This window comes from Dryas octopetala, chromosome 1 (genome assembly GCF_963921425.1).
Source record: "Dryas octopetala chromosome 1, drDryOcto1.1, whole genome shotgun sequence".
NCBI lineage: Eukaryota > Viridiplantae > Streptophyta > Magnoliopsida > Rosales > Rosaceae > Dryas > Dryas octopetala.
The window spans coordinates 17,264,399-17,396,842 of NC_141366.1; the positions used below are offsets into that span (position 1 = coordinate 17,264,399).

The 132,444-nt window shown below is 36.9% G+C and overlaps 13 protein-coding genes and 2 pseudogenes across 23 annotated transcripts in view; 6 read left to right on the forward strand and 9 right to left on the reverse strand.

Annotated features, from left to right (window-relative positions):
* The window catches only part of LOC147298663 (phosphoinositide binding protein), a 7,729-nt gene extending 2,753 nt beyond the window's left edge, over positions 1-4,976 (forward strand). Inside the window, exons 2-3 of the mRNA XM_086235211.1 lie at positions 602-770; positions 969-4,976. Of these exons, the coding sequence (XP_086091337.1) occupies positions 602-770; positions 969-4,597 (3,798 nt within the window). The 3' untranslated portion in view covers positions 4,598-4,976. The remainder of the gene's footprint in view (positions 1-601; positions 771-968) is intronic.
* A 4,890-nt stretch (positions 4,977-9,866) lies between these two features.
* On the forward strand, positions 9,867-12,622 carry LOC147298664 ((3S,6E)-nerolidol synthase 1-like). 2 transcript variants are annotated; one of them, XM_086235236.1, is made up of 7 exons: positions 9,867-9,953; positions 10,104-10,365; positions 10,473-10,854; positions 10,959-11,177; positions 11,468-11,606; positions 11,737-11,985; positions 12,088-12,622. In XM_086235236.1, the coding sequence occupies exons 1-7, from the start codon at positions 9,909-9,911 to the stop codon at positions 12,412-12,414; spliced, it is 1,623 nt and encodes a 540-aa protein (XP_086091362.1). In that variant the 5' UTR covers positions 9,867-9,908; the 3' UTR covers positions 12,415-12,622. The 2 variants fall into 2 exon arrangements, with proteins under 2 accessions (XP_086091362.1, XP_086091371.1); XM_086235245.1 differs by having other exon boundaries at positions 11,737-11,998; positions 12,088-12,257.
* A 19,829-nt stretch (positions 12,623-32,451) lies between these two features.
* Positions 32,452-35,982, forward strand: LOC147298665 ((3S,6E)-nerolidol synthase 1-like). Its single transcript, XM_086235216.1, has 7 exons — positions 32,452-32,846; positions 32,979-33,258; positions 33,364-33,739; positions 33,961-34,179; positions 34,286-34,424; positions 34,565-34,819; positions 35,588-35,982. Exons 1-7 carry the CDS (start codon positions 32,628-32,630, stop codon positions 35,876-35,878), a joined length of 1,779 nt encoding a protein of 592 aa, XP_086091342.1. The 5' UTR covers positions 32,452-32,627; the 3' UTR covers positions 35,879-35,982.
* Positions 35,983-38,197: 2,215 nt separating this feature from the next.
* On the reverse strand, positions 38,198-39,694 carry LOC147298666 (uncharacterized). The gene has a single exon (XM_086229316.1). The coding sequence runs from the start codon at positions 39,596-39,598 to the stop codon at positions 38,453-38,455; it is 1,146 nt and encodes a 381-aa protein (XP_086085442.1). The 5' UTR covers positions 39,599-39,694; the 3' UTR covers positions 38,198-38,452.
* Positions 39,695-43,028: 3,334 nt separating this feature from the next.
* On the forward strand, positions 43,029-44,179 carry LOC147298667 (transcription factor DYT1-like). Its single transcript, XM_086254916.1, has 4 exons — positions 43,029-43,243; positions 43,341-43,517; positions 43,601-43,777; positions 43,984-44,179. The coding sequence occupies exons 1-4, from the start codon at positions 43,037-43,039 to the stop codon at positions 44,053-44,055; spliced, it is 633 nt and encodes a 210-aa protein (XP_086111042.1). The 5' UTR covers positions 43,029-43,036; the 3' UTR covers positions 44,056-44,179.
* A 363-nt stretch (positions 44,180-44,542) lies between these two features.
* On the reverse strand, positions 44,543-45,666 carry LOC147298668 (serine protease, putative (Protein of unknown function, DUF538)). The gene is made up of 2 exons (XM_086254906.1): positions 45,187-45,666; positions 44,543-44,814 (listed from the first exon to the last, which is right to left on the reverse strand). The coding sequence occupies exons 1-2, from the start codon at positions 45,608-45,610 to the stop codon at positions 44,759-44,761; spliced, it is 480 nt and encodes a 159-aa protein (XP_086111032.1). The 5' UTR covers positions 45,611-45,666; the 3' UTR covers positions 44,543-44,758.
* Positions 45,667-47,313: 1,647 nt separating this feature from the next.
* On the reverse strand, positions 47,314-49,090 carry LOC147298669 (uncharacterized). Its single transcript, XM_086255760.1, has one exon. It carries the CDS (start codon positions 48,610-48,612, stop codon positions 47,611-47,613), a length of 1,002 nt encoding a protein of 333 aa, XP_086111886.1. The 5' UTR covers positions 48,613-49,090; the 3' UTR covers positions 47,314-47,610.
* A 9,326-nt stretch (positions 49,091-58,416) lies between these two features.
* LOC147298670 (uncharacterized) lies at positions 58,417-61,313 on the forward strand. 5 transcript variants are annotated; one of them, XM_086241065.1, is made up of 7 exons: positions 58,419-58,919; positions 59,079-59,139; positions 59,246-59,954; positions 60,088-60,216; positions 60,325-60,390; positions 60,520-60,585; positions 60,772-61,313. In XM_086241065.1, the coding sequence occupies exons 1-7, from the start codon at positions 58,736-58,738 to the stop codon at positions 60,991-60,993; spliced, it is 1,437 nt and encodes a 478-aa protein (XP_086097191.1). In that variant the 5' UTR covers positions 58,419-58,735; the 3' UTR covers positions 60,994-61,313. The 5 variants fall into 5 exon arrangements, with proteins under 5 accessions (XP_086097179.1, XP_086097174.1, XP_086097191.1 ...); XM_086241059.1 differs by having other exon boundaries at positions 58,420-58,919; positions 59,243-59,954; XM_086241053.1 differs by having other exon boundaries at positions 58,417-59,139; positions 59,243-59,954; positions 60,520-60,579.
* A 6,255-nt stretch (positions 61,314-67,568) lies between these two features.
* Positions 67,569-71,054, reverse strand: LOC147298671 (NAD(P)H dehydrogenase (quinone) FQR1-like). The gene is made up of 4 exons (XM_086237179.1): positions 70,915-71,054; positions 69,220-69,313; positions 68,176-68,438; positions 67,569-67,980 (listed from the first exon to the last, which is right to left on the reverse strand). The coding sequence occupies exons 1-4, from the start codon at positions 70,935-70,937 to the stop codon at positions 67,749-67,751; spliced, it is 612 nt and encodes a 203-aa protein (XP_086093305.1). The 5' UTR covers positions 70,938-71,054; the 3' UTR covers positions 67,569-67,748.
* A 3,654-nt stretch (positions 71,055-74,708) lies between these two features.
* PUB8 (plant U-box 8) lies at positions 74,709-78,484 on the reverse strand. 5 transcript variants are annotated; one of them, XR_015123763.1, is made up of 2 exons: positions 77,111-78,484; positions 74,709-75,294 (listed from the first exon to the last, which is right to left on the reverse strand). XR_015123763.1 is itself a non-coding variant. In XM_086253172.1 (1 exon), exon 1 carries the CDS (start codon positions 78,294-78,296, stop codon positions 77,163-77,165), a length of 1,134 nt encoding a protein of 377 aa, XP_086109298.1. In that variant the 5' UTR covers positions 78,297-78,483; the 3' UTR covers positions 76,962-77,162. The 5 variants fall into 5 exon arrangements, 1 of the variants encoding a protein (XP_086109298.1); XR_015123768.1 differs by lacking the exon at positions 74,709-75,294 and adding an exon at positions 75,629-75,671; XR_015123765.1 differs by lacking the exon at positions 74,709-75,294 and adding an exon at positions 75,681-76,043.
* An 11,101-nt stretch (positions 78,485-89,585) lies between these two features.
* Positions 89,586-93,605, reverse strand: LOC147298673 (G-type lectin S-receptor-like serine/threonine-protein kinase At1g11410). The gene is made up of 7 exons (XM_086250147.1): positions 92,235-93,605; positions 91,867-91,995; positions 91,319-91,521; positions 90,920-91,130; positions 90,588-90,825; positions 90,218-90,368; positions 89,586-90,129 (listed from the first exon to the last, which is right to left on the reverse strand). The coding sequence occupies exons 1-7, from the start codon at positions 93,517-93,519 to the stop codon at positions 89,824-89,826; spliced, it is 2,523 nt and encodes an 840-aa protein (XP_086106273.1). The 5' UTR covers positions 93,520-93,605; the 3' UTR covers positions 89,586-89,823.
* Positions 93,606-96,118: 2,513 nt separating this feature from the next.
* LOC147298674 (G-type lectin S-receptor-like serine/threonine-protein kinase RKS1 pseudogene) lies at positions 96,119-97,911 on the reverse strand (annotated as a pseudogene).
* Positions 97,912-99,293: 1,382 nt separating this feature from the next.
* On the reverse strand, positions 99,294-102,960 carry LOC147298675 (G-type lectin S-receptor-like serine/threonine-protein kinase RKS1; annotated as a pseudogene). Its single transcript, XR_015121117.1, has 7 exons — positions 101,585-102,960; positions 101,297-101,428; positions 100,961-101,097; positions 100,619-100,829; positions 100,197-100,445; positions 99,951-100,101; positions 99,294-99,599 (listed from the first exon to the last, which is right to left on the reverse strand). The product of XR_015121117.1 is annotated as a G-type lectin S-receptor-like serine/threonine-protein kinase RKS1 (transcript).
* Positions 102,961-104,086: 1,126 nt separating this feature from the next.
* Positions 104,087-107,838, reverse strand: LOC147298676 (G-type lectin S-receptor-like serine/threonine-protein kinase At1g11410). The gene is made up of 7 exons (XM_086236082.1): positions 106,533-107,838; positions 106,251-106,379; positions 105,764-105,966; positions 105,343-105,553; positions 104,927-105,164; positions 104,615-104,762; positions 104,087-104,533 (listed from the first exon to the last, which is right to left on the reverse strand). The coding sequence occupies exons 1-7, from the start codon at positions 107,803-107,805 to the stop codon at positions 104,237-104,239; spliced, it is 2,499 nt and encodes an 832-aa protein (XP_086092208.1). The 5' UTR covers positions 107,806-107,838; the 3' UTR covers positions 104,087-104,236.
* Positions 107,839-110,245: 2,407 nt separating this feature from the next.
* On the forward strand, positions 110,246-119,401 carry LOC147298677 (G-type lectin S-receptor-like serine/threonine-protein kinase RKS1). The gene is made up of 7 exons (XM_086256659.1): positions 110,246-111,384; positions 117,394-117,548; positions 117,884-118,011; positions 118,180-118,318; positions 118,512-118,749; positions 118,860-119,010; positions 119,099-119,401. The coding sequence occupies exons 1-7, from the start codon at positions 110,246-110,248 to the stop codon at positions 119,399-119,401; spliced, it is 2,253 nt and encodes a 750-aa protein (XP_086112785.1).
* Positions 119,402-132,444: the final 13,043 nt, after the last annotated feature.

A 132,444-nucleotide genomic window follows, 5' to 3' on the forward strand; every position in this document is an offset into this window, starting at 1 on the left:
ATATCTGGTCTTACTATTGATTTGGTGCAAATAAAAAGTGTTTGAATTTTCTATGATCTGCATGATCTTGTATATAAATTCGTCTCTTAAATAGGATTTTCTTGTTGTTTTGAGGTTGGATGAATGTAGAGAATAATTGCTTTTTTGGTTTTATCAACTATTTGGAAAATATAAAGATTGTATTGCTGCCCCATGAATGAAAGTCTTGTGAAAGGTTGATTTTTGCATGTTATAAATTTTGGAATTATTAGAGAAACAAGCAGAACTCTGTCAGATTTTTGGCAGAATTTCTTTTCTTTTAAAAGCTAAGCTTTATAATTTATTTGTATTCCGTTATAAAATTATAGAAATGAAATATTGTTAAAGAATAGAGAATAAGAACTGTTTAAGCAACTCTCTTGACCACTTAAATCATGTCTGAGGATTCGGGGTGTGAGATTTTTAGTTTTGAGTATTGGAAAGAATGGGTTTTGAGAATATTTAGAGGATTTTTCTATTAGAGTTAAGCTTATTTAAGGTCATGATAGGATTGATTGTGATGTTTCTTTTCTATCCTTTGGATTTTTCACTATTCTTGATTATATACATTGTGGAATTTCAGCATCATTGCCGGAGGTGTGGGGGATTGTTTTGCAACAGTTGCACTCAGCAAAGAATGTTTTTGCGTGGGCAAGGAGATTCACCTGTACGTATATGTGAGCCTTGTAAAAAGCTAGAAGAAGCAGTGCGCTTTGAGATGCGACATGGGCACAAGAGTAGAGCTGGGAGAGGTACATTCTTGGTTTATTCGGAGGTTGTTAGTTCATTTTTTGTTGTGTCACCAGTTGTGCTTGTTTTGTGTTTTTGTCACATGCAGTTTTGCTTTATTATGAGTGGTCATTATAGAGTCACTTTAAACAGACAAATATTGAATTACTCTGCTCTTAAATGGTACCTTCTGTACCAAATGTGTATACCCTTCTGTGCAGGTAGTTCAAAGTTGACACCAAAGCAAGAGGATGAAGTTCTGGACCAGATTCTCAGTAATGATAGAAAGGAATCAGGGCAAGAGTCAAACAATAACGTGGTTTCCAGTATGCAGAGGGCAACTAGTAGTGCATCGTGTTCAAACAGTCAAGAAGATCCCAGCCACGATGGGGTGGAAGAAGTACATAGAAGCCTTTCGGTTAATGAGCCTAATCATTCACATAGTGACGGTGGATCTGCTACTCCTGAGGAATTGCGTCAGCAAGCTTTGGATGAAAAAAAGAAGTATAAAATTCTGAAAGGAGAAGGGAAGTCTGCAGATGCACTAAAAGCCTTTAAGAGAGGGAAGGAGCTTGAGAGGGAGGCTGATGCTTTGGAAATATATATAAGAAAACAGCGTAAAAAGGCTTCACTCTCTAGCAATGTGGCTGCTGAGAGCCAGAGTAAAGATAGCCGTTCAGAGTCTGGAAGAAGAAATAAGGTCACTCCTGTAGTGGGTAAAGACCAAGATGACCTTTCTGCTGAGCTTAAAGAACTAGGATGGTCCGATATGGATCTTCGTGACGAAGACAAAAAACAAGCGAGTCTGAGTTTGGATTGTGAACTTTCTTCTCTTCTTGGAGAAGCGTCACAAAAGACCAATAAAAATAAGGGTACTACTGCCATTGACAAAACCCAGGTTGTTGCACATAAAAGGAAGGCTCTCACGCTGAAGCGTGAGGGGAAACTTGCAGAAGCCAAGGAAGAATTAAAGAGAGCTAAAGTCTTAGAGAAGGAACTTGAAGAACAGGAATTCTTGGCTGAGGCTGAAGAGTCTGATGACGAGCTATCTGCATTGGTTCGTAGTATGGATGATGACAAACAAGAAGAATTTTCAATTCACTATGAGCATGAGGACGACTTCAATTTTGATCGTCTTATTAGTGCTGATGATGATCATATTATTGATAGTAATTTTGAAGTGACAGATGAAGATATGGAGGACCCAGAAATAACTGCAGCTTTAAAATCTTTAGGTTGGACTCAAGAGATTAATAATCCTGAAGCCTCTGTTCCCCACATAGGTTCTGTTGACAAGGAAGCTCTATTAACTGAAATTCAATCCTTAAAAAGGGAGGCTCTAAATTATAAACGGGCAGGCAATGTTACAGAGGCAATGGCACAACTAAAAAAGGCAAAACTACTTGAAAGGGACCTTGAAAGCTTTCAGTCTCAAGAGGGCAATGTTGCAAAAGATCCCACGACAGTTCATGAGCAATCTGCTGCTAAATCATCAAAATCATTTTTGATGGGTGATGGAAATATTAATACAATGGAAGCCGTTGACTCCAAACCTGTAAGGAAGAGTAAATTAATGATACAGAAAGAGCTTTTGGGTTTGAAAAAGAAAGCCCTTGCTCTGAGAAGGGAAGGACGATTAGATGAGGCTGAAGAAGAATTGAGGAAAGGCAAGGTTCTTGAGCATCAGCTTGAAGAGATGGAGAATGGTCCAATGCTAAAGGCAATACCTGTGACTGTTGGCAGTAAGGACCCAGATTTGGCACATGAGCTTCCGAATGTCTCTAGAAATCTGCCACTCGCAGATGAGGAAGGAGACAATGTAACAGATCAAGATATGCATGATCCAACATATCTTTCTATGTTAAGGAATTTGGGTTGGAATGATGATGATAATAAAGTTGCAAACTCTTCATCGGAACCTTATAAAAAAGTTGATAATCTTTCCAAGAAGGTTAGTGAATCCTCTGTAACTCAAGCCCCAGCTAATTTCCCTGTCGGAGGATCAAGGAGAAGTAAAGCTGAAATTCAGAGGGAACTCTTAGGCTTGAAAAGGAAAGCTCTGTCTCTGAGACGCCAGGGAGAGACTGAGGAAGCAGAAGAACTGCTGAAAAAGGCAAAAGCATTAGAGGGCCAGATGTTGGAGATGGAAGCACCCAAGAAAGAAGTCCAGTCAGACTTCGGTAGGCACAAGGAAGATATCATTGAACCTCCTCTTAATAGTGCAGAGGTGGAAGGTGATGTAACAGAAAATGATATGCAGGACCCAGCACTACTCTCAACTTTAAAGAATTTAGGGTGGAAGGATGAAGAACTAGAACCTCCTGTCCAATCTTCTTCCAAACTTGCTGTTGCTGCACCAAGAAATAAGGGTGAAATCCAAAGGGAACTTTTGGATTTGAAAAGAAAGGCTCTTGCCTTTAGACGGAAGGGAGAAACCAAAGAAGCTGAGGAAGTGTTGAGGATGGCAAAGGAACTAGAGATTCAACTTGAAGAATTGGAATCCCCAAAGGATATGCATCTGCATGATTATTTGATGGATGAGAAACCTGGGAATTTTGGATTATTAATTGACATTGAAAAGCAGGGAAATTTGAAGGACGAAATGGAACTGAAAAGGTCTACCCAGGCCACAGTGGGTCCAATTGACGAAGTAGTTAAGTCGTCAGTGGGTTCAGGAAGTGTGAGAAGTCATGGAGCTAATCCTCCCTTAAGGAATCCTGATTTTTCCGTTCCTCCAACCTCACAGTATGTTAAAGAAAAACAACCATTACTTATGGAATTGGGTGCTTCGGGTCAAACAGGTTCTCCAGACAACCAGAGAATTGCTGAAGGTGCTAGTCAGATTCCTCAACCTGTCCAATCTGAGAACTTTGTAGATTTGTTGACTGGGGATGACTGGAGAAGTTCTCAAAGATCTGCTGAAAAACAATATGATAGCCTAAAATTTGATTCTGTTGGTTCCTTTACTGCCACTCCTCCCATTCAGTTGGGATCCCTAACATGTTCAAATGAAGACCAGGCAAACCAAGGTTATGCAAAAATTGATAAACGGGAAGATATGGTTCTGGCCAATGACAAGCGAGGCGCTAATGAAACAAATGTGGTTCAGGAATCTGCTTCTCAGAGCAACCAAAGTCCCATTCGGCAAGAAATATTGGCTTTTAAAAGGAGGGCGTTAGCGTTAAAGAGAGAAGGAAAACTGACAGAAGCTCGAGAGGAACTTCGGCAGGCAAAATTGTTAGAAAAGCGTCTTGGGGAAGACAGTCCTCAGTCCAAAACTACTTCAAGTGATGTGTCCAGTTCTGGGTACAATATTCCTTCTGCTAACCAAAAGCATCAGAGTTCCCCACCCTTGGATCCAAAACCATTGTCCAGTCGTGATCGTTTCAAGTTGCAACAGGAATCTCTTGCTCACAAACGCCAGGCTATGAAGCTGCGAAGGGAAGGTCGGATGGAAGAAGCAGAAGCTGAGTTTGAATTGGCCAAGGCACTTGAGATTCAGTTAGAGGAGTCGGCTGCTCATGGTTCCACAACTGTTGATAGAGTAGAACCACTGGATGATGTTACTATTGAGGGCCTTGATCCTCAACTTCTGTCTGCCTTGAGAGCAATTGGAATTGAAGATGCAAATGTTTTATCTCAAAGCTCTGGAAGACCAGAGCCTTCAAAACCCAATGTTGGTAAGAGTGATAGCTTAATCCAAGATAGAAGTCATCTAGAGGAACAGATCAAGGCAGAGAAGGTAAAGGCAGTAAACTTGAAACGTGCAGGAAAACAAGCTGAGGCCTTGGATGCTCTTCGGAAGGCCAAGCTGCTTGAAAAGAAGCTGAATTCCTTGGCTTCGAAGTGAAGAAAAAAAAAGAACATTTAAGCTGGGAGTGGAAGATCTTAAATCATTTCAAGTTATGAAGCTTGGTAACTCCGTAAATGAGGTTGGTGTGCATAATTAACAGTGCAGCAGGATGAGGATTTGTCGAAGATACTTTTCGTCCGCTGCAAGCATACATTCTAGTTTTACTCATTGAATGATAATGAAAATGTATCATCATATTGTAGAAGTGCCATCCCCAATCCTGCCTGCATAACTGGAGATGTGTATTCTGGTTATTCTTTTGTTTTTTCTTTCTTTTTTCCTTCTGTATTATCTTTGGAAGTTATTATTTAGATTTTTATATGCTCTTAAATTATATTTATAGAGCTCGCAATAAAATTATTTGAGCGGGATCATCTTATTTATGCAGAAGTTGTATTCCTTTTTTGAATGAAGATGCTTATCAAAGTTGGTCTCAACCGATGATGATAGAGCGACAACTACATAGTGTAAACTATAACAAAGTTGGTCTCAATGATATGTTGGCTATTCACACTGAATAAACTGATTCTAGATGGTGAGACTAATTGACTAACAAATACATTATTGTTAACAAACACGACATCGTCTTCAACGAACATTATCTTCACCATCAAGAGCACCAAAACACTGAGGCTTCATGATGCTTTCATCATCCACAGAGTAGTATTGTGTCTTTATACAAGTTCAGCATTCCCTTTGTATCATTACAGAGGCATGCCGTATTGCCCCTTCTAGTTGTTCTTAAATCTGTGAAGAATGCAAAATCACTCATTAAAATCAAGAGGTTGATATGTGTTTTAATTTTATCTTTTTCTTCTCCTTCCTTTTATTTGATCTATTTATTTATTTACAAATCAATGTGTGATGAAATGAAGACTTTCTCTTACACCTTAAGATATGTATTACTCATGTTGTCTAAGGGTTCTAAATTCAGTAGCTGTAGTGTAACAAACCCAAGGCCTCCTTCAAAAGTGCTAGCTGAAGTTACTTAATTTAGATTTCTAAGCCTTACCTAAGTATCTTAGATGTTAGATCTCCTCAAACGCATTATTGATGTGAGACTTAGGGGTATCACACTCTCACCCTATTTAGTATTTATACTCCTCCCTACCACACTTATATTAATGGGCGTGCCACATGAAAGAGTCTCTCGTAGTGTTAGAGTGCCATAATTACATGTCATTGCCACATAAGCTTAACAATTACTATTTTAACCTTACTAAAATTCTTGCTAAATTTAAATTAAAAAAAATTTCATCCCCAAATTGAAATTGAATTTTGGTAATCAGTGTTTGGGTTCTTCGTGTTTTAGTTTTTTGTTTGCTCTTAATTTGTTATTGTTCTGCAGTTTAATTAATTAGTTTATGCTATTATGCCCTTATTTTTCGATGACTTATTAGAAAGACTCTTTACTTTCCTGTTCTCAAATAGGTCTTCTCCACGAGGTAATTAAGAGGTGACCATATATGCTTCTTAGGGTTTGGGATTGGATTTTTATTTTTTATTTTTATTTCTTGTTCTTGTTTGTTGTGTTGCATAATTGCATTGATCTTGAGTGTTTTAGTGTGCTGCAGTTGTCTTATTTGGTTGATGTATTATCTCCTTGTAAGTTGTAACTATCTTGATGCTGATCCAATTCACAAAAGAGATCGAAACAAGCCATCAATAGATCATTTGGCACTCAATTAATTTGAAATTATCAAGCAATACTACGAGTACAGATAAAATTTGATTGAACAGAGAAAACAAGAAAGAAAATTGTCCGTGCTTATGGTCTAATGGGCGCTTCGGAAATTCACTGTTCAAATCACAAGAGATGAGTTGAATTAACTTAAGAATAAATAAGATAAGCAATCATCTCTTTATTAATGAAGTTGAATTATATTTGAATTGGGTAATACAATCTTTTATCAATAATGATATTATTCCAATGTGACAAATAAATAGTGATGTATGGACATCAGATTATTTTCCCTTTATAGTCAGCAGCCTGCTCTTACTATACTCTCCTAACATTGCAAAAATTTGAGGTTTACAAGCCGTGTTATTTATTACATTCTCGTACACTGTCGAGAAATAGAATGATGGGCTTCCCCACAGCACGTGGCTCTCCATATTTGTTGTGTCTGAGATGTGCCAGACATAGCTGATGAGATTAAACCTGATATGGACTCCATCCACAATACACATATATTCTCCACTCATCTTCTTCAGTCTCTCAAGCCCATGCACGCACAAACAATTTTGGAATCCTCGATCTAAATCTTCCACCACTCATTCTGGTATGGTAGGCCTTACCACAATGAAAATTTGTAGGGCGCGCAACGGATCAACGTGGTGGAAGAGCAACAAGATATATGTACCAGATTTTATCTAACAAGGTTTTGGTGCTGTTAGTGGAAGACCCACTTAATTTATTTATGTATAACTTGTGTCGTCCCATACAATTACAACAAAATTAAATCCTTCTTATGTCTTGTTTTCTAATGAAATACAGTTAATTAGTGCTAATATTGCTTATGCACTTATACAACTTCATGGTTTGGTACGTACACGTAAGAATAGAAATTTGTTGTGTGACGAAGCCGTATGAGCTCGATCACTACTAATATAGCTTCTACATTGATTAGTACGTACCGTTCTTCTAATTAAAGAACAAATTTTGATTTTGTATCCATTTATCTCTCATTAAATTTGAACAATTTTGCTGCGCACTTATACTGTGGGTAACTTAATTTAACTAGTGGCAAGGGGAACAGGTAAGAAATGTTATCTTAAAAGACCATGGTACTGTTTAGCAGTGCACAATCCACTTTTATACCCTGTAGATTTCCTGTGTTACTAATTCTTTTACGTGAGATTTGTTTCACATCCATGCCTTGCATCTGCACACAACTACGACAAAATTAAGTTCTGATATAATTTTTTTTTCTTTCATGAAGGTCACACTCACTCATGCATTTACCACTACAATAAATGTAAGTAAAACACTCTTTATTGATAGTACAAAATGAGATGACAATTAAGAACTTTAATCCCTATTGCTCAATTGTCATTGTTAAAATTGAGGTACTTTAATTTTTATTATCTAATTATTACTCTATTTTTATGTCACTAATAAAAATGAATTTTGCTCACATTTATTGTAATGCACGACAACCAAAAAACCAAGATCATTGGACTAAATTCAAATATTTCAATCTTCATTAAAATGCATACGATCCAATAGAATTTAAGTACCTTTTTTGGCATACCTGCGCGCTAATGAATGATCTTCTCTTTGTTTTTCAAATAAAATATAATATATTATCAAAAAAAGGACATTACGTAGAGAAACAAAGACTTTTCAATATTGTTTTTTCTTTACAAACAAAGTTACGATTCCTTTCCTCGTGAACCAAACAAAAAGTGGGTGGTTTATTAGAAATAAAAACAAAATATATACAGACGTAGTTCAATATACGCAGGCACAATTATTTAGTGTCTTCTTGGAAGCCAGTCCATCCAATACTTGACCGATAATTGATTTGTCCCAAAAGAAGCATTTTACTTTTTGAGCTTGGTATGCTTAGCTGGAAGTTCCCCCTATCTTACGCTAAAAAAAAGGGAGTATTAATTACAACAAAATATATTAAATCCTTCTTATGTCTTGTTTTCTAATGAAATACGTACAGTAATTAGTAGCTTGAAGTTCCCTATCTTACAGTAAAAAAAAAAAAAACGGAGTATTAATTAAGCACAGCCGGGTTTGGAAGAGGCAAGCTAGTGAGACAATTGCTTGTTGGACTTTAAATTTAGAGCAAATTATAATTTAGTACTTCAACTTTTATTTTATGTCAGAATAGTACCTCCGTTAGTTTTTTTGTCAAATAAATCATTAACTGCTGATGTGGCAGGAATATTTTCGTCATTTTTCCCACATTTAAAAAATAATAATATTTTTAAAAACTTTTGAATAAAAAAAAATTCTTAAAAAATTTGGGGGGGGGGGGGAGATGGGCAGGGAGGGTTGGGATTGGGTAAAGGGGGTGAGGGTGCTGGGTTGGGGTGAAGGGGTGGTCGGGGAGGGGCTGGGTTGGGTTGGGTTGGTGGGAGAGAGGCAAGGGGTGGTTCTGGGTGGGGAAAAAGAAAGAAGGCGGGGGGGCTGGTGTTGGGTGGGGGGTGCGACGGGGGTTGGGGTTGGGGGGAGGGGGTGCGACGGAACTGGGGTGGGGGGGAGAGGGTGGGTCGGGCAGGGAGAGGGGCTAGCTGGGTGGGGGCGGGCTGGGGAGGGGCTGGTTGGGGGTTGGCTGGGTGGGGAGGGGATGGGGAGGGGCGGGGATAGGTGGAGGAGGGCTGGGTGGGGGAGGGGAGGGGGACGGGGCTGCGGCTGAGAAGTGGTGCTGCATAGGGTAAGACAGGGAAAGGGGAGGGGAAAAAGTTTTTATTTTAAGAAATTTGTTTATTAAAAAGTTTTAAAAAATATTATTATTTTTTAAATGTAGAGAAAAAAACTAAAATACCTCAATCACGTCAGCAGATAATAGTTTATTTGACAAACAAATTAACGAAGGTACTAGTTTGACACAAAATAAAAGTTGAAGTAATTTTTTGCAAGTTTTCAAAATTAAATTACTAAATTGAAATAACACGTAAAGTTGAAGTACAATTTGCTCTTAAATTTATATGCCTTTACATATGGTGTCAGGTTAAAAATTTGCCTATTTGGGTTCTTGTAACTTTCTGAATAAAACTTGCCTGCACCCCCTGTTTCACCAGCTGGTATCCCTCTCTCTCTATCTCTCTCCTCTCTCTCTCTCTCTCTTTCTCTCTCTCTCTCTGTTTTTTTTCTCTCTTGTGACACCACCTGTCCCCTAACACGGGGGCAGGCAAGTTCTTCTCTAACTTTCTCCACAACTAAAGTGTGAGACACGCTTCCTGGCCAAAAAGAAAAGTGTGAAACACGCTGTGCGGCAATGATTTAACTACTGTTACGTACCTTTAAAACATTATATGCATGTGATAAATGATGAGAAGACCCAATATTTAGCCAACGTGCAACGCGCTGTGTCATATATGTGTGGTTGCCAAATATCTTGGAATCTATAATTGAAATGCTGAAGATACCACGAAGATACATACATTCATACCTACATGAAATTAAAGTACGTACAGAAACTCTATCGACCTATTCTATAAATTGGGAATCAGCTCATCTCATTTTATTATCCACTACTCTCTCTCTCTCTCTCTCTCTCTCTCTCTCTCTCTCTCTCTCTCTACATTTTATTATAAATTGGCATTAATAATTATTATTCACACTCTCCCCATGGCCTCTCTTCAAGCTCACTCTGCTTCCTCCAAGGCTCAAATTGTATGTGGCAAGACTAACCCCACCCATGTTCAATAATGCTCACGCCTACATATATATATATACATATATTTTTCTTTTCTTTTTTCTTGTTGTATTCTTACTATGTTAAGCTTTAATTTTGCAATATAATATATATTTTCCCCTTTTTAGGAGGATGAAGTTCATGTCCGCCATGCCCAAAAATTGAAGGAGTTGAAGGAAGAGCTCGCAAATGTAGGAGAAGAGGACCAATTGATTGTGATTGATGCCATGCAACGCCTTGGCGTTGATTATCACTTCCAAGAGGAGATTGAAGCAATTTTACAGAAGCAATATAAAAGAGCTTATAATGATCAATATTGCAATCAAGACCTTCTTGAGGTTTCACTTCGTTTTCGACTATTGAGACAAAACGGTTATCATGTAACTGCAGGTAATTGGTTCCTATCTATACGTATAATTGAGTCTTTCCTCGATTAGAGATCTGGTATATATGCGTACACAATGTGTCAATACTAACCGACGGGACGATATGTACAGATGTGCTTATTAACAAATTCAAGAATAAAATTGAGAAAACTGGACTAGAAAAAGACGTGGTAAAGGGGTTAGTGGGAGTATATGAAGCATCTCACTTGAGTTTTGAAGGAGAAGACACACTTGACGAAGCTGGAGAGCTCAGCCACCAGCTTCTTACTTCTTGGGTGCCTAATATTAATGTTGATGATCATCACAAAGCAAGAGTCGTCACACATGCTTTGGAGCATCCCTATCACAAGAGCTTGACAAGATTCATGGCTAAGCCTTTTTTGAACAATTTCCAATTCAGAGAGAAATGGGCCAGTGTTTTAAAGGAGCTAGCAAAACTAGAGTTCAACATGGTTGAGTCAGTAATCCGAAATGAAATTCTGCAAATATCTGAGTGAGTTCAGAAATTAAAGACTGCGATTTTAATCATTTGATGATTCGTAAACTCCTCTTAATTAATTGATGTCAATTAATAATTTAATTTCATGCTATATATAGATGGTGGGAAGAGCTAGGTTTGGCTAAGGAGTTGAAGTTTGTGAGAGACCAGCCAATGAAATGGTATACGTGGCCCATGGCATGCCTGGCAGATCCAAGCTTATCAGAGGAAAGGGTTGAACTCACAAAATCGATCTCTCTTGTCTACATAATAGACGACATTTTTGATGTTCATGGAACACTCGATGAACTCACTCTCTTCACAGCAGCGGTTGAGAGGTATATAGATGATATGATATGCCTGTTAACTAGTAGTACTATTTATTGGTTAATGTTTTCCTATTAGACACTATGTCAATAATAAGATGTTGCCAAAAAATGTGATATTAGAAAATACTTACCTTCTTAGACTGTAAATTAATTTGGACTACAAACAAGTAATATAAATATATACAATGATACAGATTCAAGTCTAGAAACATAAGCATCGTACGTACAGTTTGGTGAGACAACATAATCTGTGAATATTCCTTCCCAATTAATAATTGACAACAATTTTTTGTATGCAGATGGGATACTGCAGCAATTGATGGACTACCAAATTACATGAAGATCTGTTTTAAGGCTCTTTATGACATCACTAATGAAACCAGTGAGAGTGTGTACCGAAGGCATGGATGGAACCCTATAGAATCCCTAAAACAATCGGTACATATACTAATGACTCAACCATTAATTGCATTATTACAAGTAATACTAGAGACACCAACTATTATCTTAACTTTTAGTTATCAACTAATGTGACTCATGAATTGTCGATTGTTAATTTTTGTTACAGTGGGCAAGATTGTGCAACGCCTTCCTATTAGAAGCAAAATGGTTTACTTGTGGGCACATGCCAAACACTGAAGACTACTTGAAGAATGGGGCTATCAGCACAGGGGTGCCTACGGTTCTAACCCATGGCTTTTTTATCCTGGGTCGGGGTATAACTAAGAAAAATGTAGATACTCTGAACAAGATACCTGGCATTATATCTTCTACGGCAACGATTCTTCGGCTATGGGATGACTTTGGAAGTGCCGAGGTACTTGCATGTGGTACAAATAGTTTTATTCTTTTAACTTTATGAGTAATTTCCCAATTGTTTATATATGTACAATTAATATGGTTAAATAATTAACTACAGGATGAGAACCAAACTGGATATGATGGCTCATACATACAGTGTTACATGAAAGAACACGAAGGTTGTTCAGTTGAAGAGGCACAAGCATATGTGATCCAAAAGATTTCAGATGAATGGAAGCAGCTGAACCAGGAATGCTTCTCATCTTCAAATCCATTTTCAGCATCGTTTACAAAACTTGCTCTCAATGTTGCTCGAATGGTCCCAATGATGTATGATTATAATGCCCATCATCGCCTTCCAAGCCTAGAGGAGAATATGAAGTCCCTGCTTTTTGATAGCTTTCTTGCACAAAGCTTCACCCAGGGCCAGCCTAAAATAAATTGAAGTTCTAAACCACAGAGCTTGCTATTATATATGTACAAATGAATGACAGACTGGCATTGATCAAGTCTCTACAAGAAACTAATTAAGAAAGTCTAAGGACCATGTTATTAAGGTTCGCCCAGGCTCACCCTTTGGTTTACTTATTTGATTATATGCTATTTTTGTTATGATCATTTTATATCTATCGAGTTCATATTTTGTTGAGTTATATTGAAGATACAAAGGTGTGATCTGCTTTTTACCAAAAAAATGTGTGATCTGCTTATGAATAAGACGCTAATGCACTATAAATAGACTGAAATGAAGTCCTACGTGAAATTTGGCCCAACTTTATTGTTCCAGCCATAAGCCATCCTATTCTTGGCGGTGGCCCCTTGCCAGAAATTAATCATAATGGGGAGGCATAATAACAAAAGAAAATTTTCTCCTTCTCAGTTCCCACTATATCCAATAGAAATTTTTTCAGCTGTTGTATCTATTTATCTTAGTTTCTTGATGATAATTGTTGTGAGAGCCAACTATAATTAATAAAAAAATATTTGCAATTTTGTGTCATCTTCATTTATTTAGCAGACATAAAATAAATATTTAAATAAGAAACCAATTCAAATAATCCAAAAAAACAAACACAACAAGAAAATAGCCAAAAGCACATATAAAAACTAAAGTAACACACTATTTATATTCAAATAAGAAATCCATCTTCTAATGTTCATAAAAAAAAAATATGGTCTAATTTTTTTTTTGTCTAAAAGAATAATGGGATTAGACCAAAAATTGTAGGAGTGAAACAATGTGACTATTTGGGGTCATGTGACCCCAATGCCCCCATTGTGGCTCCGCCATTGACTCTTGGGGCCAAATTATGGTACAAGTCAATGTGAGTTTGTGGGTGGTTGTTTGGTCCAACACGTGAATTAATTCATAAGCTAAGAAGATGATGTTGTGATACCATGAAAGTGATAATTAACGAAGTTGTGAAGTTGAAGATGATGTTGATTGTTGACTATGAACAAAGAGGAATAGAGAATTGTGAGAGAGAGAGAGAGAGAGAGAGAGAGCTAGGAAGAAAAGAAAGGTGTTTGATATTTTCTCAACAATACAATATATCGTACAAAGTCATGTGCTTGATTGCCTGTTTTGGGAAGAATTTACATATTCCCTCATATGATACATATATTATCCTCACCCTCTCTCATTGGCTCTCTCTTCTCTCACTCTATTTCTCTCATCTCTTGTTTCTATCTCTCTCTTCAAGAAATGACACATCATTACAACATGGGATAGGTAAGTTTTTTTCGCCTGTCTTATATACACTAGCACAATTACAAGGATATCCTTATTGTTATAACTAAGCTAACAACCTGACAGCTCATCTAATTAACTAACTTGGTTAACAGACTTAATTAATCATAATGAAGACAAATTAACCTAGCTTGTATTATAACTTCTATCGAAAATAAATTAGAGTATTTAACTCAAAACTAATCAACAATAAGTGAAAAAACCAAACATTTTATAAACCATATATTATGCAAAACCGTACATTCCCAATATGACGTCTTTCTCAAAACAACTTTTATGGGCTTCTTGTTTACATAGTTGTTGAAATGCCAATCGACGCAGAAGCTAGAAGAGGGTCAAAGAAAAAGATAGTCAGATATGAGAGCAAATTTGCTCACCATCATTTTTTGCTCACTACCACCACCACCTTATTGAGCATTTACCATGTGGCTTAGAACCTAATCATAGTTAATTTTGTCAATAATAAATGCAATTTGGAATTATGAAAGGAAAAATAATATCCAAAATGCAAAAATAAATAAATAAATCAAGAACCCAACCCAGCAGCAGCCGCACACATCTCCACCACTGACGCTGGCCGGTCTGACATCGGCGACGCTCTTACTCCGGTGCCGACGATGTCGATCCACCCTCCCTTCATCTCTCTCCATTTCTTTCTCTTTCCCTCTTCTTTGTCTCTTATGAGCTTCGTGATATTGAAAATGGAGAGGTTGTGTTCTGTGGTCCTCTACAAAGCATAAGCTTATCAACCCTTTGGTTTCTACCTTTACCTGATTCTAATTTCTAACCAAAATGAACAACCATAATATTTCCTAAGTCTTGATTTCTCCCAAATGTTTAAAACTGACTGTTTGTGGATAAACCTACATGAATTTGACAACCAATCATGAATCAACACGTGGCAGGTCAGATCCAACCTCAGGCTTTGACTTTTCAAAGGTCAGACTTGGACCTCTACGTCATCATGCCAGCTCGACACATTTTCATTGCCAGTTCGGATCGGCTCATCTCAGCGGATCTCCATATCCGATCCGACCCGATCTGAGGATCCCCTAAGAATTGAGTGTTCGTCTTTTCTTAGTTATCCCAGCTCGGTTCGGCTCGGCCCTTGATGATCATCTTCTCAAACAAACGGATTATCGTCGGATGATGACTTTCATGTCATACGTCGAGTAAGTCTGAACTAATCCATCCATGTCCGATCCGAACGTAGATATATTTTTATACCCACGTATGATCGGTTCGGCTCGGATCCCACCGCCATTCTAGAAGATTGGAGTCAGGACGAACCGCCTCACTCGAATATCTCTGACATGGCTCTCTGACAAATGAGACATCCCAGCTCACAATCATGACTATTAGGGCATCCCACTTGATCTTCCATCTTTGCATTCAATGCAGCATTGAATGTAAAAGAGGTGGGTAGCTGTGTATGCTATTATTCATGGCCGAACGTGTGGCCTCTTCTCAACCCTTCACCCTCATGCAGGTAACTTACCTTCACCATTTCCTTTGCCTATATAAGCTGAGCTGGCGTGCCATATTCGACCCGATGCTCGACATAGTACAGACTTATCAGTTCTATAAAAACCCTTATCCGAGCCGAAGTGACTTACTACAGTCCTAACGTTCAACAAGAAATTTCTAAAAGAAAAATATACCCTCAAACTCAAACTCTCATCGTACATGCCGAGCCGACCTGAGAGTAAGTTTGAATATTTTTCTAAAAAAAAAAAATTCATAATATCTCAATAGATATATCAAGCTCATATGAGATCATCAAGGACTTATAATTTATGCTTATTTTCATCATGCTTATCAGGCTGGTCTGAAAACAAGTTGTAAATTATCATTACATTTTACTTCATTGTGATCGACAAGTCGAGCCGATCTCAAAATACTTTGGCACATTCATTTTGTTTTTATCATGACTTTTATTTTTCATCATTTTCTTATCCATCTGTTACTTGTTGTGGTTTTAGTTTCCATTTCTGAGTTGAGCTGACAAACAACTTGGAATAGAAGAAAATACTGAAAATAAATTAATAAACAAACGATTCAAAAACAAATTGTTCAAGCACTAGAACACAAAAGGGCTATTATAGCACTCAAAAAACGCTATAAAAGCCCTTTTATAGCGTTATTGAAAACGCTATGACAGCCGACGTTATAATAGACCTAAGGTTTATTATAGCGTTTTTGGAACGCTGTAAAAAAAATTCTTTCTATAGCGTTTTACAACGCTATAAAAGATCTATATAATAGCGTTTTGAAATGCTATAGAAATATGTACAATAGCTTTTTTAAAATGCTATTGAAGACTAAACGCTATTATAAGTATTTTCTATAGCATTTATGTAGTGACAACAGCATGTCTCAACTCATAGTGATTTTGGTAGCATTTTCAAAGTAAATGATAAATTGGATATTGGATATTGATTACAAATATATATATATAACTAAGCAAATGAACATGCAATTAGAACTCACATATTCATTAGTAATACTGCACTAATGTCACAACTACATAAATGTAAAATACTTAGGTTCTAATAATAAGGTTGCATGACTAATCCATATGTTGGTTCTCCTCATCCCATCCTCGCATCTTCCATGAACTGCAAAAAAAAGAAAATATGCCAAGAATTTTAAAGTTTATCAAAAAGATTTCATAGAATAAGTAGTATTAAATTTCATGAGAGGCAGCTCCCAAACCCAAAAAACAAAAGAAAAACACTCGAGCATAAATGGTTTGTTAGTAAAATCCATAATTGGAATTCTTGCCAAGCCCTACAAATAGATCAAACGGAACAAAGTCAATTACAACTCTAGAACCTTCATAAAACATTTTTCTAGTTTGATTGCACATGAAACCATGCAGGACTATAAGTTTGGAGAGACTTAAATTGTTGTAATGGCAGAGTGGAATGACAAAATTAGCAAAGAAAAAAATCTTAAATTTACATAACATAGATTGCAGTTACCTTGATTGGGTTGGCATTAGTAGTTTCAGCATCCTCAAAAGACTTCACTGGGATTTCTGAACTGACTTGAGTTTCTTCTTCCACTATAGCAAAGGCTCACCTACTTCACTTGTTTCTCTGTGATTAACAACAAGAAGTTCATCAGCTACTTGGTTACTTATGTTTGTTTCATTGTAAATCAAATTTGAGGAAATGCCCTGAGTTATTTGTACATGTAAAAATGCAATAACATACAACCTATGGCAATTTTCAGCAACCATTACAGAAGGAATTAAGTCAAAGAAATAATTGAATGCAACCATGCATGTTGAGACCAAGACTAGCTACTTTCAAAGACATAATTATAACCGACACCTATAAGAAACATGGTCAAACTTCACAAATATACCAGCTAAACAAAAAGACCAACTAAAAAATTTTATTTGGAATAAAATAGTCCCCCCCATATAGAATTTGACAAATGATATCAAGATATCATGATTTTCACAAACCTCTGGAAAGGTGTTAAATCCTTTACAGCTTTATCTCTGGCAAGCACAGTCCAGAAACTAAAACATTTAATTTAGTTCAAGAAGGGGGAATGTTCCCTATAAATTAAGGAAATAATTGATCACACGAATGCAAAGATTGAATAATTCAAGCTTCTACCAAGCACCAAAATACTAGTACCATGTTTGAGTTACTTAAATCAAGCAACTTGGTACATGATTCAAAAAGAGTCCGAATAATTCAATCCTGCTTGTCATCCCAAAGTTCAAACAATAAGTTGCTAGCTAGTGAGTTCAAGCATTCTTCATGTGGTTGATAATTTTAGGAAATAATTAAACAGAAACAAATTCAAGAATTCAACTTTCCCAACTGACATTATAGTACCCATATACCAAAGCCGCATGGGTCTGTTTGTGTCCAGAATAACACTAAGAAACCAGCAACCAAGCCTGCAAAATGTCATTCCCACTAGTAATACAAAACAAAACCCATCTCTACAAAGAAAAAACAATTAAAAAAAAGTAAAGTAACAAACCCAAGATGCACTAGAATCGAATAAAACTTAGAACATTCATGGTATTTGATACCCAACAAAATGTAGTCCAGTAATCAAGAATGCATAGTATAAAGAAGAAATACCTGATGGGTACAAAATGGCCCTTGCATATATGTGCATTCCAGCCTATGTGAACAAGAAAGAGTAGTTAGAAAAAGGAAATTAATCACATTAGTGCAGACCAATGGCGTACCCTATCATAATATTGAAGGTTCAAAGCTAAACACATGACAACCTATGAGTGGAAAAACTACAATCAAGCGGACCTACTAAATGTCTGAATTGCAGGAACATGTAAGATTTCAACGTAGAAAACTAATCAGAGATACTAAGATTGTACGAGGAATAAAATCAGTGGGCAGAATAATGAAAGTATTCACCTCACAAGGAAAATCACATAAACACATTTAATTGTATAATGACTATGAGTCCTTCACCATGTGAAGATGTAGCACAGCCCAACAAGGTTATATGCGAGTATAATAAAGTGTTGAGTGCATCTGAACTTAAAATCATATCTTCAGGCATTGCATAGATACATCAAGAATCATGAAGCATTGAACTGAAAATTAACTTACTGTATTTGAGCCAACAAGCTATACAGCTTTTTTATCATCATCATCATCACAGATATAGTTAACAATGTCCTGCTAACCTGTGGTGTGCGGGTGGTTAAGAACCTATGATCCTCCAAATTTGACAGAATATATTATATATGATTGTATTCATGCAAGCATGTTTTATCTATGTACCAATTTACTTTCTCTTTTTTCTCTGAAACTAAAAAATGTGGTAGCATACAATGAATGCATCCATGTTTTATCTATGTATCAATATATTTTCTCAATCACCCGTGAAACTAGAAATGTAGTATCATGCAATGAGTTTCCCATGGAATAAAGGAGGACTTGCATTACATTATCACAACCGTCATGTTCAAACTTCAAAGTACCCAGAGCATAAAACAAGACACTCAACTAAAAACAATGATTGATTACTTAATAACAATAATTATCAGAAAGCCCAACCTCATCTTCATCTTCATCATCATCTTCTTCTTCACCTTCTTCCTTCTTCGGCAGAGTAGCACTTGCCATAGGTATAGGTGAAGGTTTTGGAAGAGACCTTACAGCATCACCATATTGTGGCTGCCAATCGAATCAAATTCCCAGAGCATTAGGGGAAAAGCATTAGAAAAGAAAAGGAAAAAAGGCCAATGGAAAAAAAATAAAAAAAAATAGATAAGATTAAGCCAAAGCCCAAAGAAGATTAAGCAGAACCCAAATATTCAAGGGGACTACATGAAAAGAAGCATGATAATGCAGCACGAAACAACAGAACCACCTCAAAAATCAATTTAATAATTTACACATTTATGTCATTAGAGATTTCACTAAATTTTTTAGTTGCTGTCACACAAGTCACAACCCTCTGCCACTGCACACTTCGTATCAGCTGTAATTTGTAAAACAAAGATAAGACCCTTGATACAGTGGGGGAATTTCCTCAGTCACTACTATAACTCATATATTACTTAATGAAACCATAAAATTGGAACACAAATTATATGCAATAAAATGAAATAATTTGATCTGGAAACTAATATTCTAAAGGGAAGTAAAAGTTCCAATAATGTGGTCGGTATCTTCCCAATTTCAATTGGTACAATAAACCCACAAATGAGTGTAACAATTATTAATTTATCACTACTATCATGTGACAAAAACTAACAGCTACAGAAATAAGGGGTGATCAGTGTGGATAGAGATATAGTGTGTTAAGCAGAATATATAGGGCAGGGCACATTATATGTCTTCCAGTCAAGTCATTCTAGAGCAGTTGAAATACAAGCCATTCAAGTTATATGTGCTCTAACCTAAAACTGACTTGTATCCAGATTGAATAGTATTCAAATATAAGATGTGAAATACCTATCTTCTAATTACAGGCACAAACAATCTAAACTCAATTGCAGTCTTGCCTTGTTGGGGTAAGAAAATATAAAAGCAATATAACTATATAAGCATATGTTGTTAAAGCCCCATGGGCCTAACTCATCCTTAAAAACCTACTTGTAAGGAGGATTGCCCAAGACTTATACACTGTACATCCCAACTATATCCAGGTGATATGGCTTACACATTGTACATCCCCCCTCAATGCCAGGGTGGACCCCCTGCCACTCGCATGTCCCCCTCCAAACGGGTTATCGGGCACAAATGGCCAAAAATACACCAGACTCTGATACCATGTTAAAGCCCCATAGGCCAAACTCATCCTTAAAAACCAGCTTGTAAGGGGAGGATTGTACTGGCGATGTTGGATATCTAACAAGTAACAAATGTATCCTAATGCACGTGTTAGGCCATAAAAAATACGTGAATCCATCACACAGATAGCTGACAAAAATACAAGTCATCTTCTTTTTCTGTTGTAGGAGGACCATAGCATTTTGATGGCGATGATGTGAAGCTACTAATACCACAGTAAGGCATTTTATCCTAACAAGTGTGTAAAGAGATTTATTTTCTGTGCAATAAGAAAGTAGATTGGCTTGTAAAGGTAGTAATAAGATGAGACTTCATAACAGATCCACTGTGTCATATGACCAGATAATTCATTCTGGAGGCGTTAGCATAGAGTTTAGACTGGATGATTTCAAAAGATTGCTTAACAAACCATTATTTCAGGTAACTTGTATTCTTGAAATATTAACAAGTCTATATGAAGTTACATTTGTAGATTTAAGCCTTTCTAATGAAAACTTAGGTTGAATTGAACAAAAATTTAGGCTTGCAGACAACTGAGTATCATATTGCTATAGCATAAAAGGGAAAAAAAAAAAAAAAAAAAGGACATGCATACAGAAAATAAATCCCAACCAATAGGTCCAATATGATGCCAACCTGATTTTCTTCAGGGACACCATTCCTCAACCATGACCGGCACAGCACATATAGAGAAGCTCCATCTGTTATCCTGACCTGCATACATAATTGAAAGTAATTAACACCAACAGAATTGGTAAAATAAGTATTATGTTTGACGGGGATTGGGTTGGATCAAATTGTGTAGAGTCTCCACAGGAGGCCAAAAGACCTGGAGTCAGCTCAACAGTTCCTAATTAAATCCAAACCTAACTAAAAAAGTTCTGTCCAAGCTTGCACGATGTTGATTTGGGGTCAAGTCAACCAACAAAGTTGTGACCCCACATTCTCCCTCCCTTCCCTTCCCCCTCACACCGCTCTCTTTCATGTAAAGAGAGGTCATTCAAGACATATCCGTGGATGACTATGCCCAATAACTAGAATGCATTACTACATATTTGCAAGTGGAATATTTATGTGTATCATATACACCACACTATTCTTCCTACACATACAATATGTACAGACGCACACACACACACATTAAGGTTCTCTAGAGCAGCTCTCTCAGTCCAAAAGTAATTCTCAAAACAATGCCTGCACATTGTTGAGCTCACTCTACACTGCCATCATAGGATGTAGATAGTAGATACATGTTATAATGTAAAGAAAGAACAAAAACATATCTGATTTTTTCTCTCTTACTAATCATTCAAGGAAATTTAAAGGAAAGAGAAACATCTAATGACAGTTTTCTTCCCTCAAATATAAGTAAAAAGAACAACAAATTAAAATATTAATATAATGCTGATTCTAATCCAGCCAATTTCAACAACATTAGACAGAATTTAAACCACATATTTCTTAGTGAGCTACTCCATATCTTAAAACTTTCATTAAACATTTAAGTCAGTATAAAAACAAAGATTCTGAAGTGGTTATGGGTTAGAAAGGAAAAGGAAAAAACTAAGATAATGTCTCTCAATCAAGAATGTGTCCACCCATAAAACATGGGCCAATCTGGGGAAGAGTGGGAAAATTAGCAGCTAACGTAGCACCATCAGAATCTACAACAGGTGTCGATCACTACACATCACCTGTAAATCACATCACCAGCACACACAACCACACAAATTCTCATTTAAATCGGTTCAGCCTAAGATATAATCCACCCAAAAATTCATCAAATTATCAAAGCAAACATAAAACTATTTCGGCTTCACAACAAACAACTAAATAAGATGAGGAATTTCAAGCTCATTCATTTCAAAAACAGAAAAAGAAGAAAAACAAAAAGAAATTAAACCTAACACCACACGGTCCACACTTTAATTTTGGAGCTGAATCATGTGGAAAATTACAAAATGCTCACTTTCACCTTCCCCCTCAGATTCTATGCAAGAAAATTAACAACCTGAAATTCGTGCAGAAACAATAGAAAATGTAAGAATTTAAGAAGCAAAGTACCTGACTAGAGCAACCAAGTGTGATGGTGACCCTGGGATTCGAAACCCTAAATCCTAAATCCCTAAATAGAAACCCTAAATAAAAATTACCTTCTTAAATTAGCGATGGGTGACTAAGTGAGAGTGATGGGTGAGAAAGAGAGAGGCGACGGTGGAAAGTGGGTGGCGAGAGGACGCAACGGTGGCGAGAGGGTAGCGAGAGGACGTGATGGCGGCGAGAGGACGCGATGGTGGTGAGAGGGCGGCGAGAGAGAGTGGATCTGGCAAGGGAGAGAGGGCTGCAGGGAGAGAGACAGTGACAACTGGGTGAGAAAGTAAGAAAGTGAAGAGATCGACTTTCTTTGCTCTTCTACGGAGTTTAGAAAAGAAAAAAAAATAAAACAAAACAGCCCCATAGCATTTTTAAAAAGTAATGCTATAATTATACTAAATATAATAGCACTTTTGAAAAAATGCTATAATCAAATGCTATTATAGGCCTCTTTTGTTGTAGTGAAGGACATATCAAACCCCGAACCACACATCGGCTCGGGAATAAAAAAACAAAAACAAAAATACATAAAACATCAAGCTAATTTCTCAGCTGGCCCCTTCAAGGTCGGCCCGGCAGATCTCTCAGGGGACTCTTCGCCGAGCTGCACCACTTCGACATCTCCGATCTGCATCTCCGCATTGGGATCAGTTTCGGGACCGGAGGGATCTCGGGCATCTTGTCCGCGGGGATCGGGGGATTCTCCTAGGTCTGCTCGGCTGCGGACGCGACCGCCTCGGTTTCAGCTTGGCGATCGGGGGGAGGGGGGGGAGCTCTTCTTGCTAACTTTCCTGGGTGTCCTCTTCGCCCTCTGACTCGGCTAAGAAGGACAGGTCCTACTCTGGCCTCTTCGCTTGAATCACCTCCACGAGCTCCTTGTACCCCTCGAACTGGGCATCACTTAGCTCCTTCAAGCTCACTTTCCGAGCCTGGCGCCGAGCCGTAACCGCCCTTTTCTTGGCCACCTTGATATGCCACTGGAGCTCGTCGGCAAACATCCCGTGGTCGATCACCTTTTGCTCCGAAGGCAAAAGCTCTTTCTTGAGCCGAGCTACCTCATCCTCTCGCTTGGCCATCTGAATCCTCAGATCAGCGGACCGCTCGCTCTCCTCCGTGGACAGCCGCTCGGCTTCTGCCAGCTTCTCCCTCAGCTCCAGGTTCCGCTCCCTGAGCCTCCTTATCTTCTCCTCAGCGTCAACCGCGGCTTGTGCCGCCTCGAACTGCCTGAGGGAGAACTGCAAAAAAATAGAAATAATCAGTCCGAGCCAAGCAGGCAAACTTCAAAGGTGAGGATACTTACCACCATGGCCTGACGAGATGCGTTCAGGGCCTTGCTCTCGAAGCTCGGTGCCTCCTTTTCGGCCCAGAGGCCCTCCACGACCTTCGGCCCAGAGGCCCTCCACGACCTTCGGCGTGACCAGACGCTTAAAGCCAGTGATGAACGGCTCAATGCAGGGATCCACCTCCACCGTCTTCATCTGAGTCGAACTAGAGGCATCGGCATTGGCACCCACTGGCTCAGTCCGAGCCCTCTTCTCTACCCGGGCTTCAACCTGTGGGCCCTTCCTCTTCTCAGCATGGAGGGCCCGGCCTGGGGTGTGGCCCGAGCGGGCACCGGGGTTGGCTCAACAGGGACCTAATATTCGGCCTTCTTCTGGGCACTCATCGCCGCCCTCTTCCTTAGCTTCGCCTCCAGCTTGGCAGGATTCATCTCTTTCTCTACCCGGGGGTTCCACCTCGGCACGAACCAGGAGATCCCGCTCGATCCGATCTGAGTAGAGCCGAGGAGGAATTTCGTGGACAGATGCTTCGATGGTTGCTCCTTCATCACGACGATCTAGTCTCTGAGCTTGCCTCGAAGTTTAAACTTACCCTAGCTGACTGCAAAAAGAAAACCAAGGGAGAGTTAGCTTAAAAAAAATATATATATTTATCGTCATCACTAGCAAATATTCACAAGTCTATTCCGGATCGGCCCTCCCAGACGTTGAATGCCCACCTAGAATCCTAACGCTCTAGGAACCCGAGCCGGAGGGGCATTGCTCGGATCGGCGAACTCCCAATTCCCAGAAAAGAAGAAGTATCTCATCTTCCAAGTCTTCTGGGATGAGGGATTCCCAGTAAGCAGTGGCCCCGAGTATGCCTGAAGGTTGTAGAAGCCGAGCTCGGTCTTCTGCTTCGACCTCAGTGAATAGGAGCAGATCAATAGATCCTTATCTGGTACACACTTGTGCACTTTGTGCCACAAGATGTGCATAGACAGGATAATCATGTACACGTTCGGATTGAGCTGGTGTGGCGCCGCGTCGATCATCGCCAGCCAATCCTGCAGAAAAGGGTGCAGGGGGAGCCGAACCCCATTCTCGAACATCTCAGGGTACATTGTCACCCATCCCTTTAGGGGTCGGCTCAGTTTCTCTCCCCTGATCGGCAACCTTGTCAGCACTATTCGAGGACTCCATATCCCTGAGATGAAATTCAATCATCTCATTGGGGATCTGGTCCGCTTTCCACGCCAGCTCTTCATAGAAGTCCGGGTCGATCGGGCACCCCCTTACATGCCAAGCCGAACTCGATGCCCCCTTGTCTCTTTCCTCTGACCCTGAGGTGAGCCTTATCAAAGTACTCGAGCTTGGCTCGGCATCAGTGTTCTCTTTTTCATCGCCTTCATCATCTGTATGTTCGGACTCGTGAGTTGTTCCTTCCCGCCCCCGATCCGAACTCACACCCACTTGGGGATCTTCTTCATCCACTCGAGGTCGGTGTTCCTCGCCCGGATTGTGCTCTAGGTCCGAACCGACCTCAACCAGCTCTTCGGACAACTCGTCTCAATCAGCCTCACCCCCTGGTGGGCTTCGGCTCTGCTCGGCATCACTGTCGCCCTCGAACGCTTCCCCCGAGCCAGCCGACCACTTGAGTCGGTCGTTGATATTCTCAAACACCTTTTTCTCACTCTCTCTCTTGCTTTTCGGATTAAAAAGCACTTTTCTCAAGAACACTCAAGAACAAAACCCACAAAACTCGAAAAACACAAAAACTCATAAATGGGAGAAATGACTTACTGGTTTTTCTCCGGCCACACTCTCCGCTCCTCACATACTCGGAACTGCCTCGCCTACGGCCGTGCTTGGTCGGATTCGTGACTGGGCTGCTGCTCAAACCACGGAGGGAGAAGAGATTTTGCGGAGAGAGAGAGAGAGAGAGAGAGAAAAAAAAAAAAAAGAGGGAGGGGGATTTTTGTTCTTCTGAAAACCGAAAGTGAAGAAGAAGGGGAGAGAGAAGGCCTTTATACCCCCATGCAAATTCGATCCCAGCCGTTCACTTTTGGAGCTTCAGATTCCAGATCTTGCCACGTGTCCACATTTAAAATACTCATAAATGAAGTGACCCTTACGTTCCCCCATGTAGACACAATCATGAACAGTTACCCCTTCGCATATTCCCAAGATATTTTGGCCAGTTACATATCATCATCTACTCGGATTATTGGGGAGTCGGACTTGTCCAGATCGGCATATCTGCATCAGTTCGGCACAGGGCATATCATATGTTATTTTTCACACTGTCTTTTTCAACTTCCAATTCATCACGGTCTGTTCGGATCGGAAGTTGGGGGACTTCTGTTTGTGGATAAACCCACATGAATTTGACAATCAATCATGGATCAACACGTGGCAGGTCAGATCTAACCTCAGGCTTTGACTTTTCAACGGTCAGACTTGGACCTCCACGTCATCATGCCAGCTCGGCACATTTTCATTGCCAGTTCGGATCGGCTCATCTCGGCGGATCTCCATATCCGATCCGACCCGATCTGAGGATCCCCTAAGAATTGAGTGTTCGTCTTTTCTTAGTTATCCCAGCTTGGTTCGACTCGGCCCTTGATGATCATCTTCTCAGACAAACGGATTATCGTCGGATGATGACTGTCATGTCATACGTCGAGCCAGTCTGAACTAGTCCATCCATGTCCGATCCGAACGTAGATATATTTTTATACCCGCGTATATGATATCTATGATCGGTTCGGCTGGGATCCCACCGCCATTCTAGAAGATTGGAGTCAGGACGAACCGCCTCACTCGAACATCTCTGACAGATGAGACATCCCAGCTCACAATCATGACTATTAGGGCATCCCACTTGATCTTCCATCATTGCATTTAATGCAACATTGAATGTAAAAGAGGTGGGTAACTGTGCATACTGCTATTCATGGCCGTACGCGTGGCCTCTTCTCAACCCTTCACCCTTATGCAGGTAGCTTACCCTTCACCAGTTCTTTTGCCTAGATAAGCTGACTTATGTGCACAAAAATAGGGATCTAAGACACAACTTCACTCACAAAAAAAGCCTATCAGAATACATCCTACTTGCTGAAAATAAACCCAGGAGATCTTACCTTGCTCTTCCTCATTCTCCCAAGTTCATCACATGTTCTTCCTTGTCCTTACACAAACAACTCCAAATACACATCACTGACTTCATCATCGGAGCGTATTTGGCTGGTACCACAACGGTCCATCTTCTTTAATCTTGTGTTCGTGCAGGAAGGTCTCGAGTCAACATCCACTTCATCATCCAACAGGGCTTCTGATCAGCCAGATCATCATCTCTAAGTTGTTGCATCTCTCTTACGGAAATTTGCATCAACATTGACCATGAAACTTCACCATATATGGGCTTCCATATATTGCCTAGATTTGCAAGATATTTACCATGCAATTCCATGGACCATGGTTAATATGAAACACCTCATTCTTCCCCACAAACCCAACCAATCATGCCTCTCAAAACCCCAAATCTCCTCCATCCCATCAAAACCAAATATTGCCAAACACTCGACTCATCGATTGCCGCACGGCCCCCACAAAGACTCTTCACATACACCATCCACATCCTAAAGTCAATTTCTGCATATCAATGCAATATTTAGACTTGATTTTTATATTTTTTCAATTTGTGGGTGGAGTACAGGATGCAAGTTTTGCTTGTGGGGAGTTGAGTTGGGAGGACATTTGCTCTGACCCATAAAAGAGGACCGACCCATGCCATCTACAAGCTACATTTTATGGCTTCAAAGCCTCTTTGTCTTATGACTTGAATTGTTTCAGAATTTTTTTTTTCTCACGATCTGTCCTCATGGGAAAACTCAAACAACAAATCCATGGTGCTGTCAATGTTTTTTTTTTTTTTTTTTGGTAAAAGGGCAGGCCAAAGCCCAAAGAACTGTCAATGTTAACAACACTCTTTACCCTACCAATGCCCATGTTGTCTTCACTATCATCACAACCAAACTGACGCTCAACGTGAAAGCTGCAAAAGATTCTTTTTGGCCCGAAAATTAAAATAATAATAATAAAAAATAAAAACATTTTTTGCAGCTTGCACGTTTAAGTGGTGAAGCTGAAACACTAATTTTTTTATAGTCAAGGCTTAACAACATACCTGGCATTATATCTTCAACGGCAACGATTCTTGGGCTATGGGATGACTTTGGAAATGCTAAGGTACTTACTACTTGTATGTGTGGGACAAATTAATAGTTTAATTAATCCCTTACACTAATTTTTTGCACCTTTCAAGCTATTTCTTAATGATTTATATATATATAATTAATATGAATTAATTAACTGCAGGATGAGGACCAATGGGTATGATGGTTCATACAATCATACATACAGTGTTACATGCAAGGTTGTTGAGTTGATAAATGCCGGGAAAAGAAAATGATAAAGACAGATATAAAAAACAAAACAAAAAATTGATATATAACATTTTTTTTATCAGCTGATATGTAACATTTAATATGTAACATTTTTTCTAAAAAAAGGCTATTTTTTTAATAAAGACAAAAATGGGCTACTTTTTAAAATTTTCTATACATTAGTAAGTATCATATGGATATTTTGAGTGCTACCAAACATTCAGAATATGCATATGACCGAATTCTAGGTACATAGTAATGTCACATACGACCGAATTCTAGATACATGCATTGAATGCTACCAAACATGCACAACATGTGGATCCACTATAAGACAATGGCTTTCGAATTGTCATTGTGAGAGGTTGCCCGAACGGAAAAATTTTGGTAGTGGATTGGACTAGTCTACCTCTAATAAGTTTGTCACCTGTTAATTAACCAAAATTGTCAAGTGGCTTGTTTTTATTTTATTTATTTTTTTGTATGATGCATGTGTAAACATCTTAGATTAGCTTCTGATTAATTCTTATATTAAACTGAAATATGAGAATCAAGATGGGCAGGACGGGTCGTACCTAAGGTGCTATTTGAAGGAACATCAAGGCTCTTCCATTGAGAAGGAACAAGAAAAAACTATTAAAATGATATCAGAAGAATGGAAGCACCTCAACAAAGAATGGCTATCTCCTAATCCATTTCCACCAATATTCAACCGGGCTTCCCTTAACCTTGCAAGAATGGTCCCATTGATGTATAGCTACGACGACAACCAAAGCCTTCCATTTCTTCAGGAATATATGAGATCGATGCTGAATGAAATTGCCTTTGAAGCTTTTTTATTATCTTGAAAATTTGTTAATGTAGTCTCAACTTCACATTTAGTTGTAACGGTACGACACTCACAACTTTAAATTTAGTTGTGACTAAACGACAGTCATATCTAAGTTATGAGACAGTCACAGTTAAGTTGTGACTTAATTGAATTTTGGGTTAATTACATATATAAATACCTCAACTATACATCACTTATCAGTTGGGTACCTCTGGTTTAAAAACTTTCATTATGGTACATCAACTTATATTTTTTGTCAATTGAATACCTCTGTTAGTCTGACTGTTAACTACTGAGTTGGCGTTGACGTGACACATTGACTTGGCATTTAAAAATAGATAGGTGGACAAAAATTAATTAGAAAACCTAATTGGAGTTTAAAAATGATACAAATTATAAAAAATAACACAAAAATAAAAATAAAAAAAATGGTTAAGAGCCTAGCAACTTCGCACCCTCAACCCTCCTCTCTTCGCCTCCCTCCCCCACTCTGGCCAGCAACTAGCAGCCCACACCCTCCTCCCTCCCCCTCCCCTTCCCCAAGTCCGCCACCCAACCCACTCACCTCCCTCAATCTCTGGCCACCAGGTACCTCCTCCTTCGCGTTGGCAACCCCCCTCCCTAGCCTCGCAGCCGCATCTCTCTCTACTGGAATTGACACTGCCAGACCCAAGGGGCCGACGACATCACCGACCTCCAATCTGGAGCCCCTCACCCCTCACCCCCAACACCCCCCCCCCCGGCGCCCCCTCTCTGTTGGGATCGACACTGTCAAACCCAAGGGGCCGGCGACATCACCGACCTCTAATCTGGAGCCCCTCACCCCCAACACCCCCCCAGCGCCCCCTCTCCCAGCAACACCACTGGGTTTTCACCCCCTCGGCACGGCGAGTCCCTTGGCACCTTCAATTTGGTCATCTGAGCTGCGACGGGGGCGATTCGAAGGGAAAGGCCGTCGGGCTCCACCGTTGACTTTCTGTTCCCGGCAGCGATGCAAGGTCGGACCACCCCCAATTGAATCCTCTCGTTGTTTTGAGCATGTTGGTGCCTTTGGATCGATCATCAGACCACCGTAGCTCGTGAATCGAAGCTGATAAGCCAACGACGTTTTGTTCTGTTTGTGAACTTTGTGTTGTTTTGTGGTAGTTGTACTGGTCTAGGGGCGGGCTAGGTTGGGCAGGATAGGGGCGGGCTGGGGTGAGGGGTGCGATGGAGCTGGCTGGGGCTGGGTGGCAGAGGGAGGGGCGGGGATTGGTAGGGGAGGGCGGGGATTGGTAGGGGAGGAAGGGGGAGGGAGGTGAAGTCGGGCAAGCGGGGCTGGTTTATTTTTTTTGTCTTTTTTTTGTATATTTAATATAATTTTAATGGGTTTTTTTTACTTTTTTATTAATTTTTGTACATATGGCTATTTTTAAATGCCAAGTCAATATTTAATGGTGGGGTCCACGTATGCCACGTCAGCGCCAACTCAGCAGTTAACGGTCAGACTAACGGAGGTATTCAATTGACAAAAAACAAAAGTTAATGTACCCTAATGAAAGTTTTTAAACCAGAGGTACCCAACTGATAAGTGATGTATAGTTGAGGTATATATATGTAATTAACCCTTGAATTTTTTTAGAAAAATTATACTACAATATAGTATAAATAGAGGTCAAAACAATACTTTTACTCAAAATAATATATAGTATAGTGGTGTGAGTTGTCTCTTTCAATTTACTAAGACAGTCACAGTTAAGTTGTGACTGAATTGATTTTTTTTTTTTATAAGACAATATAGCATAAATTAATGTAATATTTGTGATGTGATATTTTTTTTATTTTTTTATTGTAGTAGCATGTGATGTAATATTTGTAAATTCTAATACTTTTTACTCTATTAATTTGTTTAACTTTTCAACTAATATATAATCTAAAATGTTATTTAATTTTGATACTTAAACTAAAAAGTTATTAAAATTTAGTAGTTAAAATCAACGAACCTTTTAAAATTTTATATACATTAATAAGTCTGAGAGTAATGTCACATACAACCGAATTCTAGGTACATGCATTGAATGCTACAAAACACGCACAACACGTGGATCCACCATAAAACAATGGCTTTCGCATTGTCATTGTGAGAGGCTGCCGGCACAGAAAAATTTAGGCAGTGGATTGGACTAGTCTACCTCTAATAAGTTTGTCATTAATTAACCAAAATTGTCACGTGACTTGTTTTTATTTTATTTATTTTTTTCTATGATGCATGTGTAAACATCTCATATTAGCTTATAATTAACAATAATGCTAATTATTTCATATTTTTTTCTCACATTTGTATCTTATCTGATGTGTCATTACTTTATTGGAAGAGTATTTTCTTTTTCTTTTTTAGGTTTTATTTTTTAATTTTTAATTTTTAGTGTCTAATGCATGAATGTCACGTAAGATAGTATGAAATTATAATATAAAAATGTGGTAAGTGTAGCATTACTGTATGATTAATTCTTATATTTTTTTGGTTAGAAAGAGAGGCCAAGGAAAGAGGCCTAGAGGGGGAGAGGGGATCGAAACCTGGTGAGGTGGAGGGCAGCACATGCAACTGCTTGGCCAACTGGCCTACCCCAAGTCCTCGATTAATTCTTATATTTAACTGAATGATGAGAATCAAGATGGGCACGACGGGTCCTGTATAAGGTGCTATTTGAAGGAGCATCAAGGCTCTTCCACTGAGGAGGCACAAGAAAAAAACTGTTAAAATGATATCAGATGAATGGAAGCACCTCAACAAAGAATTGCTCTCTCTTAATCCAAGCAAACTGACGCTCCAACCACCACTAAACGTGCAAGCTGCAAAAGATTCTTTTTGGCCCGAAATTTTTTTTTTTTATTTTAAAAATAATAATAATAAGAAAAAATAAAAAATAAAAACATTTTTTGCAGCTTGCACGTTTAAGTGGTGAAGCTGAAACACTAATTTTTTTATAGTCAAGGCTTAACAACATACCTGGCATTATATCTTCAACGGCAACGATTCTTGGGCTATGGGATGACTTTGGAAATGCTAAGGTACTTACTACTTGTATGTGTGGGACAAATTAATAGTTTAATTAATCCCTTACACTAATTTTTTGCACCTTTCAAGCTATTTCTTAATGATTTATATATATATAATTAATATGAATTAATTAACTGCAGGATGAGGACCAATGGGTATGATGGTTCATACATACAGTGTTACATGGAAGAACACCAAGGTTCATACATACAGGCCCTTAACTTTTTCTCCCAAACTCCAATCCACACTAACTAAACTCAGTGAGATTCATATCCACAAGCACTATCCAACAATGGTCCTAATTCAACCATTTAACCTTGGAAACTTGTGTTAATTCCCCGAAACACAAGAGGAAATTTCAAATTTCAACCAATTTAAATTAGACAAAATTTCTAATAACTTAAAATAAATTACGAAAAATTAAGTACTTTAAAAATAAGTAGTTCGAAAATGACGGTTGTTACACACGCCCCATGGACATACCTCAAGTTAAGAGGAATCCATGTAAACCTTTGTGTTATGTTGTGTTTGTGTGCTTTATTTTATTTACTTTATTTATGTTCTTGTCATTCGTACTAACCAAAATATGTATAAGAAATAAGAATCCCAACAACAAACGAGTAACAGAATCTTTTTATTTTTTTTTTTTTTGCCGGTAAACGAGTAACAGAATTTAACATTAGAAATCAAGTTAATCAACTACAAACTAAACGTGAAAAACATGTTTGTTCTACTAGTGATGTACAAGTGTGCCCCTATATGGTATATATATACTAAGCCAAGACTTGCTGGGGTTGTCAATCTTAAATATCCCAAAGAGAGATTGCTTTCTATCAAACAAGAGCCGAAGCATTAATTATCATATCCCATTTGCTATCTTCCATCATCTATCGATCGTCTCCTACTTTGGTGTTTATATATTACCACACAAAATATATGGCATTGTCTTCTCAGGCTTTCTTTTCCACCATCTCCTACAATATTCCTCGAATTGCTCTCAAAACAATCCAACATATTAGGAACTGCTCTAACCGCATTCAGCTTCCACCTAAGCCTGCTTCTCAAGAATGGAGCATTGCCCAAAATCCCAGATTGCTTTCCACTACTCCCTTAGACGAAATTAACTACAAAGCTAAATCTACAACTACCACTATGGTAAGTCTGGGGCTTCAAATTAATTTCCAACATATACACAATTTCGACTATATATGCCCAAAAGAAAAAACATTGAACTACATATGTATATATATGCTCTGTATATATGGTGACTCTCTTTTTCCTTTGCAGGATGACATTTGTTTCCAGCATGCACAAACAGTGGACGTTTTCAGGCACGTACTGAGCAAAGTTGGAGAAGAAGCGCTTGAAGGTTTGAACATGATCGATGCTGTTCAACGACTTGGCATTGACTACCACTTTCAGGAAGAGATTGAAGCAATTCTGCAAAAGCAGCATATCATTATGATGTCTAGTACTACTGCCCATGGTGCTCATCACAATGACGACCTTCATGAAGTTGCGCTTCGCTTTCGACTGCTGAGACAACAGGGTTACTTCGTGCCTGATGGTGTGTATAATTTCTGAACAGTATTGTTACACTCACTAAATTTTTTTCACTAATAACGTGACAAGTAAATTACTAACATGTATGCTGACACATGTATACCGTCAGATGTGTTTAACAATTTCACGGAAAGCGAAGGAAGGTTCAAGCAGATATTGGGTGAAGACATCAAGGGATTGATGAGCTTATACGAAGCTTCACACCTGAGTCTAGAAGGAGAAGATTCACTTGATGAAGCTGGAAACTTCAGTGGGCGTCTCCTAAATAGATGTTTGCCACGTCTTGATCATCACCAAGCCAGAGTGGTCGGCAATACGTTGGGGAATCCCCATCACAAAAGCTTGGCCACATTCATGGCCAAGAACTTTTTTGTTACTTTCCAAGGCACCAATAATAGATGGTTAAATGTATTACAACAAGTAGCCCAAACGGATTTTAATACGCTTCAATCCCTTCACAAAAAGGAAATTGCGAAAATTCAAAAGTAAGTTTGACTATCACTTAGGTCGTACGTGTAGTAAAAATTTTATAGCACGAGTGTATACATTGATTTTTTGTTTCTGTCGCTCTCATTACATGATAAGTCACATAATGAGAGAGAGAGATAAGCGTATGGTAGAGGAATTTTTATTTTTTTGGGTACAGTGATATATTCATAATTCCTTAGCTAATAATTATGTGTATTTTTTGTGACATCATAATTAGGTGGTGGAAAGAGCTAGGATTGGCTAAGGAATTGAAGTTTGCGAGAGACCAGCCACTAAAATGGTACATGTGGTCCATGGCATGCCTAACAGGCCCAAGTTTGTCAGAGGAGAGGGTTGAGCTCACAAAACCCATCTCATTTATCTATTTGATAGATGACATTTTTGATGTTTACGGGACGGTTGATGAACTCACCCTCTTCACAGAGGCTGTCAATAGGTATATAATCAGTTACAAATATGCCTCAACAATGAAAATGCATATCTTCTAATTTTTTAATTGAATTAAATTTCACAAGTTAAAGTAAATAAATTGTTTCATGCAGATGGGAAATTGATGCTATAGAGCATCTACCAGACTACATGAAGATATGTTTCACGGCTCTTTATGATATGACGAATGAAATCAGCCGCAAGGTGTATCAGAAGCACGGATGGAACCCCCTACACTCTTTGAAAAAGACGGTATATATAAATACCAACTGTAATTAATTGGATGCATAATTAACTATATTTAACTGAATTAATTTTATGAAAATTAATTACTAGCTAGCTAGCATTAGAGTTAAGAAATTATAAGCTTCTAAAATGATTCATTGTTGTAGTGGGGGAGTCTGTGCAATGCATTTTTAGTAGAAGCAAAGTGGTTTGCGTCGGGGGAGTTGCCCAAGTCAGAAGAGTACTTGAAGAATGGCATTGTTTCTTCTGGGGTAAATGTGGCGCTGGTCCACCTTTTCTTTCTATTGGGTCAAGGTATAACCAAAGAAACTGTGGAACTGTTGAACGTTGACACTACTCCACCCATTATATCTTCTACAGCAGCAATTCTTCGTCTTTGGGACGACTTAGGAAGTGCCAAGGTAAATCAACCACTGAAAATGTTGTCTTCATATCTTTAGTTTTGATTTTGGGCTTCCCTCCTCATAATGTGTATGAAGTTCAGCATATAGCAGGGAATATTTAAAAAATTAGTCAATTCAAATTTATGCATTTTAAAGACATTTACCCCCGTTTTAGTATTTTTGAAATATAATTCTCGACTAAACTCAAATTCCCCCAACCACTAGTCCACAAGATTTAACCACTATTCGATAGTTATATTTTCAAACGTCTAAAAAATTGGGCTGGCTAAAAGTTTTTAATGAAAACAAAAATAGATTAACTAGCTTTCAAAAAAATGTATATATATCAATGAGTCCCGTATACATATTGCATGTGAAATGAATGTTACTTATGACCAATGTCCACGTACATACATTGAATGTTACCTGCAAACATTGGCAATGCCATGTGAGCAATTTTTGTGTGCACCGGATATATTGGGCGGGACTCTCACACTATGCACAACATGTGGGTTCACTATAAAACAAAGGCTTTCACATTGTTCTTTTGAGGTTGCCCACAGGGAAAAAAATTTCTCATAAACACCCCAAACATTCAATAAGTTTGGTAATGAATTGGACTAGTCTGTCTACCCAATAAGTTTGTCACTGTTATTCTGCTAATGACCAAAATTGTCAAGTGGCATATATGGCTTTTTTTGTTGTATTTATATTCTGTATGATTCTTGTGTAAACATCTCAGATTAGATTATGATTAATCTTATATGTTGTTACATTTAATTGAAGGATGAGAATCAAGATGGGCACGATGGGTCGTACATAAGATGCTATTTGAAGGAACATCAAGACTGTTCCATTGTGGAGGCACAAGAAAAAACTGTTAAAATGATATCAGATAAATGGAAGCACCTCAACAAAGAATTGCTCTCTCCTAATCCATTTCCACCAACATTCAACCGGGCTTCCCTCAACCTTGCAAGAATGGTCCCATTGATGTATAGCTACGACGACAACCAAAACCTTCCATCTCTTCAGGAATATATGAGATCGATGTTGAATGAAACTGCACCTGTGTAGTATACATATAATATTTTCTAATAAAACATGCATATATATATATATATATATATACATATATACATGTTACATGAAGTTGAATGAATTGAATCTTGGACTTTCAATGTTGAGTATATGAGTTAGAGTACCTGATTATATATGGTTGATGCCATGCCACCCCTGTGGCCGTGCAATAGACGTTCATGCACCAAAAAAATTCAACTAGCTAGTAACTTGAAGAAGGATAATCACGTACTGTCTAGCAATAGAAGATGATCGATTGGTAATTTACTAATAATGATTTGAAAAAACAAGCATAAATGTTGTTCCACTATTAGTCCATCAATTATTATGGTCAATTTGTGATTGAAATACCACCTATGATATAACGCTAATATTGCATGTATATAAACACTATTATTATTATATAGTAACAATATTATATAATTGGGGAGTTCATATATCATATTAAATTAATTTCGATACGAATTTTATGAGCACCAACTAACTATTTATCTAATTTACTTATCTACAATAAATTCCAATATATTTATTGGATGAAGTCTTAATTTTGAATCTTCATCTTCCAGATATGTAAACCAGGCAACTTAGTGGGTCGTTCATGTAGCAAAAATATATATATATATATATATATGAGGAGTGCTCTAGAGCTAACCAGTTAGTAAGATAATATAACGCTAACTATCATTTTGAGCCCACTAGACAATGTAATTTCATGATCTGAACCGTTTATTTTGTAGGCTCTTATTTAAAGATCATCCTTAAAAAAAAAAGTAATAAAATCGGAAATCATTTAGCCAACTATTAGTAAGCTAATTGTGCTCATGTAAATGGACGAACACAATTTTTTCAATAAAATATGAAATGATTGTAATGATAATCGAATGGCTAAATGATTTCTGATTTGGTTGATTTTTTGCAAGGTTAATATTTGAATAGAGACCTAAAATATGAACGGTTTGGATTGTAAGATTACATTGTGTAGTGGGCCCAAAATGATGATTAGTATTGTATTATCTTACTAACTAGTTAGTTTTAAAGCATTTTTGTATATATATATATATCCCAACTCCGATTCTCTTTTGGTGTTGTGTTAGATCTTTTCCATAGATACTAGAGGTACAGATAATTTTGGTGGTTGTGTTTGTGTGTTCACGTGTTCCAAATTTTCTTTTTCTCTTAATATATATTGTACACTATGTTTTTGCTGGGTTTTGGGTCTTTTTCACATTTTTGTAACATATTTTCTTGTTTTTTTTTTTTCTATTTAATTGTCCTATGTTTTTTATGGGTGTGGGCCTTTTTTACTCGATTTGTCGCGTCAAATAACTCATCATACCGAGTGAAGCATTATATTATCAAAAGCGCTAGTCAACAAAATTTGACCACTGTTTAATGGCTATATTTCCAAAATTCTAAAAAAAGGCTAATTTTTTTTAATAAAAACAAAAATGTGCTAGTTTTTAAAATTTTCTGTACATTAGTAAGTATCATATGCATATTCTATGCTACCAGACATTCAGAATATGCATATGACCGAATTCTAGGTACATAGTATGTCACATACAACCGAATTCTAGGTACATGCATTGAATGCTACCAAACATGCACAACATATGGATCCACTATAAAACAATGGCTTTCGAATTGTCATTGTGAGAGGTTGCCCGAACGGAAAAATTTTGGTAGTGGATTGGACTAGTCTACCTCTAATAAGTTTGTCACCTGTTAATTAACCAAAATTGTCAAGTGGCTTGTTTTTATTTTATTTATTTTTTTGTATGATGCATGTGTAAACATCTCAGATTAGCTTATTATTAATTCTTATATTTAACTGAAAGATGAGAATCGAGATGGGCACGACGGATCGTACATAAGGTGCTATTTGAAGGAACATCAAGGCTCTTCCATTGAGGAGGCACAAGAAAAAACTGTTAAAATGATATCAGATGAATAGAAGCACCTCAACAAAGAATTGCTCTCTCCTAATCCATTTCCACAAATATTCAACCAGGCTTCCCTTAACCTTGCAAGAATGGTCCCATTGATGTATAGCTACGACAACAACCAAAGCCTTCCATCTCTTCAGGAATATATGAGATCGATGCTGAATGAAATTGCACCTGTGTAGTATACATATAATATTTTCTTATAAAACATGTATATATATATATTTATATATGCATGTTATTAGAACTATGAAATTGGATGAATTGAATCGTGGACTTGTCAATGTTGAGCAGATCAGTTAGAGTACCTGATTATGGTTGATGCCATGCAACCCCTGTAAGTTGTGCAATAAGCCCATGACATTGTTCATTCACCACAAAAATTCAACTAGAATTAACTTGAAGAAGGATAAACCTTGTCTAGCAATGAAAGACGATTGGTAAATTACTAATTTACTAGAATGATTTGGAAAAACAAACATAAATATAGTTCGACTAGCGGGGTATTTTCAGGTCAACACTAATAAACTCCCAGCTCCAAAAGGGTTTCATGTTTCCTTACTCTTCTTGCTTCATAACCACAAAGGATTCAACATGGAAAAGATAACAAAACAAAAGAAATGCACTATCTGTCTGAAGACAACTTTAGATTATAACGACGGTAAGGATTTGTGTTCCCAAGTTTCACAAGCTCCTTTGCCTGCTCAATCCTGGAATCCTTAACCAACCGATCCAGCACACCCTGCAACAATGCTACATCCACAAGGAAGCGTCTTTGGAAAACTTCCTTGCAGAGCTCAAAAGCAAACTCCAAATCACCTCTCTCACAAGCAAAGGGAAGAAGCATCTCGAAAGTCATCTTCTGGGGATCACAACTACTCTTTCCTATTTTATTGTACCACTGCTTAGCTTCCTCCAATTTCCCCTCATGAACAAAGCCCTTAATCAAGGCATTGAAGCTAAACACATCAAGTTCCATTCCCATATTCTTCAACTCCTCAACTAACTCGACCCCTTCATTAGTTTTCTTCTCCAAAGCCAATCCCAGAAACTTGGCATTGTAGCTCCTAATATCAGGAACAACATTCTTCTCCACCATTCGACCCCACATCTTCTCGCCATCTGAAAACCGTCCATTCGCATATAACCCATTCAAAATCGTATTGAACGTGATCAAATCCGGTTCCACACCCTTCTTCTCCATCTCATCAAGCATCGAGACTGCAGAATCCAAAGAACCCATCTTACAAAACGCCTTGATCATAGTATTATACGACACCACATCCGGTTCAATCGACAACTTATGCGAGACCTCTCTAAATATCTCATCAACCTTATCGAATTTCTTGGAGTTAATGTAAGCCGCCAAGAGGGCATTAAACGACAACACAGTGCGGTCACAATTTCTCTCAGGCATTTCGTCGAAGACCTTCTGGGCGTTCTGAAACATACCAGATTTTCCATAAAGAGAAACAAGTCGGACAGCGAAGCCTTCTTCGGAAAAGTCCTTGTACTTCTTCTGGTCCTCTAGAATCTCCTCGATCAAACGGAAACGTTTCGAGGCAGCGAGGCGGCGAACTGTGTCCTCGTAAATGCCGGTTCGGGTTCGGAAGCGGGGGAGCTCAGAGGACTTCTTGAACTTCTCGACGAGGCGTTTGAGGTTGCGCTCTTTCAGGAGGTCGGTGGAGATGGACTTGATGCTCCTGCTTGTACTGGGGTTGGATTGGGTGCTGGTGGAGAAGGCCTGCCGGAGGAGACGAGAGAACGACATCGTTTTGCTAACGGTGGAAAGGGGTTTTGGGTTTTGGCTCTTTCGGATTTTAATCTGAGATTTTTCTTTATTTTTTGAGTTGGGGAGCGAGGATTGAATTTGGATTGATTGCGGATAATTTTACAACTCTTCTAACTAAATTACCCAACTGCGATTCTAATATGAGATTAGGGGATTAGAATCCAACTACTATTTGATTTCAGTTGGATGTTCATTTTTTAATGAAAAAATTATTGAAATGTACAAAGTTTATCACCATAAATTCACGGTTGGGCCAAGGAAGAAAAGGGCCAGTGCCAAAGAAGAGAAGTGAAGGAATCCCACAAACACAAACCCAATAAGCAAGCCCAACCCATACCAAACGGTAGGAAATAGTGCAATGTTCTTATTATTAATTAATAAGAATGTTAAGATCAGAAATTAATGGCAATTCAAGACCATTCATCCCATGCAAGACGTGGGAACGAGAATGTGAAAATAATGAGATTATTCTATCACGAATCCTATAAATAGCTCATAAGGTTGAGTAGCAAGGTATGCACAATTTTGGTTAGTACATGCAATATATTTCCAGTAAAATATTGACTTTAGCATCGGAGTGCTTTTTGCAGGTGCCAACCCCCGTCCTTTCCAGAAAAAAGGATATTACACATTTTCATCCATCTTCAGGTCAAGTAGTTCATCCAATTCAGTTATTATGGGCTGATTAATTCTTACCGAGAATTTTGGTTCCAATAACAAAGTTGATCATGACATCACAAATTTTTATACAATTTTATGCGATGGATTGAATATTAAAGAAATGAGTTTTGTTACATATTGTACCGATAATAGTTTGTCAAATGATTTAAATTGCTCAGTATTTATAATTTTTGCATGCCTAGTTGCCTACAAGGCTACAAGGCTACAACACTAAATAAGTATGATTTTTTTTTTGTTAATAAAAATCTTCGTAGAAGGCCGAAGGCAAAGGCCCAAAGGTGAGCCACAACCCAAACAAACACACAAAACAATAAGAAAAGAACCAGCCTAGCAAAAGAAAAGAGGCATGGCTAGAGGTCGTTATGATAGTAGTTAGTTTTTTTGTTTGTTTGGGCATGATAGCCCCCGTTTTAACCAAAAAAAAAAAAAAAAACTAGAAACGGAAAACGTAAAGCATAACACCTAAGCCAATAGCTCAAAGCCAAGAAGGGCATTGAGGGACATGGAAACGATTAAAAAGCCGATGATTGCTCAACAGCCGACGAAATCCGTCAAAGGGATAAGGAAGCCCATCCTACGGTAGTTGGTTCAAAAAGCCTACTATATTGGATTGGATTGCATTTCATTGAATTTTCATATGGAAATCCGTCATCCGATTCAATCATGTCGATTTTCAATTTTGAAATCTAATCCAATCCACAAAAATCAATGAAACAATCAAATTTGATTAGATTGGAACATTAGGTTTAAATGGACTGGATTGGATTTTAAACACCCCTAGTAGTTAAGTTAGAGAAATAAAAACAACATTAACTAAGTTTCATGAAAGCTTCTCCTATTGATAGGATTTTAAGTGTTTTTATTTTTTAATTTTTAAAGAAAAAGTATAGCAATGTAGCCCTAAACTATAGGTTGTAGGGGTAGGCATCAACCCGTCCGAGCCAAGGCTTCGATCAACCCGCCGACCAAAAAACTCGAAGCCGACCCAACCTGATAAATGCTGGCTTGGGCTCAGGTTTCGTCCTTCACTAACCGTCGGCACTCGAGCCGACCCAAGAGAGAGAGAATGACCAAGACCCAAACGCGAGAAAGGGAGAGAGAGAGAGAGAGAAGCCTTGTCGACTTAACCCATCCCCGACCTCTCCGACTGCCAACCTAATAGACTTCGGCCCACTTCAATCGGTGGTTGTGCGGACGGTGGCGGGTTGAGCCCTAAGCCGACCCAAGCCCACCCCTAATAGGTTGTTTTCTACATTGCACCTTGATTAAATAATTTGGGCCTACGGTGAAATGTGGTGTCTAAAATAATTTGTATTCCTAAAATATTTCTTTTTTTTAATATCAAGTTCTGTCAAACCAAAATCAAACTCGTTGGGCTTAAACAAATTGGACTGGTCAAGCTTGGCCGAAGAAAGTAGAAAGAGGCCCATTGTCTTGGCGTACAAGTATTGGGCATGGGCTGTTATAACAATTTAGACCTTCCAAATAATACTCCACATTTTCAGCGTTGCGTTAAGAGAATAAAATTGTAGCCTACAGTCTACACCGTTCAGGAAGAGAATATTGCCTGCTCTGACAATCCTCATACGTTTTGTACGATTTCAGTCAACAAGACTGACCAACCGCCATGGCCTTGACCAAAAATGAAAAGAAGATGAAGGGCCATGGCATGAACATGAAACTGAAAAACATAAACAGACAGACTGTAGATATTTTTGTTTCTTAATAAAATTAACAAGGGTTAATTTCAGTTCAATACTTCAAGTTTACTTTAAATTTTAATTTAGTACCTCATGTTTAAAATCTTGTAATATCATACCTCATTTTTCTAATTTGTTGCAATGTCATACCTCCGTCAGTATGACTATTAAAAGATCTGTTAAAACCTGATGTAGCACTTATAAAACACTCATACAATAATAACTAGATGTCACATGATCAGATAACAGGTCATGTCATGCCACGTGACATAAAAATAATTAAAAATTTAGAAACTTGGCACATTATGCCACATAATTATTTTTAAATTTTTAGATTTTAAATTATTTTTTATGTCACATGGCATGACGTGTCATGCTGTCAGACCACGTGGCATCCAATCAGCATTGTGGAAGTGCCACATAAGTGCAACATCAGCATTTAACAGATCTTTTAACAGTCATATTAACGAAGGTATGACATTGCAACAAATTGGAAAGATGAAGTATGACATTGCAAGATTTTAAACATGAGATACTAGATTGAAATTTGAAGCAAACTTGAGCTACTAAACTGAAATTAACCAAATTAACAATGTTGTTGAAGGATTTAATTCACGAGTAATTTTGTTTTGACCTTCCTTTTTGTGTTTTGTTGATCCTCCTTTTTTATGAACCGTCCATATCTTAGACCGCCCAACATTAATATTGCAGTGAACACATAATTATAGAAACTATTTATGTATTTGATTAGACCAAACATACCCTACTGGATGGAATAAAATAACTGATTTGTCTCTCCTCTCTCTTCTCTCTCTCACTCTTAAGTTAGTTAGCCTATCAGGAATTGTGCTTATTGTGAAAATCATAACTGCAGTCTGCAGCATCCGGGTTGTTTCTCTATATTTCTCTCCTCTCCCACACACAAGTACATGAGACCCTTGTGAGTTCTTGTGAGGACCAGCTATATAATAGATGACCAAAAGTCTCTCTCCCAGTACTCCTCAAAATTAACTGTGATCAATAATATCTCCAGAATATGGAATTTCTAGGCTGCTCCTTGGATGAATTAGGCATAAGTACTGAAGAAGGCAGCAGAGTGGGCAAGAGGGGTCGAAGGAGTCACACCAACAATGACGGCGATGAAGCATTCAAATCGAAGAACCTCTACGCAGAGAGAAGGAGAAGGCAGAAGCTTAGTGACAGGCTCCTCGCGCTACGTGCCTTAGTCCCAGATATTACAAATGCAAGTCTTCAAAGCCCTTAAATTTAATATGCCTGTCTCATAAACTTTCATATATTGGACATTAGATTCTAATTTTGGTTTCTTTGCCTTGTTTCAGATGAACAAATCAACCATTATTGAGGATGCCATCAATTATATCCAGAAGCTGCAGAAGACTGTAAACATCCTCCAGGACCAGCTTTTTGACATAGAAGCATTATCAGAAGAGGCACCAGCTGAGCCGATTAAAGAAGAAATTCATTCTGCAGAAGAGATGAAGAAATCTGGGATTCAGGTTTTGACAACATTTAATCTCTTTGAAACGTGGAAATTGGATCCTTCTACTCTTATGTTTGATGTTGTTGCTGATGTTTGCAGGTAGAGGTTAATGTGAGTCAGATTGATGGGAACAGACTTTGGGTGAAGGCCATCCTTGAGAAGAAAAGAGGTGGCTTCACTAAACTGATTGAGGCCATGACTGCCTTTGGCTTTGAACTCACTGATACCACAGTTACTAGCTCCAAGGGAGCAATCCTTGTCTCATCCTGTGTAATGGTAAGTAACAGCAACTAGCAAGCATTTAAAAGCAAGTACATCTATGATTCTATGTAAATGCATGTCATTACTAAGAAACTTAGAACCAAGTACATCTAAGGTGACTGATAATTCAAACGCAAGTCCAAGTCTAAGTACATAAATGTACTTGGATAGAAAAGCTCTCTCCTGTGGCTGTACTTAATAACGAATTATAATGATTTCAGGGATTCTATTGTGAAACGCTTTCAGTTGAACAAACCAGGGAGCTGATGCTGGAGATCATCAATAGCATATAGAGCATATGGAAGTATCATTATCACATACTATATTCCTTTATCCTTGAAACTAATTATAGATTGAAGTTATTTACTATTTAGTTATTGGGTTTGATGGCATGAATCCAGGACATTATTATGCATCTTCAAGGAACTGTATTGATTACGTTAATGGGAAAACTGTTTTTCATGGTAACTTGGTAAGCAGTCTAATATATCAATCCATATTAATCTTTACAGCCATCCAATAAATGCAGAAAGTATATATATGAACTATGTGGTTTTGAGTTTTGGCCTTGAGACATTTTGTTAGCAACCAACAGAAGGACATAACATCACAAGCAAATACCACAAGACAGCCAACCAATACTACAGGCTTAGTGACCAAGTAAAAACTAACTACTGAGACCAAATGAAGACCCAAAATTTCGAATCCTCATCCCCGGACAATTTGGTTGACGAGAAAGAATAAAACATCTTTCCCTTTGAAATAAGTGACAAAAGCAAATGCTGGACATATAATTTCATTAGTTGAGAATCTAAGAATTCCAAAACTTTATCATTTGATTCTTATACTCAGTTTTCCTTTCTTTACAATCTTGACAGCTTCTATGAACATTAACACTCTTTTTTTTTTTTTCTCAAATGTTTTTTTAAAAAGAAAAAAAAACTACAAACAAAACAAAAAGAGGAGAAAATTCTCTGTAACAAAAAGATTAATCTTTCATCTCTGGGCCTGAAATCCAGTCTTCTTCCTCCCATCCTTGTTTAATGAAATGCCTGCATTCCATACTTCTGAAGTTAGTTTTCTCACCCCTTAATGCTACAAAGTCCCAAGAATACATGGGATCAAATAGACAATTGGAATTTAATTGGCTTGGCCTCTGTTTGGCTGCCAAGAAAAGGCCAAGTAAAAGAGGAAAAGAAACAAAAAACAGAAATTGACAGCTTACAATTTCTGTTAGATTCTTAAATCCAAATCTTTATCAAATAGGGGAAGATTTAGTCACCCTAATTGATCAAACAGCTTTCTAGCTACAATGGTTTTAAAAGAGCAAGAAAAATTAAGAACACAAACAGTACCAATTAATCTACACAAACTGTAGAGAGATCAGAGAAGAGGGAAAAAAGTGAAAAAGGTGGAGACTTTACCTTGAGCCTGAGGCTTACAGACAGGAGGGTCTTCAAAGAGAGAAAGAGAAAGCTGCTTGTGGGCAACACCAATATCAAACAAGATCAGACCAGAGGATGGATCAGTCACTGAGATTCCCTTCACTGGCAGCCAAAGAAAAAGCTCTTCCTGGGTCAGACCCTCCAAGCCCATCAGCCCACCATAGCTGAGGTTGGCTCTGACTGTGCGGTCGAAGTAGACCCTGGTCTCAAACTTGGCCATGCATGGACAGTCCAGGTGCACTTCCAGCCGACCCATCTGGTCAAAATTGTAGGACTTTACATTGTCTGGGAAGAGCCCCACTGGGAGGCCTTGGCTTTGGAGGAGGTTGTGGAGGGAAGAGAAAGCTGTGAGAGGAAGAAGAAGAACAAGCAGAGTGAGCAGAGATACGGGTGTCAGGGACATTGTGAGTGAGGGGACTTCCAAAATTGAAAGGACAAAGCTGAATGAATGTCTGAGGTTTCAACAAGTTTTCCTTTAATTTAAGGTTTTGTTTTTTTGCGGCTAAAGGTTTTATAATGAGGCAAAAATGCTTATAATATATTTTAAATTACTATCGAGCCAGGACTAGAGGGTAAGCCCAGCCCAACACTGTTTCTTAATATCAGGAGTCAAGTCAGGTTGGGTTAAAAAATATTGGGCTAATTACAAATAGCTTTCCCAAGTTGGCCTTCATTTTCATTTAATTTTTTTAATGCACTGCGTGTAGTTTTCAATTTAAAGTCAATGCAATTCTTTAGTTAAGTTTGACCGGTTGGTCAACCGGTAATATGTGTGCCTCTTTGTGGGCCCGCCTCTCAACTGATGTAGGCTCAATACAGATGATTGAATTTCTCTCCTCCCCCTCTACTTATATAGATCCACCTACCATCAAACCCTTTTTCTTTTTACTCTTTCTCTCTCTCCCATTCTCCCATCCTTCTTCTCATGATTCTGATCCACCCCCACCCTTCAAACCCTTCTTCTTTCTCTCTCTTTCTCTCTAGCTTTCTCATTCTTCTGCAGATCCACCCCTGCTCAAACCCTCCTTCTATTTCTATTTCTAAATTATTATATGTTGTTATTGTCCATATAGTGCCAACTAGGTTTCCACATAAAAAAAAAAAAAAAAAAGGACCTCATGCATGTCGTGTCACCGCTTAACAATTGACCAAACGATCAGCCTAAGTGAGTTTGGTAATAGGTGACAAAAATTGAAAACTATATGTACATTGAAAAAATTGAAACACTATGGGGAGAATTGAAAATGACAACAAACTTGGGAGGGGTACTTTGTAATTAGCCCAAAAACATTTTACGGTAAATCATGAGTTGATCCGTCACTTAATGAGAGAGATAGACATATTTAGCATCTTTTTCTTTTCATCAAGATGGGACTTCAATTTGCGTTAGACACAAATTTTACAACTATTGCTTTAGAGTGATGCAAGTGATGTTATTGGAATTATTACAAATTGGGAAGAATGTTGTGAATCAATATTATAATATGGGTGGACGATAGATTTATACTTATAGGGTATAGTGTTAATAACATCTACCAATACTATAATACGTGAATTTGTTACAGCATAATTGTATATCGGTTATACAAAATAATTACTAGTCAGATTGTACTATCTAGGGAGCAAGATGGTAAACTAAACTAAAGCAAATTTCATAATGGAACAAGGCCACTAATGTCTGCAAATGTACCCACACACACCATAATGAAGGGTATTTTGAAAATTTGAATCATACCAAGCAACTAAGTTGTGGGTTGGAAATGCAATGAGAAGGGCAGAGAGCTGAGCTACCTTCTTTTTAACTGCTGCTTTACTTCTTCAGAAGGGGTGGAAGGGCCAAAGGGGTATTGATAAATACAAAAGTTTTGGTGGTTTGGTTTTGGGCAATTAGTTTGTTGGACGTGCATGAGAGACATGCTTAATTATTCTGTCATATATCTAAGGAAGATGATGTTGATGATGCATTAGGCAGCATAATCAAGTCATAAGCACCAAATCTAATATATGCCTTAAAGAACAATATATTATCATTAATTGTTATCTTCAGTCACACATGCTTTCATTTGATCCATGCTAATGGCCCATAATTAAGTTGGTAAATTTGCCTGCTGATAACTTAACTGCTGTCATTATCTCATCAAGTAAATGCAATCAGTAGAAACAGACTAGACAGTTTATTCCAGTAATTAAGAGAGAGATTGTCCAGCATAATTATTCATTTCTTACAAACCAAGACTCTGACAAGTAAAGAAAAGATGTGGACAACCACAAGCCAATTAAAGTTGTTACAATTAATCTTCAAAACATCTTGAATTTATTCAACAATGAATCCTCCTCATACTCAACCTGCCTATACTGAGGCTGTTCCTGCAGATAATGTCATTCTTTCATAGGCCTAAATACTTACAAAGGTCCCCAATGCCCATAGTTACTTCCTTCATCCCTTCTTTCAGCATATGGATATGAGCTTCCAAAGAGATAATCTGCAGCTCCTCCCCAATATGGGTTGTCATCTAATCTTCCCTCAGCAGAAAATTCTTGACAAGCCCCATTGCCTCTCTTAAAATCGCGAGACAGACAAGGCCAGTAGCCAAATAGACTTTCACAAAGGTCCATGGCTTCCAAGCCATACCCACTAGGAACTTGATATTGTACTTGCTTCTCATATTCATAACCATATGCTTCCCTTGACCCATTTCCCTGAATTTCCTTTTGGCCATTGTCATGTAGGTGACTTGGTTGATCTAATTCACTGCTATCTTGGTGCTGCTGCTGCTCATCTTCTTCATTAGCTTGGGTTGGTTGGCTTCCATTGAGTGGTACTTTTTCTGTAGCTTGTTCATCAATTTCTTCTTTACCAGTAAAGGGTATGATAGATACAGACCCATCAGTACTTACACCATTGAAAGAGGGGGCATTTTGGGCATTTAGATCACCAATTGCAGAACGAGGGTAACAAGTTTCATCTGAAGGTGGAAGGGGCCTACCATAAAATTGGGCAGGATCATACCCACCACCATAAGGTGTGGGATCATATTCTTCCCATTCAGGCTCATTAAACTCGGACACAGAGTAAGACACCACAAACCGAGTCACAGCAGAATCATAACTCTGCTCATAAAATTTTGGGTCATATTTGATGGATATGGGGTTGGTGTAAGCAGAGGCAGAGTATGAAATAGCTGTTGGCCAAGTTGGAGTAGAATGACAAGCATGGTAATATGGAGTTGGGTCATACTCAAACAAGTTCTGAAAGCTGGGTTCATGGCCAGAGTAAGAAATTGATCTTTGATCTAATTCTAGAGCAGAATCATGATAAGTGTGATCAGCATAAGGGGTTAAATAATACTCACCAACATCAACATCATCATCAGACTCATAGTAGGTGGAGCTGTTGTAGGCCATTATGGATGATCAATTCATGTTTATTAGCTTGGAATTAGAAAATGCTTGTAGAATGAGCATAGGAAATACACTGAATTCTACAACTGATTATTGAGATTCCTACCATCCACAGAAATCTTATCTGTTTGGGAAGAAAATGTGTGAATATGCAACTGTGCAAGAAAAAGGAATGGTGGGTTCACTGATTAATTGTCAGTACATTAGGAAACTGGCTACATACCCTTTGCCTTTAGCTTATGGAGTTCAGGACATAGCATTTCATAGCCATACGGCCCATACCTTTGCCAGAAGATGGATTGAGACCTGTGACAGAGAAAGAATCCCGGGAAATTTCGCTTGGAAGAATCCGATACTTCAATTTTTCTTTCACTTTTGGATTTTTTGTTGCATAGTTTCTTTCGGTTTGGGAATTATGGCAAGTGCATAAGAGTCATGGCAGCATGTGCAGGCTGCACAAAGTCTACACTCAAGTTGTTGATTTGTCAATATCATGGTCCCACTAGAAGGCCATTACTTCTCTTTGGCATTTGACACCTACACCCTTCAATGCTTCCATGGTTGCCAGAAGGCCCAGAACAGCATAAATGCATTTCATAATGGAAGGGTGGGTAATACTCGTTGCCATCTCTTTGTACATTTTCTCTTCTCCTCTTTATTGTGCATGGTAGTTTTATATTTAAATAATCATATAAAGATCATCGCTCAAAAAAATTAATCAAATCATTTGCTCATATATTGTTATCAAATAAAAATGTTATTTGGTAACAGTAAAATTCACAGTATATTTATTTAATAATAGTTAGGTGCCTAAATAATTTTTTATTTAATTATTTTTTAAATATATAATTTTTAAAAAATGAACTAAAATGAACATTTCTGATTATAAGACTATAGTGCGCATCCCGCGTGATAAGAAAAAAATCACAAAAGAGAAGACAACTATCATTTCTTAATTCAAGTTTAAATTTTGGCCAGATGGGCCAGACCAATCTCCCAATAAGATCATACTCGAGTCAACTCATATTTAGCAGGATAGAAGTCCACAACTATGACTAATAAAAAGGCCCAACTTATTTTGGGTTGGGCCATATCAGGTTCCAGGTTGTGGCCCAAAGACCATGGGCCTTCAAATAAATTTTGACATTGATTTCTTCTCCACAATTGACTTGATCGAACAATCATCCATCAGCTATTCAGCTGACTCAAAGCATTAAGAATTGGGTACTTAATTTTCTGAGTAATTACAAGATTAGGTGCATATTACATCACTAAGATTGTCGAACCCAGTTGAAGAAAATGGAGAAAAGGCCTACCTGGATACGTCAATGATAATTCAGCCTCTTAAAAAAATATAAGACTCTTATTTTATGATTAGAACTTGACCAAATCTTATTAATATTAGCAGTTCAACAAAACTTGTTTTCTTTAGAAGATACGCGAGGAACACCAGGAAACAGGGAAATTAATAAAACAACTAAACCAATTGTTTATACATTTGATGTTTTTCTAATTTTGTATTTAATTGTTAGCCTCCCAATGCCTGTTTCACACATCCTTGGGACTTTAACAAATTGAGAGTAGAAAAATTTTATAAAAATTTGAGTAATTAGGTATTTTGCTCTACGATTCGGATCTCTCCTCCCTGAATTTAAAAAAAAAAAAAAAAAAAAAATATCTAGAAGGACCGTTACGTATGAGTAGTCTAGCATGTACTTGATGAGATATAGTCTAGTGAATGATCACATTATTTTTCTCTAATTAAAAAAATGTAATGTCATAAGTGATTAAAGGAAAAGCATTTGTATAATGCATGTTTTAGAATTTAATTCTTGGACGAAAGTAACATTTTTTTTTTTTTGGTAGGAGGGAGGGCACGAAAGTAACATTGACCCATATAAGATAAGGGGGTATCTCACGAATTTGACTTAATTAAATTGGAAACATAATTGACAACATTGTCTCGTCTTGTTCTCCATGCTTAATTGTCTCTTAGCCTCATATACTACAAAAAGTTGTTGTATGTGACTCTCCTTGATGTTAGTTTTATGTTGTGTATGTCTTATATGTATTATATATATATATATCATATATATACGCAGGGCAAGTTACTTAACCATCAAACTTCTTCACCAGCTACGTACAAAAAGTGCAACTTTTCCCAAAATAAATCTTCGTGTATTATTCTTTAATAAAAGCAACCTAATCTTGGAGAACTCACTGTCAACTTCCTTATGGTCACCTCTGTGAGGTTGGTTGGACATTTTATTACATATAAATTAGATTTGAGAACCTAAAGATCTCAGATAAGGAACAGAAAGAGGAAAGAAGAAGATATGTTTTTATTTGTTTTATTGAGAAAAATTAGTGTCGAAATATTTTCTTTAGCAATTATGACATTAGAGAAAGAAACAGAAAGAGTAGGTCCAACCCATCTCCCAACTCCATTTTACCATCATGAAACATGCAAAAACACTTCCTTTGATGTTCCAAGTCCTTTGATCAATTACAATAAGATTGACCCCTCTTAGAAATTGTCTCTATGATGTACATAGATACAAGACTTATGGAGTGAGTGGCGGATCCAGAATTCCTAACCTGGGCGTCATGGTGTAAAAGTTCAAAAAAAAAAAAATGTACACGTTGAAAATTTCTCTTAAAATATTGTTAAATAATTCTTCACATGCCAATTAATAAAAAAAAAATTCAATTTGCTATTCTAAATTTCCAATTAATCAATTAATCAACCAATTTCCAATAATCGATTAATCTTCAATAATCAATTAATCAACCAAAGTCTAATAATCAAATAAATATGTGAAATGGGATTGGCCTAGTTGGCCGAGGACAATAGCTTCCCCCTACACACCCAGGTTCAAACCCTCCTCCCTTTCTTGTACTAAAAAAAAAAAATCAAATAAATGTCAATAAATCAATTAATCATCAATAAACCACTAATTTCATCACAATAATCTTATAAATTAATTAAAAAACATCATCTATTATCAATTTAAGATGAATTGGGAATTTGGAAGTTAGGGTTTGAAACTTACTTGAAAATTGAAACTTGAGAAATGTGGTATGGGCAGTTGACCAGTGATGGTGGCTAGGGATCAGCCGCAGCGAAATGTGGTTGGGTGTTGGTTTTTGGGTTGGGTATTGGGAATTTTGGGGTTTGGTTGGTTAAGGTTTGGAGTTGGGGCTGGGGGAATGGGGGGCTCGGGTAGTCAGTAACCAGGTTTTGTTTGTTTGTTTTTTTTTCTTTCTAATTTATGGCTCAAAACAGTGTCATTTTGAGCAAGGTACTTTAAAAAAAATTAAGTCTAGCTCAAAACGATGTAGTTTTGGTTAGGCTAAACTGAAAAAATAGATAAATTGCAGAAGCCAGAAGGCTGCTTGCCTACTTCGAGGGGTGTTTCATCAAGTAGTTGGTGGGCGTTGGAGGGTCACCAGCGGCTGAGAAGGGTGTTTCAAGGGGAGCTAGGGGTCACCGGTGTTGGGGGGTCGCCCAACCCCCTACCTCCCAACGTCGATCCGCCATTGGACGCAGTGATTTATAGGAGAACATATTTTAGAACCTCTTTGTGTGAATTAAAAACTTGTGATTGAATCGATTATTCATTGAAAACTTAATTTATATGAGATCAATGACATATATTTTTCTTTACATGTACATGATGAAAGAGAATTTGAATTTAAAACCTCTTTCAATATAATGAAAAGTAATTTCACTAGACCAATAGTTTGGTAAGATCAATTTGTATATTTGAAAATATTAATTTATATTAGACTTAAGTTATAGTTTTAGTGGTAGAATATTTACATACACGTATATGAAGATTAGATTGAGCAGAGACAACAATAATTGGAGTCTAAAATAAATGAAAGAAAAAAAAATTGTGACTTCGGCTCTGAGAAAGAATCAATTAGGATAGCATTTTGTGAATGGAGAAACCTAGGACAAATTATTACAACTATGAAAAATGATGAGTTCTACTCTACGGTCTATACTTCTACATTCGTAAGATTAATTAAAGATAAACCGATTCTAAAAGCTTTTAGATGCAATAATAATACATAGAAATTAAATATTAATTAGCGTCCTAATCAAATTAAGAGCATGATGAATTAAAGATATTGATTAGGATTTGCGTGAAGAGCTTGAGACATGGCATGAACCATGTTTCAATCAATGTATCCCAATTAATTAATTAATTAAACCATCTTGTAATTAATTAAAGGAGGTTTCATGACATGTGGGACCCAATGATCAATGACTAAAGGAATGTTTTTCAATTTCATCAAATTAACATGGGACGATAATCCATGTCAACCCCACCCAAGGGCCAAAGGGAAGACCAACTTGGTGACGTTTCATAGGGTCAACAAAGCCAATGATTAATGACTTGTCATTCTTTGGAATTTAGGAGCCTCCTCTTTGGTGGAAAATGCATTACAAGACGTTAATTTAATCTCATGGAAGTCAATCTTGAGAGAGATGGCCTTGGAGGAAACAAATTAAAACCTTATTTAGAATAGGATTACATTTTGGATATGTGTGTGTGAGAGAGAGAGAGAGAGAGAGAGAGAGAGAGAGAGAGAGAGTAGGTGAAGGCTACAAAGATTAGAACAAGTAGACTAGAACAGCTACTCAATCTAAAAGAAAAAATAAGAAGTAGGACTGCAAGAAAAGCAGGTTTAGAGCTTTAATTTTGTCTTTAATCATTTTTCTATTGAACATGCTCTATTCCCACATCAATACAATATGCTTAATTGCTTACTAAGAAAAACATGATGCATATATTATATGCACGTCTTTAAACTATAAATTCATACTTAAGTTATTATCTGATGTGAAAAGAAAAAAATTTCACTTATATTTATTTACTTATTGAAACTACTCTAAAATAGAATATTCAAAATAATGTTATATCTAAAAGACCTTTACAAATTCGAAACCTAAATTGGGACTCCACTCCGTTATTATAAAAATAGATGTTCTTTGACACACACAAAAAAAACAAAAAGAGAGAGAGGTAGATGCTCAAGAAGTCATTTATGGGCTTTCTGTTGGTGACCTTGGTATTGTGAGTGATGGAATGCTTGTTGAGATTGGTCATTTATCAAGTACCGTTTAGTATATAGTTTTCCAAATGAACCTCGTATCATGTTTCAACGAGATCGAAGTAATTTGACTTGCATGATGATTAAACCATTAGCTAATTAACTCCTAATTGAATAAAATATCATCTATCATAATCAAGAACTATGTTTTTTGGTAACATATTTGAATAAGAATTTTGTGAAACACACCTACCCAACACCCAAATATTATATCGATCCCCTGCCTGCCTGTACTATATATATATAAAGAAACAAAAGAATAGGATAATGGACGGCTCTAACAATGGTGCATGTTTTACTTAGTTTAGGGTTGACTAAGGATATATGGGGCAAACAAAACACGTTTGTTTTACAAAGCAAATGGTCCACTTCCATAAAATTGGACTCAAATCACATGGTCAAGTGGTCAACTAGTGGCCATACAAACTCGTTTTTGTTTTTACTCTTTTCTTCCTTTTCAAGCGTTGGACAACACACATTACACACCCTTGAGTCCTTCAATTTCTTATTTCTCATTTTTCGTTTTGTTATTTATCTTGTTCATTTTATTCTCATTTTCATGGGCCGGTGACTGGGCATGCCACGTGATCTCGTGGTACTATTACATGATCTCTATTTTTGTGGGTCCACTTTGTCTTACCACGTGTCTATTTCTTTTGTCATCATGTACACCTCAAGATTATCTCAGAATGACATCACATTCATATTATTGCATGTATGAGAATTGGGTGAGGATTTAAGGAGCTCACATATGTATATACACGAATTATGATTTATAATAAACTTGTTAACATATATAATTATAATGTATATATGTTGTAATAGAGATGATATATATAATTGCATCCTTTTATCTTTGACATAACTCTCTTACCCAAAAAAAAAAACTTTGACATAACCCAAAAGTGCATCCCCCTAATCCAAGTAATTATGGGTAGGTGGTTACTTCAAAAGCTAGCAAATTTAAGTACAATTAATATAGATGTACAATATTATTATTATGCAAATTTTATTGCGAAGATCTTAATTTATCTGATAACAACAAAGATGAACAACCATTCGGGGTATGGTAGGGAGTCATAAGGCATGACATGAGCATGAGGGTCCAAAGTGGTCATTTTCTTGAGGAAGGAACATTTCTGAATGCATAAGAAGACGAGAAGAAAATCCAAGAGTTGGATGGGTCATGGGTGTGACCTAATTAATTTAATTTTCTTTATCAAGACTCAAAAGAAAGCGAGTAGCTAGATGTTGTCTTACTCTCAAGTGCAAGCCGACTCTTAATTCACTTACCCATTATAAGGTAATGCCCTACAATCTATATATAAAATTAATGTCACCTTTTAATCCAGTGCCCTGTTTCTGACTTGGGAATTACATGTTTTTATATTTTATATATTTATCTCTTTCATTATAGGAGATAACATATGAAAAAGATAGATAAAATAAACATATATACCTATTATATGACTTAAAAATTTAAATTATACAATATTTTAAAGATAAATAAGAAGAAAAGTATATTTGTATAGTGCCTATGTTAGTATGTTTAGTGAGAGATAATCTCACGTTAGGGAAATAAAGTCTTGTATGATAAAATATAAAATTTTTGTCCTCTTTATCTATGGTCAATTAATTTGATTAAATATTTCAATTTGTACATAAAATAAAATAAACAATTCACGCGTCAAGGTCTGGTATGTGCACCTACAGTACGGTGGGTCTGGATTCCCTATGGAGATTAGATGATAGTTATTGGAATAGACGGCTGTGATTGGAAGGGAGGCCGGTGAAGGCGATGCTACGTGTGTTTGCCAGGCCAAATGATTTGAAGGAAAAACAGTGTCACTCTCGGCCTTTGACTCTTGTGGAGCTAGCTTGAGAGTCCCCAGGTGTCCACGCACGCGCGCGTGCTGCGTGGGTCCCAGGTTGACTCATCATATTGCTTCTCAGAGGACACACATAGCTCATAAGCATGCTTTAAATCCAATTCTCTTCCTCTTAACTGATTGGCGGTTTAAAAACACATTAAGCTACCAAATAAGATTAAGCATTTATTTATATAATTAATTATTTACAATTTAGTTGAAATAGATTTTGAAATTAGATGTTAAATGAAAACAGCGTAAAGTTAAGGCATTCAACAAATGAACAACCTGTGGTTTGAATGGTTTAAAGATTGCGTTATAGTCTTTCCTCTTTATTTTTTTTTTCTTAGAGAAGATTGACTTGTAGCATATAAAATAAAATCAACTACATCAATTAGTATTTGACCCTTTTAGCAGTCAATATTAGGTTGTGGTCCATTGTATAATGTACAAACTTCTGAAGGAAAAAAAAAAAATTAGGTGGCGGTCCATTATAAAATTTAAGAAAAAAGGAAAAAAAGAAAAAAACACAGTGGAGCTAAGCTATACACACAACTTTATATGATTAATACAGCTAACTAAAATTATTGCACACGTGGGTCGCTGACAAAATTCTTAATTAGTTTGGATCCAATTGCTAACTGTGATCGGTATAATCACTGTCAAAATATATAGATTGCTTCATTGCATATATTATTAAGGAAAGCAGCTGCAGAAACTCAACTCATGGATCTGACCTAACATGCCTTTTGAAATTTAATGTGCAAAGTCAGCTGCTTTTTCTGAAGCATTTTAGATGGTTCATCCAACACAACATCACTGGCTGTCTGTACAAGTACTGATCAAATCTTCAACATATATGGGCCGTAAGACTGCGTTTTGCTTATTAATTAATTAGTTGATGCAAACACTTTTTTAAACCTAGATTCCTAGGTCCGAGAGAATATTTACAGTAGGAGCATTGTATGTAATACTGTCAAATTTAAAAATAAAAAATCTATACTTTGGTAAGGAAAAATATGAAGCGTCAACATTTAAGAATTAAAATTATTTACATGGTTGAGTTTTCTATCACAGGAAAATACTTTTTTAATTTTTAAATTTGATATTTTGATGAATTCTTTTTTAATAATAAAATTTAAATTTGTGAATCACTGTTGAATCTATCGTATAATATTTAAATTTATACTAAGGCTAGCTAACTACTCTTGATTAAATTTGGCATCACAGAATATTCATTTTGTGGTCCTTAGTAGACTACTCCTTAGTCTAAAGGTAACTGTTTCTTGTATTAATATTTGTAGTACTAGACTACTAGTACATGATCAGCGACAAATTTGATGATGTTCTCAATTGACTCTTCGATTCAGGGGATCCAAATGTGGAAATTAATATCAGACTTCCATTGTGGAAAAATTGAGCTGCAGATTAATTGCCAAGTCAACCACTAGTAGCTGACTTAAAGAGTACGTTTAGAGCCATCTTCTTCCTTTCCTTCCTAACTAGTCCCAGACTTGTTGGCTTAAGATCCTTATCCTTTTGATCTTTTTGGTGACATAAACTTCTGGTTGGACCATAATTTTGGTGTATCACATTGACACGGTATAATTTGTTATCTGATATAAAAGAGGGTAGAGTGAAATATATTATCTTGTATGCATGGTGTATTTGTTGGACCAGCCTATGAGGCTATAACCATGCATACTAGAAGTACCACTGGATAATTCGGTACTTTTAATTTGGATCAATTTTCACTTTAGTCTCCAATTCATTACACCAATTAAAATCTTTAAATCCTAATGTTAAGTAGTGGTGTTATAACCCTACAGGCAAGCATCATATGCGAATTCGATCAACGTAATAAGTGGAAAATCTTTATACTTGATTGGTAGCGGTAACTTATTATTATATATTATAATAAGTATTTAAAACTGCGAAAACAAAATGAAAAGCCACCCAAACTATATTCATTTTTTTTTTTGGCCAAGCACCCAAACTATATTAATTAAGGACCCCAAAATAACAATATCCTGGCCTTAATTAATTTGTCCACTGAATTACATTTAGCCTATAATATGAATCCAAGGTCTATAAGTGCATGATATATGGTCTCAAACAAGCTAGAGAACATTTAGAGCATTCACCTTATATGATGCAGACAAATTTAAGATGAAGAATACGTACATATCCTAATAGAAAAAAAGTAAATTCATCAACATTTAATGATCAGAAATGATCTATATAACATGTTATAGCATCTGTATAACATGCGATAGGTGTATATATATATTGTAGAGTTTTTCCTCAATTAAATACAATTTGAAATTGCAAGTGGGCTTAAAAAGTGAGCGTGACGCGCCTGTGGTGGCTCCCGGGGTTAGAAACATAGAGCTGAGAACTTGAGAAGCGTAACTCATAATCATATACGTGGTCCTTGTAGTCCCCCTTTGTTCCTAATCTTAAGATTAATCTTGGACTTTACATTATTATTCTAAAACCCACAACAACTGTCAACCGTCCGATTGCAACAAAAGAAATTAAAAAATAAGTAGGTTATTCGTCCAAAAAGGACCAAAACAGTGATGTGGCAGTCAGATCAAATACCATCATCATCATCCTACTACCACCACATCCCTTTAGTCATAAGAAACACGAATTTTCCACACAAAAAATCATAAAACACAGAATAATTGAAACTATTGAAAAAAAAAAAAAGCAAGAGAGAAGGTATAAGAAAAATGGATAACATTAGAAGAATAATAATAAGAAAAATACAATAATGAGTTGAAAGCTAAAAGAAAAGCCAAAGAAAATTCGATCCAGAATGCTCTCTTTCTCTCTCTCTAATATGTCCAATCATCCCCTGGAAGAAATGTCAACCGGATTCTCGTAAATAATTTGCACTGTCCGTACTAACCCTGAGACCCTAACCTTTTGATATTCACATATATATAATTTGCAAGATTGCAGTTCATATTTCATAGTTGCTAGTTGCTAGCTATCAGCCTCCCTCCTAAATATATAGTACGTGACCCCAAATACACAAAGAGAGAGCGAGCTAGCAACTGAGCAAGGAAGAGAAGTAGAAAGCTAGATTAAGTTTATTTAATACTAGCTTGATCGAGATTTGGGGTATGGCGGAGGAGTTTCAGGGCGGGATTTGCGGCGGCAACTGGTGGGCTACTTCATCGAGACATGCGCTGGTGGCGGCGTCGCCATGTTCGGTGGGTTTTAATGATCATATGGGGATGAGCTTTGGGTGCCTCAACGATCTTGACATGGTGGACATCAAGGCAAGGACGACGTCGTCTGGTTGTGGTGAGATAATTAACAACAACACTACAATATCATCAGTTGCTGTCTCGGTTTCTGATCATCATAGCTCTAACAATATTGGTTTTGATCATCAATCGCATAATACTGAGTGTGCTAGTGGTAGCGCTAGTAATTTGATTGATTCCACCTTGCAAATGATAGGTTTTGGTCTTTCATCATCAACTGCACCCTCTGATTTCATCAACCAAGCTAATTTGCTCATGTAAGTTAATGAATTTATTTGCTCCAGCTAGCTTAATTAATTCGATCTCTTAGTTAAAATCCTTAGCTTATCTTATATACATATATATATTATTCTTGTGCAGTAGTCGCAGTAGTGGAAGAGGTGAGAGCAATTTTCATTCCATGGTGAATGAAGATATGGGTACCAAGTTGAACTATGAACAAGAAACCTCAAGACATGATCAAATCCAAAAGGATTGGAGCCCCAAGAGTACTTTCTCAGGCGTCGTAGGTGCTGATGACGATGATAAAGATTCCTCTACAATTAATGGTTTCAAATTCAAGCCCATGAATCAAGAATTATCTAATTTTGACCGAGGCTCGTCTAATTCATCTGGGTTCCCTATAAGCTCATCAGCCATGGCAAACTCGTATGGCTTCCCCTCATCAACATTGTTGCAAAGCCTACTCGAATCTGAACTAGTTGTACCCCAAACCCAACAATCACTCTTCAACACCCACCCAATGAGCTATTCTTCTTCAGCTGATCCAAATTATGGGGCGCCTAATAATCCAAATGACTTATTATTATCACCGACGACTTCTAGTACTTCGAATTGGCCCAGATTATACTCTCCCAGCAGCTGCCTAAGACCCACCTCACAGCTGCAGCCACCGAAGCAACAAGTGCCTGCAGGCGGCAGCTGCGGCCATGGCTTGCACTTTTCCAATAATACCCCCTTCTGGAATGCCTCTGCAAGTACTGGTCTTTTTCCCTCAGCATCACAATCACAATATACAGCACCTGCAGCATTTGAGCACAAACCCAATTCCGGCCACAACTTTATTACCAAGGTACGTAACTAATTAAACATGTATTATTTGTACACATTAATTAATTAAACATATGCTAGCTAGCATATATTATTTGTTCATGACTAGTTAGGGTACGTTTTTGAGGCTAATCATTTGAATATTGAAATCTCAGACCAACACCAATGAACATGTTCAAGACTCAAGCTCCATTGTAAAGAAAAGTGGCAGCAGCTCATCTTGTGAAGTACCTGTATTCAAAAGAGCTCGAATCGAAACACCTTCACCCTTACCAACTTTTAAGGTACAATACTACGACACATCCCTTCAAGCTTTTTGCATCCACGAGGTAGCTAGCTTTTTCTTTAATTCTAAAGTTAATGATTTTTATTTATTTTTCTGCTGTTATTAGGTTAGGAAAGAGAAGCTTGGGGACCGAATCACTGCCCTCCAGCAATTGGTTTCGCCTTTCGGAAAGGTGAAGTTTAATTTTGGAGTTTGCTTTCATCTAATTTTTAATTTCAAACAGTACATGATTGAGGAAAGAAAAAACTTTACTTTACTGGAGCTTGATGAATCCTTTTTGTTCTTTTTTGATCTTTTGCAGACTGATACAGCTTCTGTGCTCCACGAGGCTATTGAGTACATCAAATTCCTCCACGATCAAGTCAGTGTATGTTCCATTCATTTTTTTTTTTCCTTCTTCTTTTTTTGTTTTTTTTTTTTTGTCAGAATTAATTATTATATTGAAATATTTTAAAATAGGAAATTAAACCCTAGCTAGCATCCTCAAACACATGCAATTAGAAACAATATATGTTCTGATGTAAGTTTTGTGCATGTATTTAAATAATTTCAGGTTTTAAGTACTCCATATATGAAAAATGGAGGTCTCATGCAACAGCAACAGCAGGGAATTACATGTGATCATAATAAAATGGAGGCAGAAGGAGGAGGAGGAAAGCAGCAAGATTTAAAAAGCCGGGGACTGTGTTTGGTTCCGATTTCAAGCACATTCCCGGTTGCTAATGAGACCACAGCTGATTTTTGGACACCAACATTTGGAGCAACTTTCAGGTGATCGAAGAAGGTCGAGGGAGCCAATATTAATTAACTACTTAATTAATTAATTAATTAATTAATATGTAGTTAGTTAGAGGTGGGTTCGATCGGAACAGGAACAGGTGCTAAATTGAGCGGAGATTGACAATATTGGTTTAATTAGGGCAGGGATAGTACGTTGTTATCTTTGTTGTTGACAAAGCTGAATTTAGCAGATATGGGAGATAAGGAGCCTTTTGTTCCTGTTCATGTATGTTCCCAGGGGTGGGGTGGCACCGCCTTTTGTTTTATTATCTCGGAGATCAGAGAAAAACAAATAAAAGCGATATTTATTGTATAATTGTAAATTGTATTTCATTTATTATATATAATATATATATATATATATATTGTTGTTCAAGAACAGGTAGCTAGCTAGTTTGGAACTTAGAAGAGCAAAATGATGATGAGTGTGAGGGAGTAGTGGAGGTTATTTGATTGGCGTTTTAACTTTTTCATTTGTTTTCTTTTTTGGTCGAAACTTTTTCATTTGTTTATATGTTTGGGGAAGAGATGTGGTAGTGGGAATTAGTCAGAGGGCGGCCCACTATTCCTGCTTTTAGGGTTTCTGCTCGATCATCACTCATCATATCATCAGATCGATAGATATTTTAACATCATACAGATCGATCAGATATTCAGATATGTGCATGCGCGAGTGCATGTCTTTGCGCGCGTGTAAAACCATCGAGCCATTGTATATATATGTATATATATCCTTATATATAGATGCATCCATGATGCCAAAGCAGACCTCCTTCTTAATTTGCTGGTCACACATTTCGACACCAAGCTACTCTCTCATCTCTTCCTTTCAATATTGGGTTATTGATCTTACTAGGTGATATTAATATTGGGATTTTCACCCACTCATGTTTACGTCCATATATATCCACCGCGGGTTCTTTTGTTCACAAACACGAATTAAAAATATAGTAAATTAAGAAAACCACCCTCAAACTCATATTTATCCCATTAAAACTCTTTTTTTTTTTTTTTTTTTTTCATGTGTTAGATCCTTTAACCAATTGTCAACTCATCCACTTTCCATAAATATATTTTCTAGTCAACATTTTTTTTAAATTCAGATTTTGTAAATTTCTTTTATGCCATCAACTACATATTAGACGTTTTTATTTTTTATTTGACAATTGACTATATAATTTTGAAAACAGTTATTGCTACTCCTTAAATTAATTTTGGTGCTTTTATTGTTAATAATGGTGATCCTACCCGTAATAAATAACCACAATAATGACTCAAGAAACAAATTAATGACGAGTTAATTACACTTACACCCTTTAAGATTTATTGTCTTTTCACATACACCCCTGGGGTTTCAATAATTACACATACACCTCATGAGGTTTTAAAACTGTTACATATAACCCCTACAAGAAAAAAAATAAATAAAAAAGAAAATATTTGTATTCAGGTTGAACCTTATACCTTGAATAATCTTATTAGGCTATTTAATCCTTTAACATGCTTTTTGCATAATTTCTCATCATTTTCATCTCACTATAGGGGGTTATATGTAATAGTTTTAAAACTTCAGGGGGTGTATGTGTAATTATTGAAATCTCAGGGGGTGTATGTGAAAAGTGTAAGTGTAATTAACTCAATTAATGACCTTGAAAAATTATAAAAGATATTTATTTTCAAGCGGTGGTCAAACATAAACAAACTCCAAATAATTTATTTAAAAATATTAACGTATATATATATATTATAAACTAATAAAGAACCTACACATACAATTAAATTAGAAATATGTAATAAGGAACCTGCAATTACAAAATATACTACAACTAAGACACCTACACTAGTAAATTTTAGCAATTATATATATATATATACAGGCTCCTTCTGTTGAGGTATACCTCAACTTATTTATGTTGAGGTATACCCTGTTGGGCCCCACAAGAGTCGTTTTGTGTTGATTCGAACCGTTTAATTTTTACATCTCCATAAATAGATCATCCTTGCAAAAAATTAGCTAAATCGGAAATCATTTGCCTATCTAACTTTGATCAAATAAATGGACGAACCAAATATATTCGATGAAACCGTCCATTTGTTTTATCAAAGTTAGATAGGCAAATGATTTTCGATTTGGCTAATTTTTGCAAGGATGATCTGTCAATGAAGATGATCCTTGCGAACGGTTCGGATCGACACAAAACGACTCGTGTGGGCCCCAACAAGGTCATACCTCAACATAAATAAGTTGAGGTATACCTCAACTTATTTATGTTGAGGTATGACCTTGTTGGGGGGCCCACACGAGTCGTTTTGTGTCGATCTGAACCGTTCAATTTTTACATCTCCATAGATAGATAATACTTGCAAAAAATTAGCCAACTCGGAAATCATTTGCCTATTTAACTTTCATCAAATAAATTGACGAATCAAATATTTTCGATGAAACCGTCCATTTGGTTTATCAAAGTTAGATAGGCAAATACTTTCTGATTTGGCTAATTTTTGGCAAGGATGATCTATCAATGAAGATGATCCTTGCGAACGGTTCAGATCGACACAAAACGACTTGTGTGGGCCCCAACAAGGTTATACCTCAACATAAATAAGTTGAGGTATACCTCAACAGAAGGAGCCTATATATATATATATATACAATATATATATAGAGGAGGAGTGCTCTAAAACTAACTCGTTAACAAATTAATACGAAGCTAACCATACTTTTGGGACCACCACATAACTAATCTCATAATCCGAACCATCAATTATTTAGGTCATACTTCCCCAAGCATTTTTGTATATATTAACTTACTAACAAGTTAGTTTTAGAGCACTGCATAATGTTAGTTTTAGAGCACTGCATTAGTTAGTAAATTAATACAAAACTAACTATCCTATTGGGACCACTGCATAATGTAATCTCAAAATCCGAACCGTATATTTTTTAGGCCCTACTTCAAAGATCATCCCTGTAAAAAATCTTCAAAATCAGAAGTCATTTAGTCATTTGATTATAACAACAACAATTTCTATGCTTTTATCCAAAACACTGATCGTCTATTTATTTGATCTGAATTATATGACTACATGATTTCCGATTTAGTTGATTTTTTGCAATGATGATCTTTGAAGTATAACCTAAATAATTGACGGTTCGGATTATGAGATTAGTTATGTAGTGGTCCTAAAAGCATGGTTAGCTTCGTATTAATTTACTAACCAGTTAGTTTTAGAGCACTCCTCTATATATATATTAATTATGTACTTTATCTTTATAAGAATTCATGTTCATATATATATATATGTGTGTGTGTGTATATCTTATATATTGAACCTACACCAACATTTTGAAATATACTACTAAAAACCTACAGCAAAAAACCTACATTATTTAATAAGGACCTACATTAAGATTATTTAATAAGGAACCTACATTTAATGAAAATACAATAGCTAATACACCTGTAACATCAGGCAAAAAACAAAATACTCCTACAACATAAAAACTCACATATCCCTAATAAAAATAAAACACTCACATATCTATAATAAAAAAATAGTGCTACTATTCCCACCCCCATGTCTTATTTTTCACCCACCCTATAATTACACCCCTTTTAAAATTTTAAGAAATAACAATCTTCTTTTTCCACCCCCTAATGTCCCTAAAATACCCTTACTAATAAATACTCTTTCCACCAAATTTCTTTCTCTATATTTTCTTTCTTCTATAAACCCTAAACTCTATTCACCCACCAAATTTGGAACTCATATACAACCTCAAACATACTTTTAGATCAAATAGGAAGAGAGTGAGAGAGGAGGGGGCAAGGTTAAATCAACCCATAAATTGTAACTTTGTAATGTGCCCAAAAACTTTTATGTTAGGGTGAGATTGTGAATAAGAGAATAAATCAAACAAAACAATTAAAAAAATAAGGGGAATTTGAGAATATGAATGATTGAGACAAAATCATATATTGAAAACAATATCTTAGAGTTAGATTGTGAATAAATCTCTAGAAGAAAAGAAATTATTATTCATGAATCCAAAGTGGTTTTCCTTGTAGATTAAAGTGTGGAATATGAAGAGAAGATGAATGAGTTTAGGTGGGTGTAGAGAAGTGGGTGGATAAAGTATCTTTTTGTTTACATAAGTCTTTAGAGGTCATTTCGCAAAAATTAAACAAGTGATTAATATTTTTATAAAGTGGTGGGTGAGAAAATAAGGCATAGGGATGGGAATAGCAGCACTCTAAAAAAAACTCACATATCGATTACTTTCTATATTTAAATATGAACAATCATAATTCTAGTAATTTAATGATTCTCTATAATTTAGTGAATTTTTAGAGAAAGAAATCTGAAATCAACATTAATTACATAATGGCAAAACTTGTAAATAATAGGAAACTAATGAATTGTGATTATCCTACGTGGTGTAGGATTTCAAATATGGGCTTTAATTAGCTATTAAAAATATAATAATGGTGTTAGACTCTATAAAAAATTAGTTTAAAGGGCTAATATCCTAATATTCCTTAAAAAAATTGAAATCATCAACCTTTTATAGACATTATTAATTTGAGACTAACATAGTATATATAAATATATAATAGATATATAAAATATTTTGGGAGTTCTCAATTTTTTTGGGCCTCAAGGCCACCCTTTCCAGATCAGATACACAAACTTTCAGTGCATTAGAATGACTCTTTAACATTACATGCATGAGTAAAGATAGACTTTATTTTCTATTAAACTATTGGATAGAGAATGACTCCTTAACCTATTATACTGTATGATTAGCTATTCTAAGAATCCATATATGTATACATGCATATATGCATGTATGTATGTTTGTGTTGATTATCTCTAGCTAGCTTCTAAGAATCCTTAATATTATTATCCTTGATAACAACAAGAATTAACCAGCTCAGTTGATGACTTAATCATTTTGCATTTTTTGTGTTCCATTTACTTGGAACTTCTGTCAAAGCAATTAAGCATAGTGTGATCAAAGTTTTCCACACTTTTCCCAACATGAACAGTAGCAGATGTCTCACTATATATGGTTACTTTGACAAGATCATGGCTGATTTACATTAATGCAACTATGGAAGTGCATGATATAGAGCAAATTAAAGAAATTTCTTGTAAGCATCCATGTATGATATATATATATATATATGTATTTGAAAATCCCAAAACAAGATATAAACATACATTTTTTTTGGACTAAGATATAAACATTTATACATTTTTTTTTTGGACTAAGATATAAACATATATATATTGCGCGCTAGTCATTGTTGGCTGAAGTTGCTTTGAACAAATTCCAAATTAATTTTAGACTAAAGGCAAGGCAAAGCATGTATAGAAAACTAAACATGAAGAGCTATAGCCTAATTAAGTGTGCAAAACCCAAGAGGCTTAAAATTGAAGAGTCCCAAATTAAAGGATGACTAATCATGAGAGAAAATAAAGAAGGTACTTTAATGGTTAAAATGTGTTGATTGGTATCTCTTTGGCGCCCACTTTATCTCTTTCTTTTTGTGACTTGTGAATTGTGAATTGATCGGCGGATACTTTGAAGCATCGGGATCAGTACCTTTTGCTCTCTCGATATTATTTGTGGTCTGGAGTACTCCATTGAATTCAATTCCTTAATTAACTTCTTAAGCTTGGTATATATATATATGGACCTATGGTACTATATCTCTCAATATATATATAATATGCATGGTTTACTTATTAAAAGAAGAAACATAAAAGGAATACTTAAAAGGAAAGCATCTAAGCATCATTGCGATTTTAATAAAGTAAATGTATGACTTCCAGCAATTACAATCCTTACTTTAACGGAATACTTCTTCTTTTTTCTTGTTTTGGCAAATCAATGGAAAACTCTACTTTTGTCTTGTGCTTGACGTTTTCCAGCTTAAAAAGGCTTATTTCTTTCTGCCTGCAACTTTGAATCTTTATCTTCCAGCCACCCATTTACACATTAATTAAGCTCTTAATAAAATGAAGTTGAAATTTTAAATACGAAAACTTTTATAATATAGCCACTTCATGTCATGTAATCACATTTTTGAGTCTTGACTGTTGAATGTTGACGGATTTACTTTTCTTATTCTAAAAAATATAGATTTTCTACTATTAAATATGAATGTATGACATGTGGTTGTAATGTAGATGTTCTTTGAAATACCCCTTACTATGCATGTCGCACCCACCATAGATATCCTTAATTTTGAAGCCAAGAGATAGGTTATTTTCTCATCTCTCCTCTCTAGCTAGGAAGATCTCCAAGATTCAATTGGAATTATGGGGAAGGCGTTTCAAGTGATTTACGGCCCATGAGGCCCACATAATCTTTTGGATATTAGGCTCACTCCGTTTCATCGATCTGGGCTCATATATGTAAACTTTTCTCCAAGTTACCATTATATGATTTAGATGACCTTTATGAACCATCATGATCTATCAAGATAAAATGAGATTTATAAAGCATGTGTGAGAGAGTATAAAATGAAAATTCCTCTAAAAACCATTGTCAAATCGATATAAAACAAGTAACAACAAATATATTCCACAAAGCACATATTATTCTTTACGAAAACATGATTACATGAAGTTGGGAACTGAAAATTCCGGAATGGGAATTTTAAAAAAATAAGGAAAAAGAAAAAAATTGTGCAAGTATATATATAGAATGCTAAACAGAGATTGTATACTGGGTCATAATCAAACAGTCCCCTTAAGCTTCTTTGCAATGCCTGCAAAGTACTTTCCCTGGTGGAAAGCTTGCTGTAGTTCTAGCTCAGAGGGTTGTCTGGTGCCATCCCCAGCATAAGTTCCTGCACCATAGGGGCTGCCACCCTTCACCTTCTCCATCTCAAACATGCCAGCTCCAAATGTGTATCCAATAGGCACAAACACCATCCCATGGTGAACAAGCTGAGTAATGGCTGTCAAGCTGCACAGTTTCAAGCAGAACAAAAACAGGACCGAAATCACATTTCGAATTTTTTAAGTAAAAGTGTAAAACTGCAATGCAGTAGGGAAAGAGTGATGAACAAAAATGAAGAAATTCCTTTCTTTTTTTCTTATTCATCTCAGACCAAAAATAAAAACTTAACAAAGAGCAAGACTTGTTAGAAAAAAAACTTACGGGGTAGTCTCTTGTCCACCTCCTTGAGATCCAGTGCTGTAGAAAATGCCTGCAGGCTTGCCTGAAAGTTGTTGTGTTCTCCATAAACCCCCAGTTGCATCTAAAAATGCTTTAAATTGTGCAGCCATCATTCCAAATCTGGTAGGGAAACCGAAAAGTAGCCCATCAGCCTCAGCAAGCTCATTGGGTGAAATGATAGGTACTTCACTCTTTGGTGGTGCACCCATCTTTCCGAGAACCTCATCTGGCAGTGTCTCTGGTACCTGTAGGGGACAGATATATGGAATGAGGCAATCACATTCAATTTTTGCAGGGGAAAAACCGATATCCCTTTCAAAGACAAAGTACCAGATTACTATGAAGCAGAAGGTCCCAGTAAAAGAATTTATCATATTAAATCTTTTTGTATACTTACTCAACTCAGTTTAGCCTTTATCCCAAAACCAAATGATAGTCTAAATGATTTTTCAACAGCCTGCAACAAACATTGTGAGGTTGAAGAAAGATAGCAACTCTGCACATCTATGTATGCTAAAAGCTTAGTTTCTAAGCATAAAGGCATCGCATACTAGACATTTTAAGAAACATGTACAGTTGTACACTTAGAAACCATTACATCAGAAATGGTAGTCTCACAGTCAGAAAATCAACTCAATGGTGTGCCAAAATCATTTAGGGATGCTTATGTTTTGTTCAAAGGGGTAACAACAAGGCAAACCATTTCCTAGGATTACTTGCTTAGAACAGGATTAATGAACCATATCCGAAGGATATAAAATCCCCAAAGCAGGTCAGCAAGCTAAAAAAAAAAAAAAATTAAATCCTCAAAACTAATATTAAAGGTGCAAAACCCTGGGTAACACACATATTGAAACTTCACTAACTCTATTGTTAACTTCATTATAATTCTTTCAAACTAAGTTGAATTCATTAAAAACTATATTTCAAAAATTGTTGTCAATATTCTGGCTAAAAGATGCTTTCTGTAGCTTTGATAATGGATATTGTGTCAATTATGAAAAATGAAGGACAAGTTTTTCGCACCTGCCATAGTTTGGCTTCTACTCCTTCCACAGATGCAGCTCCTTTTTGTATCTCTTCAGCCAGCTTCTCGACATGTCCATACATAGAATAGTAACTGTAACATGCATTGGAGGGTTTTACAAATGTACTTAAATTTGTGCTAGTATATAACATGTGACAATCAATGTTTCAATGTAATAATCTTCCTGCGAACCAGAAAGGTTACTTAATTTTGTGCCTTAAATTGTAGATGGCATTCTCTGAATACATGATATACTGAAAGAACAAAGAAAGCTCGGTGTTAAATTATTGAATTCTTGGGTAAAAAAGAAGTTCAGTAGGACTACAAAGATAATTATATCACTTTCACAGGGCCATAAATAAACTTGGATGGTTTAAGTGTTCCATATATTGTTTCACAAAAGTGTAAAATTGAAGAAATGCAAAACAGTTCAGAAGCCAATCCATAACCGCTAAAAGCCAAGCCAATATGCATATCAATATGGACAGAGAACCAATCTCAGTAATGATGCGTTCCGGGACCACACACAAAGCAGAAAAGCAGAGGCTTGCGTTTCTCTCTTGGTTATGATTTCAAAAAGTAGGTCAAGTTTCACAATCACTTTTTCCAGGTGTTGCTTATGGTTAACAGCACAGTGTCCGTAACATTAAGCCTTTCAATTTGTTCCAATTACTAATCCTCCTTTTCTAGAAAATCTACAAATACATAGCGTAATGTTCAGCCACAAATGACACTTGCATGCATCAATCAAGCATGTCAAAAAGCAAAGAAAGACTGTTTCCCCCACCCCAAAAACAAGGAAAAAATAATAAATAAAAGAAATAACGTAAATAACTAAACCCCCCAAGAACACAAGCTAGACGCTTTACACTTTTAACTGCAACCTCAATTTTCTCTGTGACCAGATAAATTTCGATCTTTCAATCTGTTTTTTTCCCTAATCTTTTTATCGCTGGATGATAAACAGGAAGAAAATGGCATCTCAATCCCAAAATATAATTAAAAAAAAAAAAGGAATTATATGAAAGATTTGTAATTCATTAAATTTGACTGTGCATGCAAGAGGAATTCTCCCAAATTTTTTTTTTTTTATTTGTTGGTTTTGTTGGGGGGGGGGGGGGGGGGGGGGGGAGCATGACTGCATGAGATTGTTCTAAAGCAGATTAAGGAAACAAATTAACACCATGGCCACAAAAAAAAAAAAAAAAAAAAAAAAAGGGAAACAAATTAACACTCCCAAGTGAATTAACACAATTACTGAAACCTTAGCAGCTGCTTAGCTGCTTACATTCAAAAGAAAGAGAGCCTTTTGGAAGTAGAAGATTATTTACAATTAAATCTTCCATATAATATTCTTCCCAATAACGGGTTAATACAATTGGGTTAAAAGAACCCAGTCCAAATTGAACACCAACTCCAACAAAATGCCAATCTTTTCAATTACTTCATTCACAACAGCTCATCCCATCACCTCCCAAGAAGCAAACTGAACCAACCCAGAAATGTTTTCATTTTTATTGACCAAAGATCATATTTCATACTCACTTAAGTTAATGAAAGCAATAAAACCCAGAAATCATACATGGAGAGCAACTAAAAAGTAAAAACAATGTCCTCTACTTTAATTACGCACTAACAGATATTGATTCAGCACTCAGCACCCAGAGGGAGATAGAGTGGGAGAGAAGACTTACACAATGTAGACTTTGGTGGCCATTGATGGAAGAAACGTTGTGTCTGTGTCTTTCTTTGTGTATGCGCTTTGTGCTTTGGAGCAATATGTTGTTAGTGAATGAAACGTTGACAGGGGTGCACGAACAGGGGGGACCCTATTTATAACGCAAGTGATCCTCAGCTTTGTGTATTAGTATATAATAAACACTGTAATTAGTCCTATGTTTTCATGGAAATGATGGAATTAAGTACTTTGTTAATGGGAACTTATTGCATCATTAGTGGGTAAATATTTCTATTTCTTGACACGCAATACATCTTGTATATATTGTTGGTGTCATGTCCATAATCATTTAAAAAAGAATTAATTATTATTTTAATATTCAAATTATTAACTTTTTGGAGTAAACTCTATTTTACGTTTATGTGTTTTAAATCGAAAACATATTTGTTCTCTGTGTTTAAAAATTATCAATTTGGTACCTGTGTTTGATACATTTTGAACATTGTGGATAAAGTACTACAAAATCAAAATCAATAGTTAATTGGTGTAGTTGGTGTGCTTGTATGTAGTATTATTGAGTGTATTTTTTTAAAGATAGGATATCATGTATTATTGCAATTTGAGGGAAATTAAAGGCCAGTAGCTTCTGTATATAACTATGAGGTATGCACCTCATCCTCCTTTACAGTTGATTATTGGATATGATCATAGGAATGGAAGGGAATGGAAACAAGAAGAAAAATATATTTGATAGATGATGACCTGGAACACTAAGAGTTGCGGCCAATACTAGCAATGAAAAACCCAGAAGATTCAAGGTTACCAAAAGTCAGAGCCATATCTTTTTGTTTGTTTTATTATTATTATTTTAATTAGGGGGAGAGGATCGAAGTTAAGTACAGACAGAGTAATTTTATAACTCTTCCAACCAAACTACTCCAATAACTGCGGGCCAACCTACATATCTACATGCATGTTGTAAATATCAATTCTTGTACTATATAGTTTGGAACATTTTTTGATGACATGTTGTGGACTATTGAGATAAATGGTTGAATTAATAATTTTGATTCATGATGCAATATAAGGTGGAAGTTAGAAAGAGAAACTCTTGCATACAATCGTTGTATACAACTGTGTTTTTACAAAATTGGTCACATAACAATCATGTAATATAGCGCTTTTACAAAATTGATTATATAACTTATCATGTAAAATAATGATCCATCCTTTAAAAAGGATTGCATGCCAAGATTTTCTCAATTTTTTCTATTTAATGAGGAGGTGTAGGCTAGTTGCAATTCAAACCAATTAATGAGAAAGGGTGTGTGGTCAAACCATTTATGATGGAGTGATCGCTTTGAGTTTGAGTGCCCTTATGCAAATTGAATGGGCAATGTGAGAATGTCCCTTTTATTATTGCTTTATGTGTCTAACAACTACCTCAACTTTATGGTCAAATGAAGATTAGGAAAGGGAGAGTGCAGGATGCTTAAAGGCTATAAATGAAATGATTTTGGCATGAAAATGTGGCGAGGCCAAATGATGAGTGTTTGCATTAAAACTTGCTCTCATTGTTTGTGTGTTTGGAGGAACACCGGCCAGAAAGGCCATCAATGGCTCTTGTCTTGAAGCGTGCTTCTCTTCTTAATACTAACCATCCATCATTCCATTCCATGCCCTCTATTTCATCCAGTTTACGCATTTACAGTAACACTATGCCATTATTATTATTATTGTTAATTATAATAACTTAACCATAATGACATATATGCCCACACAGGCATGAGTAGGAGAAATCTCCCATCATGACATGGCCCCTCCCATCATATGAGAGAGAGAGAGAGAGAGAGAGAGAGAGAGAGAGACCCCATTTGATTTTTCTATTGGAAAAGGGCCACCTGAAACTTCTACCACGCAATAATGGCTTGGCTTTTGTCGGGATAGAATTGTCTTTTTACAACACAAGCTATCTTCCCTGTTCAATGCTTGCTGGGGTTCACTGTTCAGAAGGCACAACCACACAATATAGCAGTAGTGTAGTAGCACAGTAGCTAGATGCCTTAGATGAGTTGGTTTGGTCAACCATAAAAACTGCCCCATTCAAAGGGTTCATGTCATTGTCAGCTCCACTCCACCCACTACTTTATGTTTAACAATCTTTGATGATTCTTTTGAAATTTTCCATTATAAACATGCAAATGTTCACAAATTATAATCATGAATCAAGTCCATTACATCCCGTACGTAGGTCTGTGAACCTTAACCAGTTATTGGACCTAATTCTAGCATTACCCAATTCGATAAAAGAAAAAGAAAAAAGAAAAATTCATGAATTCAATGTGCCTAGCTGGGCCATAAAATGTATGTGTTCCTATCTCAACACTGAAGTGATAAAGGCCCTTTTAAAAGGTCCAATGCTGGTTTGGTTCTCACAACTAGCCCAGAAAGGGTGGCATGTCAGGGTAACAATTCAGGCCTCACAGTTGGTTCACTTTCACCAAGTGCTATGTACACTCTGGTGCCAAACCAGAACCAGATTTGTTTTAAATTGCTGCAGAGGAATCTCCCATCCCATTGGAGGTCCTCAGAATTTATTTTACAACTTCTGTCTACTTCCTTACTCAAGTAAAAATGATTGGTCAACTTGAGTTTCTTTCTTTGTGGAAGCAAGAAAAGAAGAGAAAAAGCAAGAAATAATATATTAAAGTGATTAACCCTCATAGCGATTAATGAATAAAATAACTAGGGAGAAATCTCATCTTTTTTTATTGAAAAAAATCAAACCCTTAACTTATCATAATCTTAACATATTTCTTCACCCTCCCTCACCACACAGGCCAACTCCCAAACCTAACTCCGAAAGCTGGTTATTTTGTCAATCCACCATTTTAGTATTCAATTAAAAAGAGTAATTGCCCCTCCAAAGTTCCCTTCAAGCAAGCAACACTCAATCCTACCAAAATTTCCAACACCGACACGACTATCATGTGTCAATTTCATACTAATTTTGTTTCAGCTGTTAGGTTGTCGTTTCCACAACTACAACCTTCTCCAAGATAAGAGTATGATTCTACTTTTATTGTTTGTGATGTCTATCCATTACATATACATTTAAAATCATGAATGTGTAAGAAGGCCGGCAGTGACTGCTCCACTTAAGATATATTTATCATTCATTAAATACTCAGCGGGCCCTTTAAAAAAAAAAAAGAGAAAAAAATAATTTTAGTCTCTGTGTTATACTCCGAAAACATATTCAGTCCTTGTGACATTTGGTCATTGTATTTTATATTATTTGCAATCTTAGAACAGTTGGTACTAAACATGAAATTCTTTCTCAAATTGAAATTAATAACTTGCTTATACTTGTGATCTCAATAATTTTGGGCCAAAAATCATGTTTGTAACCTTCAATTTGATTTTCAAATAAAAATTTAAAGAAATCTCAAACTTATAGTTCAAACCCAAAATTTTGTAACCCTCAATTTCTTGAGCAAATAAATACAAAAATGAAAATTGAAGTTAGTTTTAAAAAACCCATAAGATGGTCCTTCAATCACCCAACAAAAATTTTCTTAAAAACAAATTGATAATTTATTCCCAAATTGAAATTTTGAGTTTTTTAAAATTGTCCTAAAATTGCAAAGAATATAAAACATAAGGACCAAATGTGGAGTTTTGAAACCGTTTGAAACCACAGGGACAAAATTTGTTTTATGAGTAAAACACACGGACCAAAAACGTTTTTTTTTCCCCAAAAAAATATAAAAAAAGGTCAACTTTGAGTACTAGAGGCGGCTCTGTGCATCAAATTATTTAAGAAGCCTCCATGCTGCTTCAAATCAAATGGCAGATGAATAAAAATTAATTATCAAATTAGAAGAATGGAAGAATCAAACCTTAAATAACCTACCAGAGTACCAGGTTATGGCCGGAAAAAAGGGGACTACCAGGTACCAACCAACCAAACAGGGGCAGCTGACCAAGGAGCCTTGTATCAGATAAACCCACATCACTTGCAGAGTATCTGGCTTTTAAGCAACCCCACAAACAACTCTATACTTGATTTCTTTCAGTAATTGTAGGGCTGAAAATGAATACAATAAAATGGAAGCCATCCATACCTTACAATTTAGTTATGAAACCAATTCTCACTTTCTATTTGAGTATGCCTGAATTCATGCTGAGCACCAGATATGCAAAGAGCCTCCATTGTCAAGGCAAAAAAGATAATAAAATGCTGCACCCAATTCGGCATTCATTATCTGTTCACATAATAGATATGCAGCTGATTTCCAGCACACAGCATTATTAGAATAAAGCTCAAGAATGCCGAATCACCAATCTTCAATATTGCCAAGATCATAATATATCTGGACATTAGCTAATTTGGCTGAGAAAAAACATCAAAATCAGTCAAAATTCATAGGTATCAAATCATCTGAGTCTGAGATGCGAGACTTGAGTATGTTCAATGCAGCAATCAGAACATAAACAAGAGGCCATCCTAGAAAAGGTCATTGCCTATGCCTGAAAACTCTGAAGGATAACAAAGAACCTAACATGTTTGACATAGTAACACGCAAATGTTAAGGAGATTACTGTTACATCAAATTAAAAGGACCAAATAAAAAATGCCAAACAAAAAATTCCCTTGAATTCAGAAGCAGTGGATGGAAACCCTAAAATTCACAAAGCTCTATATTCCATGTGAATTTTTCCCACAACAGCAACTCACATCAATGAATAAAAAGACATTATGGCTTAAGCCTACAATAGAGAGAGCAATATTTTGGATTTTACATCAAATCCTATATTTGCAGGAACAAATTTGGAAAGAAAGCTAAGTATTACAAAAAAGACAACACAAAAAATATAGACAAGTTGACGTCTACCCTACTGGCCTTAAGCATATGCCTTCTAAAATTGTTTTCATACGAATTGGTGCCAGCTTTTAAGACGTAAAATTACTGTCATACACACACCAGATTTAAAGTTATCTTGCAATCACTCTGCACACAATTGCAATGTTTAATAACATGGCATATGAACCATAACTTAAAAAAAGTAAAGGCAACTGGTGGTAGTCTTCAAACTGAATACGAGAGCAATAGTTTACGATAGCTGGCTTAGCTGCTGCCCCTGGATACTGAGTATACCCACATAAGAAGTAGGCAAAGTTAGAAATAAAGACATGATCATGCAGTCTCACATCAATGAATAAAAGAGCCCAAACTGAAAATCTGTCAATTGTAAAAGAATGTTTTTAAATATAACTAGGTAAGGAGAATCCAATAAACTTCTACAATGTTTTCAAAATCTTTAAAATGAAATTCCTGTTCTATATTCTTGGCCAAACGAAAATTCTATTCCATGCTCTTGTATTCCATTCATAATCAAAATATACCAAAAGATAAGAATCATGTGAGACGTAAAGCACACAAAGCACCCATCTCTTAGTTTCTTCATTTATGCATGCTTAAGAAGCTAGGATTACATCATGTATCATTAATTGCTCCTCAAATTGAAACTGTGCTTAAGTAAGAAGCATCTTCAGAAATCATGCTTGACTCATGCATGATCATAAAAAAAATATGGCAGTCCACGAGAAACAAGTAGGGCCGCTATTCAAGAGGAAGGCATGAGAACAACCAGAAAGGCCTCTGATTGGAAATGTGAAAGCATTCATTTGTGTACACATGACAAACATAATCATCACAACGACCAACCATATATACTCAATACATTCAAATCCAAGACAGTTGCACCGGAAAACTTGTATAGTATACTTTTCTTTTCTAACCTTCTTGATTTCATCATTTCTAAAAAAGGGCAATTCGCCAAACTTTTCCTTACTTTCTACAATCCTAAACATAAAATAGAGTTCCATAGCATAAAAATACATTAGTACAACGATCAGTGGATCCGAAAGCTATGAGCTTGGCATGGAAGTATCTAAGATAGTACAGAGGCTTCATTTCTGGGAAACCAATAACATTCTATAAGCTGAGACAAATTCCCTTTCAGATAACCAATTTGAAACTTTCATGATACAAGCACTTAACAACAGAAAGCTAGCTCATTTGTGTACTCTTTATTTAGAATGTACAAGATACAAAGAACCATATCCCAACAAAAATCTAAATCCTTTTTGTGTACATTAACTATCCCAACAAAAGTAGAAACAATAAACAAAAAATCCAACTCACCTCCACTCTAACCCGCAAAATCGACCACTTCTCGGACTTTGATCCGTAAAAATCACCTCATGGAATGGTTCCCGCTAAGAACCTGAATCAAATTTGAAGCATTTTTTCGTATCTTTTCATTATTATCTTCAACCAAACCAACACAAATAGCCAAAACCCCTTCTTTTCTCGCTTCTGCACGCATTTGTTCGCTAAAAGAACAGAGTGAATTCAATGTAAGCAGCCCATATTGAACTCCCCTAGAGCTCCCATTCTCTAAAACCCTCACTAAAATCCTCAGGCACCCACAAAACCTCTCCATCTCTTCTCTACCTTCCTTGCACTTTGCCAAAAGACCCAGAACTTCGACGGCTCGTTCGAGGCCCGAATCCGCAATTCGGATCAAAATCGACACCGCCCCACATTCCACGGCCCGCCGCCGATTATCCGGGTACGAACAGATGGCGTAAAGCGCAGTGGCCGCCTCTTTCTTCTCTCGGCCTTTGCCGTCGCGAAGAAGCGAAACCAGAGCCCGAATTGCATATGGGTATGCTCCGATTGTGGCCTTGTTGACCTCCACGACGGCCAAGCTCGTCAGCATCGTCGCCGCCACGGCTCTGCTATTGGGCGACCCACCTTGCAGCACCGCAACAATTCGAGCAATTGCTCCCTCAGCTACAAGACCCACTTTGTTATCGTCGTCCAAGCTGACATTTAGCAACAAAGTCAGCGCCTTTTCTTGAAGACCCGGCTCGTCCGAGTCGACACACTTGAGGACGGCCGAGACGGCGCCTGACTCGGTCAGCTTGGCGCGAAACGCAGCGTCGCGTTTCGAGAGGCGAGTGAGCTGGTCGAGCGATTCAAGCTTGGACTCGAGGGTTGAAGCTGCAGATGTTAGCGTAGAGATTAGGGTTTGAGGTTGGGATTGGCGTTGCTGGTGGTGGTGGTGGTTATGGTGGTTTTGCTGCAATTTGGGAGGGGAGAGGAGGGTATAATTGGAAATTAGGCTGCGGAGGGCGTGGTTGGGGATTAAGGAAGGGTGTTCAGGGAGGGGCAGTTTGGTAATTGGGCAGGTACGGTGGCCGGCGTCGAGCCAGCGTTGGATGTTGGCCCGGTCAAAGGTGTGACCCGAAGAGAGTATAACAGGGTCGGTCATTATTTCCAGCGAAATCGGGCACTTGAAATCATCCGGGAACTGAGTCGCCATTTCTCTACTCAGCTCGCGTCACTCCTGAATCAATGGAAGGGGGTTTACGAGGTTTTCTGGTTCTGCTACCTGCTGTGCTGGTATTGTGTGTTTGAGACTTCGAGACTTTAGAGAGAGAGAGAGAGACTTTCATCACCAAATCCTATACTCGGAATTCTATTACACTTACGAAATTACAATAACACCCTTGCACCTTTCTTCTTCAAGGGCTTTTTCTATTTGGCTAGTGTAAACTTCTATGTAAAGCCGTAAAGGTGTCTACACATCCGTTGTCTTTTATCTCTCTCTCTCTCTCTCTCTCTCTCTCTCTCTCAGCATATAATGTAACACGTGATTAGAAAAATAGATAGATATATTTATAATTTAGAATACAATAATGCTAGTTGTCCCACATTTTTTTTCCCATATTTGTATCCCACATGATGTGTCATTACTTTACTGGAAGAGTATTTCCTTTTTCTTTTTTAGATTTTATTTTTTAATTTTTAGTGTCCAATGTATGAATGCCATGTAAGATGGTATGAAATTGTGGTATAAAAATGTGGTAAGTGTAGCATTACTGTTTAGAATAAGTGTCGTTTTATTTCTTAGATTATTGCTCTTGTATTAATTTGTTATTCAGACTTCTAATTTAAAAAATTAAGATATTTAATTTTTTAAATTTTACTAATTAAAGTAATTTTATCAATTTACTCGATAAATATCAACAAATGATGAGCACGTGACTACTATTTTTCTGTCAATAAGAACTTTTTGTGATGGAGATTTAACTTTGTGTTAGGCCTCACCAAAAAGCCCAAGGCCCGAAGCCCACCCGAAGCCCGCCCGGCCCATTAGGCCCGAAGCCCGATTTGGCCCGAAAATTGGGCCGGCCCGGCCCGGCCCGAAAGTCTCTTGGGTTGGGCTTGGGCCATCCCCTTGAAGCCCATGGGCCGCCCGAAGCCCGCCCGTTTAGGCCCGCCCAAAGCCCGGCCCAAAGCCCGACCCAAAGCCCAATTTGGAAATCATAACATATTTAATAGGTTTTTTGTTTGTTTACTATAATAAATTATTAATATGCTTATTAAGTTATTATATAATACTATAATGTTAGTAAATAGTAATAGTGTAAACTATGTAATACCATAAATAATAAAGTAATAAACTTTTAAAATTATATACAACATTACAAGTATAATAAAATATAAATGTATATGTGTATATACAACTTTTATAATACAAGTATAATTAAAGTTATTAAACCACAATTGTCATTTCATTAATTCAACGATCTGAACCGTTCATTTTCTATTTTCATAGTCAAAGATCATCTTTACAAAAAATCGGCTAAATCGGAATTCATCTACCCATTCGATTATCATTAGAAAAACCACGATCGTTCATTAATTCGACCACCGTTACATTTAGAAAAATCACTTTTACATTTTCGATTAAGCTAATTTTTTGCAAGAATTCTCTTTGAGTGGAGAACTAAAACTTGAACGGTTCGGATCGTTGAAAACAAGATCGATATGTGAGCTTCTACATATAAATACATTTGAAGAGTATAATTCTAATAATTTTCCGTTGAAACCTTATTGTTTCCATAATTATGAAGACCACAACGTGATTTCAACAATCTGACCTGTTCATTTTCTATATTCATAGTCAAAGATCATCAGTACAAAAAATCGGCTAAATCGAAATTCATCTACCCATTCGATGATCATTAGAAAAACCACAATCGTTCATTAATTTGACCACCATTATGTCACTTTTACATCTCCGATTGAGCTAATTTTTTGCACAAATTATCTTTGAGTGAGGAACCTAAAATTTAAACGGTTTGGATCATTGACAACACAATTGCATCGTTTGTTTATAAAAATATGTAATAAAATATATAATAATATATATGTACATTTATGTTTTATTATAGTTGTAATGTTGTATATAATTTTAAAAGTTTATTATTTATGGTATTACACTATTACTAACATAATAGTATTATATAATAACTTAATAAGTATATTAATAATTTATTGAAGTAAATAAACGAAAGAGCTATTAAATATGTTATGATTCACAAACTTGACAAATAAACTAGTCAGCTCAGTTGGTTGAGAGTTGAAGCTTGTTATGTGAGGTCTCATGTTCAAATCACAATATAGCCAAAATCCTTTTTTTTTTTTTTGAAGATATATGTGTCTAAATAGGCTTTGGGCCCATTTTGGGCCGCCCGTTCGGGCCTAGCCCGGCCCGGCCCTCCAAGCCCGCAAGCCAAAGCCCGATGGGCGGGCCTTGGGCTTGTGTATTAAAGCCCAAGCCCGGCCCGGCCCGGCCCGAAAGCCCTATTGGGCTTCTATAATTCAAGCCCGAGCCCGGCCCGGCCCATTGCCGACCCCTACTTTGTGTAAACAAAACTTTAGATGGAAAGCGAGTAAATTCATAAAATTACCTCAATTGGCAAAATTAAAAAGTCAAGTATCTTAATTTTTTAAATTGGAAGTTTGAAGAGCAAACTGATATAAATGCAATAGTGTGAAGAGCAAAATGACATTTATCTCTTATAATTTTATATTGTTAAGGCTAATATGAGTTTAAATTTTGAATGGACAACTCAGAATTATTTACACTTACACACTTTGAGATTTATCGTCTTTTTACATACACTTTTTGAAGTTTCAAAACTGTTGCATATAACCCTTGCAAGAGAAAACAATAAATAAACAAAGAAAAAGATATTTGTATTGAGGTTGGACTTTACATATTGAGTAATCTTATTAGGTCATTCCACCCCCTTAACATGTTTTTTTGTATACATTCTCATCATTTTTCATCTCACTGTAGGGGGTTTTGTGCAACAGTTTTAAAACCTCAGGGGGTGTATGTGTAATTTTGAAACCCTAAGGGATATATGTGAAAATACGATAAACCTCAGAAAGTGTAAGTGTAAATAACTCGGACAACTTATTAGGGGTGAATACAGTTCGACTTGGTTTGGTTTTTTTCAAACTAAAATCGACTAATCCATTTTTTGTCGTTTTAGTTTAGTCGATATGAACGATTTGGAGAGAGAGAGAGAGAGAGAGAGAGAGAGAGAGAGAGAGAGAGAGAGAGCAATTAAATAAAGAATAAAACAAGGGAGGGATTAAATATGAATGAGAAAAAAATATGAGTAAATTAAATAAATTAAGAGAAGTTGGAAGTAATAAAAGGTGATTGAGACATTAGTTAAAAGATGAGAAGGGATGAAAGGAAATAAATATCCAATAGTTATAATAAAATTAAGGGGTTTTTTTTTTTAAATAAATAAATAAATTCAGATCTAGAACCCATTAAACCACCCGGTCAGGTTGCAAAAAATTGGTACTAAATCGGTCTTTTGTCAAAATCTCAGTGGCTTTGGGGGTTGGGTTTTGGGGGAAGATGTGGTCGTCGAGGGGGGGACAGCGGTATTTTAATAAAATTTTGATGATTTCGTTTTGATAATATTTCAAAATTAAAAAAAATGGAAATTTAAGAAATTTAATTCTATGATTCGGTTTAAGTAATTTACAAATAATTCAAAGTTTCAAACTAGTTTGATTTGATTTAAAACTCAATAAATTATTTTATATTTAAAACCCGAACCAAACTTCTCCAAACAAATTGATTTGATCAGTTTAATTGTTTAAATACTCACACCTATAACTCACGTGGCGTTTGGAGCTCAAATGACTCTAATACCCTCGCAAGTTGCTCTTGACTTTTATCACGGAAAATTAATGAGACGGCCGGGTCGTGTCGGTTACCAAAGGGTACGGAGCGGGGGACTTCTTTTTAGTTTTCAAAGGCGGAAAGTCATCATTCCCTCTGCTTTTTTCCTTAACGACGCGAAAGGTCATGTCTTTGGCAGATGCTGCAGAGGGGTATTTTGGGAAATTACATTTCAGCTTCGTATCTAACGGTCCTTTGGTTTTAATCGCTGTCACGGGAAACCCTCTACAGTTACCCTGCTATGGAAGCATGGAATCAATTACTCCCTACCTAATTACTTTTGGTATAAATACTTGAATGCCCCTGTAATTAAAGTCAATGTTGCTGGCCAAAATAATACCTACTTGGAATCCACATGGAAAATGAATTTCTACCTGTTTTGTTTTTTACTTTGCTCTCCATTCGAGTTATGAATTTCTAAATTGCTCTGTTTTTTTTTTTTTTAATTTTGGAATTGAATTAATAAAAGAACGATAAAAGTATAATGCCTTATTTGGTTGACAGAAGTACAGAACAGAATTCTTGGAAAATTAATTTCTATAATTTTTAGAGAGAAGGAAATACATGATTCTCATTCTTATATTTAGTAACATTCAGAAATTTTTTATTTTCATTCTTGTGTTTGATTTGTGTATGAATATCAAATAAAAATTGTTCAATGTTTTAATTATACCCTTATTTATCATATATATAATAAATAAATCTTTGTAACATAATTAGCATTTTCAATTTGATCTTGAAAAGTTGTAATTAATGTTTTTCTTGTGTCGATTATCTCAACTAATTTTCTTATGTGGTACTATATTTCTAACAGAGGTGAAGTCTACATAAGTAACTTACACATAAATAAGTCTCACATCTATTAAACAAATAACAGGACACAAGATAAGTTTATATGATAAAAATAGTTTTGTTCCAAATTAAAAATGAATTATAAACAAAAGAATTAGATTCATGTCACTTGTGTGAACATTCAACATGCACTAGTTCGATTGTTCACACTTCGCACTGTAATTGAGTATTGCATTGGTCTCCATCCTCCTCTACAAACACAAACTGCGCCTCAAGGTAATCATGGGTCGTGTCCTGTCGGATTTTAGTCGTGTGAAGATAAAAGTTAAAAGCTTACCCAACTTAAATATGACCTATTTACCATATAGCTCAAAAAATACTAACCTCTGACCCTATTGCACTTCGCACAACAACATAAATCAAAATACAAATGAAATGTGCGAGTAATCCTAAGCCTCAAGATAATTTTGAATTTGGCCATTCGGTTAATAACACTTTGGTATCACCCTCACCTCATTTTATTATTTTAAGTTGAATGAAGCATAATCCATGTATGCTTAATTTCTTACTTATTACGATGACTTTTGAGCTTCTTTCATAAGTTTTCAAAAGTTTTTTTGAGAAGAATAAGTTTTCAAAAGTTTAATTGGTTTCTAATATTATTGATCTATATTTATATGCTATATAATGCAATGTTGTGCCTCATAATACAGTTAGTATCTCACCGTTATTGCTTAATTGTGACATTTAATTGATTAGATTAATTACTAAGGTCATTAGCAAAGTGACTTGCATGTACAGTTAAATCTTGTGACGACACTCGACCTTTGAAGATAAACTCATAAAAACGATGCATGATACATGAGAGGACAAAAAAAAGATCAGCGTTATATTAATATGATGTGGACATTTTCTTTTCATGGGCACATTACATGCACATAAATAGATATATAGGCTTTTGACCAAAAAATAAAAAAGATATATTGGCTATAAGGACAATTGCTTATCTTTAATTTAGACTTTATTATATATGGGGTGTAGGTCCTGTAGGACCATCTTAATTTGCAAATTGCTTGACTAACATCCATAAGTAGTACATAAAAATGTTTCTTGTATCAATTATTATTATGGAATAAAAATGATATATATTTTCCAAGAATCTATTTATGTCCAGAATCAACTCTAGTTAAGCTCATTGTTTCTGACTTCAATATTTAATTACATAATGAAGGAGATACTAAAGATAAACCACAACCTTCCCTTTGATAAATTTTATATTTAACATTTTTGTTTTTTATGTCACAAAGTTTAAATTTATGGTATACCTCTTCGTTACGTAACCAAGTTTAAAAATAATTATGTTAGAGCCATGCACCACTCTCAAGCTATATTTTTTAAATTATATATATCTTCTCGAAGTCATCTTTAATAATAAAAAAAATTTAAGAATGTGAGAAATGATAGCTACCTTCACCAATTTATATATATATATTTATTTATCTTTAATCTATCTCAAGTTTTCTCATGCCCATTCCGTATTGTAATTTCATATTTGAGACTATTCATTTTTTAAATTACCTTTTAGACATCATCTTTGTAAAAAAAAAAAAAATCAACTAAAACTATTGTTTAGTTATTTAACTGTTATCAAATAAATAGACAAACGGTTTTAAAACAGTTAGGTTCATTGTCTATTTATCTAATAACAGTTAAATAATTCAATAATTATAATAATAATCTTTAAAGAGTAATCTAGAAAATAGACAGCTTCGACTATGTGACTACACTACATAATGGGCAAAAGAAGAGAGAAAGTGGAAAAAGAAGGAATAAAAGAAAAGGTAGCTGGCATTTATGACAAATAATTGTATGCAAAAAAAAAAAAAAGTTACACATAAAATCCTAATAAAGTCAAGTTAGCATGATAACTTATAGCTCTGAAGGTAAATCAACAATTTATAGATGTTTTACATTTTCTCGCAATTGGGCCGGGGTACGTTATATGTCTTCAGAAAACATTATTTGCACTTCACAAGTATAATTCATGTTGTACAATGCTGAGTGCAAATAGTATCTCCCCTTCTTTTTATAGGAAGACATTTTCTATTTTAATAATAAAATATGTGTGGGAGACTGGGAGTGTAAGAGAGGAGTGCAAGTCTGCAAATCTGGAACATATTTTTTTTGCCCCACTATTTTCTCAGCTCCCTTGATTTCCCATTCAATATGAGTTATTAAAGCTTAAATCTATCAATTTGTTTGGAGAAAAACTGTTCGATAAAATGCCTTAAAGAAGTGATGTTGGCGCGCACAAAGACAAATTTCTTCTCCGCCACTATTGGAGCTCCCTTTGTTTTATGCTGATCGGCCCCTCCCATTTTTAATAATAGGCTAAACTGCTAAAGTTCAATTTAGATACTAAAGTATAAGGAGTATTTCAATTCCATTCATCATTTACAAAATCATTCAAAAACATATTTTATCTAAAATCTAAATTGAAAAAATAATTTTTTCTTCCTCTTTTCCTTTTTTACCCCTCTCCACCTCCCACTCTGTTTCTTCTCTCTCTTTAGCCAACCCTCCCAACCCAGCCTCTCCTGACCCCACCCCCACCACAACCCGCTGGACCCTCCCCTTCCACTTACCCGAGTCTCTCTCTCTCTCTCTCTCTCTCTCTCTCTCTCTCTCTCTCTCTTCTCTCTTTTTCTTCTTATTCCCTGTGTCTCCTTTCTCTCTCCGGTGACTTCGCACAATCCGACCGTGACCAGGCCAACTTCGGCCAAGCCTAGCCGGCACATCACCACCAGTCAACAGCCCGCAGCTTCTCTCTCTCCTCCGATCATCCCTCTCTTCCCTCTCCTCTCCCGCACGACTCCCTCCCTGCACCTCAACCGAGGCAAGGCCAGTCATTTCTCGACCATCCCCCCACGAGCTATAGTTGGGGTTGGGAAGGTTGTGGTTGTGGTGGTGGTGGTGGTGGTGATGGTGGTGGTGGTGGGGGTGAGGTAAGGGAGGGGCTAGCTGGGTTGGGAGGGTTGGCCAAAGAGAGGGAATAGAGAAAGAGAGTGGAAGGTGGAGAGGGATAAAAATTGTTTTTTTTTAATTTAGATTTTAGATGAGATATGTTTTTGAATGATTTTGTAGATGATTGATGCAATTGAAATACCCCATATAATTGAGTGTCTAAATTGAACTTTAGCCTTAAAATACAATCCTTGGCATGATCAAGTGACAGCTGCGTAGAAAGTGATGGCATTGGCATGAATTATTAGAATCAACAACGAAATTAAGGGAGAGGAAAGTGAGTGATGGACCAGACTGCTTGAAAATTCTCAGCCTCTGGCTTAGCCTACTATTGCTGTTCAGGAGGGAAAAAAAAAGGGACCAAACAGACGTGACTCAAAATTAAAGAGAGGAAACGTGATCCATGAGAATTGTCATGACTCATGACTCATGGGTCAGACCGTTACAGCCGTTATAAACAGGTAATTAAGGTTCTCTGCTTTGCATATATACCAATTTCGATGCTCCAAAATTGGAAATACCATGGAAGTCCTTTTATTCTTTGTTTTGTTTGATGCTAATTGCTATACAGAATGACGGATGCCTTTTGAAAATGTATGCGTTGAGAAAAATATTTCACGTTGAAAATCACTTGCATAATGGTTTATAAGGATCTTCGGTATGTTATTTTGAGGATGCATATTCTACTTATATGCTTCTATTTGATCTGTATCCCTTGTTTTACGTTTATGATCAAGCAAATTGTGTAAAACAAATTTGGGGTTTTATATATTAGGTGATACCACATGATGTATGTGGTTCGGGAAAAAGAACAGAGAGTTTAGTGTTGATAGGATAAGAAAATGATTAAGAGATGAAGGATACATTAACATCAGCTTAATTTTATAACTCTTTAGTAATAATCAATATTAAACTACATTGAATTATACTAAATTACTAATCATCAACATAATTTACAACAACTTTCAAATAATCTACATTAAACGGGTGTATTCAATATGGAGATTAATGAATTTGAATGGAAATTAAAAGTGTAGGTGTATTCAATATAGATTTTTAAAGAGCCATGGTGTGTTTGGATGGAAAAAAAAAAAAACTTAGAATTTAAACAAAACTCAGCATTTAAGAAATTACATGCTCTAATTTCCTTGTTTGGATCCATAAATATAGAATTTCGTAAATTCTATGTGAAAAAAAACTTGGGATTTGAAGGCTGTAAATTCCAAGTTCAAAATCCACCTAAATTGGTGTCATTTTCAAAATTTCAATTTTTATAAATAAAAAAGTCGTGTCCACCCATCACCTTGCCAATTAATTACAATACCACCACCACTACCACCATGTCGCCGCTACCACCACCACCATCGTCACCACCACTGCCACCGCCACCGCCACCTCTGCCGCCACCATCACCACCACAACCACCGACACCACCTCTGCCGACACCACCTCCGCCGCCACCACCACCTCTGCCACCACTACGACCACCACCGCTGCCACCGTCACCACTACCACCACCGACACCGCCACCATTACTACCACTATCCGCTGCCACCACCACCAACACCACCTCCGCTGCCACCACCACAGCCGCCATTATTACCACTATCGTCGCCGCCACCGTCACCACCACTGACACCGCCACCACCGACACTGACACCGCCGCCGCCGCCTCCATCACCAATGCCATCACCACCACCATCGCCGTCGCCGTCGCCACCACCATCACCATCACCACCAATGTCGCCGTTGTCGCCACCTCCAATACCCCAATTTTTGCCATCACCATTTCTCCCACCGCCCGTGGGCCATCACCCCTACTACCATCATCAACTTACCACAAACATCATTTTTATTGTTGCCACCATCACCATCACTCTTTTATAAACCTACTATAAATTTCGTATTTAAATTCCATTATGATTACATTTATCCAAACAAGAGAATTTACAAATTCTAGAATTTTAAATCACGTCATTTTTAATTTCGTCATTTGTGAATTCCTTAGTAGTTTCAAATTACTTCATCCAAACGCACCATAAAAGTTTAGTAGTATTCAATTTAGACTTTTAAAGAGTCTATAAAAATTTAGTAGTATTCAATCTAGACTTATAAAGAGTCTATAACACTTTAGTGATATTCAATGTAGACTTTTATAAAGTCTACAAAAGTCATGTACTATTCAAAAAGTCATCGACTTTAAAGATTTTATTAAATGATGGAGTTTCATGAACTTTTTAGTGTAAAATATAATAGCAAAGTTCATCAATTCTCTAGCCTTCTCCCTAGAGATTTTTATGGATTTCAAAATTTAACATTTTTTTTTTAAAAGACGGTGGTTATAACAAAGACGTCTATAGTAAAACCTTTGCCTGTAAACTTCTATAAACTCCTATATGGATTATGTACCTTGGTCATCATCTTCAAATAAGACAAATTGTAGCTAATATTTCAAGTTTTTTTTTTTTTTTCCTAAATTTCAAATACTAGCTTAATATGTCAACATAAAATATTTAAGCTTGTATTAAATATGCTCTCACACTTCTCTAGAGAATAAGTAACTACTGAATTTTCTAGGTAATCAAAGCAAGGTTCATCATGTTTATAAGAACCTAACTGCAATAACAGTTATGGTAAAATTGAAGTTTTCAACTCAAATCAATTATCAGTTATGTTAGAATTAATCAATCATGGGTGGAAATTAAGTTACGAAATATTTGCATGTATTAGAGTTGATGCACGAAACCTATAAATATTTGCATGTATTTTTCTTTTCAACATTAATTAATAATATGTATTAGTTTAGTGATATTTATCTTCTCAATAATACAATGATTGTGTTGGTTTGGTTGCAATGATAATTAATTAATAAATAATATGGAGGATAAAAAAATAAAAAACATATTAGAAAAATCCTAAGATAGACAATAAAAAAGAGAGCTGCTATTTGCACACTCTTTTTTTCTTTTTGCACACCCTCTTCATTCAATTTGTGAAATTACTAGTTTATCCCAATCACCCATTATTAAAAGACAATAAAAGACAACATGTTTTTTTTTTTTTTTGAAAAAACAAAACACAAAACTCAAAACCACCAGCCACCACTCACCATCCAACCCCTTGCCGGCCACTACCCTTATCGCCGGAGGTCGAGCCCCTCGTCGACGGCTCCTTCCTCTCCTCTCTCTCTCTCTCTCTCTCTCTCTCTCTCCCTCCTTCGCTTTCTCTCTCTCTTTGCACCTCCTCTGCCCGACGGAAAGAGAGGGCCAGCAACCTTGTCGGCCTCCCTTTCGATAGGGCAGAGGAAGTGTGAAGAGAGAGAAAGAGAGAGAGGGAAAGAGAGAGAAAGAGAAAGAGAAGGAGAGAGAGAAAGGGAGAGGAGGGAGCCGGCGGCGTGGGGCTCGACTGCCGGCAATGGGCGGCGTGGTGGGTGGAGGCTTGCGGGGTGGCTGGTTTCAGCATTTTTTTTTCTTTTGTTCTTTGTTTTTTTTTTTTTAAATTTAAAAACTCACATTTGGGGTGGGGTGTGTAGTTTGGATGTGTTAGTGGGGTGTGTAGTGTTTGGGTTGGGTGGGTGTGTAATGAGAAATTTGATGAGATTAATGAGATTGGAGTATTTTGGAAAAGAAAAATTTTAAATTTTGGAAAAGGGTATGAGATGTGTAGGAGAAAAGGGTGTGGAAAAAAGAAAAAATGGTGTGCAAATACCAACTCTCATAAAAAACACTATCAAAGTTATAGGAAGTCTATAAAAATCTATTAAAGTCTATGAGAAAAGTCAAACAAAATTCTCTTAAACTCTAAATAGAATTCTGCCAAAGTCTATCTAGAATTTGTGAAAACCATTAAAAATCATCAACTATACCAAAGTCAATGATTTTTAAAAACTCTACAAAAATCCATTAAAATCCTAATTGAATACACCTCCTAAAGTTTCAGTTCATATTGTTGTTCAAAGTAGTGCTCCTTGTCCTTAGCGAGGTTCTATATTAGTACATGTCACATCATTTATAGAATTAGCTCCTTCGGTACTGGCTGATGGATCTCCACTAGTATAAGTTCTCTTCAACAAAAATCCAGGTCTTCTTGGTGAAGGAACTGCTGCATCATTGCCTAACATGAACACAACTGCTGACATGGTTGGTCGGTCAGTCGCATGCTCTTGCACGCATAAGAGCGCGATTTGAATGCATCTTAGAACTTCATTGACAGGGTATGATTCATCCAGAGATGAGTCAATGATTTCCAAGGCTTTGCCTTCTCTCCACAAGTCCCAAACCTGTAAAAGATTTACACATAATCAAGTTTAGGGACTAAAATTTGGTAAAAGTCATAATGTTTGCAAATAGCTAGATATGCATCCTTACATGTCCAACCAAATTTGAGTCAGGATTATCATGGTAGTAGCCGGTGTTCTTTCTGCCACTAACGATTTCTAGAAGTAAAACACCGAAGCTATATACGTCGGATTTCACTGAAAAAAGTCCTTCCATTGCATACTCTGGTGACATATAACCACTGCAGCAGCATAAACAAAAAGGATTATAAACTTCTTTCACTAATCAACATAATTTGTACAAATGAGCCTTTGGATTGTGTATTCTTGTGACATGTTTATCAAAGCTTGTACGTACTCCTTCAGTTGGTGGTCTTGTGACATAGAGGGGATGAAGTAACACATAGGGCTACTGGAAATTATTAGGATATATATCTTGTATTAATTTGAAGGAAACTTACTATGTTCCAACGACACGATTTGTATTGGCTTCAATTTGGTCCGTTCCAAATATTCTAGCCAATCCAAAATCTGCAATTTTGGGATTCATAGCAGCATCTAGTAGGACATTGCTGGCCTTTAGATCTCTATGGATGATTCTTAATCTTGAATCTTGATGAAGATATAAGATCCCTCTAGCAATCCCACATATAATCTCAACGCGTTTCGTCCAATCTAAAAACGCCCTTTTTGTTTCATCTGAAAAAAAAGAGTAAATGCAGACTAAGTTCTTGGCTTTATCAAAGTCTTTAAGTGAGAATTTTAAGATATTGAAGCAAAAATGAAGACATACTGAAAATGAAAGCATCCAGGCTTTTGTTTGGCAAGTATTCATAGATTAACATTTTCTCTTCATCTTGAACACAACACCCTAAAATCCTGACAAGGTTCCTGTGTTGGAGTTTTGCAATGAGCACAACTTCATTCTTAAACTCTTCAATCCCTTGGCCAGAATTCTTCGATAGTCTTTTCACCGCTATTTCCTTTCCATTATAAAGCACACCCTGAAATTATAATCCAAATTCAACTTGTGTCGTACACTTTTCTTGCAAGAAATTATTAACATATTGTATACATTTGCATCCAGAGAGTGATAAAAACTAATGCATATATGCAACACATACAAAGTAAGTTAAGTAACAAATTATAAAAATCTGATTTATAATTTGAGATATTATGTGAGGGCAACTACCTTATAAACAGAGCCAAAACCGCCTGCTCCAAGCCTGTTAGAAAAAGAGAAATTGTCTGTGGCTGCAGCTATGGTACTTAGTTCAAAGAATGGTAAATCTGGGTTCCTTCTACTTTCATCGACATTTTTTCCACCAGGAGATTCTTCCAAGTAGGATGACTCTGTGGTCACACTAAATGGATATTGAATTTGTCTTCTTTTACCTGTCATCAAATATAGAACATATAATCTTAACACTGTTTTTCGATGAAAAAAAAATCTTAACACAGTTTGTGAAGCACTCACACAATATTCTTACAGCTCCAATTATTTCAATAAATGAATGAAAAAAAAAAAAAAACAAGAATTTCAAGTTAACCATTGGTTAATAGAGTGAGCTTATAAGTCATTGCCTTTTAGTAATTAACAACCTGAGCTGAGTAAATCTAATTGAGCTGAACTTATATTACTTTTACCAGACAATAATAAATGATCTGAATGCAGACAAGTTAGGTGAGAACTGTGGCTAAATAAACAGAGGGCAAACTGGTAAGAGGAAATTTGTTTACCTTTTCTCTTCCTCCTTACCAACCAATACACAAAGAAAACAAGGACAAAGAAGGCTAGAACAGATACTAGTGAAATTGCCAGCTTCCCTTTCTTGCTAAGAGAACCATTTGACTTCTTTGCGTATTGAGCTGCAAATATATTAAAAACAAAAAGTCCAATGAACTTAGAAAGTGATTCAAGTGATAAAATAAGATAGAAGTTCCTCAGATTTTCAAAAGAAATAAAATGAAATAATTGTTAGCCAAGTAATATTTCTCTCTCCGATATTGAGAGAGGTCTCAAATTCGAATTCTCTCTTCTAGCCTCCAAATAAAAAAAAACAAATAAAATAAAGAAAGATAAAGTGATTTAAGTGATAAGTAACCACCTAAAACAATTGCATCCACTCGCACGTATAAATCTTGACCAACATCTGAATAAGTTCTTGTGTCCATCAAGTCTCCATGCCATGTCACGCACCCAGTCCCTCCTTGCCTCTCATCTGCATTGGAGTATGCCATGCAAGAACAATTCCTCAAGCATTCTTGTTCACATGCTTTCAAGCTCAAACTCAGGTCTACACGTGCGGTAGACGAGTCTGGTATCTTTACACGTGCAACCTTCACAAACCCTTCCTCATTTTGACACACGGATACTCCTTTTTTCCTTACACACCCACCCGACCCGTCTCTCAAATACCATTCATGGAGCAACTTGGGTTCAAACCCGGGTAGGCACGTGCACTCAAATTTATCAGAATTGTATGGGTCACAATTACTATTTGGACCGCACTTTCCATAGTCATCACACTCCTCTATTGGGGCAGACCAAAACTTGATCCATTGATGACCTTGATCATGCCACGTGGACCGCTGAATGATTCCTGATTCATTTAATACCATCCTAGAGAAGATTGAGTCATTAGTAATACCATACATTATCGACAACTCATCTTGATTGTTTACAAAACTAACATTGAAGATGAAATTAGGTGTCATTTCGGGCACACCACTCCATCTTTGGCCGATCCAAGACCCGCCCCGCCACAGTGGAGCTTGACCCTTGTATAAAAACAGCTGCGGAAACCCACTTGGGTCAATCCGATATGAACAGTTCCCGGTTCCCGGGTCATCTTGGGACTTCCAAGACGTTAGGAACCGGTTTAACTTGGACCGCCGGTCCAGCCCAAGTTTCATAAACGGAAGCATTGTGTGTGAGGGATAATCAAAGCCTTGCCACAGCATCCTCTGGCCTCCATTCTCAAGCAAAACAAGATTCCCTGTATCAAAAAGCTTGGCCATGGAATTGTTTGGCGAAGAGACCGAAACATTAGCGGACCAAAGAGGAAAATTTGGGTCCTTCCCATAGATGGCAAGGCCTCCATGACCATCAATCTTTAGGACTCCAGAGCTATCATTGACAGGGTTGTCTCTGTTTGCAACCCACACCACAGTTTGCTCTGGGACTTTGTTGTACCATACTCCAACATAGCGGCTCTTAGAATTTCCGAGGCTGAAGAACCCAAGTGAAAAGATTTTCTTGCTGGAGATCAAAACGTCGCCGTCTTTGATGGGGTGGTTTGAGGTAATGGCATCAAGGGAAAGGCAACATGGGAGAAGATAAAGGAAGATAAGCAATATACTAGTGATCATAGGCCATTTGGTAGAGTTCATGGTTAATTTTGTTTTCTCAATGAGGACTTTTAAGTGCAATATTGGCTAATAAGATTTGAGATCAATGAGCTGCATGTGGAGGTAACTGAGATTTTAAATGCTATAAGCTGGATTTTCTCAAACAGAGGTCCACCTGCAGTAGTTGTAAAAGGAGATCATGACAGATTGACAGAGACACTCAACCAGAATTTTAAGTATCTGGGTACTAATCTGATGGAGGACATGTTAATTCGATCAAAGAAGAATCCTGAATTAGTAAAAGAGATGAACGTCACAATGTACGTCCTACCTTATCCAGTTGTGCAACACTTATTTCAATTGTGTTATGTCAAAGACCAAAGTAGCTAGATCACAATCTGAATTAAAAAACGCTTAATGCAAAGTTTGTCATCATAAATCTTTCTATCTTCAAAATATGGCCCACTATTTGGGCATCAGTGGCCAAACCTTGCCCACAAAAAGGATTTGAGACTTTTCTTCAAGTCTTTATGTCCAGCGCCAGCAATGACAAAGACCCATAAAGATGAGTTACCCATAATTCTAACCTGCACGTCAGTGGCAGCAACTATGCATTTTCTGTAAAAAGATGAGTTACCATCAAGCTTCATTTCCATTGGAGGGTCTTCAAAGCATGTCAAAGTAGCATTGTAAAGCACACCCTGAAGTTATTATCAAAATTTTACTTGTAGTGCACTTTTTTTGCAAGAAATTACCAGCATATAGAAAGAGCATTCTCATGTGTGATTGGAGAAATTATCAACTACCTTATAGACTGAGCCAAAACCGCCTTTTCCAAGCTTGTTTACAACAGAAAAATTGTTTGTGGCTGCAGCTATGGTCCTTAGATCAGAGAATGGTAAATCTGAGTTTAGTCTATTTTGAAGGAATCTAGGCATCTTATACCATGAAGAAATCTAGATATCAATTCCAAAATTAATTGGTAATGAGAAAAGTAGCCCAAACTCTTATAAACCACTATGCAAGTCCTCACATTTTCGATGTGGGATATTTTTCTTAATTTATTTTCATCGAGATCTGAAGTACTGTGGAGTCTTCCAAGTAGGTTGACTCTTTGGTAAGTCATAATGAATATTTATTGTCTTTGCTTCCCTGCTACCAAATACAGAACAAGTAATCTTATAGATTTTTTCATTTAACAATCTAATTGACCTGAACTTATATTTCTCTTACCAAACAATAATAACTAAATCAAGAAAACAAAACAGTGAAAGGAAATTTGTTTACCTTTTCTCTTCCTCCATACCAAACAATAAAAAAGAGAAACAACAAGAACTTGTTAAGAGAACCACTTGACTTCTTTGTATATTGAGCTACAAAGATATAAAAGATAATAAATAAATAAAATACAATAACTTAAGATTAGGAAGTCATCAGTTTTAGTGATTATGGAAATTTTCAATATAAAAGATGGATGCACTTGTTGAACGGGGGAGGCAGATCGAGGAACCTTGCACTAAATGAGTTACCTTTAACTATAATGCATGTTAATTATAATGAAATCAAAAACCATTATTTGTTTTCAAACCAAATACTTTGGTATGGTTACTCTTCAAATTCATTATCTGGTTTGAAGTTAGCTCCTCATTCGCATTTCATTAAGGGTGGTATAATTATACAAAAGGGGCAATTTTAGACTTTGTCATTCATGAATGTGGTTGGGAAAATTATATGAAAAAATCATATATCAAGTTAAATTTGATTTCTGTTCATTCAGTATTAAGATCATCCAACGATTGTGAACTATAACAAGCATCAAAATCATGGCCATATATAAGTCATGAAAAAGGATAAGCTAAAGTAAACGGAGAAGAAATGAAGAAAGAAAGATAAAACCAACTGCGTAAGACAATGGCATCCACTCTTACCTATAAATCTTGACCGGTATTCGAATAAGTCCTTCAGTCCTTGTGTCCATCAAGTCCCCATACCATGTTACACATCCAATCCCTCCCCACATCTCATCTGCATTTGTTTATGCCACGCAAGAACAATTTCTCAAGCACTCTTGCTCACATGCTTCCAAACTCAAACTCATGTTTACACGTGCCGTAGATGATTCTGGCAGCTTTACACGTGACAGCTTCACGAACCCTTCCCCGTTTTGACATATGGATACTCCTTGCTGCTTAACGCATCCACCCGACCCATCTCTCAAGTACCACTAGGGGTGTAAACGAGCCGAGCCGAGCTGAGCCGAATACCACCGTGTTCAAGCTTGGCTTGTTTTAAATTTTTCGAGCTTGAGCTTGACTTGTTTCTTATATGAGCCGAGTTCGAACGAGCCAAAAAAAATCGAACCCGATACGAACTCGAGTTATATCAAGCTTATTTATATAATTTTATCTAAGATATTTTATTAGCTACTATTTAAAAAAAAAAAAAATTCTAACGAACATTATATTCTTGAAAGAATTATAATATGTTAATTTAACTTAGAGACTTAGAGTTAATATATATTTCTAATTAAATTAGATAGGCACCAAAGACTTCTTTAAAACACCATATAGATGAATATGATTTCTCTGAAATATAACTGTACCAAATAATTTCATTTAAACATTCATAACTTATAACACTTGCAAAAGTTCTTATTAAAAAAGAGACGTAAGGTAAGTCTTATAACTAAACAATGCAAAAACAAAATAGGAAATAAAAATAGCAAGTCCTCATATAAACTATGGAAAATGAGGTATGAAACATATAAACTAGAACATACGAGCTGCTCATGAGCTTTCTGAGCCGAATATATTAAAGCTCAAGTTTGACTTGTTTCTTAAACGAGCGAGCCTCGGCTTGGCTTGTTTTTTTACGAGCCGAGCTTAAACGAATCAAGCTTGAGCCGAACTCGTGTTGTATCGAGCCGATTTACAGTCCTAAGTACCACTCATGAGGTAACTTAGGTTCAAACCCGGGCAAGCATGTGCACTCAAATCCATTGATCACAGTGTATAGGTCACAATTCGGGCCACACTGAATCAGGCAATCAGCCGTGGAAACCCACTTGGGTCAATCTGATATGAACAGTTCCCGATTCCTGGGTCATCTTGGGACTTCCAAGATGTTAGGAACCGGTTCAACACGGATTTCCGGGTCAGCCCAAGTTTCATAAACGGAAGCATTGTATTTGAGGGATAATCAAAACCTTTGCCACACCACCCTTTGGCTCCCATTCTCAAGCAAAACAAGATTTTCTGTATCCAAAAGCTTGGCCATGGAATCGTTCGGCGAAGAGACCGAAACGTTAGCAGACCAAAGATGGATTTTTGGCTCCTTACCATAGATGACCATCAATCGCTAGGAGTCCAGAGGTATCATTGAGAGGACTGTCACTGTTTGCAACCCACACAATGGTCTGGTTTGGAACTTTGTTATACCATACTCCAACGTAACGCTTGTGAGAGTTGCCGGGGCAGAAAAACCCAAGTGCAAATATTTTTTGGGTAGAGACAAGAACCTCACCATTGCCGTCAGGGACGGACGCACGTTGGGAGGTATGGGGTCGGGCGACCCCCCAACGCCGGATCTCCTAGCCGTGAACCTCCTTTCCCAGCCGCCGGTGACCCCCCAAACCTCTTGACGGCGACCCTTCGACCTCTAGCCGGTGACCCTTCGCTGCCTAGTCGCCCACCACCTGCTTGATGAAAAGCCTCAGTGGCTGCTGGACTTTCTCTCTCTTTTCTCTTCTCTTCTCCTCTCCTCTCTTGGTTTTGCTGGACTTTCTCTCTCTTTTCTCTTCTCTTCTCTTCCTCTTTTGGTTTCTCTCCCTTTCTTCTCCTCTGTTTTCTTTCTCTCGGGTAATATGGGGTTTGCCACACACCACTGCCTAGCACACACACACACACACACTGACACACACCACTGAACACACATACACACACCTCACTCCCAACCATTCACAAGCTAGGAAAGCTCACACACACACACACACACACGTAATCACAACCTTTTTTTTTGTTTTTGTTTTTAATAAATATATGTATATATAACATAAGTTTATATATATACTATAACATAATTAAAATGTAATTAAAATTACTACTAATAAACACAAATATAAATGTAAATAAATAATAATTTAAGTAATTAAATATAAATAAATATAAAGACAAGTAATTATTTTAATAAACAAAATTTTTTAAAAATTTAAAAATTAGGTTATTACATATTTACATGTAGCTTGTAATATTGTTTATCATTTAATTTTTTATTGTTATTGTAGTCCAAATTTTTTTTTTTACTTTTACACTATGACCCCCCGGGTCGGAGATCCTAGATCCGTCACTGATTGCCGTCTCTTATGGTTTGGCTTGGTGTAATGGCGTCAAGAGAAATGCAAGAGGGGAGAGCAAAGAAGATGAGCAACACATTGAAAACCCATTTAAGAAGTCATGGTTTACTCAGTGCGATTGCTCATTGATGGAAGAATTTAAAAAAGGAAAAGGTGACCGTGAACACAGTCCCAATTACAGTTTTTAAGGCCAAGAGTTGGATTTTTTATGACAGCTGGGGACTCTTAAAAATAAGGAGAAATTTGGAAAAATGTTAGAAATGACCCTGACAAAGACACATAACAAGCCAGGCTGCCAGCAAGGTTAACTTCAGAAACTGTTTCACGCAATTGAGACTTTTCAAGTATTCAAGTCCAAGAATGATGGATGGTGTCATTGTACATTTATGTTGACAAAGTATAGCAAACTAATCTTTGAAAGTTCATTGCAATAATTTGGACTTGGACCCCTGCAGGCCACGCATCCAGTAGATTGACAAAGAGAAACTTCAAGGTACGTTTTTCTTTTTCTTTTTTTGTTAAGGAAATTTTGTTAATGAGATTATAATTCTTTGGCATATTCTGAAAAGTCCCCATTCTTTGTCAATCATCGATACTTCAAGATGAGCTAATATGACTCCAAATGAGGCCCAGTTTAAATTTAAAAAACGAGTAGCAAGTGGCCATTGTCTATGCATGTTGATAAATATCAATGCTAGGAAAGCTCTCTCTCATTGCCCACTTTGCAACTAATAGTTGAAGAATCATGACATGGCAATTCAAATTCAAAGACCTTAAAGCTCTATATATGCTTGCCTTGAAATGTCACCGGGATGCCAGGTTAGGAATCTGACATGGCGCAACCGAGCGCTGTCGTCGAGTGCTCGGCACCAGGTCACCGAGCGCACAATCTTGTCGCCGAATGCTTGGCTCTGTCATTTTCTTCTTCTCCTGAGCACTCGGCACTGGTTTATCGGCTTTATGTTAGGTTTTAATTTTGGGATTTTGGGCATGCAACCTCCACAAGCTCCATTCTACACCCTAGAATCATAGAGGGTGAACCCTATGGGAAGTACCTTAAAAAATTGGCCAAGGAAATAGTGCTGAGCGCTCACTAGTTATAAGAAAATCACTATCGAGCACTCGGTAAATTCACCGAGCGCTCGGCACTGTCAAACCGCCAAAAAAAAGGATGTGCCTCATTTTTATTGGCTTGGGATCGATGCCAGGTCAGATCCCAGGTTCAGGTAAGTTATTTCTGCTTGCCTTATATGTCAGACCACCCCTACTCATTCGGGATTATTCATTAGTGTCTTTCACTTTTAGATGTCATGTAAAAGTCAGACTATCAGCTTCCAAGGTTTGGACTGTAGGCAGTACGTATAAAATTACAGAATGTCATCTTATTAGTTTGATAACGTACATATGACATCACAGATGACTTATAAGAAAAATAATCTTAATATGATGTACAACTTAAGCCTTTAAACTTCTAGCGTGCTTCAAGCCTGGTTATTGTTACATCATTTAGAGAAGAAGCTCCTCCTTTTGATGCTACTGAGTTTGAATGGTTGGATTGTAATATAAATGCAGGTTTCTTTGGAGAAGTAAGAGTTATTTCATTACCCAACATGAAGACAACTGCTGACATGGATGGCCGATCTGCTGCACATTCTTGCACGCACATTAGCCCAATCTGGATGCATCTTGAAACTTCATGAGCAATATATGACTGACCCAAACATGGATCAACAATACCTAATGCTAGCCCCCCTCTCCACATATCCCAAATCTGTTGCAATTTAGCATGTCAAGATCGAGGTTTAGCATAAACATATAAAAAGGTAAATATTGGAAGAGGGATTCTCGCTTCCACACACTGAAGTCATCCACACTTGCTCTGGACGAGATCCTATACGAGAATCCTTTATACCAATCCTATACTAGAAAGCTTGTCCAGACAAACTCCTAATAGAAATCCAGGATCTTACGTATGAAAAACTTGTATAAGATTGACATACATGACTCCTGTAGAAGATCTCGTCCTAACCAGGTGTAGATGACCCAGGTGTGGATGCGAAAATCACCCAATATTGGTATGTCATTGCATATTATATATTTAGAAATAATTTAAATTGCCTACTTGTTCAATCAAACTTGGGGAGGGACTTTCGATATCATTGCTAGCGTTCCTCTTGCCACTAATGATCTCTAGCAGCAAGACACCAAAGCTAAAAACATCAGATTTTGTTGAATATCGCCCTTCCATTGCGTATTCTGGTGCCATGTAGCCACTGCAGTCACACAACATGAGATAAACTACTGAACATGTTCAATGTTTCATAATTCCTATATGCTTCTAGGTGTACGTACTTTGTGAAATACTTACTATGTTCCAAACACTCTGTTTGTATTTTCTTGGATTTGGTCTTCTCCAAACATTTTAGCCAGTCCAAAATCTGAGATCTTTGGGTTCATTGTAGAATCCAATAGGACATTGCTAGCTTTTAAATCCCTATGGATAATTTTCAATCTTGAGTCTTGATTAAAATATAAGACCCCGTGGGCAATTCCAAAAATAATCTCAAAACGCTCTCAAAACGCTTTTTCCAGTCCAACAATGAGCTTCTACTTCTATCTGTTCCAAAACATGAAACCTTGATATCAAAGCATGCAGATGGAGGAAAGCACAAGTTAACATGTACAATTCTGCTCCAACTATTTTTGCTATTGTTCATTAAAGTTACAAGTTACAAAAATCATTCATATATCAGATAGAACAATTAGGTACTTGTGAATTGAAATGCATACCAAATATGAAAAAGTCCAAGCTTTTGTTTGGCATGTATTCGTAGATCAACATCTTCTCTTCTCTATGAATGCAGCAGCCAAAAAGCATCACCAGGTTCCTGTGCTGAAGTTTTGCTATTAACATAACCTCATTCTTAAATTGTTCTAAACCTTGCCCAGAATCCTTTGATAATCTTTTCACAGCAATCTCTTGTCCATTAGCTAGTAGACCCTTTGGCCAAAAAAAAAAAGCTAGTAGACCCTGAGATTGTCATCCGAACTTTAGTTTAATAAGTGAAATAGTAATGGACACGTAACACGTTAGTTTTAATGTGTCATGTAATGGAAAGATGACAGAGATACCTTATAGACTGAACCAAATCCACCTTGGCCAAGCTTGCTAGCAGCAGAGAAATTGTCTGTGGCAGCAACTACGCTTTTTAGGTCAAAAAGTGGGTCTTGATGAGTTCTGCTCTCAAGCTTCATTTCCCTCAGAGAGTCTTCAAAGCATATATTGAAGTAGCATCAATTATTACAGGGTAACAAATTATGCTTGATAAATTATCATAGTAATTAACAATTATTACACTTACTAAGCTTGGCATATGGTATGCTGAAACCAGGGATGGAACAAAAAGAACTTTTACTGAAATGTGTCGCATGATATTAAAGAAGAAAAAGGGGAAGAAGTTTGCTTACTTTTTCTCTTTCTCTTTGAACTCCAACACCATCCAAAGAAAATGAAGAAGAATACCATAGCAATAGACACTACCATAATCGGAATCATCCCCTTTTTGGCAAGGAAACCCTTGGACTTGTTTGCATATTCTGCTAAAAAGCGGAAAAAAAAATTCCTCACATATTGTCTACACATGCATCAGTAATAAAATATATGCAATGTTAAGACTTTAATTAGTAAGAGTGTAAGCTATATTCAAATGAATATTATTTTAGTATTTAGAAAAGTTAGATTTGAAAAGAGAATACCAAACTCAAGTGCATCAACACGTATGTATAAATCTTGGCCTCCCTCAGCAAAAGTCCTTGTATCTACTAAATCTCCATACCATGTCATGCACCACTCCCTCACCGCATCTGCTTTGGCATATGCAGAGCAAGAGCAGTTCTTCAAGCACTCCTCCTCACATGCTTTCCAACTCAAATTCCTATCCGCCTGCGCCGATGATGTATCAGGAAGCCTCACCATTCCCACCTTTACAAAACCTTCTCCGTTCCTGCATGCCTCGTGCTTCCTCACGCAGCCACCCGATGCATCTCTCATGTACCATTCATCTTCGGACTTGGGTCCAAATCCCGGGAGGCATTTGCAATCAAACACACTGAGGCTGTAAGAGTCACAGATACCAAATGCTACACACTTTCCATAATTGTCACACCTATCCGTGGGAGCAGACCAAATTCCATTCCATCCACGCCAGCTTTGATCATAGGCCGTGAATAGCTGGATCAATCCGGAATTATCTACAACTTGTCTTGAAGAGATAGAGGAGTCGAGAAGACCCCACAAAGAAGTGACCTCGTTCTCATTGTTCACATAGCTAAAGTTGAAGATTGAGTTGCCTAGCATTATGGGTATGCCATTCCAGCTAATTCCATTCCAACTACCAGTCCTCCACCATCTAACATCACTATCTTTGTACAAGATCATCTGAGGAGCTCCATTTGGGTCAATCCGGAAACTACAATTCCCGGTTCCCGGATCATCTTCGGACTTCCAGGAAGTTAGAAACCGGTTCAATCCTGTCCGCTTGTCCAGTCCAAGTTTCATAAATGGAAGCAATGTATCTGTGGGATAATCAAAGCTCTGCCATATCACCTTTTGGCTGTTGTCCTGTTCAACCAAAACAAGGTTTCCAGTATCCAAGAGCTGAGCTTTAGGATTATGTATGGACAAGATTGAAACAGTGGTGGACCAGAGAAGAATGCTTTGATTATTGGTGTAGAGGATGATGTTTCCATGTGCACCAATTGAGAGCACTCCGGAGGTACCATTAATGGGGTTGTCTCTGTTTGCAACCCATACAACTTTTTTTTCTATGTCTTTCTTATACCAGATTCCAACATAGCGGTTGCTGGATTTTCCAGGGCTGAAGAACCCGAGCTCAAAGACTTCTCCATTAGAGACTAGAGCTTCACCGTCTCTGATGGCTTGACCAGTTGTTATGCTATCTATTGAAGAGCAGCACTGAAGAAGAACAAATTGAAGTAGTGCTGTAAGGACTAACCCTTTTGTAGAATTCATGATTATGGCCACATAGGTTGTGGAGAAATTATTTGTAACCCATTTTCTTTATGATTCCATGGAAAAGTTCTGTGGAAAAATTTGCATTTTGAAAGAAATAAAATCTGAATTTTAATTTTCCCGGAAAATGTTCATTGTGAACACAGAATACTTAATTTGATTGTATATTATTTTCTTAGTTAGGGTACCAGTTGATTGTTCAAAGATTATTCAACTACAGGTGACGGTCCAAACTGGGGACTATTCTCTGCAGCTCAATTATAGTCAACCAACTTGTCTAAGAAAAAATATGTGACTACTAGGGAATTAGTATTATACTATTATGCAAGGAAACCTCAAACAACTCCTGAGCCTTTCACACTTCAATATTTGTCAATCTTTTCTGGGAATGGGATATACTAATTACAGGACTAAGAAGTCCACTATGGCAGCTTTACAATTCTAGCTCAATGGTGCATAACCAAGCATGATGAAAGTATCTGTCATATTTGCACCTCGATATGTAGGAGTGATTCGCATCCACACTTGGTCCAGACGAGATCCTATAAGGGAATTCTTTTATGCCAATTTTATAAAGAAGCTTTTCATGCTTAAAGGATTCCTGTATAGGATTCCGGATTCCCCGTATAAGATCCCTTTCGGACAAACTTTTTGTATAAAATTGGCATAAAGAACCCGCGTAGGATCCCGTTCAGACTAACTATGGATGACCCAGGTGTGGATGTGAGAATCCCAGTATATCTACTTTCTAAAGTGGTGTTTGGTTCATTAGAATGAACCTTGGTATCAAAGGACTGAAACCCACGAGAATGAGGAGAAGTAGAACAATGGTCTCAGTTAAAAAGGTTCAGTTCACAATGGATGCTTTTATTGACGCTAGTGATCTACTGTTGCTTTAGGTTATGTTGAAAAAAAGATTTGAATGCAACAACACTTCAAATTTTCTATACCAAAACAGAGGAAAAACAGGGGAACTGGGATGCTACTAAATATTAAGGCCAAGATTTTCGTATGCAACTATTAATTTTGTTCCTCAGCTTCCACATGTCTTCATGAATTAACCAAATATAACTTTTTGTTTCTCAGCTTTTACTTATGCCTAGTGGTCTTTTGTGATTATAGGTCTGTAACTTGGTCTTCAAGGCATCTGTTGGACAATAAACATGTCTCTTTACCAAATATATGGTGATGTTGGTACGGTGATGTGTTACACTCTTTGGTGATGAATGAACAATTTGGAGTGAAGTGTCTATACAAATTCAGGAGCTCAGTTTGGAGGTACAATGTGCCCCCTTGACATATCTTCAAGTACAAAAAATTCTCTATTAAATGGAATGAGTTAGAAAGTAATGTAAAGTTTATAAAATCCTGGAAAATCAACGAGCTTCAATAACTGTGACTGTTACATCATTTACAGAAGAAGCTCCTCTAGATGTTGAAGAATCTGGACCACTATTTTTGAAACTAAATGCTGCCTTTTTAGGAGGTTGAAGACTAGTTTCATTCCCCAGCATGAACACAACATCTAACATGGTTGGTCGATCTGCTGCATTTTCTTGCACGCATAAGAGCCCGATTTGAATGCATCTCATAACTTCATGAGTAGAATATGACTGACCCAGTGATGGATCAACTATGTCCAAGGCTTTCCTTTCTAACCACAAGTCCCAAATCTGAAACAATTTTGAGCATGATCTTTAGATTGACTATTCAATAGGTGAATTCATCATTTGAAAAAATATTTGTTTACTTACTTGTCCAATTAAATTCAGAGAGGCATTTTCAAATTGGTAAATGTTCTTCCTGCCACAAATGATCTCTAGTGCTAAGACTCCAAAGCTAAAGACATCAGATTTTGTTGAATATAGGCCATCCATAGCATACTCAGGTGACATATAACCACTGCAATGGCACAATATCAATACATAAAGAGATATTGACTCTGAGTTTAGATTTGTACATGGTTAGGAATTGCGTGTGTACGTGTGTACGTGTGTGTGTGTGTGTGAGAGAGAGAGAGAGAGAGAGAGAGAGAGAGAGAGAGAGAGAGAGAGAGAGAGAGTTACTATGTGCCAACAACTCTGTTTGTATTTGCTTCGATTTGGTCATCCCCAAACATTCTTGCCATGCCGAAATCTGATATTTTTGGGTTCATAGAGGCATCCAGTAAAACATTGCTTGCTTTCAAATCCCTATGTATTATTTTTAGTCTCGAATCTTGATGAAGATATAGGACACCTCGAGCAATCCCAATAATAATTTCAAACCTCTTTCTCCAGCCCAACAATGACTTTCTGTTTTTATCTGAACAAGTGCATAAAAGCTTCTATTAAATTGTGCATGGTGCAAAATATAATTGATACGTAAAGGACTTCGATCTGGACCACAAGATTAGGATTGCATAATTTTCAGAGTTAATACCAGAACTGAATGCATACATTAGATAACTGAAAATATCCAACAGTGTCTATAGATGGCATACCAAAAATGAACATGTCCAAGCTTCGGTTTGGCATGTACTCATAGATTAACATCCTCTCTTCTTTATGTATGCAACAACCAAAAAGCCTCACAAGATTTCTGTGCTGGAGTTTTGCTATAAGCATTACTTCATTCTTGAATTCTTCTACGCCTTGTCCTGAGTTTCTTGATAATCTTTTGACAGCTATTTCCTGTCCATCAGCTAGACATCCCTGAAATTGCAATCCAGACTCGAAAATGTTATGACAACTTCAGATCAATGTAATGTTTGCAAATCCAATTGTTTCTTAGCCCCCTCAACCTCACCCCAATATATGTGTTGGGACATTCGCAGCAGAGTTAATAGAGACAACAGATGCATATACCACATGTTTTAGAAATAAAATAGTGCAGAAGTACTCAAAATGTTCAAAGAAAAGTACCTTATATACCGTGCCAAATCCACCATGTCCAAGCATGTTAGCAGAAGAGAAGTTGTCTGTGGCTGCAGCTACAGTGCTTAGATCAAAAAATGGTAAATCTGCTTCTCCTCTGTGTTCATCAACCTCCTTTTTACTTGGAAAATCTTCATGGCTTCTTGAACCAGAAGCAACATCATACAGCAATTTGGGCTGCCTAGTTCTCCCTGGTTCAATTCCAGAATTGCAATTTTAGGATCCAATTTCAATAATTAATCCAAATTTTTCTTTCTGTTACTTTATCAGCAACCAAAAAGAATTATATCTAACATCCTATTCATTTGTTTTGTTAGCAGTTTGCATAAACTCAAGCAAATGATCTTCAACAAGCACACTATCGGTATAACCTTACTAGATCACTATAGTACACATACACAACCAAATGAAACTCGAGCTGAAAAGGAAAGATGTAAGATGAATTTACAAGATGAATAAAGAAGTTTTTGCATACCTTTCTTGCTCCTTTTTCTAAACCAACATAAAACAGCAACGACGAGAAATGAGGTAACAGTAATTGACACTCCTAATATAATAGCCAGTCTCCTTTTGGCAGAAGACCCTGACTTCTTTGCATACTGAGCTGAAAAAAGACAAAAAGAGAAAAAGCCATTCTCTGAATATGTAGTTGGATGTCCATACACTTCATATTGGAAGCACAAAACAATAAAGCATATTCTTGATGATTTTGAAGTTGAAATATGTAGCTAAAACAATTGCTTGCAAAATGAAGTACCTGTTACTGTTGCATCTGCACGTATGTACAAATCTTGTCCTCCTTCTGTAAACTGCTTGGTATCCACTAAATCTCCATACCAAGTCATGCATCCTTTCCCTCCATTCCTCACATCTGCGCTGGCATATGCCAAGCAAGAACAGTTCCTCAAGCACTCCTGCTCACAAGCTTCCAAACTCAAACTCTTCTCCAATTTGATTGCAGAAGTATCCGGAACCTTGACATTTTTCATCATTACAAACCCCTCACCATTCCCACACATGGACGGTGACCCCTGCTGTCTCTTGCACCCACCTGTCCCGTCTCTCAACGCCCAATCTTGCGGTGAATTGGGTTCATATCCGGGGTAGCATGTACAGTTGAAGCCGCTATTAGTGTAAGGATTGCAATCACCAAATGGACCGCACTTGCCATAGCCGTCACAGGCATCCAGTGGTGCTGACCAAAGTTCAACCCACTGGTGCTGCTCCACCTGCCATGCTAGCTGTTGGATTGTTCCCGACCCGCCTATTACTATTATTGAGTAAATCGAAGGGTCGAGAACAGCCCATCTCACAGCAACCTCATCCTGATTGTTCACAAAACTGATGCTGAAGACATTATTGCCGCTCACAGCAGGTATGCCACCCCACTGAATCCCATTCCATTGACCCGACCGCCACCACTTGGCTTGATTCTTGTACAAGATCAACTGAGGGGACCCGTTTGGATCCATCCTCAACGAACAATTCCCGGTTCCCGGATCATTGTTCGAGTTCCAAGATGTGAGGAACCGATTAACAGCACTTCTCCGGTCCAACCCAATTGTCATATTCGAAAGCAGAACATGAGTAGGGTGATCAGAGCTTTGCCACAATACATTCTGGTTGTCCTGTTGAACCAAAACAAAGTTGCCTGAATCTAGTATCTGTGCTCTAGTACTAATATTACCTGATGAGACAGAAACAGCTGTGGACCAAACAGAACTTGTACCATGAAGTAGTACGAGGTTTCCATCAGCACTAATTGTGAGAACTCCTGTGGAATCATTGACAGGATTGTCTCTGTTAGCTACCCACACAACCTTGTCTTCTGAGAACTTGTACCAAATTCCAACGTAGCGGTTGGTAGATGTGCCGGGACTAAAGAATCCAAGCACAAAGGTCTGGTTCTTAGAGACCAACAAGTCACCATCTTTGATGGGTTGGCTGAAACTGATGGTGTCCGAACAAGTACAGAGCTGCAGCAGAAGGAGCTGAACCAATGCACTCAGCAGACCCTTTACAAAACTCATAATTGCAGATCATAGGCTGCTGAAAGCACTGATTGTTTGCTTGAATGCACGGTTGGTCACGTTATCTCCTTAATTTTTTTTTTTCATTCTTATTTTATTATAATGAAATTTGGGCCCCACCACGAGGTCCCCACGTGAGAAAAACTTGACACGGATATACATTTTAGAATGGATGGCGTTTTGGACTTTGAACAGCTAGTGGAATAGTGTATAAAAAGTCAAAAACATATGATAAAGGCATAAAGCTCTTTAGTAGCAATTTGCATATTATATAGATATATAGACATTATGTGTATCTGTAATTGAAACGGAGGAACATTCTTTTACTAATAGTTATCCGACACCCTCAAAATCATTTTCGAATTGGCCATGGAAATTCTGGTGTTTGGCACAAATTTTCTGTTCAAAACACATGGCTGGCGCATGAATTAAGGACAGAAAAATGGCTTCATTTCTAGAAACATTAGACACCTAAACATGATGAAGCTTGGAATTGTAGGAAGTGTTGTGGAGTTGAATTTGGTTACAATGAGGAGAGCATAAAGTAGCACGTGAATTGACCATTTCAATTTTCAATAAAGAGCAAATCTTTACGACCACGGTAGCCATCACTCAAACTCACCGTAGCTAGGCTGCTGTTTGGTTACAGCCTCAAATCACACTTTGGAATTTTCTAAACCAATTAGATGTTTGATGTTTCAACCACTTCTGCATTACCAAATATATATATTCTTCTTATATTATACATTACATAATGTAGTGGCCTGGTTGGTCCTGGTGGGCGTTCACGTTCACATTTAACTTTCAACCTCCCAAAAATATTTGTTGCATCAATAGTTAATGAAATTTTATTATTAAAATCAGTTTTAGCTTGACTGGAAACATGGAAATCGCTTTCGGTAACTCCTCCGGTCCTCCCAGAAACTATAAAAAAAGAGGAGAAAAAAACCCGGAAACTCTTTGGATATGAATATGATTATTGCAAAAGAGATTGCAGGAAGGAGTCATTTGGTGTATAGGATTTGTGATTGTCATTAATTTGCTTGAATGGGTGGCTCATTCAAAGATCGGTCCATTAATCCTACACTAGGTCCCCGGAGTTGAATCATGAATGATGGAGACAGGTAAACGCTGACAAAACAACACATTTCAACTTTCAAGTGGGTAACTGTCAAAGACTTTCGACCAAAAAAAAAAAAAAAAAAACTATCTAAGACTTTGCGCATAAGTCAATGTCTGAGACGGAACTTTACAATGCATTTTGATGTTATAGTATAAATTCTTGTCACATCAATGATAGGAACTTTGTTTTCTATAATAGGAACTTGATTAAGTTTTCATTGATGTATACACACAAAACTAGTTAATCGGTCATTATTTAGACAGAATGTCCGTACTTATTTTTTCTGTGGATGTGTATAGGGTGAAGTGTTTGTTGTATAGGTCATATACATGTTACTATACAAGAAGCACTTCCACTAATTATTTTCCTTTGATTTGTTGAGACTTGAGAGTAGCATCTCACATCCAGGATGTAAAGTATTGTCTAACATTCATAAGATCTTGAGCTTCTTCATCGATTATCAATTAAATTCGGATTAAATTCTCCAAATTTTACATGGTATTAGAGCGGGCAATACAGGGGTTATTCCCAATAACTACAATAAGGCCCTGGGCCGAGATCAAGTATCTAGCACTCCATTCCTCAAGTCAGCCCATTGTTAGCAAAGTCTATTACCTGCACCCAGAACGTGAGGTTTGTTTGGCAATTGTCCATACTGGGGGGGTGGTACAACCGGTTTATGGAGAGAAGGGGCTGTCTTTGATTTCTTTCTCTATGCTATGACTCTGCTAACCAAATCTGAATCACACCAATTCGATAATCTGTGTTAATGCTAGAAATGATCATCTTGCAACTGGAAAAGTTGTCCTTGCCCATCATCTGTATGACAGAATGCTATTGCTGGAAAATGAATATAGATTGGCTAATACTGTGACCCCCAAAGTGGGTGAAGATCAAAGTATATGGTAAAAATTAATCTCAATATTTAAGATAGATGCACAATTACCTGTAGACTAGGTCCATTTTGGCAGTTGAGGAGTTTTGAATTTCAACTTAGTCACCAATTATCTTATGTATGGAACATGAAAGTAGAGGTATCAATGATTGATTCATAGTCTCTACATCATGAAAGTAGAGGTATCAATGATTGAATAATGCCGCCTTTAAACTTGCGTTGACAAAATGTGCCATATTGGGGAAAGTTCAAAGTAGCAGGATTGTCAACAATGTCAAACAAATACCAATGACTTATATACATGTACCCAGCAACCCACAAAGAAAAGTAAAAGGTCCTCATTATTCATCATACATGCAGTTGCCACCAAGGTGGTGCTGACTGCTTTGCTTGTGGTCCTCCTCTTCCAACTTTGCACATCCATGGACACCATATTATTGACTGTTTTGCTTGTGGTCCTCCTTTTCCAATTTGGCACATCCATGGACACCATAAGATGGAACCAACATGTGAAGGATGGTGCTGTTTTGCTGTCCAAGGAAAAGAACTTCGAATTAGGCTTCTTCAGCCGCGGAAAGTCTAAGTACCGGTATGTTGGAATTTGGTATGGTCAAATATCAGAGAAAACAGTGGAATGGGTTGCAAACAGAAACAATCCGATCAATGATACCTCTGGTGTCCTTACGATCAACAGGTATGGAAAACTGGTTCTTTATGCTTACAATATGGAGAACACTCCTATATGGTCCACAAATGTGTCAGTACAAACCACAAGCACTTGCACAGCTCAGCTATTAGATACAGGAAATTTAGTTCTGTTCCAAGACAACAACAGTGAAAGCTTTATGTGGCAAAGTTTTGATTATCCTACTGATACTCTACTCCCAGGAATGAAAGTTGGGTTGAATTGGAAAACAGGGCTAGAATGGGTGTTAACATCTTGGAAGTCACAAGATGACCCTGCAACAGGGGACTATACCTTTAGGCTCTATTCGAATCAGTCTGCCATGCCGCAATATTTTCTGTATAAAGGTTTGATTCCATATTGGCGAACTGATCGAGGGCCATGGCGCACTTTTCTCAGTAATCCTGATGAAAGGTATTATTCCATTTTAACTGATAACCCCACTCAAAATGTAAGAATGAGGTTGAACGATTCTGGGTTGCTGGAGCACCTAACATGGATTGATGTCAACCTTCAATGGAAGTCCCTTTGGACTGCACCAAAATACCAGTGTGACCAGTATGGACATTGTGGTGCCAACAGCAAATGTACCGCTGACAATATTAATATTTTTGAATGTGAGTGCTTACCTGGGTATGAACCAAAATCTTTCAATGACTGGAATCAGAGAAATGGCTCAGGTGGATGTGCGAGTAAACGATTTGGAGTGTCAAAGTGTGGGAATGGAGACGAGTTTATGATGGTGGAACGGGTGACAGATCCAGACACATCGAAAGCAGCGCGGTTGGAAACAAGGTTGAGTGCCAAGGAGTGCAAACAGGAGTGCAAGCATCTTTCATGCACTGCATTTATGAGCATACAATCTCAAGTGTTGATGTGAGTCAACGGAACAATTAATAGGGAATATATAGGTAGTTAATAGAGAATATTTGGGTGTAATTATGTTAATTATTTTCCTCCTGTAATTAAGCTATAGGACCATGTATATATACTTTATTTTGTGGTAATAAGAAATTATCAAGTATTAGCCCAAACATTCTGAACATGGTATCAGAGCCAACCCTTTTCACCTCTTCTTTCTCTTAGGTATTAGGGATTAGGTCATGGTTGTTTTTGGATGTTTAGGGTTGTAATTTTTGATCATTATCTCTCTTAATCCTAGATTAAGTTTTTATCAGAATATTGGTGAGTGTACTGTGGTGGATCTGTTCAAACAGAGAAGCATCAGAGACGAGACCCATCGTCTATCTTTCTTCACCGGAAACTCACCTCTGCTCGTGCCTGCCTGTGCGCCGACGACCAGTCATTGTGACGACGATCACCTCCTCCAGTGACGCCGACTCCTTCCAGTGACGCGACACCGCCTGACGCCGATTTCTCCAGTGACGACGCCTGTGCGTCAATCTCTTCTAGCGACGACGTCGATTCCTCCAGTGACGCAACGCCGCTCGCTCGCCTGTTCGTCGACCTCCCTCCCTGTGCGCGCAGACCAGTCGCCGTGACGCCGACCAATCTTTTCCAGTGACGCCAACCACTGTGTTCGCTGGTGCGCCGGTCACTCACCGTGACGCTGCTCACTGTGACGACGCCGCTCGCTGTGACGCCGATCGCTGTGACCGCCAACCACGCCGCTCGCTGTCTGTGCACGCCGCTGTGACGTCGTTAGCTTGCTGGTCTGTGCTCGCCGCCTTGCCACCTCTGATTGCAGTGACAGTTGATAACTCGCTGCCACTCAGTCTGCTCTGTTTGTTACTGTACCCGTGACTCCGACTGCTTGGTTGCTCGCTGGTCTGTGTGTGCCTCATCTGATTTGTCAATCATCATGTCTCCGACACCTCCTTCTAGTCCTGGAGGCTCGAACAAAAACAAGAATGTGGTTAACTCAAAACCACTCCTGCCTGCGCTCCCTCCGCTGAGTTCCCAGGATGTGTCATCACTAATCTCACCCGAGAAACTTGATGGCTCAAACTATATTGATTGGGCTCTCATAGTACAGAATAAAATTAGAGGTCGAAAACGTTGGGGTTTTATCACAGGAACAAGAGCAGCTCCAGAAGATGTGAGTTCAGATGAATTTGAAGCATGGGAGGATGAGAATTGCATGGTCAAGTCTTGGCTTCTTGATGCTATGAAGAAAGAAGTCCGATCACTCTTTATTCGATTACCGACAGCGAAGGACATCTGGGACGCAGCCAAACAAACTTATATAGTGAGCCAAGATGCCTCCAAGGCATATCAACTCCATTGTGAGATAATCTCTGTACGTCAAAATGGTGGGTCTATTATTTCCTATTTTGGCAAACTGCAAAAACTTTGGCAGGATATTGATGCAATTGAACCGTGCATTATGGATTATGCGAGCGATGTTGAGAAATACACCACTATGATTAACTCTCAGAGATTATACATGTTTCTAGCTGGTCTGGATTCTCATCTAGATGGAGTTAGAGGCCGCATTCTTGCCATGTCTCCTTTACCTAAATTACAGGCGGCGTATGCAATTGTGTGCTCCGAGGCTAATCGGTAAGAAGCTATGATGGGGGGTGCTGATGGGGCAGTCGCTATGGCAGCCCGCAAAATCTCACATAAAGATGCTAAGAAAACTGACAGGAAGTGTACTCACTGTGGTGGTACAACTCATGTGGTCGAGAAATGTTTTAAACTACATGGCTATCCTGAGTGGCATCTGAAGGGTGTGAAAGCCTCTCCCTCTACTTCCAAGAGTGATGACACCAGTTCCAGGGTGAATTCCGTTAGTGCATCTAGCTTTGTTGCCAAGTCAGGTACCTCTAACTCTGTTTTGAGTACTTCTGCTTGTTCTAGTGATGGTACGTGGATAATTGATACAGGTGCTACGGATCATATGACTTCTGATTATTATGTGTTGAGTCATCTATCTTCAGTTTGTCCAAAACCCTTTATTATCAATGCCAATAGTGTGTCATCCCCTGTTGTCGGGGGCGGCACTGTGTCTTTGTCTTCTAGATTGTTGTTACGTGATGTTTTGTTTGTTCCTTCCCTCAACTGTAACCTTATTTCTGTTAGTAGACTAACTCAGACTCATAATTGTGTGACCACATTCTTTCCTACTCATTGTATTTTTCAGGACATCCATACCAAGGAGAAGATTGGCAGTGGTAGGAAGAGAGGCGGACTGTACTATCTAGACAGTGGTGTTTCTCCATCAGATGGTCGTGGTGTTGTGAGTGTGATTCAAGCTACTTCTTTACAGAATAAGAAACAGATCTGGCTGTGGCATCGTAGACTTGGTCATCTTTCATTTGGTTACCTTAGACGATTATTTCCTTTGTTATTTGTTGGTTTAAATATTTCTAACTTCAGTTGTGATGTCTGTGTTTTGGCGAAAAGCCATCGTACTGTGTTTCCTTCTAATGATCACCGTCTGGATATTCCTTTTGCATTGATACACTCAGATGTTTGGGGTCCTGCCCCATCTGTTACCCATAAAGGGATGAAATGGTTTGTGACATTTATTGATGATTGCACACGTATGACTTGGGTTTATCTTCTGAAAAATAAAAGTGATGTGTGTACTGTTTTTCAACTCTTTCATAAAATGGTACTCACTCAGTTTGCGTTCCCTATTAAAGTTCTTCGCTCTGATAATGGTGGAGAATTTATCAATACTGAATTAAGTCAGTATTTGCTTTCTGCTGGGATTCTTCACCAGACTTCTTGTCCTCATTCTCCACAACAGAATGGAGTTGCTGAAAGGAAAAATTGACATTTATTAGAGGTCACTCGGTCTCTTCTTTTGGGTGGTCATGTGCCCTCTTTCTTATGGGGTGATGCTTTGAGTTCCGCTGTGTATCTGATCAATCGAACACCATCTAGTGTTCTGAACTTTCGTCGGCCGTTAGATGCTCTATCCGATTTTGTTTCCTTACCAGGTATTCTTCATTTAGAACCACAGGTCTTTGGTTGTGTTGCTTTTGTACATTTGCATTCTCATCAACGATCCAAGCTTGAACCTCGGGCCTTAGAGTGTGTTTTGTTGGCTATGGTCCATCTCAAAAGGGGTTTCGGTGCTACCATCCCCCTTCTCAGCGTTTCTATGTTTCTTTGGATTTTACCTTCCACGAACATCGGCTTTTTTACTCCTCAAGTACAGTGGCCTCTGCACTTCAGGGGGAGAGTTCTAGTGAAGTGCAGAGTCGAGAGGATATGTTGTTCTTTGATCAGTTTAGGTATAGAGGAGTGGCAGATGAGACTGATAAGAATGTGGAAAATGAGACTGATAAGAATGTGGAAAATGAGACGACTGAGGTTGTGGAATATGAGACTGATGAAACTACTAAAATTGAAGAAGATAAGACTTCCATTGTTGAAGAATCACCACTCCATGATAGTACAGTTACTTCTCCTACTCCATTGGATCAAACTCCTGAGGTAATCAACAATACTATTGTTTCCAATCCTACTGTTGATATTATTGCTCCTAAATTTACTCTTCCTCCTCGGTCTAACCGAGGACAACCACCAGTCAAATATGAGCCAGACCCCAATGCTAAAGTTAGGTACCCAATTGGAAATCATGTGTCTTATGTTAAGTTGTCAGAGTCATATGAATCCTATGTCTTGCAATTATCTTCTGTTTCTATCCCTAGTAGATTGCAGGATGCTCTTGCAGACTCTAGGTGGACTAAGGCTATGGCAGAAGAGATGGAGGCACTACAGAAAAATTCAACTTGGGAATTGGTCTCTCTACCTAAAGGGAAGAAAACAGTTGGATGCAGATGGGTGTTTGCTGTCAAACATAAAGCTGATGGATCAGTTGAAAGATATAAAGCTCGTCTGGTGGCAAAAGGATACACTCAGTCATACGGCATAGATTACCTGGAGACTTTTGCTCCTGTTGCAAAATTGAACACTGTACGAGTTCTATTGTCTTTAGCCGCAAACAGGAATTGGCCACTTCTTCAGTTCGATGTCAAGAATGCATTTCTGCATGGTGAGCTGACTGAAGAAGTATATATGGATCCGCCTCCAGGTGTACCAGAGTTTGATAATACAGGGCTGGTATGTAGATTGAAAAAGTCTATGTATGGTCTTAAACAATCCCCAAGGGCATGGTTTGGAAGATTTACTCGTGCAATGAAGAGTTATGGATATCGACAAAGTAATTCTGATCATACTTTGTTCTTAAAACGAAGGAAGGGAAAAATTACTTGTCTTATCATTTATGTTGATGATATGGTTCTGACTGGGGACGATCAAGAAGAAATCTCTGACTTACAGAAGTACTTGTCCAGAGAATTTGAAATGAAGCAACTGGGGGATTTGAAATTTTTCCTTGGGATTGAAGTTGCTCGATCTAAACATGGCATTTTTCTGTCTCAAAGGAAATATGTTCTAGATTTATTGGCCGAAACTGGTATGCTTGGATGTAAACCAGCAGTGACTCCTATGGAACAGAATCACAAACTTTTTGAGTGTTTGGGGGCTTCACCTGCAGACAAGGGGAGATATCAGAGGCTAGTTGGAAGGTTAATATATTTATCTCATACTAGACCTGACATTGCTTATGCTGTTAGTGTAGTAAGTCAGTTCATGCATGCCCCATGTAAACCCCATATGGATGCCGTGGAACGGATTTTACAGTACTTAAAATCTGCTCCAGGTAAATGATTGTTATTTGCTAATCATGGTCATTTGAATGTGGAAGGCTTTTCTGATGCAGACTGGGGAGGCGCAGTTGATGATAGAAGGTCTACTTCAGGCTATTTTACCTTTGTAGGAGGAAATCTAGTGACTTGGAGAAGTAAGAAACAATCAGTTGTATCTAGATCGAGTGCAGAAGCTGAGTACAGAGGTATGGCTCTTGGAGTAGTTGAACTCTTATGGTTGAGAAATCTGTTGACTGATTTGGGTTGCAGACTTACTAAACCAATGGACTTATATTGTGATAACAAATCTGCTATTGAGATAGCACATAATCCAGTTCAGCATGATAGGACGAAGCATATTGAGATTGACAGACACTTCATTAAAGAGAAGCTTGAAGCTAAAATCATTAATTTTCCATTTGTGTGGTCTGAGGATCAGCTTGCAGATGTATTGACCAATGCCGTGGCAAACAGGATTTTTATGGACTCACTAGACAAGTTGGGTATGTGTGATATATATACACCAACTTGAGGGGGAGTGTTGATGTGAGTTAACGGAACAATTAATAGGGAATATATGGGTAGTTAATAGAGAATATTTGGGTGTAATTATGTTAATTATTTTCCTCCTGTAATTAAGCTATAGGACCATGTATATATACTTTATTTTGTGGTAATAAGAAATTATCAAGTATTAGCCCAAACATTCTGAACATCAAGGACAATTTAATTGCTTGGCATGGTATGGTGAGTTGCTGGACATTTTAGTGCGCACAGAGGTAGGACGAGATCTATATGTTCGTGTGGATGCAATTGAGTTAGGTACTACTTCTTTTCTCGCTTGAAAGTTAAATAGTACTTTGCTTACCAAGGAAAATTTCAATTATAAATTTTTTAACTATGATAATGTCATTGACTCATTTCCAATGCAACTTATTTTTAACTCAATGTCATTGTCATTGAGTTAGGTACAACTTCAAATTTATTGTTTACTTCTTATAGTTGACTTCTGCTAGCTTAAACAATTATGGTGGGTTAATGAGGATGATCTTTGCTCCAGCTTAACTTTTAAAGTTGAATTTCCTGGCTGGACAATTAATCCATTCGTAATTTGAGCCAGTAGAACATCTGTTTAGTGGTTTCTTTGACCCTCAAATAATTTCACTAGTCCACTGCACAGAAATTGGAGAATTGTGAAACTTACTGGAATGGTTTTGGGGTCCATGTCAGTTCTCTTTGTTCATGTTTTCTAATCCAGCGTCCCACTCTTATATCTAGCTGATCATGCCAGAAAATCAAAAGGTTTTTTCGGAAGGAGGGGCATGCTGGCTATTCCAATATTGTCTGTTCTACTGGCATTGGTACTAATTATGTATGCCTGTTGGTGGCTTAAGAAAAAGAGGAAGACAAAAGGTATGCCAAGTACTCATATTTTGAATTGTTAATTAGCTGCAATAATAAGCAAAGGTGGGAGTATATATTCCAAGATAGAGAAACAAATATATTCCAATGTTTGGTCCTCTTAATAAAAGCTAGGTGCTCATGGAAGTATATATGGCATTGATGATAATGGCTATATATGCAGTCTGTAAACTATATCTGCACCACATAAACAGGTTACAGGATCCATATGCATTGCGAAGAATTTGCATTTTGCAACATCATATGGTCAATGGGTTAGAACATGAGGAGAAAATGATGTTGACAATAATTTGTTTTTTCTGATAGAAAAGACTTTTTGGTGGCAGATGAACTTGAGGAAACTAAGAGCCACCGGGATTTGCAATTTTTTCATTTGAGCACACTACTAGCAGCCACAGACAACTTCTCTCCTGTCAATAAACTTGGTCAAGGTGGTTTTGGCTCTGTTTATATGGTAAGTCCAATTTCGATATCCTAAACATTTTATAATTGAATGATTTCTTTTAGTAAAAATTACTCTTGTTCTGTTCCTTTGAGGGTCTGAATGTTTCATTAATAACAATATAATTGCTCCTCAAAAGTGATGGTTGTGTGAAAGCTGAATAACAAATCACATTCTCAGGGACAGTTACCAAATGAACAAAAAATTTCTGTAAAAAGATTGTCCAAAACTTCAGGACAAGGGATTGAAGAATTCAAAAATGAAGTTGTGCTGATAGCTAGACTACAACACAGGAATCTTGTGAAACTTTTAGGCTGCTGTATAAAAGGAGAAGAAAGGTTGTTGATCCTTGAATACATGCCGAACAAAAGCTTGGACTCCTTTCTTTTTGGTGGGTCTAGAGGAAAGATTAATTTCATTATGCTATTTCTGAAACGACCGAGAATATATTTGAAGCTTCTTACCAAAAGGTACAACATTTATTTACATAATTGCCAAATATGTTGGTGTAGATCGCACAAGAAGGTCCCTGTTGGATTGGAAAAAGCGATTTGAGATTATCAATGGGGTTGCTCGTGGGATTCTGTATCTTCACCAGGACTCAAGACTGAGGATTATCCATAGAGATCTAAAAACCAGCAATGTCCTTCTGGATGCTGAGATGAACCCAAAAATTTCAGATTTCGGCACGGCCGGGATATTCCTAGGGGACCAACTACAAGATAGGACGAACAGAATTGTTGGAACATAGTAAGAATCTTACTTGCATTCAAAATTCTTGGAATAAATTACCATAGTCTGACCTTTCATATTCATTTTAGTATTCTTTGGCTGTAACATATTATTTTGTTCATATGCAGTGGCTATATGTCACCAGAATATGCAGTGTTTGGGAGATTTTCAATGAAATCGGATGTTTTTAGTTTTGGGATCATATTATTGGAAATTATAAGTGGCAAGAAAAACAATGGTTCTTTTCAGGAGGATGATTCCTTGAACTTGATAGGACATGTAAGTAACACAAGTTTTGCTTACAAATCTATCCTTTGTTATCATTTATTCAGTAGTTATTCATCCCTTTTTTAACTGTTAACTACAGGTTTGGCTGCTGTGGAGTGAAGACAGGGTCTTAGAAATTGTGGATTCATTACTTGAGTCATATCAGCCTGATGAAGTCATGAGATGCATTCAAGTTGGGCTATTGTGCGTCCAAGAAGATGCAATGGACCGACCAACCATGTCTGCCGTTGTTTTCGTGTTGAGTGGTGAAGCATCTCTTCCATCTCCTAAGCAGCCTGCTTTTGTCTTCAGAAAAAATTCATGTAATGGTGCCGATCCATCAATTCCAAAAGGATTATATTCTGTTAACGATTTGACAATAAGTAACATTAAAGGTCGGTAATGATGCAGGCTCTTATTTCCGTAATTCTCAAAATGTAATCTTTTTTGTTTACCTTCTTATCATTTTTCTTCTTTTGCCACAAGCATGCCCCTTTTTTTTTTTGCTTGTGATATAATATAATGTAGCATTCATTAACCTGCATATTACATATTGGCATTGCAATAGCAAACAATGCTAAACAGAAACCATTGCTGTCATACAGCTACCACCACTCATATTTTCAGATTTAGGGAGTTTTGATGGTCAAAAGTGGGTGAGTAGTCAACGCCACATCAGACCAGAGGGAATGGTCTGATCTTCCAATGTTTAAGTCAAACCAAAAGGAATGGTCTGACCCTCCAATATATGAGTGACACATGGTCAGCTATTTTGACCAATTCGTTACTGACACATTAAACTTGCTGACCGCCTCCTCCTCTTGCAAGGATGGAAGTCATATGCATGGCCTGAAGATGCGCCATGTGTTGCCAATGGCGTGCACTAGTAGATGCATCCCTCTCCCGTGCAACCCATACAGGTGGAGAGAGTTCCACCAAAGGTAAAGTATGGTTTGGCTACATGAGATCATAAATACGGGTGCTGAGCATTAGTCAGGAATATGAGCACTTCGATCATTGGTCAAGACCGGTGTTGCATATTAGAAAGTGAGGCCTAAGACAAAATTACACAGAGGTCTTCTAAATATATTATTTAAAAATATTTTTTTAAAAAAAATCTTAAGTTAGGAGGCTTTTTTTTTCTTAAGTTTTTCATATAAATAATGTTTGGGTCCTCATGTTTAAGAACTAACTTTATTTTTATGGCCAATTAAATAAGCCCATGATAGGGTCCACCATCCTAACTCTCTTTTCTCTCTCATGATAGAGCTCATTTAATTGATCATGAGGACAAGGTTGGTCTTCAAATAGAGGACCCAAACATTGTTCTTTTTATATCCACATTCAAATTTCCTACTAGACATAATGAATATTACTAATAATAAACAAAAGCTAAAGTATGAGATACAATATTCAAGAACAATAAAACCTGATTTTAAACTTTGAAGTAATGGCTTTGCTAGTCTGCACTTGTGGCATAGAGGAACTAGCCCTTCCAGCAAAACATCAGCCCGTAGGCCAGCTTGTATTAGTTCACAATGCACAAATGAAACAGATGTGAGATGTCCCCGAAAACAATTCATGAAGCAATTTTTTTTGGCTTGATCATTCATGAAGTAATTAATTCATCTATTCATGCTTTATCTCATGCCTAAGAGAATAAAAAAAAATTAAAAGTCTCATTAACAAATAATGAAGAATCTCACACCTAAACATTAAACAAAAAAGTGGAAAGCCTCTTTTTGAATTCTGAGGCTTAATTGGCTAATTATAAATATTTAAAGATTTTTTTTTAATAGTATGTTAAATACTTTTAATATGAGGCCCTAGGCATAAGCCTTGCTCGCCTTATGCTTGAGCCGACACTGATCAAGACTCCAAGCATTTGGCAGGACTTCGAGCATTGGGCTTGAGTCTTACGTCTGAAAGTGTATTATCGTTCAGTCATGCGCCTTGTCATCCAACCCTGAACGACTTGTCATTCAAGATGTACTGCTCGGTAGAGAGTATGTGCCAATATGAAACTTTATGTGTTGCAATGCCACGTTAAATCTCATATACTGAATGAATTAGCGTAACAGTTTTTTTCAATCGAAAAAGAAATGCCCCTTTTAGTCCAATAATTTAAAAGGGACAATTTCATACAGATCCCCTTAAGTTTGAGTTTATTACTCGCACACCTTTCAGGTTTCATTTATTACACGCATAATCCCTATTGTTAGTGACTTTTAATAGAAGGTGTTAGTTGACCATATTTGACTAATAAAATGTCAATTTTGCCCTTTAACTATTTTTATTTTTATTTTCTATAAAAGCCTTTAACTTATTAAAATAAAGATTAATTACAATTACATACCTCAACTATACAACATTTTTCAACATTTTTCAACTTGGTATATCCGGTTCAAAAATTTTCATTCGAGTACATCAACTTCAATATCTCATCAACTGAATACCTCTGTTACTCTGACTGTTAGAAAGAACGTTATCTGCATAAGTGACGTTGATGTGGCATACGTGGCATACACAAACCCCACAAGTCCACAACTAATGTTTACTTGGCATTTAAAATTAAATAGCCACATAAACAAAAAATAATAAAAATACTAAGAAAACCTTTAAAAATGATAAAAATATAAAAATAAATAAATGATTGTTAGGACCATTATCTACATACGTGTTTGCTGTCGTGGCATATGTGTTGCTCACGTGGCATACGCATACCCAACCACTAATGTTTACTTGACATTTAAAATTGAATAGCCACATAGACAAATCATAATCAGAGCTCCTACGTGTGCATAAGGTCGGACATAGTTCCATTTTCCTGCTTCAAATTTTCAAGGCACCAAATTTCCACAACAGGTAGCTCAGATCGATTCAGAAATGGCCTTACCTCAAGTGCTCGGATTGATTCAGAAATGGCACCAACTTTGGCTCGATTCCCCGACTTTCCGACCCGCGCAACTCCACCCATGCGCGCCTCTGCTCGAGCCGACGCCTCCAACCCGGGCCACCAACCCCTTCCGAGCCCACCGGTAAAGCTCCCAAGCCCAACGCCCAAAGCCTTCGAGCCTCGGCAAAGCTTCCGAGCCCCAGCACAACGCTTCCGACCCGAAGCACAACACTTCTGAGCCTAGGCGCACACTTCTGAGCCCAAGCGCACAGTTTTCGAGCCCCCGCGACACTTCCGAGCCCATGCAGGCCTTGGACCCGAGCAGATCCACGCACCCACGCCCACAACTTCCGAGCCCAGGCAAAGCTTCCAAGCTTCGGGCTTGAATTTCGACCCACCCGAGCCACCGAAGCCCAGATCTTCCTACCCGCTCTGTTAGCTGTTAGCTGACTAGTCATCCACCGAGCCCCGATCTTCCGACCCACTCGCGAGCCTTCCAATGTTTAAGTCAAACCAAAAGGACTGGTCTGACCCTCCAATATATGAGTGACACATGGCGGGAGGGCCTTGTCATTGAATATGTACTGCTCGGTAGCGAGTATGTGCCAGTATGAAAATTTATGTCTTGCAATGCCACGTTAAATCTCATATATTGAATGAATTAGCATTTAGCGAAACAGTTTTTTTCAATCGAAAAAGAAATGCCCCTTTTAGTCCAATAATTTAAAAGGGACAATTTCATACAGATCCCCTAAAGTTTGAGTTTATTACTCCCCACCCTTCAGGTTTCATTTATTACATGCATAATCCATGTTGTTAGTGACTTTTAATAGAAGGTGTTAGTTGACCATATTTGACTAATAAAATGTCACTTTTGCCCTTTAACTATTTTTTTAAAATTTTTTATAAAAGCCTTTTAACTTATTAAAATAAAAGTTAATTATAATTACATATCTTAACTATATAACACTTTTCAACTTGGTACATTTTGTTCAAAATTTTGTATTCATGTACATCAACTTTAATATCTCCTAAACTGCTCTGTTACCTGTGGATACGGTCATCAAAAAGCTCAAGGCCCGAAACCCGTCGGGCCCATTAGGCCCGAAGCCTGATTTGGCCCAAAATTTGGGCCAGCTCGAATAGTTATTGGGCTGGGCTTGGGCCATCCCCTTGAAGCCCACGAGCCGCTTGAAGCCCAGCCCAACTAACTAAGCTGACTAGTTTATTTGTCTAATTGGTGAATCAGAATATATTTAATAAGTTTTTTGTTTGTATACTCTAATAAATTATTAATATGCTTATTAAATTATCATATAATATTATAATCATATAATGTTAGTAAATAGTAATAGTGTAAACTGTGTAATACCATAAATAATAAACTTTTAAACTTATATACAATATTACAAATTTATAACTATAGTTATTAAAGTTATTATAATAAACTTTTATAATACAACTATAATTAAAGTTCTTAAACCACGATTGTTCATTAATTCAACGATCTGAACCGTTCATTTTATATGTTGATAGTCAAAGATCATCCTTACAAAAAATCGGCTAATAGGAATTCATCTACCAGTTCGAATATTCGATTATCATTAGAAAAACCATCATCATTCATTAATTCGACCACCGTTACGTCATTCTTACATCTTTGATTGAGCTAAATTTTTGCAAAGATTCTCTTCGAGTGGGGAACTAAAGTTTGAACGGTTTGGATTGTTGAAAACACGATCGATATGTGAGCTTATACATATAAATACACTTGAAGAGTATAATTCTAATAACTTTCCTGTTGAAACTTTGTTGTTTCCATAATTATGAAGACCATAACGTGATTTCAACAATCTGACCCGTTCATTTTCTATATTCACAGTCAAAGATCATCCTTACAAAAAATCGGCCAAATCGAAATTCATCTACCCATTCGATCATCATTAGAAAAACCATGATCGTTCATTAATTCGACTACCGTTATGTCACTTTTACATCTCCGATTGAGCTCATTTTTTGCACGAATTATCTTTGAGTGAGAAACTAAAATTTGAACGATTCGGATCGTTGAAAACACAATTGCATCGTTTGTTTATAAAAATATGTAATAAAATATATAATAAAACATATGTACATTTATGTTTTATTATAGTTGTAATTAGGGCTGAGTCGGTTTGATCGAAAAACTGAGATCGAACCCGAAACCGGCCCAATTGATGCCGAGAATAATCGTACCAGAGAAGAACTGTACCGAAATATCGGTTTGCCAACCGAACCGGTATGTTTGGTTTCGGTTTCGGTTTTCAGATCTTAGAACTGTCGGTTTACCAAACCGGACCGAGTATATATAACATTTAATTTAAAATAATACAATTTTATATATTTCTAATTTTCTATACCTTAAAATACCTTTCTATAATACATTTATATACATTTATATAATTTATAAAACATATATAAATTATAAACCCTAAAGTCTAAACTCTATTGTGTGTTTTAAAAATTTTAAATCATATACCTTATATCCTATACCCTAAGACTATAATTCATACTTTCATAGTTGGTATATAAGTATATAACTATAAAAATGTTTAGGATATGGTATAATATGGTATAATATTAGAATATGGTATATCACTATATGGTATACCCTATATACCCTAAGGTTTAGGATATGGTATAATATTAAGGTTTAGGGTATTTTTAATTAGTTTTTATATAGAAATGTATTATATAAATTATATAAAAAGGTATTTTAGGGTATAGAAATGTATTATATAAATGTATTAAAAGTAAAAACTCCAAACTCCAAACCCCAAACCAAATCCCAAAATACCCTAATGTCTAAATTAAATTAATTAATAAAATAAAACAAGACTTAACAAAACAACCCTATTTTTTTTTTAAGAATATAAAATATAATGATTAAGACCTCTTTTTTTTATTTATTTTTGCAAATACGTGGCATTCTTTGATTAGTTGTTCTCATTCTTACCATACACCCTACTCCATGGAATCTTAATTCCCACAAATCACAAAAAACTTGAATGACGTAGGTGGCTTTGATGGCTACCACACAAAGTGGCCAATAAGATTGAGATGCCATTCTTGGTTCTTGGAGTTATCCCTCTGATATTGCAGCCAAGGAATGAAATTTCGAAAATTTCGGCGAAATTTTCGTTTTTGGGGATCCCGAAATTTTATTACAGATCCGTTATTTTTCGTAAAAATTTCACTCGAAAATGCTCCAAGCACATTTTCATTAAATTTCTCTAAATTTCGCCGAAATTTAGAGAAATTTGGCAAAATTTGGGTGAAATTTCGCTGAAATTTGGCGTAGAGACCGAAGGGAGGCAGAGACTGGAAGGAGAAAGGGCTACCGTCGCTGGAGGGAGAGAAGAGATCGGGAAGAAAGAGGTCGCCGTCGCCGGAGGGAGAGGAGATCCGGGGAAGAGAGGAGCTCCGGAAGAAAAGGAGATCGGGGAGGGGGAGGGAGAGAGAGGAGAGAGAAGATATTAGGGAGAGAGGAGGGATGAGGGAGGAGGGAGAAGTGTTGTCTGCGTGAGAACATCCGGGGAAGAGAGGAGCTCCGGAAGAAAAGGAGATCGGGGAGGGGAGGGGGAGGGAGAGAGAGGAGAGAGAAGATATTAGGGAGAGAGGAGGGATGAGGGAGGAGGGAGAAGTGTTGTTTGCGTGAGAACTTTTTTTTGGTCAAATGTCTGCGTGAGAAGTTAGGCTGAGAACTGAGGGAAGAGAAAAGAAAAGAAAATGAAGGCTGGAGAGAGAAAGGGAAGAATGGAGAGCAGGAGAGGTCACGAGTGAAAAGGAAGAAGGAAAGAAAAAAAAAGGAAGAGAAAAGAAAAAAAAAGAAAAAAAAGAAAAAGAAAAAAAAGAAAAAGAAAAGAAAAAAAAAAGAAAAGAAAAGAAAAGAAAAGAAAAAAAAGAAAAAGAAAAGAAAAAAAGAAAAAGAAAAGAAAAGAAAAGAAAAGGAAAGAAAAAAAAGAAAAAAAACACGTTTCATTTGCGTCTATGCGCTCGTTGACCCGAAACTTTTCCAACAAGACTAAAATCAAGACTGAGTCTTTTCTAATTTTTATTGTTCCTCAATGACTCGCCGAAATCACTTAAAATTCAAATAACTTACCAAAATTAACTTCGAGGTCCGAAAAACATTTTGTAAAATATAAATTTTATTTTTTCTACGACTTCAAATTCATTTATTTCCTTCCAAAATTCCTCAGAAAAATTCTAATATCTCCGAATTAACAAGATAATTATCAATAAATCACTATTTACTTCAAAATAAATTATAAACCAACTTTTCGGGATCTCACAATCTATTTAGATTGTTTTTGGTTATTGGATTAAGTGGTTTAGAAAATAACAATACATATCATTTTCTTATATGTCCACATATGTTTTAAGGACAATTGGATTCAAAATGATTAAATATCCCTTAAAAAGAGGTCATTTTTATGTAATTATTAATTAGTTAACTATTTTTATTTAACAGTATTTGTCTCCAGCGCGCATTATATTTACCTTATATCATATGAAATCTACTATATTATTTGGTTTCTTCAATATTTTTTATCAATATAGTAGATAATATGTTAAATAAACATATGGTCAAGTTTCATTCAAAATTTTCATATTTTGATAGCAATTTCCGTCGTTTTTGTCCAATTTTATCGAAATCGAAATTTTAACCGAAATTTCTGCGAAAATTTCCTCGAAACCGAAATTTTACTTCTTGATTGCAGCAAGTTAACTTTGCACGTAAACATGTATGTGGAGCAATTACTTATCCTACAATACTGATCATTAGCCTAGCTATCAAGCCATCATTTCTGAGCTTCACATCATCTTCGAGCTCTGCCACTACAAGAAAAAGCTTCATATATATCAGTGATAAACCGATATCTATTTAGGTTTCCAACCGATATAATGCGTGCCGATATCTATTCTCCCATATTACATATCGGTTATTCACTGATGTCTATATTATATTAGATATCGTATTTGTTTGATAATCCGATATGATATACCATCATTGTTATCAGATATTAATGATTTCTGATATCTTAAAAACTACATTCCGATATGTAAGATACTTATGATATCATTAGTAATTTTGAAACCGATATACAAAATGTATTCAATATCGTCATGGTATTTAAAATCAGATATAAAATGAGTATAGCATATCGGTTTTGTAATTAAAATCTGATATAAAAGATGTATAACATATCGGTTTTGCAATTAAAATCTGATATAAAATGTGTATAACATATCGGGACTGTAATTAAAATCTGATATAAAAGTTGTATAACATATCGGTTTTGCAATTAAAATCTGATATAAAAGGTGTATAACATATCGGTTTTGTAATTAAAATCTGATATAAAAATATTATTTAGATATCGGTTTTTTTAAAAAAAAATGATGTTGAAACTTCATTCCTTATCGTTGCATTTTTACATAATCTGATATGCAATAGGCTTCTGATATTGATAAAAACTAATTGGTAAATATCCATCCACGCAACAATTACTAAGCTTCTACACCATAATTCAACTTAAATTCTTCCATTCATATAAATGAATCCAACATCCAAACTCAGTAATGAAGTTAACAAAATAAGATTACAAATCCATATAGACTTATGGATAGCCCTCATCATTTATACCCCAAAATCACTATCCATCTCTAGCTAGCTAGATCCTAATTAAACACATGCCAACATGTACAAAAATAATGAAGGCATAACAGTGCAATTCAGCTAGGCCTAAATTCTGCCTATACAAAAGATTTGAATGTGAACTAGCTAGTATATATCTTCATATCTACAACAAAATGCTCAAAAAGGTACCAAAAACATGCATGTTAGTCTAAATAAAATTCATGGAAACATAATCTCCCCATTCAACTCGGACTTCATCTATTTGTCCATATGTGTAACTGCTCCTCTTGTTCTTCAGGTGACTCCACTGAAAACAAGAAAGAAAAGTGCATTAATTAATAAGATTGCAGCAAAGATCCAAAAGTATTGAAAAGTGCATTCAGCAAGGATCCCAAAAGGCATTAAGAAAATATAGGCCAAAAGCATTAATAAGATTGCATCAAGTATTGAATTTAGATGGCTGCACATATATATGATTCAGATGGCCTACATTTCGTCCCCCCTATTGTGGACTACCTTAATATCAGATTCAATTTTCAAACAAAAAAAATATCATATTCAATTTCATTTGTTTACACAGTTAGACTATCTACAAAAAGCTTCTACAGTGTGATCTAGGACAGTGTGATCTAGGACAGCATGAGTAGGTCCACAAAAGTCATTGATCAGATCATATCAATCAACGAATTCAGATATGAAAATGCCTTGATCATTACTCCATTCCAAAGCAATATCTAGTTTGTTCCTGTATGTTTTTTTCATTTTTGACAAGTCATTCTTAAAAGTTTATAACTACCGTATAGTACATAATATGCAAAATGTCTGTAATGGAGATAATTAATATGTTAAGGGCACAAATAAATTGACACACAGGTAACCATGCAATACTGCAGACTCCTAATCACATGCACACTAAAACAGGGGTGACAACAGGTTGGGTAAAAGATCTGAATTAATTCCAAATCCAACCTCATTTATGTTTCAATATGATCCAATTATAGCTGTAATTGCAATTAGGTAAAATCAAATTGATTAAGATATGGACCCCTTATAAGTTTATTCTGAAAAGAATCATATATTGGTATAAATTTTATAATAATTCACTGCAACTCAACTAGATTTGAGAATTGATCCCAAAAGTCTGCTAAATTCACACCAAGCAAAATCTTAAAAATAACTAATTTACTATACTAATTAAGAAAGTAAAATAATATGTATAATAAAATTATGTATACGTTATAGGTACTATATTCCAGATGACTACTCGAACTCTGAATGTATATTTAATAGATGCACCAATTTGAATTTGAATTTGCCTCCATCCCCACAAATGCCATCCGTTGACACCACACCAGCATGGTTGTATGCACATGAACACACAAGCATAAACATGCACAGAAAGGAATACAAAACAAACCCATTTGGCCTACCATGTTCTTTTTTTCCTTGCTTTGGATTTGATCGTGCAATGCTAGCTTCTTCCCCATAAAATCTTGCCTATTTTTTTCTATAGCAGCAGTGAGGTGTGTATCATCTTCAAAATCCACATATGCTAGTCGCTTCACAAGTCAGTTAAGAGGAAAATAAATTGAAGCTCTTCATATAAAGAACACATACTTGAGTCTGTTGGTCACAATAATCAGGTAATGGTTAATTTCTATGACCACTAATTTAAATAATGCTTAAGTTTTTATTTTTTTTCTGGCTGTGGGGAAGGGGTTGGTAAATAAGACAAGACTTTGAACAATGAAATTTACACTTTTATGACTCTAAACCATAAACCCATCCAAGCCAGTGTATCTACAAACCTTAGCCCCTCCTCACCTGCAAATCATTTAAAATCTTGAGATTAATCAATCCTAGCACACCATGTAAGACATGTAGACAGATTGCTTAACTATCCCCATGTCAACTATTCTTATGAGCTAAATCAAAGGATACTGAAAACTAAAAAGGTTTGCACTTAACAATAAAGAGAAGATGGTCACCATGCCTTTTCGACAGCAGCAAACTAACAATATACATGTGAACCAAGCTAGTGTCCTAGTGTCACCTAAACTTTTAAGTCCTTGTGTATGTGTCTAAGACTCATGTCAATACCACAAGTGCTAGATTACAAAATATCCAATACAACATCTTCAACCCAAAGCACTGGACAGAGGAGATAGGAAAAATAATTCAACTGGAGAGAGAGAGAGAGAGAGAGAGAGAGAGAGAGAGAGAGAGAGAGAGAGAGAGAGAGAGAGAGAGAGAGAGAGACCCTTGACTTTCCGATGAACTTGTCATGCAGTATTCTAATAGCAACAATTCCTCCGACATCACTGAAGAATTGACGAAGATGTTCATAATTTGCCTGCAAAATTTATTACCAACAGTGTTCTAAGATCACGCCTAAGCACTGAAAAGAAGGAAATAAGAGATGCCGGGGGTGTATACTTGCCTTAAAGTTAAGGTTTGATATAAAAGCAGTGCACTGGTCAGCATATACTTTTGTTTTCTCTGGAACATGCTCTTTCATCTGTTGTTCATTTTCTGTATCTACTTTGTCACCCTTGGATTTGATCTTTTCCATGTTATTGTGTTCAACTGTGTGCTGCACCTCAGAATCCTTCCCGTGCACTTTCTTTGGCTTTTGAGCTGCATCTTTGTGCCTCTTTGCTGGATACTGTTCATCAGTTATGTCTGAAGCTTGCTTTCTCTTGTCACGAGCATTCTTCTTGAAAGAATTATCCCTCTCTTCAGTCAATTTGGATTCTTGCTGTAACCTAAATAGTTGTAGCTCTTCCAGACGAGGAGAAACCAAAAAAAGGGAACAGATGTTAAGTATATCACTACAAGAAAAATGTTAATAGATATTAGTGAAAAATTGATATCTATTTAGGTTTCTGACCGATATATTGAGTGCATTAAAATACAGATTTCTGAAGAAAATACAGATTTCTGAAGAAAATACAGATTTGCACATTAAAAAATTCCTAAATAACATTTAGATTTGTTATTCTGTCAAACATGAATTAGGGACTTTCTACTAGCAATTGTAATTTTGAACATTATCAAGTAATAATGCTTGAAATAATGGCCTGCATAGAAGAGGGGTCTATTAATGAGGGTTTCATTATGCAATAAGAAACCAATGAGGCTATAACAATCTCATGGCTGATATGTCCAATGCTACAACAAGGTTTACATGTTGTGTATCAACGTAAATCCTTTTTCAGTGGAGCACTCATTCAAAAACTTCAAATCCTTGACATACTTAATTGAAATATTGATACAAAATGAATGATATGATTAATACATGACACCTATGGGAAGTGGAGTGCAACCACACTATAATACATTAAATTTTAGCAAACAAACCTGTATTCACATTTTAAATCAAATTTCAGATATCATTCTATCACAAGTAGTATTAGGGATTTCATCTATCAACTGTTTTGAGTGGATTTATCTGTCATCAACAACAAACAATTCAAATTGGCAGAAATATTTGTACACATACAACAAACAATTCAAAAAAAAAAAAAAACTCAAACCCCTAGGGATAGTCAGATACCAAGTGAAAACTTCACTCTATTACTTTTCTGTTCATAGCTTTATTGAATGCATATGTTTCTAAGAGAGAGAGATGGTATGAATGACAAAGCAGCTAGCAGAGCAACCTGTATATAAATAAAGATGGGCGACCTAACTAGCATGTCAGGCAGGGAGAGTTGGTGGTGTGTCTCAACTCAACTCTTAATGTTCTATTTAGTTTCATGCATACAAGCTAGCCTAAGGAATGTTGCACTAGTAATAGAGTTAGCTACCTATATAGCTAAGCTAGGGTCTGAAACACAGTGGCTGAGAGCCAAGTTAAAACTTGTTTCATGTAAAGGAATGAAGCCTGGCACATGCAATTTTATACTTATCATCAAGAAAATGATAGATGGATACATATGTACAAGCTTTTTTAATTGCCTTGATATATAGCCCAAAGAAAAGGCAAAAAGACAGAAAGCATTAATTGCACTTATTAATATACATGCAGGCAGGCTTTGTATAAATAGTACAATCAATTTTGAAGTGGATAGCTCTCTCTCTCTCTCTCTCTCTCTCTCTCTCTCTCTCTCTCTCTCTCTCTCTCTCCCTCTCTCCCTCCCTCCCTCCCTCCCTCTGCTTTATATGAAAATTATAAGCATTCCTTTTTTGAGAGAGATATATATATATAGTTCTATAAGTATGCATGGATACAAGGAGCTTTATGCTAATACTTTTCGTTTCACATAAACAGCCAAGGCAAATAATAAATTGCCTATGGAAGATAGCACAATCATAATCAAACCCAAACCTATATACTTATTCCTTAGCAACTAAATTAATTAGTATATGACCATATTATGAAACACCTAGTAGAATGTAATATACAAATTAATAGCAACTAAATAGCTAAAGAGTTTTGCTTAATTATCTCATAACAGATTAAAGGCTAACATTTTTTTTTCGTTCTAGTGGAGAATTTGTCATGCAGTTGGTGTGCAATGTTGCAAAGTAGCTTTGTCTTTGTCATTAGGCTAATGGTTTCTTGTACCAAACACAGAAGAAGAAATAAAGAGAAGTATTTAATGAAGCCTCATATAATTGTGAAGAAATTGAACAAAATCAAATCAAAATGAGAAGAAGCTAACCTGTAAAGTATAGTCGATAAAACCTTAACTTTTTTCTAGTGAGCAAGATCGCAAAACCCAAATTTTGCACAAGTTTATTCAAACATAATTATCATCTAATTACTATAATGGTCCAAAGTGAGAAATACCTGACCCAAACTCCAAACGTAACAAGATGGTGGACAAAAGGCCGATCTAACACTAAAACCCTCACTGCCCCA

Bases quoted from the DNA above. Each gene is read 5' to 3' on its own strand.
- LOC147298671 (XM_086237179.1), bottom strand. From the start codon at position 70,937: ATGGCCACCAAAGTCTACATTGT. The intron at 68,439-69,219 runs GTGCGAAAAACT...TGTCCCCTACAG, and splicing joins TAGAAGCCAAACTATGGCAG to GTACCAGAGACACTGCCAGA. The intron at 67,981-68,175 runs GTAAGTTTTTTT...GAAACTGTGCAG, and splicing joins GGTGGACAAGAGACTACCCC to CTTGACAGCCATTACTCAGC.
- LOC147298666 (XM_086229316.1), bottom strand. From the start codon at position 39,598: ATGTCGTTCTCTCGTCTCCTCCGGCAGGCCTTCTCCACCAGCACCCAA.
- LOC147298665 (XM_086235216.1), top strand. From the start codon at position 32,628: ATGGCATTGTCTTCTCAGGCTTTCTTTTCCACCATCTCCTACAATATT. The intron at 34,425-34,564 runs GTATATATAAAT...TCATTGTTGTAG, and splicing joins TACACTCTTTGAAAAAGACG to TGGGGGAGTCTGTGCAATGC. The intron at 34,820-35,587 runs GTAAATCAACCA...ATTTAATTGAAG, and splicing joins ACGACTTAGGAAGTGCCAAG to GATGAGAATCAAGATGGGCA.
- LOC147298668 (XM_086254906.1), bottom strand. From the start codon at position 45,610: ATGTCCCTGACACCCGTATCTCTGCTCACTCTGCTTGTTCTTCTTCTT. The intron at 44,815-45,186 runs GTAAAGTCTCCA...TATGGAATGCAG, and splicing joins CTGTAAGCCTCAGGCTCAAG to GCATTTCATTAAACAAGGAT.
- LOC147298677 (XM_086256659.1), top strand. From the start codon at position 110,246: ATGGACACCATATTATTGACTGTTTTGCTTGTGGTCCTCCTTTTCCAA. The intron at 117,549-117,883 runs GTATGCCAAGTA...TTTTGGTGGCAG, and splicing joins GAAAAAGAGGAAGACAAAAG to ATGAACTTGAGGAAACTAAG. The intron at 119,011-119,098 runs GTAAGTAACACA...TGTTAACTACAG, and splicing joins CCTTGAACTTGATAGGACAT to GTTTGGCTGCTGTGGAGTGA.
- LOC147298664 (XM_086235236.1), top strand. From the start codon at position 9,909: ATGGCCTCTCTTCAAGCTCACTCTGCTTCCTCCAAGGCTCAAATT. The intron at 10,855-10,958 runs GTGAGTTCAGAA...TGCTATATATAG, and splicing joins GAAATTCTGCAAATATCTGA to ATGGTGGGAAGAGCTAGGTT. The intron at 11,986-12,087 runs GTACTTGCATGT...AATTAACTACAG, and splicing joins ATGACTTTGGAAGTGCCGAG to GATGAGAACCAAACTGGATA.
- LOC147298667 (XM_086254916.1), top strand. From the start codon at position 43,037: ATGGAATTTCTAGGCTGCTCCTTGGATGAATTAGGCATAAGTACTGAA. The intron at 43,518-43,600 runs GTTTTGACAACA...TGATGTTTGCAG, and splicing joins TGAAGAAATCTGGGATTCAG to GTAGAGGTTAATGTGAGTCA. The intron at 43,778-43,983 runs GTAAGTAACAGC...TAATGATTTCAG, and splicing joins TTGTCTCATCCTGTGTAATG to GGATTCTATTGTGAAACGCT.
- LOC147298670 (XM_086241039.1), top strand. From the start codon at position 58,736: ATGGCGGAGGAGTTTCAGGGCGGGATTTGCGGCGGCAACTGGTGGGCT. The intron at 59,140-59,242 runs GTAAGTTAATGA...ATTCTTGTGCAG, and splicing joins AACCAAGCTAATTTGCTCAT to TAGTCGCAGTAGTGGAAGAG. The intron at 59,955-60,087 runs GTACGTAACTAA...TTGAAATCTCAG, and splicing joins GCCACAACTTTATTACCAAG to ACCAACACCAATGAACATGT.
- LOC147298673 (XM_086250147.1), bottom strand. From the start codon at position 93,519: ATGAACTCTACCAAATGGCCTATGATCACTAGTATATTGCTTATCTTC. The intron at 91,996-92,234 runs GTGGTTACTTAT...ATATATTTGCAG, and splicing joins AGTGGATGCAATTGTTTTAG to CTCAATACGCAAAGAAGTCA. The intron at 90,130-90,217 runs GTAAGGATGCAT...AATCTTTTACAG, and splicing joins ACTCAAATTTGGTTGGACAT to GTTTGGGACTTGTGGAGAGA.
- PUB8 (XM_086253172.1), bottom strand. From the start codon at position 78,296: ATGGCGACTCAGTTCCCGGATGATTTCAAGTGCCCGATTTCGCTGGAA.
- LOC147298669 (XM_086255760.1), bottom strand. From the start codon at position 48,612: ATGGCCTACAACAGCTCCACCTACTATGAGTCTGATGATGATGTTGAT.
- LOC147298676 (XM_086236082.1), bottom strand. From the start codon at position 107,805: ATGAGTTTTGTAAAGGGTCTGCTGAGTGCATTGGTTCAGCTCCTTCTG. The intron at 105,967-106,250 runs GTATGCAAAAAC...GAATTGAACCAG, and splicing joins TAGAAAAAGGAGCAAGAAAG to GGAGAACTAGGCAGCCCAAA. The intron at 105,554-105,763 runs GTACTTTTCTTT...TTGCAATTTCAG, and splicing joins GATTTGGCACGGTATATAAG to GGATGTCTAGCTGATGGACA.